Source organism: Mesoplodon densirostris, chromosome 9, assembly GCF_025265405.1.
Source record: "Mesoplodon densirostris isolate mMesDen1 chromosome 9, mMesDen1 primary haplotype, whole genome shotgun sequence".
In the NCBI taxonomy this organism is placed as follows: domain Eukaryota; kingdom Metazoa; phylum Chordata; class Mammalia; order Artiodactyla; family Ziphiidae; genus Mesoplodon; species Mesoplodon densirostris.
The window spans coordinates 11,503,090-11,642,248 of record NC_082669.1 but is presented as its reverse complement, the minus strand read 5'-3'; the positions used below and the strand labels follow the sequence as shown (position 1 = coordinate 11,642,248).

Sequence of the window (139,159 nt, the reverse complement as noted above, 5' to 3'; positions counted from 1 at the left end):
GAATGGGAAGGTGGACCACATTCTGTTTGTGTTTTACACACAGAGGTTTCTAGGATAAATTATTAGTAACTGGTTTGTTGAGATACTAAAATCAAGAATAATTAAGCTCCCCATGTTAGCTGCCAGGGTAAATACTGAAAACCCCAAACCAAGATAGCACCAGTTCAGAGGATCTTTTGAAAATCTGAAGCTACTCAAAACATACTGATGTAATAATGTCCTCTCATTTATTGTCAATAGAAAAAAAGTATCCCCCTAAGATATAGACAGATGAGATCCTAAACATCATCTTCTGATACTTGAGTCTACTTCTGCTGCATTAGGATATTTGTGGACATGTTGATCTAGGAGGAATATAAAGGATACTTCTTTAAATCTTAAACTAAGTAGGGCTGAATGATGTAAAGTAGAAACTGTTCAAAAGAATTGGTTGAGAAATTACATATCCACCTCATGGTAGAATTGCATAACCAATCAGTGACTCAGATTTTAACTCTTCATACAGGAATGCACCTCCATAGTATTTGGGTATCAGTAAAAAGGTTTTGACTTATGTGTCTTTAGTACTTTAGTAGTTCAACTAAATACATGTATATTCTAATCTTTATCATTCCTCACCATATTTTCTCTGAATTCTATAAATTATGCAGAGGAAAAAAAATCCATACACAGAGATAAGTGAAACACATTAAAAATGCCCAGTAGAAAGTATAATACTTTCTTTAAAAAAATGGGAGATAGATTTTTTTATGTGAAAAATGGGTTTGGATATGTGTGTGCATGCCCATGTGCACATACTGAGGTGGGAGTGGAGCACTTTTTGGGAATGTATTAAACGTTGACCTGCAGATTGCCCCAGAGAAAGTGTAATTGTACACAAGGATGAATTTGCTTTGTTTCAGAGAAAAACTACCCCATATTTTAGAGAGGCATATTTTCATTCAAAATTGTTTAATCACCACAAAACTATTGGTGTTCAAAACTTAAGTTTGAAAATGTATAGCATCTACAAAGTGGTTAACATAACTTAGAGTCTACATTATCTTAAAATGGGTTGAGGCTGACAAGTACATGAAGAAAGAGAACAATCTATAAAGCTTTCAGTTATCAGAAAAAGGTAAAGGGGTATCATTTCAGGAAAAATAAACATAGCTATACATTAGATCTTTACATGTGCAATAATCTGTCATTCTTAACCCATTATCAATGTCTGAGCTACACAATAATTATCTTTGGAGCTGGAGTTTGTTGCAGGTGTTTTCCACCTGTTACTTTAGTGTTTCTGGTTGAAGTTCTATGTATTAGAGACACTGTGGCTGCTCTCTCTTCATCTGCCTCTTCTGGCCCATCTACAACTCCACTTAAAGAATCACTGGACTTCAGACTATACTACAAAGCTACAGTAATCAAGACAATATGGTACTGGCAGAAAACAAAAATATAGATCAATGGAACAGGACAGAAAGCCCAGAGATAAACCCGTGTACATATGGTCATGTTATTTTTGATAGAGGAGGCAAGAATATACAACGGAGAAAAGATAGCCTCTTCAATAAGTAGTGCTGGGAAAACTGGACAGCTACATATAAAAGAATGAAATTAGAACACTCCCTAACACCATACACAAAAAAAACCTCAAAATTGATTAAAAACCTAAATATAAGGCCAGACACTATAAACCACTTAGAGGAAAACATAGGCAGAACACTCTATGACATAAATCACAGCAAGATCCTTTTTGACCCACCTCCTAGAGAAATGGAAATAAAAACAAAAATAAACAAATGGGACCAAATGAAACTTAAAAGCTTTTGCACAGCAAAAGAAACCATAAACAAGATGAAAAGACAACCCTCAGAATGGGAGAAAATATTTGCCAATGAAGCAACTGACAAAGGGTTAATCTCCAAAATTTACAAGCAGCTCATGCAGCTCAATATCAAATAAACGAACAACCCAATCGAAAAATGGGCAGAAGACCTAAATAGACATTTCTCCAAAGAAGATATACAGACTGCCAGCAAACACATGAAAGGATGCTCAACATCACTAATCATTAGAGAAATGCAAATCAAAACTACAATGAGGTATCACCTCACATCAGTCAGAATGGCCATCATCAAAAAATCTAGAACCAATAAATGCTGGAGAGGGTGTGGAAAAAAGGGAACCCTCTTGCACTGTTGGTGGGAATGTAAATTGATACAGCCACTATGGAGAACAGTATGGAGGTTCCTTATAAAACTAAAAATAGAACTACCATATGATGCAGCAATCCCACTACTGGGCATATACCCTGAGAAAACCATAATTCAAAAAGAGTCATGTACCACAATGTTCACTGCAGCACTATTTACAATAGGCAGGATATGGAAGTACCCTAAGTGTCCATCATCAGATGAATGGATAAAGATGTGGCACATATATACAATGGAATATTACTCAGCCATAAAAAGAAATGAAATTGAGTTATTTGTGGTGAGGTGGATGGACCTAGAGTCTGTCATACAGAGTGAAGTAAATCAGAAAGAGAAAAACAAATACCATATGCTAACACATATATATGGAATCTAAAAAAAAAGTTCTGAAGAACCTAGGGACAGGACAGGAATAAAGACACAGATGTAGAGAATTGTCTTGAGGACATGGGGAGGGGGAAGCGTAGGCTGGGACGAAGTGAGAGAGTGGCATGGACATATATACACTATCAAATGTAAAACAGAGAGCTAGTGGGAAGCAGCCGCATAGCACAGGGAGATCAGCTCGGTGCTTTGTGACCACCTAGAGGGGTGGGATGGGGGGGTGGGAGGGAGAAGCAAGAGTGAAGGGATATGGGGATGTATGTGTATGTAGAGCTGAATCACTTTGTTATAAAGCAAAAACTAACACACCACTGTAATTATAATCCAATAAAGATGTTAAAAAAAAGAATCACTGTCCATTACCCTTTTCTGCATACACTAACAGAATTACCTATGATATTGCTTTTCTGAGTTATTTGTAGCAGGCTGAGCTAATGAACTAAAAGTGAGTTAGTGTTTAATATTGGTATCAAATACATACAGGCATACTCTACTCTTTTCTTTCCTGGCTCAAAGGTAGCTGCATTTTTAAACATTGGTGAAAATAAAAACTTCCTTTATTAGAATAATGATTTGGTTTTCATTTATAATTTTTGAATGCGTTTGACATCAATGTTGTTTGATATTAATACTATAATTGTATATTAGCTGTTTTTGCCTGTGCATGAGTTATTGACATATTAACTCCTACTTTCTTTTCCCAACTGTTCTCAGATGCTAGTAAGCTTATGCTCACACATTTCAGAAATGCTCCATTCTACACACTCATGAAGGGGAACTCTGATGTAGTTAGGACAAATATAAATGTTTTAAAGTCTTGTTTCCTTTATTATGTGAAATCTGAATCAGGTGCCTCAGCATCACCTGTGAACCTGTTAAAAATTCAGAATCTCAGGTTCTATCCTAGACCTACTGAATCAGAATCTGTAGTTTAATAGGATACCAAAGCGATTTCTATAGACAAGAAAATTCAAGAAGTCCAGATTTAAGTCATATTGAAATCAGACTACCTGTGTAAAAAAGTTTTATTTGACTGGTTGCTGGTATTAGATTTATTAACAGAATAACTTAAGAGAGGAAAGCTATATAAGCATACTGAGATGAGAGGAACGTCATCTCGCTTGACAATTTGCTATAAATGTTCCACTAAGTTTTCTCATTTGCCCTGTTGAGATTGTAAATGCTATTTTCAGATGGTAATAGAGCTAATCTATTTGGCAGGGTAGAGGGTGAAATGAAAGTAACTCTTCTCTCTGAATTTTCTGGAATGTGTTCTTCGATCACATATTTACTGCATGTGAAGTAGGAGATAGCTCAGGGTAGGTAAGGAATATTAAGACTGGAGATATTCCCCAGAATTTATCTGAGATGGAAATTATCCACTTGAATAAAGGGACTCTTCAGCATCTAGGAGTTTTACATATTATATAAGTTATAAGGAATATATTAACAGCTATGGAGCTTTACTCTGGGCAAAATAATGGGTGGGGTTGCTTGTTTGGAGGATGTCTAGAAAGGGGTAAGGAGCAGGGGCAAGGGGGGAGAATACAAAGATGAGGGTTTATTTCCAGAGAATGAGTATCTATGAAGTTATAGAAGAATAAATAAGGCCAGTGTGGAGGAGAGAACTGAGCTTGGAACTATCTAGGCTCAAAGAACCAAGTTGACAGCTACTATTCTGCTCTAATCCTACCCTCAATCTACACAGTTGAGGACTATGGTCATTATGAAAAGATGGGCCTACATGAAAGGATACGTAATTAGTAGCAGGTAGTTTTATAAACTCCACGTCCTAAGTACTAAAGAAGAGAATTTAGTTATTGGAGATGTCCAAGGAACCATCCTAAAATGGAAATATGGTTCGTGAGAAAGTGTTAAATATCTTCAGCTTTTGATATAGACTGGGGAACAGAATTCTAAAAATTTTCTCTTTTCTGGCACTTGTTTGAAATATCATCACATGTTAATGTTATGTATTTCCCCATAGATATCTGAATAATCATTTAAAATTAAAGGTCCTATAAGATTGTGAGAACTATCTGCACTGACTATTAAGTAAGCAACTTCCTTTTGCCCATCCCCCATTCCCTTCCCACCCCAGCCTGCCACCAGCACACATGTAGCATGTTTACAGAAGTATAAGGAGGTGTATCAATGGAGTAACCAACTGAGCGGGCAGTTGAGTCACTAGGATTCAGACACTTCTTCCACAAATAATTTCTTGCTGACATGTGTTATTTGCTGCTTTATTTATGTTATTACTGAATAACATAAGCTCTGGTTCCAGTTGAAGATGGCAACATAGGAAGATCCTGAACTCACCTTCTCCCATACACACTTCAAATCTACAGCAACATAAGGAACAATTTTCTCTGAATAAACTAAAAACTAGCTGAGCAATTCCTACATATAGAGCAAATGAGAAAAAAACCCACATCAAAGCAGGTAGGAGAGGCTGAGACCCAATGTTGCCATTGGCAAGAAACATTCAGGAGGAAACTTAACCCGGAGCTTCTCCCTGAGGAGCAAAGAGTCTGAACCCCACATTGGGCACCCTAACTTTTTTTTTTTTTTTTTTTTTTTTTTTTTGCGGTATGCGGGCCTCTCACTGTTGTGGCCTCCCCCGTTGCGGAGCACAGGCTCCGGACGCGCAGGCTCCGGACGCGCAGGCTCAGCGGCCATGGCTCACGGGCCCAGCCGCTCCGCGGCATATGGGATCCTCCCAGACCGGGGCACGAACCCGTATCCCCTGCATCGGCAGGCAGACTCTCAACCACTTGCGCCACCAGGGAGGCCCTGGGCACCCTAACTTTTCATATGTGCACCTGAGACATGAGTCCCCAAAACATCTCAGTCTGAAAGCCAACAGATCTTGCAACCACGAGACCCACAGAGGTATAACAAACTGAGAAATGACTCAGTCAAAGGGCTCACACGCTCAGACTCACCTCCCCCAGGGCCAGGTACAGAAGCAACAGAACCAGAGGCACCCAGACTGTATAGGAAAGAGGCTCATTTGCTAACCTTAAAATCTCAGACTGAGGGACAGGCATCTCATTTGACACACACATAGGGGCGTGCTGGCGTACTTTCTGGGGACAGAGGCTGGTGACATCATCTTCACACTCTTTTTCTGCTTTGGTCGAGCAGGCAGGTGCTACCTCCCCTGTCCCAACTTGGACACTGTGCTTATGCTCCCCTTACGCCTCACTCCAGCCAACAGATGCCAATTTCACACTCACGCTCTGCAGTGTGAAGGAGAGCAAGTCTATCACAGAGGGGAGTTTTACACACATTTGGTGATCCAGTTTTTACATCTGGTGCCCTGGGTTTGGAGGGTGCTTCCCAGGGGATACCCCTTGATCACCTGGCTCTAGAGGCCAGAGGGCTTTATGTTTCTGAGTCTCATGGGACTCTAACAATCAGACTGACAGTTCCTGGCACACTACCATGCCGAGGACACTGCACAAACAACAGACTGAAACACTCCCATTCTTTTTATGAAGGAGGTGTTTTTTTGTTTGTTTGTTTGTTTTTGTTTTTGTTTTTTGCGTTACGCGGGCCTCTCACTGTTGTGGCCTCTCCCGTTGCGGAGCACAGGCTCCGGACGCACAGGCCCAGCGGCCATGGCTCACGGGCCCAGCCGCTCCGCGACATGTGGGATCTTCCCAGACCGGGACACGAACCCGTTTCCCCCGCATCGGCAGGCGGACTCTCAACCACTGTGCCACCAGGGAAGCCCTGAAGGAGGTGTTTTTGCTTGACTTGGAGCGTTGACCGGAGGGGAAGGCTTCAGGATTGGCATATATCTAGAGTCCTGTGGAGATACTCTCAGCGAACATAAGCTGGTGAATGTCATTCTCTGTGCTCTTCCTCTGCCTCACTATATCTCACTGGTAACTCCCAGAAAAGAACTATTTTAACTTGTTTCGTGTCCTGATTTTTTCAACTGCAACCCAGGGCACACCTCCGCAACACTTGGTTTTGGAGGCCAAAACAGCATAAATCTGTGACCCCACCAGACAGTATAAATGTGCATAATTTAAAAGTTGCAGCCTAAGGTACTGCTTCCAATCTGCCTTAATAAAAGTGCTCAATGAGTTTCTCCTATTTGGGAGAATGACAGGTCTTGCACACCTGCAATTACTTTGAGCTATTAAAAATAATACAGGCTGCTTGGACAATCACAAAGGTGTGAGAGAAAATCAAGATCTAGGGCACAGATGAACAATATGTTTCATCTCCTACTCAAGACCAATCCTTTAAGACTGGGAGAGATGCCTATTACATCTCATGCATAGAAACCAACACAGAGAGAAAGGCAAAATAAAGAAGTAAAGGAATATATTCCCCAGAAAAGAATAAGGTAGAATGTGAGGAAAAAACATACATGAAACGGAGATAAGTAATTTACCTGATAAAGAGTTCAAAGTAATGGTCATAAAGAAGCTCACTGAATTCAAGACAACACAATGAGAAATTCAACATGGAGATAAAAAAATCTAAGAAAGTACGTTTTAAAGTACTTTGGAGACTTTCAAGATGACGGAGGAGTAAGACATGGAGATCACCTTCCTCTCCACAAATACATCAGAAATACATCTACATGTGGAACAGTTCCTACAGAACACCTACTGAACGCTGGCAGAAGACCTCAGAGTTCCCAAAAGGCAAGAAACTCTGCACTTACCTGGGTAGGGCAAAAGAAAAAAGAAACAACAGAGACAAAAGAATAGGGATGGAACCTGCACCTCTGGGAGGGAGCGGTGAAGGAGGAAAGGTTTCCACACACTAGGAAGCCCCTTCGCGGGCGGAGACTGCGGGTGGCGGAGGGGGGAGCTTCTGAGCCGCGGAGGAGAGCACAGCAACAGGGGTGCGGAGGGCAAAGCGGAGAGATTCCCGCACACAGGATCGGTGCCAACCGGCACTCACCAGCCCGAGAGGCTCGGCAGCCGGGGCGGGCGGGGCTGGGAGCTGAGACTCGGGCTTCAGAGGTCAGACCCCAAGGAGAGGACGGGGGTTGGCTGCATGAATACAGCCTGAAGGGGGCTAGTGCACCACAGCTAGCCGGGAGGGAGTCCGGGGAAAAGTCTGGAGCTGCCTAAGAGGCAAGAGACCATTGTTTCAGGGTGCGTGAAGAGAGCGCGAGCCGCAGCAATCAGAGCGGACCCCAGAGACGGGCATGAAATGCTAAGGCAGCTGCTGCAGCCAACAAGAAGCCTGTGTGCAAGCACAGGTCACTATCCACACCTCCCCTCCCGGGAGACTGTGCAGCCCGCCACTACCAGGGTCCTGTGAGGCAGGGACAACTTCCCCGGGGGGAACACACAGCGCGCCTCAAGCTGTTGCAACCTCACGCCAACCTCTGCCACTGCAGGCTCAACGCGCATTCCGTACTCCTCCCTCCCTCACCAGCCTGATGAGCCAGAGACCCCTAATCAGGTGCTATTTTAACCCCAGCCTGTCTGAGTGAAGAACAGACGCCCTCAGGCGACCTACATGCAGAGGCGGGGCCAAATACAAAGCTGAACCCCAGGAGCTGTGCAAACAAAGTAGAGAAAGGGAAATCGCACCCAGCAGCCTCAGGAGCAGTGGATTAAATCTCCACAATCAACTTGATGTACGCTGCATCTGTGGAATACCTGAATAGACAATGAACCATCCTTAAATTCAGGTGGTGGACTTTGGGAGCAACTGTAGACTTGGAGTTTGCCTTCGGCATCTAATTTGTTTTCAGTCTTATGTTTATCTTAGTTTAGTATTTAAAGTTTATTTTCATTGGTAGATTTGTTTATTGATTTGGTTGCTCTCTTCCTTTTTTTCTTTTCCTTTTTTATATATACATATATATATTTTTTCCTTTTTTCTCTTTTGTGAGTGTGTATGTGTATGCAACTTTGTGTGATTTTGTCTGTATAGCTTTGCTTTTACCATTGGTCCTAGGGTCCTGTCTGTCCGGGTTTTTTGTTTGTTTATTTGTTTGTATTGTTTATAGCACTTGTTATCATTGGTGGATTTGTTTTTTGGTTTGGTTACTATCTTCTTTCTTTCTTTTTAATTACTTAATTTTTTTTTATTTTTAATAAGTTTTTTTATTTTTTATTTTAATAACTTTCTTTTCTTTTCTTTTCTTTTCTATCTTTCTTTCTTTATTTCTCCCTTTTCTTCTGAGCCATGTGGCTGACAGGATCTTCATGAGCCAGCCGGGTGTTAGGCCTGTGCCTCTAAGGTGGGAGATCCAAGTTCAGGACATTGGCCCACCAGAGACTTCCGGGCTCCATGTAGTATCAAATGGCGAAAACTCTCCCACAAATCTCCATCTCAATGTTAAGACCCAGCTCCACTCAACGACCAGCAAGCTACAGTGCTGGGCACCCTATGCCAAACAACTAACAAGACAGGAACACAACCCCACCCATTAGTAGAGAGGCTGCTTAAAATCATAATAAGGTCACAGACACTGAAAAACACACCACCAGATGTGGTCCTGCCCACCAGAAAGACAAGACCCAGCCTCCCACCAGAACACGAGCACCAGTCCCCTCCACCAGAAAGCCTACACAACTCACTGAACCAACCTCACCCACTGGGGGCAGACACCAAAAACAATGGGAACTCCGAACTTGCAGCCTGCAAAAAGGAGACCCCAAACACAGTAAGCTAAGCCAAATGAGAAGAGAGAAACAAACAGCAGATGAAGGAGCAAGATAAAACCCACCAGACCAAACAAATGAAGAGGAAATAAGCAGTCTACCTGAAAAAGAACTCAGAGAAATGATAGTAAAGATGATCCAAAATCTTGGAAATAGAATGGAGAAAATACAAGAAACTTTTAACAAGGACCTAGAGGAATTAAAGAGCAAACAAACAATGAACAAAACAATAAATGAAAATAAAAATTCTCTAGAAGCAATCAGTAGCAGAATAACTGAGGCAGAAGAATGGATAAGTGACCTGGAAGATAAAATAGTGGAAATACCTACTTCAGAGAAGAATAAAGAAAAAAGAATGAAAAGAATGAGTACAGTCTCAGAGACCTCTGGGACAACATTAAATGCACCAACATTCGAATTATAGGGGTTCCAGAAGAAGAGAAAAAGAAAGGGACTGAGAAAATATTTGAAGAGATTACAGTTGAAAACTTCCCAAATATGGGAAAGTAAATAGTTAATCAAGTCCAGGAAGCACAGAAAGTCCCATACAGCAGAAATCCAAGGAGACATGCCAAGATACATATTAATCAAACTATCAAAAATTAAATACAAAGAAAACATATTAAAAGCAGCAAGGGAAAAACAACAAATAACATACAAGGGAATCCCCATAAGGTTAACAGCTGATCATTCAGAAAAACTTTGCAATCCAGCAGAGAGTGGCAGGACATATTTAAACTGATGAAAGGGAAAAGCCTACAACCAAGATTATTCTACGCAGCAAGGATCTCATTCAGATTCAACAGAGAAATTAAAACCTTTACAGACAAGCAAAAACTAACAGAATTCAGCACCACCAAACCAGCTTTACAACAAATGCTAAAGGAACTTCCTTAGGCAAGAAACACAAGAGAAGGAAAAGACCTACAATAACAAACCCAAAACAATTAAGAAAATGGTAATAGGAACATACATATTGATAACTGACTTAAATGTAAATGGCTTAAATACTCCAACCAAAATACATAGACTGGCTGAATGGATACAAAAACAAGACCTGTGTATATGCTGTCTACAAGAGGCCCACTTCAGACATAGGGACACATACAGACTGAAAGTGAGAGGATGGAAAAAGATATTCCATGTAAATGGAAATCAAAAGAAAGCTGCAGTAGCAATTCTCACATGAGACAAAATAGACTTTAAATTTAAGACTATTACAAGAGACAAAGAAGGACACTACATAATGATCAAGGGATCAATCCAAGAAAAGATATAACAATTGTAAATATTTATGCACCCAACATAGGAGAACCTCAATACATAAGGCAAATGCTAACAGCCATAAAAGGGGAAATCAACAGTAACACAATCATAGTAGGGGACTTTAACATCCCACTTTCACCAATGGACAACTCGCCCAAAATGAAAATAAATGAGGAAACACAAGCTTTAAATGATACATTAAACAACATGGACATAATTGATATTTGTAGGACATTCCATCCAAAAACAACAGAATACACTTTCTTCTCAAGTGCTCATGGAACACTCTCCAGGATAGATCATATCTTGGGTCACAAATCAAGCCTTGGTAAAGTTAAGAAAATTGAAATCATATCAAGTATCTTTTCTGACACATGATTGTTATAGCTATCAATTACAGGAAAAATACTGTAAAACATACAAACACATGGACGCTAAACAATACATTACTAATTAACCAAGAGATCACTGAAAAAAGCAAAGAAGAAATCAAAAAAATACTTAGAAAAAAATGACAATGAGTACACAATGATCCAAAGCCTATGGGATGCTGGAGAAGCAGTTCTAAGAGGGAAGTTTATAGTAATACAATCCTACCTCAAGAAACAAGAAAAATCTCAAATAAACAACCTAAATTTACACCTAAAGCAATTAGAGAAAGTAAAACAAAAAAACTCCATAGTTAGCAGAAGGAAAGAAATCATAAAGATCAGATCAGAAATAAATGATAAAGAAATGAAGGAAACAATAGCAAAGATCAATAAAACTAAAAGCTGTTTCTTTGAGAAGATAAACAAAGGAGATAAACCATTATACAGACTCATCAGGAAAAAAAAAGTAGAAGACTCAAATCAATAGAATTGGAAATGGAAAAGGAGAAGTGACAACTGACATTGCAGAAATACAAGGATCATGAGAGATTACTACAAGCAACTCTATGCCAATAAAATGGACAACCTGAAAGAAGTGGACAAATTATTAGAAAAGCACAACCTTCAGAGACTGAACCACGAAGTTATAGAAAATATAAACAGACCAATCACAAGCACTGAAATTGAGGCTGTAATTAAAAATCTTCCAACAAACAAAAGCCCAGTATCAAACTTTTAGAGAAGAACTAACAGCTATACTTCTCAAACTCTTCTACAATATAGCAGAGGGAGGAACACTCCTAAACTCATTCCACGAGGCCACCATCACCCTGATACCAAAACCAGACAAAGATGTCAGAAAGAAAACTACAGGCCAATATTACTGATGAACATAGATTAAAAAATCCTCAACAAAATACTAGCAAACAGGATCCAACAGCACATTAAAAGGATGAGACCCCATGGTCAAGTGGTGTTTATCCCAGGAATGCAAGGATTCTTCCACATATGGAAATCAATCAATGTGCTACACCATATTAACAAACTGAAGGAGAAAAACCATGTGATCATCTCAATAGATGCAGAAAAAGCTTCTGACAAAATTCAACATCCATTTATGATAAAAACCCTCCAGAAAGTAGGCATAGAGGTAACTTACCTCAACATAATAAAGGCCATATATGACAAACCAACATCCAGCATCGTCCTGAATGGTGAAAAACTGAAACCATTTCCACTAAGATCAGGAACAAGACAAGGTGCCCACTCTCACCATTATTATTCAACATAGTTTTGGCCACATCAATCAGAGAAGAAAAAGAAATAAAAGGAACCCAAATAGGAAAAGAAGTAAAACTGTCACTGTTTGCAGATGACATGATACTATACACAGAGAATCCTAAAGATGCTGCCAGAAAACTACTAGAGCTAATCAATGAATTTGGTAAAGTAGCAGGATACAAAATTAATGGACAGAAATCTCTTGCATTCTTATACACTAATGATGAAAAATCTGAAAGAGAAATTAAGAAAACACTCCCATTTACCATTGCAACAAAAACAATGTAATACCTAGGAATAAACCTACCTAAGGAGAGAAAAGACCTGTATGCAGAAAACTAGAAGACATTGATGAAAGAAATTAAAGATGATACAAACAGATGGAGAGACATATCATGTTCTTGGATTGGAAGAATCAACATTGTGAAAATTTCTATACTACCCAAAGCAATCCCTATCAAACTACCAATGGCATTTTTCACAGAAGTACAACAAAAAATTTCACAGTTTGTATGGAAACACAAAAGACCCTGAATAAAAAAAGCAATATTGAGAAAGAAAAATGGAGCTGGAGGAATCAGGCTCCCTGACTTCAGACTATACTACAAAGCTACAGTAATCAATACAGTATGGTACTGGCACAAAAACAGAAATATAGATCAATGGAACAGGACAGAAAGCCCAGAGATAAACCCGTGTACATATGGTCACTGTATGTTTGACAAAGGAGTCAAGAATATACAATGGAGAAAAGACAGCCTGTTCAATAATTGGTGCTGGGCAAATTGGACAGATACAGGTAAAAGAATGAAATTAGAACACTCCCTAACACCATACACAGAAAAACCTCAAAATGGATTAAAGACCTAAATGTAAGGCCAGACACTCTAAAACTGTTAGAGGAAAACATAGGCAGAACACTTTATGACATAAATCACAGCAAGATCCTTTTAGACCCACCACCTAGAAAAATGGAAATAAAAACAAACAAACAAAAAAAACAAATGGGACCTAATGAAACTTAAAAGCTTTTGCACAACAAAGGAAACCATAAACAAGATGAAAAGACAACCCTCAGAATGGGAGAAAATATTTGCAAATGAAGTAACTGACAAAGGATTAATCTCCAAAATTTGCAAGCAGCTCATGCAGCTCAATATTAAATAAACAAACAACCCAATCCGAAAATAGGCAGAAGACCTAAATAGACATTTCTTCAAAGAAGATATACAGATTGCCAAGAAACACATGAAAGGATGCTCAACATCACTAATCATTAGAGAAATGCAAATCAAAACTACAATGAGGTATCACCTCAAACCAGTCAGAATGGACATCATCAAAAAATCTAGAACCAATAAATGCTGGAGAGGGTGTGGAGAAAAGGGAACCCTCTTGCACTGTTGGTGGGAATGTAAATTGATACAGCCACTATGGAGAACAGTATGAAGGTTCCTTAAAAAACTAAAAATAGAACTATCATACGATCCAGCAATCCCACTACTGGGCATATACCCTGAGAAAACCGTAATTCAAAAAGAGTAATGTACCATAATTTTCACTGCAGCACTATTTACAATAGCTGAGACATGGAAGCAACCTAAGTGTCCATCTACAGATGAATGGATGAAGAAGATGTGGCACATATATACAATGGAATATTACTCAGCCATAAAAAGAAATGAATTTGAGTTATTTGTAGTGAGGTGGATGGACCTAGAGTCTGTCATACAGAGTGAAGTAAGTCAGAAAGAGGAAAACAAATACCTTGTGCTAACACACATATATATGTATGGAATCTAAAAAAAAAAAATTGGTTATTAAGAACCTAGTGGCAGGACAGGAATAAAGATGCAGATAGAGAATGCATTTGAGGACACGGGGATTGGGAATGGTAAGCTGGGACAAAGTGAGAGATTGGCATGGACTTATATATACTACCAAATGTAAAATAGATAGCTACTGGGAAGCAGCTGCATAGCACAGAGAGATCAGCTTGGTGTTTTGTGACCACGTAGAGGGGTGGGATAGGGAGGGTGGGAGGGAGTTGCAAGAGGGTGGAGATATTATATGTACAGTTGTTTAACTTTGTTATAAAGCAGAAACTAACACACCATCATAAAGCAATTATACCCCAATAAAGATGTTAAAAAATAAATTAATTAATTAAATAAAATGAAGGCCCCTTCCCAAAAAATAAATAAAATACTTTGTAGAAAAAAAGTCACAGAGCTGAAGAATACAATAATTGAACTGAAAAATACACTAAGAGGGGTTAACATCAGAGCAGATGAAGCAAAAGAAAGAGTCAATGAACTCAAAAACAGGACAGTGGAACTCACCCAAACAGAACATCAAAAAGAAAAAAGAATGAGAAAAAGTGAAGATAATTTAATGGAATTATGAGACAACATCAAGTGGACTAACATTCTCATGACAGTGTACCTAGAAGGGGAAGAGAGAAAGGAATGAACAGAGAACTTATTCAAAGGAATAATGGCTGAAAACTTCCCTAACTTGGGGAAGCACACAGACATCCAGCTCCAAGAATACAGAGAGTGCAAAATAAGGTGAACCCAAAGATTCCCACAGCAAGAGATATTATAATTAAAAAATCAAAAGTAAAAGAGAAGGACAGAAGCTTAAAAGCAGCAAGAGAGAAATAACTTGATATATACAAAGAAACCCCATATGACTATCAGCAGAATTTGCAGCAGAAATTTTGCAGGCCTAAAGGGAGAGTCATGATATATTCAAAATGCTGGGGGAAAAAATGAAAAAATACTTTCAACCAAGAATAGTCTACCTGGTAAACTTATCATTCAAAATTGAAAATACTAAAGATGCAACCAGAAAATGACTAGAGCTCATCAGTGAATTCAGTAAAGTTGCAGGATAAAAAATTAATATATAGGAATCTGTTGCATTTCTGTACACTAACCATGAAATATCAGAAAGAGAAATTAAAGAAACAATCCCATATACCATCACATCAAAAAGAATGACCTACCTATGAATAAAACTTTGTAATGAGGCAAAAGAGCTGCACTCAGAAAATATAAACACTGATGAAAGAAACTGAATACCACATAAACAGATGCAAAGATATATCATGTTCTTCGATTGGAAGAAACAGTATTGTTAAAATGATCATATTACCCAAGGCAATCTACAGGTTCATTGCAATCTCTATCAAATTACCAGTGGCCTTTTTCACAGAACTGGAACAAAAAATTTTGTAATTTGTATGGAAAAACCAAAGACCCCAAATAGTCAAAACAATCTTAAGAAGAATGGAGCTGGGGAATCACATGCCCTGACTTTACACTGAAATATGAAGCTACAGTAATCAAAAGAGTATAGTGCTGGCACAAAAACAGACACATAGCTCAATGGAACAGGATAGGAAGCCCAGAAATAAACCCACCCCCAAATGGTCAAATAATCTACAACAACAGAGGCAAGAATATTCAATGGAGACAAGACAGTCTCTTCAATAAGTGGTGCTAGGAAAAGTGAACAGCTACATGTAAAAGAATGAAATTAGATCATTCTCTAACACCATACACAAAAATAAACTCAAAATGGATTAAAGACCTAAATGTAAGACTGAAAAGTATAAAGCGCCTAGAGGAAAACATAGGCACAACACATTTTGACATAAATTAAAGCAATATGTTTTTGGATCTGTCTCCTAGAGTAGTGGAAACAAAAGCAAAAATAAACAAATGGGACCTAATTAAACTTAAAAGCTTTTGCACAGCAAAAGAAACCATAAATAAAGAGAAAAAACCTAGCAACTGGGAGAAAATATGCAAATGATGCAACTGACAAGTTCTTAATTTCCAAAATATACAAACAACTTATATAGCTTAACATCTAAAAGACAAATAACCCAATTAAAAATGGGCGGGAGATCTAAATAGACATTCCTCCAAAGAAGGCATACAGATGACCAACAGCCACATGAAAAGATGTTCAACATCATTAATTATTGGAGAAATGCAAATCAAAACTACAATGAGGCACCACCTCACACCAGGTAGAAGGGCCATCATCAAAAAGTCTACAAATAAGAAATGTTGGAGAGTGTGAGGAGAAAAGGGAACCACCCTACACTGTTGGTAGGAATGTAAATTGGTGCAGCCACTATGGAAAAGCTGTCTGGAGGTTGCTTTTAAAACTAAAAATAGAGTTACCATTCCCACTCTTGGGCATATATCAAGAAAAGATGAAAACTCTAATTAGAAAAGATATATGCACCCCAGTGTTCATAGCAGTACTATCTACTATAGCCAAGGCATGGAAGCAACCTAAACGTCCATTGCCAGATGAATGGATAAAGAAGATGTGGTGTGTGTGTGTATATATATATATGTATTGTGTTGGCCAAAAAGTTCATTTGGACTTTTCTGATATATATATATATATATATATATATATATATATATAATGGAATATTACTCAGCCATACAAAAAGAATGAAATAATTCTATTTGCAGGAACATGGATGGACCTAGAGATTATCATACTAAGAGAAGTAAGTCAGACAAAAACAAATGTCATATGATATTACTTATATGGGGAATCTAAAAAAAGATACAAATGAACTTATTTACAAAAGAGAAATTGACTCACAGACATAGAAAAAAAACTTATGATTACCAAAGGGGAAAGGGTGGAGGAATAACTGGGAATTTGGGATTAACAGACACACATTACTATATATAAAATAAACAGCAAGGTCCTAGTTTATAGCACAGGGAACTATATTCAATATCTTGTAATAACCTATAATAGCAAAGCATCTGAAAAATAATGTGTGTGTGTGTATAATTAAATCACTTTGCTGTACATCTGAAACATTGTAAATCAACTATACTTCAATAAAAAAATAAGTAAAAAATCAGAAAAAAAGAAAATAGATGTTAAAAAAGCCAAAAGAATAAATTACCACTAAACCAGCCTTCCAAGAAATGTTAAAGGGTTTTTTTTATAAAATGAAAAAAGGATTCTAATTAGTAACAAGAAAACATATGAAAATATAAACCTCACTGGTAAAACTAAATATACTAAAGGTAGTATGAAGGTTAAAAGTCAAAAGTAGTAAAAACAGGGGCTTCCCTGGTGGCACAGTGTTTGAGAGTCCACCTGGCAATGCAGGGGACACAGGTTCGTGCCCTGGTCTGAGAAGATCCCACATGCCGTGGAGCGGCTGGGCCCGTGAGCCATGGCCACTGAGACTGCGCGTCCAGAGCCTGTGCTCCACAATGGGAGAGGCCACAACAGTGAAAGGCCCACGTACCGCAAAAAAAAAAAAAAAAAAAAAAAAGTAGTAAAAACAACTAACTACAATAATTCTTTAAGGGAGTTACAACATAAAAACATAAATTTGACATCAAAAACATAAAACATGTGGGAGAGTAAAAATGTAGAGCTTTAAAATGTATTCAAACTTAAGTAGTTATGAACTAAAATAGACTGTTATAAATGCATTGTTATATGTAAGTCTTTATGTGCATGTTATAATGTTGTTATATATAAGATTCGTGAGAACCACAAAGCAGAAACCTGTAATAGATGCAAAAAAGATAGAGAGAAAGGAATCTAAGCACACCACAAAAATGTTATGAAACCAAAAAGGAAGAGAACAAGAGAAGAAAGGAACAGAGAGAAACTATAAAACAGACAAATAACAATTTACAAATGGTAATAAGAACATATATGTCAATAACTACTTTAAATGTAAATGGATTAAATTCTCCAATCAAAAGACAAAGATTGGCTGAATGGACTTTTTTTTGAAGATGCATCTATCTGCAGCCAAAAATAGACTCACTTCAAATGTAAGAATTCATACACACTGAAAGTTAAGGGATAGAAAATTATATTTCACGGAAATGGAAACCAAAAGAAAGCTGGGGTAGCTATATTTATATCAGACAAAAAGACTTTAAACAAAGACTGTAATAAGAGAAAGAGGAGAGCATTGCAAAATGATAACAGAGTCAATCTAATAAAAGGATGTAACATTTGTACATATTTATGTACCCAAAACAGGAGCACAAAATATATAAAGCAAATATTAACAGATCTAAAGGGAGAAATAGGAATACAATACTAGAAGAAGACTTAAATGCCCCAGTTATATCAATGGATATATCATCCAGACAGAAAATCAGTAGGGAAACTTTGGCCTTAAATGATAAATTAGGCCAGATGGACTTAACAGATATATATACACCATTCCATCCCAAAGCAACAGAATTCACATTCTTTTGAAGTGCACATGGATCTCCAGAATAGATTATATGTTAAACCACAAAACAAGTTTTATTAGCTTTACAAAGACTAAAATCATATCAAGCAACTTTTACAACCACAATGCTCTGAACCTAGAAATCAATTTCAAGAAGAAAACTGGAAAATTCACAAATATGTGCCAATTCCACAACATGCTACTGTGCTACTGAACAACCAATGGGTCAGAAAGTAAAACAAAAGAGAAATGAAAAGACATTTTGAGACAAATGAGAATGGAAATACAAAACACCAAAAGTTATTGAATGCAGCAAAAGCAGTTTTAAGAGGGAGTTCATAATGATAAATTCCACCTCAAGAAACAAGAAAAATCTCAAACAACCTACCTTCACACTTCAAGGAACTAGAAAAAGAAAAAAGAAAATGAGATCCAAAGTTAGCAGAAGGAAGGAAATAAAAACAGAGCAGAAATAAATGGAAGCTAGAAGACAGTAGAAAAGATCAGCAAAACTAAGTGTTGATTCTTTGAAAAGAGAAATAAAATCGACAAACTTCTAGCTACAGGCACCAAGAAAAAAGAGGACTCAAATAAATAAAATCACAGGAGAAAGAGAAAACATTAGAATGGATACCATAGAAGTACAAAGGTTCAAGGTTCATAAGAGACTACTATTGACAAGTACACATCAACAAATTTGACAACCTAGAAGAAAAGGATAAATTCCTGGAAACATACAACCTACCAAGACTGAATCATGAAGAAACAGAAAAACTGAATAAATCAATTACTTGTAAAGAGATTGAATCAGTAATCTAAAACCTCTCACCAAACAAAAGTTTAGGACCTGACAACTTCATTGCTGTTTTCCAATAAACATTCAAAGAGAATTGAAACCAGTGCTTCTAGAAGTCTTTCAAAAAACAGAAGTGGAGGAAACACTCCAAACTCATTTTATGAGGCCGTGAAAACCATGATACCAACACTAGACAAGGAAGTCACAGGAAAAAGAATTACAGGCCAATATCCCTGGTGAACATAGACACAAAAATCTCAACAAAATATTAGCAAACCAAATTCAACAACACTTTAAAAGGATCATACACCATGATCAAGTGGAATTTATTCCAAGGACACAAGGATGGTTCAACATGTACAAATCAATCCATGTTAGACAGCAAATTAACAAAATGAAAGATAAAAAAATCATGTGATCATCTCAATAGATACAGAAAAAGTATTTTAAAATTCAACATCCATTTATGATAAAAACTCTCAACAAAGTTAGAGGGAATGTATCTCAATATAATAAAGGCCATTTATGACAAACCCACAGCTATCATCATACTCAATGGTGAAAAGCTGAATGCATTTCCTCCAAGATCAAGGGTGTCTACTCTCTCCACTTTTATTCAACATAGTATTGGAAGCACTGGCCATAGCAGTCGGACAAGAAAAAGAAATGAAAGATATCTAAGTTGGAAACGAAGAAGTAAAACTGTCACTGTTTGTAGATGACATGATATTATATATAAAAACCTTAAAGTCTTTTATCTAAAAAAGTTGTTGGAACTAATAAATAAATTCAGTAAAGTTGCATGATACAATATCAAAATACAAAAATGTTGTGTTTCTGCATGCTAATAATAAACTTTCAGAAAGAGAAATAAAGAAAACAATCCTATTTGCAATTCCATCAAGATAAACAAAATACCTAGGAATAATTTAACCAAGGAGGTGAAAGACCTATACACTGAAAAATCTGAAACACTGATGAAATAAATTGAAGTCACAAAAAAAGAACTTCCATGCTCATGAGTTGGAAGAATTAATATTGTAAAAATGTCCATACTACTCCAAGCCAATTACAGATTCTTCCAATGGTATTTTTCACAGAAATAGAGCAAATCGTCCTAAAATTTCTATTGAACCATAAAAGACCCTGAATACCAAAAGCAATTTTGAGAAATAAGAGCAAAGCTGGAGGCATCATGCACCCTGATTTCATACTATATTACAAAGTAATAGAAAGCAAAACAGGATGTTATTAGCATAAATACAGACACATATTAATGGAACAGAATAAGAGAGTGCAGCAATAAACCTATGCATATATGATCAATTAATTTATAAGAAAGTAGCTCAGAATATACAATTGGGAAAGAACAGTCTCTTCAACAAATGTTGCTGCAAAAACTGGACAGCCACATGCAAATGAATGAAACTAGACCACTATCTTACACCATACACAAAAATTAACTCAACATACATTAAAGACTTGAATGTTAGGCCTGAAACCATAAAACTCTTGGAAGAAAAGATATGCAGTAAACTCTTTGACATCAATCTTGGTGATAATTTTTCAAATTTTACAACAAAAGCAAAAACGAACAAATAGAACTACATCAAACTCAAAAGTTTCTGCACAGCAAAGGAAACCAATAAAATAAAAAGGCAAATTATGGAATAAGAGAAAATATTTGCAAATCATATATGTGATAATGGGTTAATATGTGAAATACATAAAGAATAAAAAACTCATAACACTGAATAGCAAAAAAAAGAAAGAAAAAGAAAAGAAAAGAAAAAAAAAAACAATCTTGTTACAAAAGTGGCAGAAGATCTGAATAGACATTTTTCAAAAGAAGAGATACAAATGGCCTAATAGGTACATTCAAAGATGCTCAACATCACTAATCATCAGGAAAATGCAAATCAAAACCACATTGAGATCTTACCACACACCTGTTAGACTGGCTGTTATCAAAAAGACAAGAAATAACGAGTTTTGGCTAGGATATGGAGAAAAGGAAACCATTGTGCACTGTTTTTGGAAATGTAAATTGGAACATCCACTGTGGAAAAACAGCCACAGATTCCTCAAAAAATTAAAAATAAAAGTGCCATAAGATCCAGCAATTCCACTTCTGGGCATTTTTTGAAGAAAACAAAAACACTAATTTTGAAAGATATATACATTCCCCATATTGTTGCAGCATTACTGACAATAGCCAAGATCTGGAAACAACCTAAGTGTTGATTAAGAAATGGACGGATAGAGAAATTGTGATAGATAGACAAGCAGACATACAATAGAATATTATTCAACCATGAAAAGTGAAATATTGCCATTTGTGACAACATGAACAAATCTTGAGGGCATTATGCTAAGTGAAATAAGTCAAACAGAGAAATACAAACACAGAATGATCTCATTTATATACAGAATCCAAAAGAAAAAAGAAAAAACAAGGTCATAAATACAGAAAATAGATTGGTGTTGCCAGCGGCAAGGGGTGGAGGTAGGTGAAGTCAGTAGAGGAATCAAAAAGTACAAACCTCCAGTTATAAAATAAATAAGTCTTGGGCATGTATTGTACAGCATGATGACTCTAGTTAGTAATACTCTATTGCACATTTGAAAGCTGCTGAGACAGTACATCTCAAGAGTCTTTATAACAAGAAATAAATTGTAACTATTTGCAGTGATAGTTGTTCACTAGACTTATTGTGGTGATCAGTTCACAGTGTATAAAAACATTGAATCATTATGTTGTACACCTGAAACTAAGGTAATGTTATACAGTCATCCCTAGGTATCTGCAGGGGATTGGTCTAGGACCTCCTCGGATACCAAAATCCAGGGATGCTCAAGTCCCTTGTATAAAGTGGCATAGGGCCATCGGTCCTCCACGTCTACCATCCACATCCCCAGATTCAACCAACCACAGACTAAATTCCAAGTTTGATTGAATCTGTGGATGGGGAACCCATGGATATGGAGAGGTGACTGTGTGTCAATGATACAATTTTTTAAAAAGTGTACTCAGCTCTGTTAATCAGAGAACAAATAACAAGGGCAGATGAAACTAAGTGTAAAAGCTAGTGTGACTCATTAGATACAAAGTAGAGCATTTGCTGAAAACAGAAGGGTGGAAATACCAAATATACATGAGTCAGTCAATGTGTAAGACATTACATTTATAGGAGGCATAAAGATATCCCATTTGTCCCCTGTCAGTAGCAAGTAGAAAACAGAAACAAAAACTATGCTGTCCATCAGATCACTAGTTGTCTAGAGCTGTGGCTATACTTGTCCTTGTGTCTCTCCAATACAGCAAGGGTAGCATTTGACACCAAGCACCTTCTGTATTTTGGACTCCCTTGCTCCTGAATCATGTACCTCAGGATTCAGGTACAGTGAGGCTTTCACCCTGCTTGCAACCTGTCCTACATTTGTAAACCTACCCCACCTCTCTCTCCTAACTTCTCACTGTGTATTTTAAATTGATTTTAAAATTATAGTATTCGACCGTCTAAAGTTCTCTGAGATTTTTTGTTCAAAGACCTCTGGGAGAGTGCCGGGATGTGTACTTGGAGGACACTATTGCCTCAAGGTAATTTTCTACACAACTCTACAGTTTTTACGTTGGGATCAAAAACAAGTGTCTGTTTATTTGGAATAATTTTGCATGCAAAATGTGAAGAAAATATTCAACAGGCTTGCTAAATAAACAAAAAGTTACAAATAGTGTATGCAGTATAAGGCACAGATGGCAAATAATTTCTTTCAACATCTATTTGATAGTAGTTACCTGAAATCATTTGGTGGAGAAAGACTTAAACTGGTTGAGAAAGTTAAATAGATAGCCCAAATCTGTGTAGACCAAAGGCCATGAACAGTTAGTAAGGTCTATTATGAGAAAAGTTAGGTGAGAAAATTCATGGATCCCTAGGGTAAGGAAAAAAATCCCTAAAGGTAACTATGAAATGGGCAAATTGATGTCTGGCTTTAACCACTGACATCGTTAATGGAATAAATATTTATGGTCAACTAGTTTAATTCACTGTCACATTGTAGAAATACAAACAAAAACACTCAAAGTTCAGAGTATATTGATAGTGGGGTTCACTTTGAAACATTAAAGCTCCATGTTTCACTCACTTTTATATACACGCTGAATAAGGTATTTAAATATCATATGATATTGCTAATATGTGGAATCTAAAAAAAAAGGTACAAATGAACTTATCTACAAAACAGAAATAGAGTTACAGATGAAGAAAACAAACTTACAGTTACCAGGAGTTAAGAGGGGTGGGGAGAGATAAATTAGGAGGTTGGGATTAACATATAAACACTACTATATATAAAATAGATAACTAATAAGGACCTACTGTATAGCACAGGGAACTCTACTCAATTCTCTGTACTGGCCTATTTGGGAAAAGAATCTAAAAGAGAGTGGATATATGTAGTATGTGTATAACTGATTCACTTTGCTGTACACCTGAAACTAACACAACATGGTAAATCAACTCAGATCCAATAAAAATTAAAAACAAAACAAAGATATTTACCATTGATGAAAATGTGCTTAAGGTACTAAAACAGAAATCAGCAAACTTTTTCTGTAAAGGACCAGATAGGAAATATTGCAGGCTTTGCAGGTCATAGGGCCTCTGTAGCAGTTGCCCCTACTCATCTCTGTCACTGCAGCACAAAGCAGTTGTAGACGGTACCCAAAAAATGGGTATGACTGTGTTCGAAGGAACATCAATTTACAAAACAGAGGGTGGACTACAGTTGGCCCACGTGCCAGAGTTTATTGATCCCTGTAGCTAAAGGTACTTAATCTTGGTATCATGAGTAATCATTTTGAGTGGCTTGGTTAACCTGAGAGTTTCCTATAACACTACAATTATGCTAACCTATCACAGCCATGTAAAGTATATGTTATGCAAAACTGGAGCTACACAAAAGAGATATTCTTCAACTGACTGAACTGCTTTGCCACACCAACAATGAACTCTGGACTTTGGGGATTAGAGGCCCGTGTTACCATCTGAACGGGGCTGTTCTGCTTGATACGATCTGAATGATTAAATAAGGAGTATTAACCGTATCTTGACTTGTGAGGCCCTCTCTTCTAGCTCAAAACTCACTTGCTCTCTTCTCACGTATTCTTTACACTTGTTGGACAATAAAATCTTGATTTGCTTTTTTTATGGATAGACATTTGCAAACTCAGGTTTTTAATACTTTAAAAAGCCTTCTTTAATTGGGTTTTTATTATTTTTCTGTGACAATTGTTCTTGTTTCTATTGTGAATAAATTTAAAATTCCTATATCTCCTCTCTCTAAATGTGATGGATAGAAATTTGGTTCTGGTGCCTGGGGTTTGAATTCCAGGCCCACCACTTACTGTGTGACCTTATGAAATAATTAAGCCCTCTGTGTCTTAGTTTCCTCATCTGTAAAATGAAGGTACTGATACCTCCATCATACAGTGGCTTTGAGGATTAAACAAGTTAATGCATATAAAGTTCTTTCCACAGTGAATAAAAGAGTAAGCACTCAAATGTTAATTAAGACCTTGTAACTTTGGTAGATCACAGCATCTGTGAGTTGATTAGCTCATAACTCATACTTCTCCTCTGTCAAAATTAGTAGGCCTGGAAAGATTATTCAAATTAATCAATTTATGGAAAGAGCTGAAAGTTTATTATTACCACTTTGTACTGTTATATACTGGATTTGAAGTTACCCTACTTACAAGCTAATAAGTTAGCCTAAATTGTTCAATGATGTTGGCAAAAGACTTTATTACAGTTCAGTAAAAAGCACGCGTCAGTTCCCCTGGACCTCAAGTATCACAGGGGAGATGGTACAAGGTCAAAGGGATGCTGTGCACATCATGAGATTGTACTGCAACTCAGGAAGACTGAGTTTCAGGGATCCACCACTTTGAGAGCAAGCAGTAAGCAAGGCCTCTTATGGTTTGGGGGCAGGAGTGAGACATTACATCATTCCTCCAGGTTCACCACTGCAAACATAAGCCCAAGTAAAGGCTCATGTAACAAGCAGTTAGCGCCTTTCCTTCTTGGCATACCTAGCAAGACACGTAGGAAAACAAGAAGCCCCATGGCTACTACTTCTTTCAGTTCTACACCAGGCCCAGGAGTGTGTGATAGGTTAATTTTTCTTTACTCTTTTTAGCTCTATGATAAAAAAATTTGGTAAACTTGGGTTTAACAACATTAAACTAACTTCTTCTGGGGAGGCTTTTCAGAGTGATTAATGTGCTGTAAATCTCCAAGAGGAAAAAAAATTTTTTTAAGTTCTTTTTAATTGACTTATGTTTGACTTATAATGTTGTGTTAGTTTCATGTGTATAGCAAAGTGATTCAGTTATACACATATATTAGTTTTCAGATTTCAGGAGGTAAAATTTACTGTACAGTGTTTCTCAAAGTTTTATGACCATGGATTTCTTTTACTTAAGAATAATTACTTATGAATACAAAGTGCATTTTTCAAAAGTACTGTTGGACGTTGCTATGTTGCTTGCTTCACACAATTTATTTCCTGGTCGTTTAAGAAAAATCACTATAATACCCTTAATCTGTGTAGGAATATAAAGCACCTAAGGCAGAAAGAGGTACATGTAAAGTGCTCAGTATTTGAAATAGTTGCCTTCCCTCTTCTGTGGCTTTCACTGACATGCTAACCTTAGTCATCTGATCATGGTAGTAACTGCATTGTTTTATTAACTTTTTGTATGATATAACACATTCCTTGACTCCACAGCTAACATTTTTAAGTGAATGCTAAACATTCCTTTAATTCCCTGCTGTAACATTCTGAGATTCTTCTCTTGCTCTTACATGTGGGATATCTTACTAATGATTATTCTTCCTTTACATTCAACACATCGTCACTCTGTGGCAAATTCTATTCACCATTGTACAATATTTATATTACTCTATCATGACATTCAGGAGACATCAATCGGTTAACGCCATGGCAATTTTGCTCATAAAAAGAAGTTAAGGAGTGTTATTAGCTGTGGCAGATACAGTGGTAGGCCCAAATATTTTGTCCACTCCCCTGCATCTCTCAGACCCCTACAATTAGGAGCAGTTATGCAATAAATTCTGGCTGATTGTCCATGGATGGCGGTGCCACAGAATACTTCCTCAGAAGCATTGCAGAGCATTCAGGCTCTTATCAGCTGCTGCTACACCTGACCACGTGCAGATGAGATGGTGGCTTCCATCAGCTTGACTTCCTGGGTGACCGTGTAGAGCACAGCCCCACCAGCTCTCAAGTGTGAGGCATGTGTTATGAGAAAGAAATCAATTGTTGTTGTGTTAAGCCATGGAGATTTTGTTAAGTTATATTATCATGAAAACAAAACCAGTTTTGAATAATAAAAGATCCCCCCAAAGCTGGAAGTTTTTAGGGTTCTCTTCAAAACCACCAACAGCCTATATACTACCTGTTTGATAATATGGAAACCTTGAAGATCCTTGTAATTGAGAATTACGATATCCTGTACTAATGTTAACTAAATGGTATCCCTTAGAACACTAATTCTGGAATATAGTAATACATACTATATGGGAAATTTTGGTCCTCTGGGGAAATATTTGGGAAATATGGCAAGCTAAATAGCCCTCTTGGAGAGTCACTAAACATATAAGCATGATATATGTTCCAAGACACCAATATTCCTTTAATCCAATTTTCTAAACGTAAGAATGGAACACAGTTTTTTCCATTAAATATTTGAGGTAGTAACTTACAGAATTCCAATGTGGGAAGGCCAACATAAAGAAATGTTTAGTATTTCTTTTCAATAGGGCTGCTAAGTGATGGAGGGAATATGTATATTTTATATAGTTCAAGAGCTCCAGATAAATGGGTACAATATAGGGAAGATAAAGAAGATACATGATAGCTCAAAAAAGAAGCCTCTTTACTCCTAAGTGCTTGGATGGAAATAAATGAGGACAACCCTCCACTTCAGCATGCAGCAGGTAAGCTCCAAATGCACATAGATTATTTGTGTGGGTCCCTAAATTACCTGAAACTTAACTTCTCAGTCATGACAAAAATTTCCTGTTACATATAAAATTATGAAACAGATAAACAAAGGGAAGTACAAGAGGCACACATACACACAAACACATGTGTGTGCACACATGTACATAGGTGAGTGCGTGTATATATATATGTGTCTATACACATATATGGTGCATATAGATAAAACATAAAAATGATTTTTTCCCCTCTCCTTAGAGAGTTGAGTCAGCTTTGCAAACAAGTCAAGTAAAAATTAGGTCTGCCAAGATTTTTAGGAGGCCTTTGACATTTACATATTGATCTAGCCCTGCTCACATGAGAACTATCCACATATACAGAGGTGCTCTCAATTTAACCTGTCCTTTACACACAGTTCCTACCACGGCTTCTATGAAACATATGTGTAAGTTTATTTTATATCTTTGATGCAGTAGGTTTACTTTCATCCTGTGCTTTCGTTAATTAGACAACATGACTTAAGTCTAAACTTTAATGACGTTGATATTCTACATTTTATCTTTAATGATGTCCTTGAAATTTTCTTTTAAAAGTGATATAAAAACCTCAGTTTTAATCTCTCAAACTTTCACTGGCATTGCTGTATACTGTTATGCCTTGTGCATTTAGTATTCTCTTTTTAAACTACGTATGTATATATTTATTTTTATTCCTGAATGTGAAGCCCCTCCTCACCATATAAAGCAGATAGAACCTGCCATCGGTTTACTACTTCTGTAAATGAACAAGGCAGCAATTGAAAAAATAGATGTTTGTTTATGTATATATATACACAAGCACAAGTATGTGTGTTATGCATGTGCACAAATATGTGTGTGTAAATCTCCATGATTAGTTATCCAAAGGATTAAAGTGATAAGGTGAATTTTACCTTATTGTTTTGCAGTGGTAACGAATGTTTTGAGGTACTTTACAGTGTATGTGCTACAGGTCTTTAGAATGAGTTTTGTTTTATTTAATCTCAAAATAATTCTATTATTTGCCACACACAGAATATGTTCATTGTCATTCCTTGTTTGTTGAATTTAGATATAATTTTATAACATAGGCTTATTTAAAATTGTTATTCTGTTTATACAAATGTCTTAAAAAGAATATGTAAAGTTAGGTATTGATCAAGAACTCATTTATGTGTAATTTTTTCTTTCGGGAAAGAGTATGGGCTCTTCAGTCAGTCTATCAGGGTTTTAATCCTTGTTTTGGCACATGTTAGCTGTGTGACCTCAACTAGTTGTCTAAAGAACATAGTAAGGTGGTGTGGTGGGTCAACGAGATAATTTATGTGAAACACTTATTTCAACAACTGGCAGACAGTAAGCCCCCAGTACATGTTAACTCTGTTACCTTATCATCATCATAATTTATAGGTTTTGATTGCTCATACAATCTAGAATTGCAAAGCATATGACACTAAAATTCTTTTCATTTGCTAGACTGCAAAAAAAAATGAATCAAACATTTTCATCTACTATATAGAATCTGCATACACTTGTACATTTTAAATTTAAATCTACCATATAAATTGATCTTCAGCTTGAGGCTGTAGGTAGGCTCTGTCGTTATTCTCTTTGACAAGAAAGGAAATCAGGAATATGAGGACTGTGTGCTGCCCGGTTCACAAAACCTATTATTATTAAAAGAGCTGTGGTCAGGACTTGGGCTGTGTGATTCCTCTTCTAGAACTTTTATTATGTCTACATTGTCGGCTTCTCAAATATGTTGTAATATTTACAATTACTCAACTTACTTTACTCTCCCTCTTTTACTTCACAAGTGATAAAGTCCATGAATCAGTTTATTTAGAAATAATGTTCTAAAGGATTTTTTGAAACCATACAAATGCTAGAAGAAAGTTTGTCTGTTATTTTTTATATTCTTGGAGAAAACCTTTCAAAGCATGCCACAATATTTAAAAGTGAAAGTTAATGGCATAAAAATTGAAATTTTCAGTAATTTAAAAATACAACAAAAATAAAGTTTAATATAGTCAAAAATTTTTAAGTGTCAAATGTAAGAAGAGAGGCTATTTCATTATTAGTTAATAAGGAAAGGACAAACAAACCCACAAGAAAAAAAAAAGATGAGCAAGTGTATTCTCAGAAATATTTTAAAATATACATGTCAATATATTTAATAGGTTAAAACTTCACTCAATTAAATATTTACCAAAAAAATAAGCACTTGTTAAAAATTTAAATTTCAGTATAAACCAGTGTGTGTGATGTATGGAAATAGGCATTTTCACACATTGCTGTGTACATGTAGGAACAGAAATTAGGTAAAACTCTTCTTACCAAAAAAAAAGTACGTATTTTTGACCCAGAAATTTCACTTTTGCTGTTTACTAGTGCCCAAGCACATAAACAAAACTATACAGACATGAATTTTTCGCATCATTTTTGTAAGATCAGAGAACTAGAAACATCAAAAGTTCCATTAAACATGGTCATTTAAAAGAGAATACTACCTTTATTATGGACTATTTTTCAATAATGGAAAAAGAGAGAGCACTATCCATGACATGAGAATATCTCCAAGGCACCTGATATTAAAAGAGGCAAGTTGTAGAAAGTATGATTCAGTGTATGTACTAGTCCATATACATATGTATGTAAGTTTAAAATCTTAAAATTAATGGAGGGTATGAGGACACACCTGACATCGGTCACTTCCGAGGAATAGAATTGGTGGTTGAATGAGACTTCTCAGTTTATACCCCTCTATAGTTTTCAATATTTTTTACTTGTCCATATTACTTTAATGAATTTCCTAAAATAAAAATATGCCAATCATCACATAACAATGATTTATTCAACAAATACTATATGTCAGGGTGTGTGCTGAGTCCTTCATATTACCACTCTCGATCTTTACAACAATGCTGAGAGGTAGCTATTTCCACTATGGCTAAGAGAGGTAAGGTAGTTAGCAACAAGTCACACACTGTAGGAAGGGAAGAATTCCAAATTCCACTTAGGTCCATTCACTTCCATAGCAGATGCACTTCACCTCAAAACACTGCTTATTTGTGTTACAAACTAGCAATATAATAACCTCTAATTTCTGGTCATTCTCACTCCTTTCAAAATGTTACTGTGGTTTTGATAATCATGTGTGTGTCCATTCATTCAGCTGATTACCAGCTATGAGCCTGCTCTGTGTTCTGGGGATTCATCAGTGCACTAAACAGATAAAACTGTCTCCCCTCCCGTGAAGCCAACATTCTAGTAGATGCAGAGATGGGACAAAAAAGTAGGTCAAATGTATGTCTGATGAAGATATGTAATATCCAGGAAACAGCAGAGAAGGGAGAAAAGGGGCAGGGGCCCAATGGGAAGGGAGGCATTTTGTTGCCTCATAATCAGTTACCTGTCAAGTGTTGCACACAATTTGCATTAGTTAGTTCTTATTGTGGTGCTCTAATTTAGTTTCCTCCATTTTTTGATTAAGAAAATAAGAATAAGTTGTTAGTTAACTCCTAATCCCCGGTCTATATAGCTAGCGCCTGGTAACATCTGATTCCAAACCCTAAGTGGTCTTTCAGAGAAAAAGAGTTCCCAAAGCACTGTGCCTAAGGTGACTTTAGCATGTGGACAATTTTAGCTTTCATTTTTTCTAGAGCTCTAGTGGATTTACATAAGGCAAGGTATACCCTCATAAAAAAATATCCCTTCAAAATATTGCACATGCATAATCTTTTTAAAATGGAAACCCCAACATACGTTAGAAATGGGTACAGTATTTTTTTCTGCCTTATTGCTCAAGAAGAATATTTTGCTCGAAATATAAAAATACGGTTGCAGATTTTACATAGCTCTACATTTTCAGAGTCGTGTGTGCTGAGCTACTCAGGAACTGTTGTCTATGGGACTGAACACTTAACAGCTGCCTCTGAGAATGTAAATTTGATTCTCTGGTTTGCTTATGGGAGGGGGTGATATTTTCCCCTCCAGAAACAGAGGATTTGGATGGCATTAAGATACTGATTAAATAGTGATCTAAGTAAGTCCAGTGTCAACTTAGGCATCTATTTTACATGTATTTTTTTCTGAAATATCTTTCTCTAACAGTGTTCATTTTTTCATTATAATTTAGCTATTCTTTCAATATATTTAAGATATGCTGTTTAAAATAGCATCTGAACTCCTGTGTTGGTAGGCTATTTCTGAATTGTCACACAGGAGGGTGTGTGTATGTGTGTGTGTTTCTGAGAATTAAGACTGAGAAGAAAATGTATCAAAGCAGTTTAACTACAAGAAAATACATATTCTTAATTAAAATATTTATTAAATTAGCCTTTATACTATGTTTTTACTAATACAACAAAGAAAAAGGTCACAGGTATAAGGGAACCATCTCCTTAAATTACCTGAAATCCCTGTAAGTTATTCTTTTTAAATGAAAAGCATCAATGATAATGAGATTACACAAGCCCATTTCTACTTTATGATAATTAAGTGATCTGACATTTGAAAAAACCCCAATATACCTAAAGAATTTTATAACTTATTAATTTTTAAATAAGTGTGTCAGTCAAAAAACCCTGGAGAAAGAAAGCAATGCTTGAGTAAAAAGAGTGCTTTGGATTCCTTTCCAGTTGTATTGCACGGCTAGCAAATGAGAGGATCCAACACAGGCCCAGAGGGGACAGCACAAGCAATCCAGTGAGGACTGGTTTAAATACGATCTGATGAACTAAATGTATTTCTGTCTATTACTGTTAGGTTGTTGTCTTTCAAGTTTGACTTAGAGGCATTTATTCAGCTAGTCTGTCTGATACATGACAGTTTACCCTTCTGAAGATTTTGACTTTTGCCTGTATGTTTCTGAGAATTTCTTTGTAAAAATGTATTTTTAATATTGAGGGTCTTTTTTATCCTCCCAAAGTGCAAGATTTGGTTAGATTTTAAAATAATGACTTTCTTTTAAACTAACTTATGCTTGTGCTTTTTTATATTAAAGGGTCATCATAAATAGTAGAATTATTTAAATGTTATCTAACAGTTGTCTTTTTATCTGAAGAGACCTAAGAGAAATATAATTTTTTTGGTTTTCATAGAAGTATTTTGCTGTGCTCATGAAACTTCTGTACAACTAACAGAAAATGATAGTGAAGAACTCCCAGTTAGAAAAATAGGCTATTTCCTTTTTAAAGTCTATTTGTCACCCTTGTTGACAGACAGTCTCCAGTCACTTTCACAATTATTAGCCTCAACACCCTTTAGATTCATGCTGTATAGACAAGTACGTTTTATTTAAATGTCATGAAATGAGTTTTTCAAACTAAATCATGCAGGAAAGTGAGACTGATAATTCTCTTTAATTATTCACTTTAATTCCCCAGACCCAGTTTATCATCTGGAATAATGACTGTGTAGTAAACCAGAGTATATTAGAGGCTACTCAGCAAGTTAGTTCCTTTTGTCTCTGACATCTGATGTACTTGGATAGAATATGGCCAAACAACAACAACAAAAATGCTGCAGAGGATCTCAGATATAGGTAATGGGTCCTTACCAGAACATAAAAATAGACCCATAGTCATATCAATGGTGGGATGTGTGTGGGTTTTGTTTTTTTTTAATTCCTCTTGTACCAAACCACTCACTGGGATCTGATGTCGTCATTTTTTTTTCTGAAAGCATATTTAAACTCTCACATTTTATGTAATGAGGATTTCAGTGTAGGGCTTTTCTGTAGAATACCATTTGGTCCTACTAAGAATTGACTGTTCAGATGTTGGAGCACTTGACTGAAAAATCCTTCTTAGCCTTTTTAAAGGTGAATCATAATGATTTTTTTTAAATAAAAAGATTTCTATTTCCCAAATTAATAGATGACACTACTATATAAACACTCTTAAGAAGTTATAGAACAGCAACAGCAAGCAGGAATTGTTTTCTTGAAGTTATTAGGCTTTTTTTAAAAATTAGGTTTGTGTTGTTTTCCAAGTTAGTAATCTTCTTACCTTTTATGTTTAAAAAAATATTAAAACCTTGCCCACTAGTCTACGGCATTTTGCTTCTTGATGTTTAAAATCTTATGTTTATCTGTACATATTTATCAATATTTAAAACAAGGTATTATCCAATTTGATTACTGCAGAACCTTCATTGACTACTTAGGCTATTTATACATAATTTCTAATTTAAATTATAAATAAAAGTCAACATTAATAAAAATTAGTATAGTGGAATTAGTTCTTATAAATGATTTGACACTCTTATGCCAACATGCTTCCTAATATGCAATTAATAACTAATTATTCTAGAGAGTTATTAGTTTAACTTTCTATCTGAATTTCACAAATTTGGTGAAACTTTGTCTACATGGCTAAATGCAATGTGTTCTTTGGATATGTTCTTTTTAAATGAACAAAGATACTGTAGTTGCTACTGGGAATGGTAAATTATATTAATTCCAAATAAGGATTCTAGATTTAATAATTTTGTATAAAATATATAAAATTTGGTAGCAGAATAAAAACAACTCAGAATTAATGATTTTGGCTATTTAGGAAGCTTATTACAAATATCAGTGAATTATTTTCCTGAATGATGATACCAAGTTTAGATAACAAAAATAATTCTGAAGAAATTTAAAGTTTTAATTTAATTAGTAAGTGAATTCATACATAAATGTAAATGGCATAAATTCTCTATATCTCAGTTTCTGGAATTATCAAGTTACATATTGAAAGATGTTTTCTAAAATCTTTTGCATGCACTTTTCAGTCCTTTCTTTACTATGTAGTTTTAAATTAGTAAAAGAAACATTGTTTTTAATATTGGTTCAAAAAATAATCCAAAAAAATTACAAAAATTGTTATGTAGATAGTCCAGTGGTCGACTGGATTTTATGAGAGAAAAAATACATTGAATTTTTTTCATTTATCAGAATCATTAAGAGACTGGAAAAATAAATCCAATACATAATCATCAGATCGCAGGTTAACCTGGGAAGAATCTCAAAATTACAATTGGAGAGGTACTTGGACAGAGTGTACTGAAAATTTTGGAACTTACATTGAAAGTTATAGTTGCTACCCATATTTTTTATGAAAATATTTAGCGAAGTTTACTCAAACATATTTCAATCTTGTGGATTTTTTGCTCCTGAAGGAACTGATTCTGTAACTATTATCTGATTTAATCACAAGGTGTTTTAGTTCAAGTTGGTGTTTTAGGCCCAAGTCATAGCTGAAAATTTCAAGGAGCATTGTTCTAAGCCAGAAGCTGCCTTTTTATTTGCATGATAGTCTTAGTTCCTGTATACATAAAGAACAAATCACCTCATCAGATTTTATGGTAATCTAAGTGTTTTGCAAATAATCATTCCTACTTGTGTAAACTATATATATTTATTAGATGTTTTAAAAATAATACTTGACCAATATGCGATAATATTTTACTGTTATGATTGTTCAAAATAACACATCATAATAACATTTGAAATAAAAATAACATGTGGTATGATAGGAATCTTTATTCATTATCTCATTTAATTTGATCTGACATTTGCAATCTTATATGATGTATCCTATCTCCAGTTAGAGAAAATTGAGCCACAGAGAAATTATAATATTAAGACCCAGAATTGACCTAAATTTCTTAACTTCAAAGCCCAGAATCACAACTCTTGAAAATTGTATAGTATCTTATTATTTACAGTAAAAGTTGAGATAGAAAAAAAACAGAGAATAGCATTTCTGTCTTGGATTCATCAAGAATGATAATCCTATTTGAACCAACATGACTCTAAGAGAATCATTTCAAACTTATAGTAATCCCTGTAAAATAAGTACTGCAAAAAGAACTCTAAAAGATAGGCTTATTTCTAGAAGAATCCTTAGTATAATATAACAATATAACAATAAATATAGTATTTATTGTTTTAACTTTTTAAGACTGTGACCAAAACAAGTTGTAAGTTGTAATATTTGAGAGGCATAATTTAGTGAAGTGTATTATTTTATATTATAGATGTCTATAAATGTTTTTCTATTATGTATTTTTAGCTCCACATATTCTGACAGGATGGAAATGCAGAAACAAATTAGAAGGATTATGGTAACTTCAATAAGAAAATGTGTTGGAGATCTCCTAATCTAATTATTTAAATATTTTCTACAGAGCCCTTGGGTTCTGTGGGGATGACTCAGAGCCCAAATGAGATGTGACTGGAAAGGGCAAGGGCCACAGTTCTTGCTAACTTTGACCAGAATAGCTGTTCTTTTAACTACCTTTATGTTTTGGGATTGCACGTAAAATAAGTACTAGTCTAATGCCCTTCTGTTTCCACATGATGAAACACAACCAGATTTAAATGATTGATTTAACTAGCTTGAATGTGAATCTGCATATTACTCATGTCTGGGGAATCATGGCTTTGTAAACACACCTAGATATCGTGTAAAGTAAGAGTGTGAAAAGGAGCTTAATTTTAAAAGTTAACTTTCATCATTCATATTGTACCTGTTGTTGCATTAATCATAACCAAAACTCTAAAACTGGGTTTTGTGGGTAGATACTGTATTTATTACGTGAGGAAGACTGTGTATCAAAAGAATCACAGCATGTGTCTAGTGGAAAACAGAGGTGTGTGATCTGGCTTCCTATTCCAAGGAAAAGTGCAAGGAAGATTTATGGATAGAATAGGAAATTTGATATACTCACTCATGAGTACAAAAATGTCATACAGATCCTGGCATTCATTTGTGGTACAAGTATGTACTCTTGTAATCTGAAACTGTTTTAAAGTTTTGTAGTTCACATGCCAGGAAATTTTACCTCTGGCCAAGCCTTTCCTTGGGGGGGTTTCCCAGGGAACACAGCTCTATCCACACATCTGAATAATTACAGATTCTCTGGGAACGTTCTCTGATTTTCTGACCTATTTACTGGACATGCATCTTATAGCTCAGTCTCAGTTCCTACCACCAGGTTTCCAACATAATGGAAAGGCATAACGCTCATAAGTTCATCCTAGAAACACTCCGTAGATATGACAGCAAAAAAAGAAACAGAAAAATTCTATTTCCTCTTTCAAAGATAGCCCACATATAGATATACTCATGAGTTCTACAAATGAGAATTATCTATGAGCTGACACAGCTAATCTCCCTATAGACTCAAGAAAGGTATGCAATTAGCAGTATCTTAAAACATGCTTTCTTATTTTCTCTTCTTGACCTAAGTCCCAGTAATTAGTTTTCTTTCCTGTACCTGTGATTATTCTTTGTTTTCTAAATTTAAGTACTTTAAGCAACCAGTAAATTACTACAGATATCAATGTCTTATCTATTTCTTATGATGAAGAAATAACAATAAAGAATAACATTTAATCTAATTGGTAGGTAAAATAAATTTTAATATGTAAGAAGCTACACTATTAAGAAAACCAAGTATGCAAGGCAAAAATTTTATATGCTCTAAATAGCTGCATTTGAGAGAAGAGTGGCGACAAACAATACTGGTTTCCAAAGATAAACATAAGTGGAAAAGCTGTTAAGTAAAACATGCTGAGTAACCTGAACTTTTCTCTTATGTACTCAGTGCATGTCTTACATAATGTGTTTGTCCCTCTTTTGCTTCAGGTGAATAAAACTATAGTTGACCCTTGAACAAAACAGGTTTGAACTTTGTGAGCCCACTTTTTTTTTTTTTTTTTTTTGCGGTACGTGGGCCTCTCACCATTGTGGCCTCTCCAGCCGCAGAGAACAGGCTCCAGACGCAGAGGCTCTGCGGCCATGGCTCACAGGCCCAGCCGCTCCGCGGCATGTGGGACCGTCCCGAACTGGGGCACGAACCCATGTCCCCTGCATCAGCAGGTGGACCCTCAACCACCACGCCACCAGGGAATCCCATGAGTCCACTTTTACACAGAATTTTTTCAATAAGTACTACAGTACTACCCGACCACAATGTGTAGTTGGTTGGATCCACGGATGCAGAATCACAGATAAGGAGGGCTTACTGTATAGTTAGTTATATATGGTTCTTCCACTGTGCACAGTGTCCATGCCTGTTACCCCTCTGTGTTGTTCAAGGGTCAAATGTATTTGGAATTTTGTAGTATGAAGCATAAGGTTAAAGCACGATTATAACAGCAATACTTAATCATGCTGACAAGACACTGAAGCATAATTAATGGACTCACGGTCCCCCCTTATCCACAAGTGTGGGGAGATACCTTATAAGACCCTCAGCATGTGCCTGAAACCATGGAAAGCAGGATAGCACCAAACCCTAAGTAGTCCCCCCTTATACATGATTTTGCTTTCTACATGTTCAGTTACCCTCAGTTGGCCTTGTTTGACCATGGGTAAGTAAAACTATAGAAAGCAAAGCTGCTGATAAAGCAAGACTACATTCATGTGAAATATCTTGCCTGTTCTTACAGGAAAACGTGGAAATTTACATCAAGGTAATGAAAGTGAGTCAGGCAGCTCAAAATTTGAAAAAGTAGGTAAAATCAATCTTTTTCTGTTGAAAATATCAGTACACGTATGCAGGAACGTTAGAGTAACTCTTGTATCTTTGCTTATGCATCATCCAGACAATGTTAGACTAAGAACTGTCTAACCATTCAATTCAACACAATAAATTATTGACACTTCTGTTTTCTGATGAGCTTGACTCAACAGCAGTGGGCTGTGTACACTATCTCACTTCAGTTTTAAGTTCAAAGCAGACAGAGTCTAGGCAGTACCCAGGTCTGCCCATAACTTGACACCTTTGGACTCAGGGTCCTTGCAAGTCATAATAATGAGTTTTAAGGTTTAGAAAGTGAAGCACTGAAGAATATGTTGCCCCCTGGGTTCTCTAATGTACTTTCTTGGGACTCTTCTCCCTTTGGGACCCTTCCCTGTAGTCCATGGGCTGCTTGAATAAAGGAGAATGATTCTGGGAAAGGCCAGGTAAATTCTCAACTTAGTGATGGCACAGAATCTGAAAAGTGGCAGATATACACACATATATCCATTTTAGAAACAGTAGTTCTGTAAATTTTAGAACAATTTGGTACAGTCTCCCAAGACTGAACTAGGAAAAAATAGAAAATATGAACAGACCAAGCATTGAAATTGAAACTGTAATTTAAAAACTTCCAACAAACAAAACTCCAGGACCTGATGGCTACACGGGCAAATTCTATCAAACATTTAGAGAAGAGCTAACATCTACCCTTCTCAAACTATTCCAAAAAAATGCAGAGTAAGGAAAACTCCCAAATGCATTCTATGAGGCCACCATCACCCTGATACCAAAACCAGACAAAGATACCACAAAAAAAGAAAATTACAGGCCAATATCACTGATGAACATAGACTCAAAAATCCTCAACAAAATATTAGCAATATGAATCCAACAATACATTAAATGAATTACACACCATGATCAAGTGGGATTTACCCCAGGGATGCAAGGGTTTTTCAATATCCACAAATCAATTGGTGTGATACACCACATCAACAAATTTAAGAATAAAAACCATATGATCATCTCAATAGATGCAGAAAAAGCTTTTGAAAAAATTCAGCATGGACTTATGATAAAAACTCTCCAGAAAGGGGGCATAGAGGGAACCTACCTCAACATAATAAAGGCCATATACAATAAACCCACAGCAAACATCATTCTCAATGGGGAAAAACTGAAAGCATTTCCTCTAAGATCAGGAACAAGACAAGGATGTCCACTCTTGCCACTTTTATTCAACACAGTTTTGGAAGTCCTAGCTACAGCAATCAGAAAAGAAAAAGAAATAAAAGGAATCCAAATTGGAAAAGAAGTTAAACTGTTACTGTTTGCAGGTGTCATGGTACTATACATAGAAAATCCTAAAGATGCTACCAGAAAACTACTAAGCTCATCAATGAATTTGGTAAAGTTGCAGATTACAAAATTAATACACAGAAATCTGTTTCATTTCTATACATTAACAATGAAAGATCAGAAAGAGAAATTCAAGAAATAATCACACCTACCATCGCATCAAAAAGAATAAAATAGCTATGAATAAACCTACCTAAGGAGACAAAAGGCCTGTACTCAGAAAACTATAAGGTGCTGATGAAAGAAATCAAAGATGACACAAACAGATGGAAAGATATACCATGTTCCTGGATTGGATGAATCAATATTGTCAAAATGACTATACTACCCATGGCAATCTACAGATTCAGTGCAATCTCTATCAAATATCAATGCCATTTTTCACAGAACCAGCACAAAAAAAATCTTAAAATTTGTATAGAGAAACAAAAGATAGCCATGGCAATCTTGAGAAAGAAAAAAGGAGCTGGAGAAATCAGGATCCCTGATTTCAGACTATACTACAAAGGTATAGTTAGGTACAGGCACAAAAATAGAAATATAGATCAATGGAACAGGATTGAAAGTCCAGAGATAAACCCACACACCCATGGTCAATTAACCTATGACAAAGGAGGCAAGGCTGTACAATGGAGAAAAGACAGTCTCTTCAATAAATGGTGCTGGAAAACTGGACAGCTACATGTAAAAAAAATAAAATTAGATCATTCTTTAACACCATATTAAAAAAATAAGTTCAAAATGGATTAAAGACCTAAATGTGAGACTGAACACTATAAAACTCCTAGAGGAAAACACAGGCACAACACTCTGACATAAATTGCATCAATATCTTTTTCAATCTATCTCCCACCGTAATGGAAATAAGAAAATAAAATAAACAAATGGTACCTAGTTAAACTCAAAAGCTTTTGCACAGCAAGGGAAACCATAAACAAAATGAATAGAACAATTTTTATTCCACCTGTCAGAATTGCAAAGGACATTGATATTGAATAATTATTAGTGGTACTTATACAGAAAATAAAATATCTTTCCGAAAGAGATGACTTATCTTTGAGCTATATTTTTTTGTTATGTAAACAAAACTGGAATTTGACTCTGGGGATTTTCTGTCCCAACTTTTTAATGAGTTGGAACCATAGGTTTCTACAGAGATTTTCCTTCAGCTTCCTAAAGATGGGACAGGATACTGTTAGCTGGGAGGTGGGAGATCAAGTTAGGAATTGGGGTCAGGGTTCCCACCACTGCTATAATCATAGTCATTCTGCCTGGTCTTCCATGTAAGAAACTGAGTGAAAAACTGGTTCAGCTGCTTAAAATAAAAACTGCTTAAATTAAAAAATGCAGACCTCATCTTAGCATCTTATTTTACACATGAGGAAATTGAGGAAGAGCGTGCTCATGGTCACCTGGCAAGAGAGTGGCAAGACATTTGTTTAATCTCCAGTCTACCAGACTCAGTTACACCAGGTTGGATCCCTGTATTCTGATAACCTGTAGGTGAGAACTGGGTAATGGTCTATGACAGCGGTCCCCAACCTTTTGGCACCAGGGACCAGTTTCGTGGAAGACAATTTTTCCATGGGTCAGGGAGGGGGGATGGTTTCGGGATGATTCAAAGACATTACATTTATTGTGCACTTTATTTCTATTATTATTACATTGTAATATATAATGAAATAATTATACAAATAACCATAATGCAGAATCAGTGGGAGCCCTGAGCTTGTTTTCACTTGCTACTCACTGATAGGGTTTTGATATGAGTCTGCAAGCAATTGATTTATTATGGTCTCTCTGCAGTCAAACCTCTCTGTCAATGATAATCTGTATTTGCAGCCACTCCCCAGCACTAGCATCAACACCTTAGCTACATCTCAGATCATCAGGCATTAGATTCTCATAAGGAGCACACAATCTAGATCTCTTGCATGTGCAGTTCATGAACAGTAGGGTTTGAGCCCCTATAAGAATCTAATGCTGCCACTGATCTGACAGGAGGTGGAGCTCAGGCAGTAATGCAAGTGATAGGGAGCGGCTGTAAATACAGATGAAGCTTCGCTTGCTTACCTGCTGCTCACCTCCTGCTGTGAAGCCCAGTTCCTAACAGGCCATGGACCAGTACTGGTCCATGGTCTGGCGGTTGGGGACCCCTGGTCTATGAAATGGGCAGTCAGTAAAATATTACTTAATCAGCTCGCCTGAATAAGATCACTTGTATATACTACAGAACACCTGGATGATAGTCTCTACTTAGCAATTACAATGATCATTTAAAAGATGATGTTTCACAAAATTTTTAAGGGGCTCTGCAATTATCCTTTGCAAAGGAGATCCTACTTGAGACAATCTAGTCATTACTATCAGGTTTAAATAACTTGTTCCATTGCATTATGACAACCCTGGTCAAAGCCATAGGAGGTAGTGTGTTATTTTTCACCTTTCATCCCCAAGCAATTAATAAAAATCCTACCCTACTTGCTCAGGGACATATAAAATTCCATAGGAAAAGTAAATCACTTGTTTAGGCTTCTGATTTCTCCAATATAAACATTTTGTTTACATTGGAAAAATCATGTGACACTAATGACTATACAAAAGTTACTTAGCTACCAAGACCTCAGTGTGAATCACTTTGTTCATCCTGATTTACAGTGGAAGTATCCTAGGTATTAGGCATAGGTAAAGGGAAATCCTAAAGAAAAATAAATAAATAAACTGCCATGAAAGGAGGAACCAAGATGGCAGAGTAGAAGGACGGGCTCTCACTCCCTCTTGTGAGAACAACGGAATCACGACGAGCTGCTGACAATCATCAACAGGAAGACATTGGAACTCACCAAAAAAGATACCCCACATCCAGAGAAAAAGGAGAAGACACAATGAGACAGTAGGAGGGGTACAATCACAGTAAAATCAAAACCCTCAACTGCTAGGTGGGTCACTCACAGACTGGAGAACACTTATACCACAGAAGACCACCCACTGAAGTGAAAGATCTGAGCCCCATGTCAGGCTTCCCAACCTGGGGGTCCAGCAACGGGAGGAGGAATTCCTAGCTAAAAAGACTTTGAAGTGTAGTGGGAATTGATTGCAGGACTTTGACAGGACTGGGGGAAACACAGACTCCACTGTTGGAGGGCACACACAAAGTAGTGTGCACATCGGGACCCAGGGGAAGGAGCAGTGACCCCAGGGGAGACTGTATCAGACCTACCTGTTAGTGTTGTAGGGTCTCCTGCAGAGGCGGGGGGTGGCTGAGGCTCACCATGGGGACAAGGACACTGGCAGCAGAAGTTCTAGGAAGTACTCCTTGGCGTGAGCCTTCCCAGAGTCTGTTATTAGACCCAACAAAGAGCTCAGGTAGGCTTCAGTGTTGGGTTCCCTCAGGCCAAACAACCAACAGGGAGGGAACTCAGCCCCACCCATAAACAGTCAAGTGGATTAAAGTTTAACTGAGCTCTGCCCACCAGAGCAACAGTCAGCTCTACTCACCACCAGTCCCTCCCATAAGAAAACTTACACAAGCCTCTTAGATAGCCTCATCCACAAGAGAGCAGAAGGCAGAAGCAAGAAGAACTATAATTCTGCAGCTTCTGGGACAAAAACCACATTCACAGAGAGATAGACAAGATGAAAAGGCAGAGGGCTATGGACCAGATGAAGGAACAAGATAAAACCCCAGAAAAATAACGAAATGAAGTGGAGGTAGGCAACCTTCAAGAAAAAGAATTCAGAATAATGATAGTGAAGATGATCCAGGACCCCGGAAAAAGAATGGAGGCAAAGGTTGAGAAGATGCAAAAAATGTTTAACAAAGACCTAGAAGAATTAAAGAACAAACAAACAGAGATGTATAATACAATAACTGAAATGAAAATTATACTAGAAGAAATCAATAGCAGAATACCTGAGGCAGAAGAAAGGATAAGTGACCTGGAAGACAGAATGGTGGAATTCACTGCTTCAAAACAGAAAAAAGAATAAAGAATGAAAAGAAATGAAGACAGCCTAAAAAGTCTCCGGGACAATATTAAATGTAACAACATTCGCATTATAGGGGTCCCAGAAGGAGAAGAGACAGAGAAAGGATGAGAGAAAATATTTGAATAGATTATAGTAAAAAACTTCCCTAACATGGGAAAGGAAATAGCCACCCAGGTCCAGGAAGTGCAGCAAATGCCATACAAGATAAATCCAAGTAGAAACATGCCGAGACACATAGTAATCAAATTGGCAAAAGTTAAAGACAAAGAAAAATTATTGAAAGCAGCAAGGGGAAAATGACAAATAACATACAAGGGAACTCCCATAAGATTAACAGCTGATTTGTCAGCAGAAACACTACACAGCAGAAGGGAGTGGCATGATAATACATAAAGTGATGAAAGGGAAGAACCTACAACCAAGAGTACTCTACCCAGCAAGGATCTCATTCAGACTCGATGGAGAAACCAAAAGCTTTACAAAGCAAAAGCTAAGAGAATTCAGCACCACCAAACCACCTCTACAACAAATGATAAATAAATTTCTCTAAGTGGGAAACACAAGAGAAGAAAAGGACCTACAAAAACAAACCGAAAACAATTAAGAAAATGGTCATAGGAACATACATATCGATAATTACCTTAAACGTGAATGGATTAAATGCTCCAACCAAAAGACACAGGCTTGCTGTAAGGATACAAAAACAAGACCCATATATATGCTGGCTACAAGAGGCTCACTTCAGACCTAGGGACACATAGAGAGTGAAAGTGAGGGGAAGGAAAAAGATATTCCATGCAAATGGAAATTAAAAGAAAGCTGGAGTAGCTATACTCATATCAGATAAAATAGACTTTAAAATAAAGAATGTTACAAGAGACAAGGAAGGACACTACATAATGATCAAGGGATCAATCCAAGAAGAAGATATAACAATTATAAATATATACACACCCAACACAGGAGCACCTCGATACATAAGGCAACTGCTAACAGCTATAAAAGAGGAAATCGACAGTAACACAATAATAGTGGGGGACTTTAACACCTCACTTACACCAATGGACAGATCATCCAAAATGAAAATAAATAAGGAAACAGAAGCTTTAAATGCCACAATAGACCAGATAGATTTAATTGATATTTATAGGACATTCCATCCAAAAACAGCAGATTACACTTGCTTTTCCAGTACACACAGAACGTTCTCCTGGATAGATCACATCTTGTGTCACAAATCAAGCCCCAGTAAATTTAAGAAAATGGAAATCATATCCAGCATCTTTTCTGACCACAATTCTATGAGATTAGAAATCAATTACAGGGAAAAACATGTAAAAAACACAAACACATGGAGGCTAAACAATATGTTACTAAATAACCAAGAGATCACTGAAGAAATCAAAGAGGAAATAAAAAAAATACCTACAGAAAAATGAAAATGAAAACATGACAATGCAAAACCTATGGGATGCAGCAAAAGCAGTTCTAAGAAGGAAATTTATAGCTATACAAGCCTATCTCAAGAAACAAGAAATACCTCAAATTAAAAATCTAACCTTACACCTCAAGGAACTAGAGAAGGAAGAACAAACAAAACCCAAAGTTAGCAGAAGGAAAGAAATAATAAAGATTACAGCAGAAATAAATGAAATAGAAACAAAGAAAACAGCAAACATCAATGAAATGAAAACCTGGTTCTTTGAGAAGATAAACAAAATTGATAAACCATTAGCTAGACACATCAAGAAAAAGAAGGAGAGAACTCAAATCAATAAAATTAGAAATGAAAAAGGAGAAGTTACAACAGACACCACTGAAATACAAAGCATCCTAAGAGACTACTACAAGCAACTCTATGCCAATAAAATGGACAACCTGGAAGAAATGGACAAATTCTTAGAAAGGTATAACCTTCCAAGACTGAACCAGGAAGAAATAGAAAATATGAACAGACCAATCACAAGTAATGACATTCAAACTGTGATTAAAAATCTGCCAACAAACAAAAGTCCAGGACCAGATGGCTTCACAGGTGAATTCTATCAAACATTTAGAGAAGAGCTAACACCCATCCTTCTCAAACTCTTCGAAAAAACTGCAGATGAAGGAACACTCCCAAACTCATTCTATGAGGCCACCATCACCCTGATACCAAAACCAGACAAAGAAACTAAAAAAAAAAAGAAAATTACAGACCAGTATCACTGAAGAATATAGATGCAAAGATCCTCAACAAAATACTAGCAAACAGAATCCAACAACACACTAAAAGGATCATATACCATGATCAAGTGAGATTTATCCCAGGGATGTGAGGATTCATCAATATACACAAATCAATCAATCTGATACACCATATTAACAAATTGAAGAATGAAAACCATAGGATCATCTCAGTAGATGCAGAAAAAGCTTTTGACAAAATTCAACACCCATTTATGATAAAAAAAAAACTCTCCAGAAAGTGGGCATAGAGGGCGCCTACCTCAACATAATAAAGGCCATATACGACAAACCCACAGCAAACATCATTCTCAATGGTGAAAAACTGAAAGCATTTCCTCTAAGATCAGGAACAAGACAAGGATGTCCACTCTCACCACTATTATTCAACATAGTCTTGGAAGTCCTAGCCATGGCAATCAGAAGAGAAAAAGAAATAAAAGGAATACAAATTGGAAAAGAAGAAATAAGACTGTCACTGTTTGCAGATGACATGATACTATACATAGAGAATCCTACAAAGGCCACCAGAAAGCTACTAGAGCTAATCAATGAATTTGGTAAAGTTGCAGGATACAAAATTAATGCACAGAAATCTCTTGCATTCCTATACACTAATGATGAAAAATCTGAAAGAGAAATTAAGGAAACACTCCCATTTACCACTGCAACAAAAAGAATAATATATCTAGGAATAAACCTACATAGGGAGAAAAAAGATCTGAATGCAGAAATCTATAAGACACTGATGAAAGAAATTAAAGATGATACAAACAAGTGGAGAGATACACCATGTTCTTGGATTGGAAGAATCAATATTGTGAAAACGTCTATATTATCCAAAGCAATCTACAGATTCAATGCAATCCCTATCAATTTACAATGGCATTATTTATGGAACTAGAACAAATAATCTTAAAATTTGTATGGAGACACAAAAGACCCCAAATAACCATAGCAGTCTTGAGGGAAATAAACGGAGCTGGAGGAATTAGACTCCCTGACTTCAGACTATACTACAAAGCTACAGTAATCAAGACAGTATGGTACTGGCACAAAAACAGAAACATTGATCAATGGAACAAGATAGAAAGCCCAGAGGTAAACCCACACACCTATGGTCAGCTAATCTATGACAAAGGAGGCAAGGATATACAATGGAGAAAAGACAGTCTCTTCAATAAGTGGCGCTGGGAAAACTGGACAGCTACATGTAAAAGAATGAAATTAGAACACTCCCTAATGCCATACACAAAAATAAACTCAAAATGAATTACGGACCTAAATGTAAGACTAGACACTATAAATCTCTTAGAGGAAAACATAGGAAGAGCACTCTTTGACGTAAAGCACAGCAAGATCTTTTTGATCCACTTCCTAGAGTACTGGAAATAAAAACAAAAATAAACGAATGGGACTTAATGAAACTTCAAAGGTTTTGCACAGCAAAGGAAACCATAAACAAGATGAAAATACAACCCTCAGAACTGGATAAAATATTTGCAAAGAAATCAACAAAGGATTAATGTCCAAAATATATAAACAGCTCATGCAGCTCAAGATAAAGAAACAAACAGCCCAATCAAAAAATGGGCAGAAGACCTACATAGACATTTCTCCAAAGAAGACATACAGATTGCCAAGAAGCATATGAAAAGCTGCTCAACATTACTAATAATTAGAGAAATGCAAATCAAAACTACAATGAGGTATCACCTCACACCAGTTAGAATGGGCATCATCAGAAAATCTACAAACAACAAATGCTGGAGAGGGTGTGGAGAAAAGGGAACCCTCTTGAACTGTTGGTGGCAATGTAAATTGATATAGCCACTATGGAGAACAGTATGGAGGTTCTTTAAAAAATGAAAAATAGAATTACCATATGATCCAGCCATCCCATTACTGGACATATTCCAGAGAAAACCATAATTCAAAAAGACACATGCACCCCAATGTTCATTGCAGCACTATTTACAATAGCCAGGTCATGGAAGCAACCTAAATGCCCACTGACAGATGAATGGATAAAAAAGTTGTGGTACATATATACAATGGAATATTACTCAGCCATAAAAAGGAAGAAAGTTGAGTCATTTTTTGAGACGTGGATGGATCTAGAGACTCTCATACAGAGTGAAGTATGTCAGAAGGAGAAAAACAAATATTGTATATTAACATGTGTATGTGGAACCTAGAAAAATGGTACAGATAAACTGGTTTGCAGGGCAGAAGTTGAGACACAGATATAGAGAATAAATGTATGGACACCAAGGGGGGGAAAGCCACAGTGGGGTGGGGATGGTGGTGTGCTGAATTGGACGATTGAGATTGACATGTATACACTGATGTGTATAAAATTGATGACTAATAAGAACCTGCTGTATAAAAAAATACTGCCATGAAAATGGTTATAATTTTGTTATACATTTGGGGGAAAACCTAACTTTCCTTATTTTCTTAAAGTATTAATTAATATCAAGACTTTAAAATAATTAAATGGTTCCTCAAGTGGAGAGAAATACTAGTAAAATCATCAGAGAGGTATTTCTACCACTACAAAGCTATGGAGGGAAAAACTGAGACCATAACAAAATATAATTTTTATTATTATAGTCACGAGGATGACAAAAATATTGTTTGTGTGTCTTTTCTGTCTGTAGCCTCCATTCTGTTGGCATTTTTGTTTTCCTTTGCCAGGGGCATTTTGAAGCAGGAAATAATTTTTTATAAATACAAAGCACATTCCATTTATCAATGTCAGGTCAACCCCATTTAAAAAAATGCTGTTGCAAACAAAATATCTCAAATGAACAGGGTTTTGAATACTAGAATAGCAAATTCTTACTAACTTTGTTACAAAAGGATCTACCAATTCCACTAAGAGTTTTCTTTCAATCTTTATGAAAGGAGCATATATTATATGAAGATACCAAAGATAAGACTGACTAGGTGAAATACATACTGACACAATCTACATATTTTAACAGAATTGGCATGAGTCAGCTGCCCATGACAAAATGAACAATATTGCACTTGAATATGTTAAAAAATTAATTTGAGACTAGTAAGAAACCAATGCTGTGACAGAAACTAGTTATCCTCTACCTTACATATTTTCTTCAAATCTTTTTTCCTCCCAACTATCTAAAAGTCAGTTATTAAAAACTAAATTGAAAATACTCTTCTTTAAAATATTTCAATGTTTTCAACACTGTGCATAAGAAAGAATTCAGGCATGAACTCAATATTCCTGACAGTGGAACTTTCTTTTAATGGTGCTTATAATTTTGATGATATTAGAGACCATTCTAGTATTATTTTCCCAACTTACTCATGCTTTTCTGTTTTAAGAGATGGCTTATAAATGATTAGAAAAATTGATTTCTTCATAGACTCATCAGATCATTTCCTATAAAATCCCTACCTTTCTATTTGTGAAAAAGGAATAGTAAAGAAAACATCTGTCACTGTATTTGCTTAGCATTTGGATGGAAAAGACATCAGTCCACCCACATTCAGTTTGCAGGAGAACTCCAGGTAGGGTGCAGACAGATGGTTGTGTTTGAGTGGAGAAGCCAGATAGAGGATAAAGATGCCCGTAAGTGTCCCAGTCTGATGGAAGGTAGGCAGGGGGTGAGAGTACAGTAAGCATATTCTCCTTAGTTAGTATTTCAGTGTGTTAATCATCCATAGAAAGAAAAGTTAAAAGAGGAGAATTTTAAAGAAATGCTCTATGTGACAATATTTATTACTTCTACCACTGGTAGGTAGTTCAAATCAAGAAAGGAAAAAACCTAGAAAGTTTTGTATATTAAAAAAAAGCATCTGTTTATTTATAACTGGCAAAATGATCTGTTTCAGTTGCATGTTTACTTTGATCTTTTTCTACTGGTATTTAAGTTTCTGCTTTGTGATCTCCTTCCAATGATAGAACCAGACCTCCTGGAAACCACGTTCATCAGACCTGAGAGTCTGAAAGAAGCAGGTGCTGAACCTTAGCTGTCCCCCTGAACAAGAAACATGGGCTGCGATCGAAACTGCGGGCTCATCGCAGGTGCTGTCATCGGTGCAGTCCTGGCTGTGTTTGGAGGTATTCTAATGCCAGTTGGAGACATGCTTATTGAGAAGACAGTTAAAAAGGTACAAGTATTATCAAGAATATTTCTTGTCATCCTGATTCATTCTACCTTCCATCCCGTTTTGGCTTAGGGTGCCTGTTTTATATTTCATTGTAACTGGCAATTTTGTGTCTTCGACACAAAGGTCATAATGAACAATTGAAACTCTACATGATAGAGAAATGGTCAAAGCATGATGTATATTCTATATGAATGCACTGTCATCTTAAGTCTAAATATCCAAATTTTGATTAAAAACCATAGTAGGTATGCAGATTAATAGAAATAATTGCTTTTAGTTATGTCCAAAGAGTATGTTGATATGCTTTTTTTTTGCATACAATATACCATTTTTTATTGAGAGAAATATTCATTAAATTCTGTTGTACTTTACACATTTCAAAAGTTTCACACACAGGATTTCATATAATCCCATAATAACCATTGTCCCCCCACCCCTATATTGCCCCTTCTTCCTCCTCTCTCCTTACTGGTAACCACTAGTTTGTTCTCTATATCTGTGAGTCTGCTTTTTTTGTGTTTTATTCACTAGTTTGTTGTATTTTTTAGATTCCACTGTAAGTCATATCATACAGTATTTTCTTTGTTTGATTAATTTCACTTAGCATAATACCCTCCACATCCATCCATGTTGCTTCAAATGGCAAAATTTCATTTTTTTTTTTATGGCTGAGTTGTATTGCATTGTGTATATATACCAACGCATCTTTATCCATTCACCTGTTGGTGGACACTTAGGTTGCTTCCATACCTTGGCAATTGTAAATAATGCAGCTATGATCATTGGGGTGCATGTATCTTTTCAAATTAGTGTTTTTGTTTTTTTGGACATATACCCAGGAGTGAAGCTGCTGGGTCATATGGTAGTTCTATTTTTAGCTTTTTGAGGAACCTCCATACTGTTCTCCACAGTGGGGGCACCAATTTACATTCTCACCAACAGTGTACGAGGGGTTCCCTTTTCTCTACATCCTCACCAACATTTGTTATTTGTGTTCTTTTTGATAATAGCCATTCTGACATGTGTGAGGTGATACCTCCTTGTGGTTTTGATCTGCATTTTCCTGATGATTAGCAATTTTGAGCATATTCTCATGTGGCTGTTGGCCATCTGCATTCCCTCTTTGAAAAAATGTCTGTTCAGTTCTTCTGCCTATTTTAAAAGTTGTTTTTTGTGTGTGTGTATGTGTATTGAGTTGTATGAGATGTTTATATATTGTTGATATTAACCCATTATTGGCAGTCATGTCATTTACAAATAGTTTCTCCCATTCAGTAGGTTGTCTTTTTTGTGTATGGTTTCCTCTACTGTGGAAAAGGTTTTAGGTTTAACTAGGTCCCATTTATTTATTTTTGCTTTTATTTCCTTTGCCTTTGGAGACAGACCCAAAAAATATTGCTGCAATTTATGTCAAAGAGTGTTCTGCCTATGTTTTCCTCTAGGAGTTTTATGACATATAGTTTTACATTTAAGACTTTAATCCATTTTGAGTTTATTTTTGCATATGGTGTGAGAGAGTGTTCTAATTTCACTGATTTACATGAGGTTGTCCGGCTTTCCCAGCACGACTTGCTGAAGAGACGGTCTTTTCTCCATTGTATATTCTTGCCTCCTTTGTTGATGATTAAATGACCATAGGGTGTAGTTATTTCTGGGCCCTCTATTCTGCTCCATTGACCTATGTGTCTATTTTTGTGCCAGTATATTACTGTCACTTTGTTTTATAATGTAAACTCAGGGAGTTTGATTCCTCTGGCACTGTTCTTCTTTCTCAAAATTGTTTTAGCTATTTGGTGTCTTTTGTGTTTCCACACAAATTTTAAAATTATTTGTTCTAGTTCTGTGAAAAATGTCATTGGTATTTTGATAGGGATTGCATTGAACCTGTAGATTTCCTTGGGTAGTATGGTAATTTAATAATATTAATTCTTCCAACCGAAGGATGCAGTGTATCTTTCCAGCTGCTTGTGTCATCTTCAACTTCTTTCACCAGTGTCTTACATTTCTGCAAGTATAGGTCTTTTACTTCCTTAGGTAGGTTTATTTTGGTATTTTATTCTTTTTGGTATCATGGTAAATGGGATTGTTTCCTTAATTTCCCATTCCAATAGTTCATTGTTAGTGTATAGAAATGCAACAGATTCTTTTATATTAGTTTTGTATCCTGCAACTTTACTGAATTCACTGATGGGCTCTTGTACTTTTCTTGTGTTGTACTGAAGATTTCCTACATATAATATCATGTCATCTGCAAACAGTGACAGCTTTACTTCTTCCTTTCCAATTTGGATTCCTTTTATTTCTTTTTCTTCTCTGATTGGTGTGGTTAGGACTTCCAAAACTATGTTGAATAAAAGTGACATGAGTGTGTGTTCTTATCTTATTCCTGATCTTTAGAGAAAATGCTTTCAACTTTTCACCATTGAGTATGATGTTAGCTGTGGGTTGTCATGTATGACCTTTATTATGTTGAGGTATGTTCTCTCTGTGCCCAGTTTCTAGAGAGTTTTTCTCATAAATGGATGTATAATTTTAACAAAAACTTTTTCTGCATCTATTGAGATGATCATATGGTTTTTTATTCTTCAATTTGTTAATGTGGTGTATCCCACTGACTGATTTGCAGATGTTGAAAAATACTTCCATCCCTGGAATAAATCCCACTTGATCATAATATATGAACCTTTTAATGTATTGTTGGATTTGGTTTGCTAATATTTTCTTGAGGATTTTTGAATCTATGTTCATCAGAGATATTGGCCTTTAATTATCTTTTTTTTGTAATATTTTTGTCTGCTTCTGGTATCAGGGTGATGCTGACCTCATAGAATGAGTTTGGAAATACTCCTTCCTCTGAAATGTTTTGGAATAGTTTGAGAAGGATAGGTGTAAATTATTCTCTAAACGTTTAGTAGAATTCACCTGTAAAGCCATCTGGTCCTGGACTTCTCTTCTTGGGAGTTTTAAAATTACTGATTCAATTTCATTACTGGTAATTGGTCTGTTCATATTTTCTACTTCTTCCTGGTTCAGTCTTGGAAGAATGTACCTTTCTAAGAATTTATCCATTTCTTGGTCTAGGTTGTCCATTTTATTGGCACACAGTTGTTCACAGCAGTCTCTTATTTTTTGCATTTCTGTGGTGTTAGTTGTAACTTCTTTTTCATTTCTAATTTTATTATTTGGGCCATTTCTCTTTTTCTTCTAATGAGTCTGGCTAAAGGTTTATCAATTTTATTTATCTTTTCCAAGAACTAGTTTCTAGTTTTGTTGATGTTTATCTTCTTTTTGTATCCATTTCATTTATTTCTGCTCTTACCTTTATGATCTCTTTCCTTTTCACTTTCATTTGTCTCTAGGTAATTTTTGATTTCCTCTTTGATTTCTTCAGTGATCCATTGGCTGTTTAGAAGTACATTATATAGCCTCCATACGTTTTTCTTTTTCCAGCTTTCTTTTTCGTGTCATTTAAGACTCCCTTTTAATAAGATTATTGCACAGTCTGCACATAATAAAAGGCACTCTGGTCTAGTGTGGTGGAGTACATAGAACTGATGGGTGATAGGATACAATGGAATAAAAGGACTAAATAGGGAGAGGAGTGAAATCTGCAAACTGTAAGATAACCAGTTGAGTTACTGAAGGAGATGTATTCCTTAGAAGAATAAAAGACAGAGGTTTTAGAAGTGATTTGATATGAACATCAGTATGTATTTCAAAGGTCAGTGCTCAGGGCTTCTCTGGTGGCGCAGTGGTTGAGAGTCCACCTGTCGATGCAGGGGACACGGGTTTGTGCCCTGGTCCAGGAAGATTCCACATGCCATGGAGTGGCTGGGCCCGTGAGCCATGGCCACTGAGCCTGTGCATCCGGAGCCTGTGCTCCGCAACGGCGGAGGCCACAACAGTGAGAGGTCCGCGTACCACCAAAAAAAAAAAAAAAAAAAAAAAGGTCAGTGCTCAGAGAGATTTGATCATTACTATAGAGATTACAGATAAAACTAATAGGTTCACTTTCTAGAGAGTCTGAATGTAGAGACAAAAAGACAGAAAAAGTGGTCAACAGTAGGAGTCACATCTCTGAATTATGTGTAAACCCAGTGAGCCAAGTGTCTTACCCTTACCTCAAGAGCATTTAAGTTAATGCTGCTATTTTACAAATATATTCAAGTTTTACTACAGGTCAGTTTTTGTTTACCATTGAAATCATTGCAGATTACTTGTTTCATTTAATGGACTAATACCAAATTGGGAAAGTTATTACCTGCATACAAACACCATTTAAAAAAAAAAAGAAGAATGAAAGTGCTTAATTTTAACAGATCAGAAAATCATCTTATGATGTTATCTAATTTTTAAAGTATAGAGTTGGTACTCTATGATAGCTTTCAATTCTAAAAGATGGCCCCCAGACTCCAGCATTTGAAATGGCCTAAAATAGTCCATAGAGTTTACTTCACACACACACACACACACACACACACACACATATATATATGTATTCATATTTCTTTACTGTTTATTTCCAAGGGATGTTTTTTAAGGACTTCATGGTTTTTACGTGTTATAGCTGAAAACTATTTTTTTTTTTACCAGTATTTTAGACTATGATTCCTAGTAGATTTGTCTGGGCCAGCAGGTTTATGCAATCTTGCTAGACAGACTAAAAGTCAATGGCATGAGCTGCCATGTATGTGGAAAGTAGAAACTACCAAAGGACTTCAGAAAAAGGACGAAGTTTTGCCACTATTTACAAAGGATAATTTGTCACCTTGACATTGTTCATATCACTTGATAAATGCTTAGTGAATACTGTATAACATAGGTAATTTAAAATAAATTTTAATTTAATTTCCCTATGATATTAACTGCAAAACACCAAGAAACAAATTAAAGATTTCTTTCTCTCAGCCTGTACACACATGCATGTGCATAATGCATACACATATTAGAAAAATTTTTGGATGTGGAAACTGCTTGTAATTGGTCCCAAATAGAACATATTTTGGTAGTGAGTGGAGAAGATGAAACTATTTTCAGTATGTTTCTGCTTTTTAAGGAAATTTTGATTTCACTGGCTGGAGAATAAATATATAAATAATTAAATAGCAGAAAAGGAAGTGTTACAGGATTTTACATGTTATTGCCACATAACTGGTTTAGACAGTAATGCTAAGAGCAAAGTAGTTAAAGCAAGATGGGAAGCAAGTGAGATGAGAATTCTCCTTCTAAGGGGTAGATAGGATTTGTATAACAGTAGCCAATGTTTATTGAATGCTTGCTATGTGCTAACACTCTTCTAAATGCTGACTTTTAATAAATCTTATAACAACCCATGAGGATAAATATTTAATTATGCCATGTTCTACTTATTTTGACTTTGAAAAATACTAATTTTGTACAGTTCAACTTAATATTATTATTACCCCATTTTACAGGTAAGGAAACTGAGGTACAAAAAATTAAATAACCTGCCCAAGTTTAAATGGTTAGCACGTGACCAGACTGGGGATCAAACTCATAGCATCTTGTTTCATTGCTAACCACTTCACTCTAGGCTTTGAGTAAAGAAGCCAATGGACTTGGTCAGGCTGGAAGTAGGGTAAGGAAATCAACTCATAGATTAAAATATGCTACACATAATTCTGTCTCCTGGTACACTATAAGAGCCTTGAGAAATGGGACAATATATTTTTGGCATACGTGCTCTACATACTTCATGCATAGGAAGATATCAAGGACATTTTAATAGTTATAATAAAGTTGCCAGTCATTGGATGAGTACTGTTTTCCTGTAACAGCAATAATCAAATGACCATGTGACTAGATAGAAGTTATTAGTCTTCCAAACGTCTGCTTTCAAATTAGCAAATGTAGCAAAATAGAAGTTTCAAGGTAAACAAAATGTAGCAAATGTAGAAGTTTCAAGGTAAATGTCTTTCAACTCAGCTGGAGACCAAGCCATGTGAGAGTCATCAGGCTGGAATCCAGTCATTACTAGGGCTGAATCAGCCAAGTGCGAGGATTTTAAATTATATTACTTTTTCTATACACATAATTAACACCTTTGTACTTCAAATTTAGCAAAAGATTTGCAAAATAGACTAGATAGTCCAAAGTCAATTTAAAATCAAGGCCTCTTAAATTCACAAAGGACATAAAAACTTTTGCTCCTTTTAAAATTAGAGGAACTGATGATAAAATAATCTTAGTAGTCACTGAGGTCTATACAATTTTCTAGTACATATAGTAGTGTTAGGATCAGAAGAAATGCATTCCTGTTCTGTTTCAATATTTTTTTCTTTGTGAACAAATCGTGGTGTTATGCAAACCACACAAAATTGTAGTAAAATACCTGATTTTCCATTATCTACTACTAAATTGTCATACAATATTGAATCGGACATCTGTTTTCTGTAGGACCCACTTCTACCTCTAAAAAACGGATGGAATTAGATGACCCTAACTCTAATATCTGATAATTCAATGCATTCATTTCAACTCTTTGCATTTCAGCTTTCCCAGTTGAAAAAATATCTCCAGATGAACAAATAAGGCAAAGTGATTCATGGCCTTTAGAAAAAAGACATGATACGCTTACAATGTCTTTTGATATTAAATGCATAACCATTAGAACGAGGAAGTTTTCTGTCCTGCCAAGTACATTCTGTCACAGTCCCTTTTCAATTCTTTAAGTACTTATAGAGTTCCTTTTATTAAGAACTGAAATAAAATATGTGCCTTGAGAGGTACATGATAAACAATTGATATTATATCAGTCCTTAAGATTCTTATATCAATAGTGTGAGAGTAATAATGTGTAGGTTCGTGTGTTTTCTGGAAATGGGTAAATTAACACAGATTTCAACTTCAGTATAGATTTCAGCTTCAACACCCTCATAAACACCTTTACATTTAGAGGAACAGTCATAATACTTTATCTATGTGCAATATTGTCTTAATTTTCAGCTTATTATGGAAATAAGATTTTTAGGAGCAATAAAGCATTTTTTAAGGATAATTAGTTGTAAAAAAGTAAGGTCTAACATCACTTTAGCAGCTCCAATGTACCCAGTGTAAAAGGATTGCAACAGCACAGGATTTTGTAATGGCATTATATCCAATGCCCTGTTCTTCTCTAAGGAATTCCCTTATTCTCTGCATTAAGTAATAAGTAAAGTTTCCTGAAGATATGAAACTTAATTTGACTTCTACCAACTAAGTGCAGAGGTGACAGGAACAAAAAATAGTAAAAACACGGTGTAAAAGAGGACAAGCCTAAGGGTCAGAGACTAGGATCCTTGTCATGATTCTACTTCTAGGTATTTGCCTCAGTTACCCGTGGGCCAGACACCTGGTTTCTCAGATCCTCAGCATGCTCTCCTAGAAAATGTGCTAATGTTCACTGTCCTTTCCTGATCCATCATTCTATGAATGCAGGTGAAGGAAACAAACAGGTCAGGCTGTCCCTGTATTCATGGGTCCTTTTAAGCTCATTCTGTGTGAAATACTTTTCTCCCTCTTCCTCTAGCACTAAGGTAAGTTGGAACTTTACACCTGGGCATTCCTCCCAAGGTACTTATTTGGAAACACTGCCTGCTACAAAGTCACCTTTGTCTGCATTAGCTACTAGAGCTTCAGAGGCTTCCTGCTCAGAGAGTGAAAGCCTTGGAAGGAAACCACGAGACCATCTATAATTCCCTCGTTTTACAGATACTGAAATTGACCCAAGGGATCTGGTGATTTTCTACTCAGTCCCAGCTCCTAAAGCACAGGAGCCAACTTCTAATGTAGGGCTTTCTGATTCTGTCATTGGTATTTTTCCGGTGTATCTATCTTTACTACAAGGTGCATCAAAGATTTTTAGTGGATTTCACAAAAGAATAATAGGACATGTCCCCTTTTCATTCTTTTATCTAAAATGTAGTAACCTAATAGTAACGAATCAGACAGTAATAGTAACGAATTACAATCCGTTGTAATTTTTGGAAACACGTACTAATAGATTTCTGCAAATGTACTGAGAGTTAGGAAAGCCTCATTGAGCGGGGTTTTGAAGGGGAGTTTGACAAATGTTAAGTGATCATCTTCCCTGGAAGTGGCCAAGATTTGAAGAAAATGAAAAAAGCTTCCAATACCACTATATTTTTCTCTCAGTTTTTCTGTTTTGCCTCCTCAGTCTAACTCACTGAAGGCAGAGGAGAGGTTAATGTTTGACCTGATAAGAATTTTTTGGAAAAAGTTTAATAAAATTTGCTTAATAAATTGTGTTACGAACTGTCGCAATATTGCCATAGGGTCACTCTAAAGCTTGCCAACGGCTGGCCTTACAATCGACAGACATGTCTACAATATTACACGCTGATTCTCTTTGTAAAAGGTTAACTAAAAGAGACTGGTCTCATAACGTGTTGAAAACATTTCTGTTGCAAGTGTGTAACAGGCTGCAAAGGTTCTCATGAGCAACGTACTTGAGCTTATTGCTTTTGCTGACTAACTAAAGGTTTTCAACTCCCACAAGTGCCCATATTGACTACAAGTCAATAACACAAACTTGTTTTCTTTTTCATAGGAAGCTGTCCTTGAAGAAGGTACAATTGCTTTTAAAAATTGGGTTAAAACAGGCGCAGAAGTTTACAGACAGGTTTGGATCTTTGATGTACAGAATCCAGAGGAGGTGGCAGTTAACAGCAGCAAAATTAAAGTTAAGCAAAGAGGTCCTTACACGTACAGGTGAGCGAGTCCCCCAAAAAAGTGGCATTCTTTCCTTGACCATTTGTGTTTCCGAAAAAGCTTCCCCTTGACAACTGCCATTGTATTGAAATGTACTTATTATTTTCTTGCCATTAACATAACATTGAAATAGTCTGTTTCTGCCTATATAAAACTCTAATCTAAGGATTTAATGATGATAAGAAATATATATTTTATTATGAATTTACCAGCATCAATTAACTGTTCTACATTTAAGAAGTTACAGGTGCTTTACACTTGTGGCATATATTTTCAACAACTCTAGCAGTGTGTACATGTCAATCCCAAACTCCCAATCAATCCACACTGCTATATGTAAAATAAACAAGGACCTACTGTACAGCACAGGGAACTCTGCTCAATACTATGTAATAACCTAAATGGGAAAAGAATTTGAAAAAGAATAGATACACGTGTGAATATGTGTGTGTAAATATATATATTTACATATATATACATATATATGTAAATATATATGTATATATGTATATATATATACATATATATATCAATTGCTTTGCTGTACACCTGAAACTAACACATTGTTAATCAGCTATGCTCCAATATAAAATAAATATTAAAAAATAATAATAATAAATAGAATTTAAAAAACAAGTCTAAAATATGCATGCTAAATAAAAAACCATCTATCAAAGTTTTAAAACCAGAGCACTTTGAGATCCTAAAATTGAAAGTGTAGGTTATATGAGTGGTTCTCCAAGGGTGGCTCCTCAACCAGCCACATCAGCATCTCCTGGGAGCTAAGTAGAAATGCAAATTCTCAGGCCCCACCTTAGACCAAATGAATCAGAGACTCTTGGTTTAGACCCCAGTAATGAGTTTTACAAGTACTCTGGGGGATTTCAATACACACTCAAATTTGAGAACAACATTAAACTGATTTTACATAATTACAATACTGCTAAGGATTTCTATTCAAACTATTTTCCAGGTCTTAAGGGTGTTTTTATTCATCCAGTAGTTTCATTCTTATATTTTCTCCAGTACTGAGACTGAATAAGCTATACCTTTATCTACACTCCTTAATAGTTTAACACACTTTTGAATAGAGTCTTAGACATTAGCACTAGGGGGAAATAATTAGTCAGAACCTTTCATTTTGTAAATTTTGAAAACTCATTCCAGGGGATATGAAGTGATTTACCAAGTTCACACATACCTAGGGACTGGTAGGTCTTAGATTTTTGTGTCCATTTTCTCCTATCTAAGTTATAGACTATGTGTCTTTTCTAACTATTAAAGTAAGAAAAAAAGAGACTGAGGTGCTAAAGACACTAAACTTAACCAAGGATTAGAAATAGACTTATGGTGCCCATATGGGAACAGAGTTAAGTCCTGCTGTGTGATTTGTTATAAAAATGTGTGATTTTTCCTCAAGAATAATTACAACTAGTTATATGCCATGATCAAATATTATCACAAAATTTCATATTTGTAATGATTTCTTCTAATTCATAGTTTTACTTTTTATCTGTTTCAGATGGTCTATAATTATATAATTTCTTTCCTCTCCATTCATTAATATATATCTAGATTGACAACTCACACTCAAAAATAATGAAATAACAGTAATTGGGAGGGTGATGCTTGCTACCGCAGCACATGAGCATGCCTGTGAGCATAAGCACGCATGCCGAGCGCCTGGGTGCCTATTCTGACCTAGTAATTATTCCCACGTCTCCTGTCTCCAGGCACATCTGTGACTATTCACGACTCTGTCAAAGACGGCTTGGTTTTCACTGTTACAAAAAAAAAAAAAAAAAAAAAAAACTCTCACCTTGGAAAATATTTTTATTTTTTCATGGTCTATAGTTCTTATGTTATTATCAAAACCCTATGTGAGTATTATCTTGGTCCAAAAAAAAGTTGTAGCTACGATGTGTACCTATGAAAATCTAGAATTCCCACATGACCAAATAAGAATCTAAGCACGGTTGTTTAAATATGCCTATCCTGGCCTGAGAGGGCAGGGAGCACAGCTGCGGGGGCCAAGCAGCTGGGGACGAGCCCGGAGACCCCGGCCCTGGGAGCCCTCACACAGCCTCTGCACAGATAATGCTCTGAGCAGGCACTGGCTGACCTGGCTGGATATGCGCGTGATGGGCAGGAGCTGAGTGCACCCTCGGGAGGTGTGGGTCCCACACATCCACCTGTGTGGATCCCGCAGCAGCTGGGATCCTTGGCACTGCTGGTTTCTCTATGCTGTGCCAGGGATTGGAGGATGTAGCCGGCTCTCCAGAGAGCCCCAGTCGGCTGTTAAGTCCAAGAAGGTCTCCTACACCTCCGCCTCCTTTCAGAGCCACTTCTGCGGCTGCTTGAGAAAAATGATGTGACAGTTCCTATCAAAAAGGTTACTGGGCGGGGGGGCTTCCCTGGTGGCACAGTGGTTGAGAGTCCGCCTGCCGATGCAGTAGACGCAGGTTCGTGCCCCGGTCTGGGAAGATCCCACATGCCGCGGAGGGGCTAGGCCCGTGAGCCATGGCCTCTGAGCCTGCGTGTCCGGAGCCTGTGCTCCACAACGGGAGAGGCCACAGCAGTGAGAGGCCCGCGTACCGCAAAAAAAAAAAAAAAAAAAAAAAAAAAAAAGGATACTGGGGGAAAATAACATCCGGAAAGAAAGTGGCCGTTTTTGCGAAATCGACATTCTCCGACTCCAGAAGAGCAGCCAAGACCCTAATTTACCTGAAAGCTGCCAATAATAAGAAAGGAAATAAATTTAAACGGAGGAGCATCTTGTCTCCCGATATGATCAGTCCTCCCCTTGGAGACTTCTGCCACACCATTCACATGGTCAAGGATGGCCAGCACGATGTCTTTGGAGACATTTCCTTTCTTCAGGGGAACTCTGATCTTCTACCTGGAAACCAGGAGAAAGCACACATGGGCCAGTTCCCTGGGTGTATGGAGTTCTTCAGGGCCAGCGGCACCACCCACTCCATGTTCACAGAAACGCTCACCCTGGTGCTCAAAAACATCGTTTCCCTCCCGACTCTTGGAGGGTCCCAAGCACTCATGTTGCCCTTATTGTCAACGGTGACATTCGATTCCAAACAGGAGTCCTTTGGTCCGGGAAAGCTGCCCTGGCTTCGCTGTGAGAGGGTCATGGAGGAGAACAGTATGGTCTATCAGGGGGAAGTTTCATGGGGGCTCTGGTGGGTCCCCATCCCAGTCCCGCCACTCTGCCAGCCTCTCCAAACTGTACCCCTACTGGGCAGCCAAGAATATGTTTGACCATCCCGCCTGGTGTGAGCTCGTCAAGGAAAAGACTAAAAATCAGAGGAGTCCCTCTCTGATCTCACTGGGTTCCCTCCTCTTCCTGCAGCTCGATCTTGGGCCTTCATTTCTGGATGATGTGCTGAAGGTCATGGATAAAAATAACTAACAGTACATCTCTGGCTCTTTTCCTTTGGGGTAAAAGGTTTCAAAAATCAAAACAAAACTAACCACAGTCAAAGAGAAAGATTCACTGACTATATTTGCCATTACATGATAGGTTTTCTAGAATAACGTTCCAACAAAATATTTTTTACCTGTTATGCCCTGTTTGCAAAAACAGTTAAAAAAAAAAAAACTATCCTGACAAAGAGAGGAAGAGAGTCAGAACCCATTTTTGGAGGGCATTGCTGATGTACAGCTCACATTTTTTTTGCTTCCAGACAGGTCAGAAATCTGGCTTGGCCAGGATTGGCACTATCTAGCTATGAAGGGCTGTGCCAGTCACATTAAGGACCTTTACAGTACTTTGGCATTTTCTGAGCAAGAGGAAGTCAAAATTTGTTTAACACCTAAGCCTTTTTTCTAGACTCCTTTCTATATTATATTGTTAGATTTCACCATAGCAAATTCTCCATTGTTAAAATTTTTTTCTGTTTTCACATTTGAACCACTTGATGGGTTTCGGAGATTTGTTTGTAGCTCTTATATATCCCTATATATTATATCTATATCCTGAAATTTTGACTGTCAGCAACATGTTGGTAAGACACAAGTAAAGTATTACTGTAAGTTATTTTAAAGTTAAAATATATTTTTATGTGCCTTTGGCTTTTTATTGAAGAGTTTACATTTTAGAGATACTACATCAAATGTGCTCATTTGACTTATTCCATTGGCGTTCCATTGTAAGCTGTGTATGTTTGGAAAAGTGCCTTCATACTTAGCTTTATTTTGTTCTCTTCATCTGTTATCACACTTTTCACAGCAGACATAAATGGATTGTAAAGTGTAAAGGCACAGGTTACTCACAGTGCTTCTGCAGAGACTGTGGCTACACCACATGTTATTTTGAAATATGGATATTTTAGGACAGTATATGCTTGCATTACATAGGTACTTTATACAACACAATAGAGTAAATGTTAATCAGTCAATAAATAAATATCATACTCTGAGAGAATTCAGTATGTGTGAGAAAAGAGAATATTTGTTAGAATTTGAGAACTGATCAAGTTTTTTGTTTAATTTTTTATTTGTTTGGAAGGGGTTATATTTTTACTTTTAAAGATATTAATTGGAGTATCAGAAAACATAAACATAATATTGAATCCTGTGCTAGTCCTGTTCTGATAGGTGACAGTTAATATAAATTTTATTCTTTATTCCCTATCTCTCTAAGGGATGAAAGGGGATGGGTTATATATGATTGATTTACTTGGAAAAGCAATATGGGGAGGATTGGAGAAGAGAAGTTAGATTTGCAGCTAAAGTATGTAAACAATAAACTCCTATTTATATAACAGTGTTAAAGGGATTTATGATCAACTGTGAGTCATCTTTTCTCATGATGTCAACAAAACAGAGTCCTTAGTGTCTGCTTGGCTGCCTTAAATGATGGGAAAACAACTGGTCACCTTTCAGAAAAAGTTAATAATTTCAGAGTGTTCCATGTGTTGAGGTGAACCTGCCTCCCCATCAATTACACCCTGAACTCAGTTGAAATTGGAAGTGGAGGAGGATGTCCCTCCTTAAACAGAATGGCTGCTAACGTGAGCTTGATGAAATTTGACAAGGTGTGACATGGGTCAAAGCATGAAATTAACTGGATAAAGATCTTAATTATTATTATTCTAACCTACACCATCTCTATGAAGACCCAGTAACTCCTTCTGAATATTCTCAGATCCAACATAAGTCTTTTTTTTTTTAATTACTTTGCTTTGGCAGGAGTATATAGAAAGCAAAATCTGAGGCAGATTCCTCCCTTTGACCTTACTAATACAAATTTTACAATTTGTATGGAAACACTAAAGACCTTGAATAGCCAAAGCAATCTTGAGAAAGAAAAATGGAGCTGGAGGAATCAGCCTCCCTGACTTCATACTATACTACAAAGTTACAGTAATCAAAACTGTATGGTACTGGCACCAAAATAGAAATATAGATCAATGGAACAGGATAGAAAGTCCAGAGATAAACCCACTCACCTATGGTCACCTAATCTATGACAAAGGAGACAAGGATATACAATGAAGAAAAGACAGTCTCTTCAATAAGTGGTGTTGGGAAAACTGGACAGCTACATGTAAGCAAATGAAATTAGAACACTCTCTAACACCATACAAAAAAATAAACTCAAAATGAATTAAAGACCTAAATATAAGGCCAGAAACTATAAAACTCTTAGAGGAAAACATAGGCAGAACACTCTTTGACATAAATTGCAGCAATATCTTTTTTGATCCACCTCCTAGAATAGTGAAAACAAAAATAAACAAATGGGACCTAATTAAACTTAAAAACTTTTTGCACAACAAAGGAAACCATAAACAAAATGAAAAGACAACCTTCAGAATGGGAAAAAAATATTTGCAAATGAAGCAACCAACAGGGATTAATCTCCAAAATATACAAACAGCTCATGCAGCTCAGTTAAAAAAAAAAAAAACAACCAACAACCCAATCCAAAAATGGGCAGAAGATATAAATAGACATTTCTCCAAAGAAGACATACAAATGGCTAAAACGTACATGAAAAGACACTCAACATCACTAATAATTAGAGAAATGGAAATCAAAACTACAATGAGGTATTGCCTCACACCTGTCAGATTGGCCACCATCAAGAAATCTACAAACAATAAATGTTAGAGAGGGTGTGGAAAAAAGGGAACCCTCCTACACTGTTGGTGGGAATGTAAATTGGTACAGCCACTATGGAGAACAGTATGGAGGGTCCTTTAAAAACTAAAAATAGAGCTACCATATGATCCAGCAATCCCACTCCTGGGCATATATCTGGAAAAAACCATAATTCAAAAAGATACGTGCACCCCAGTGTTCACTGCAGCACTATTTACAATAGCTTGGACATGGAAGCAACCTAAATGTCCATCAACAGAGGAATGGATAAAGAAGATATGGTACAGATATACAATTGAATATTACTCACCCATAAAAAAATGAAATAATGCCACTTGCAGAAACATGGATGGACCTAGAGATTGTCATACTGAGTGAAGTCAGACACAGAAAGACAAATATCATATGATATCACTTATATGTGGAATCTGTAAAAAGGGTAAAAATGAACTTATCTACAAAACAGAAATAGAGTCACAGACGTAGAAAACAGACTTATGGTTACCAGGGGGTAAGGGGTGGGGGGGGAAGGGATAAATTGGGTAATTGGGATTGACATATACACACTACTATATATAAAACAGATAACTAATAAGGACCTACTGTATAGCACAGGGCACTCTACCCAATACTCTGTAATGGCCTATAACGGAAAAAGAAATAAAAAAGATTGGATATATGTATACGTATAACTAATTCACTTTGCTGTACACCTGCAACTAACACAACATTGTAAATCAACTTTGCCCCAATAAAAATTAACAAAAAAAAAACTTTCTAAAACCTGTATATATTCTTTTTTTTTCTTTTGGCTACACCCTGCACGGCATGCAGGATCTTAGTTCTGCAACCACGGATAGAACCCATGCCCCCGATAATGGAAGCGTGGGGTCCTAATCACTGGACTGCCAGGAAATTCCTTATACTCTAATTTTTAAACCAAAAATTCAGTGATTATGTTCTCTTTTTAAAAGTACATTCTAAACACAGGCCTCAGTTTAAAGGATTTTTTTCTCTTAGTGATTGCCATCTACTGGTACAGTATTGTAAGTACAACTAAGTAAACTAGAATTGGGTCACAATTATTTTGCTGTTATCTCAATTATTATATACACATAAATGTTCCTGAAAATTAGAGCATTTTAATTTTAAATGTTAATAATATGTAATATAAGTTTAAAATACAATTATCTAAGAGAAAATAGTAATTGACTATTAATAGACTGTCCTGGCTGCTGTTTCAGATTTTTATATTATTGTATGTCTACAGTACTCAGAGAAAAGTAAACAATAAAGCTTTGAAGAAATTATATTAAAACTAAAATATATTTCTATCTTTTTTGAATTCTCTTTTGAGATATTAATGTGACGTATTAATTAATTTATTCATTCAAAATTTTTTGTTGAGAACTTACCAAGTACCAGGCACTGTGATTGGGAATAAAAAAACACTCATAATACCTACCCTACAGGTATTGTACCTGATTGAAATGTGTGGCTTTTTTGGTTTGTTATGTTTTATACATTTCAGTCCCATGTTTTTTTCAGTCTTTATCTTAGTTAGGTAATAGATAACTACTGTAGCCTCAAATAATAGGCCTTCAAATATATGATAATGCAATGTCTACCCTATTTCATCTCAGTAAATATCTTGTACTTGCAAAAGATTTTTTTTTTCCATAATGTAACCCTTCACCACATTCCTAAGAAGTAGTTGGTACTTTGCCTAGAGATTTTAGAGCCAGGAGCTTAGAGCTAATAAGTATACAATATATAAGGCAAAGATGGAGGGGAATGATCTCTTAAGTGGAAATTATATTCCATTAGTTATCCTTCTCATTAAAATACTGGAAATTATGAAAAAAACAATGCTGGAAAGGCTGTGCACTTTGAACAGTCTTTCTAATATAAGAAAACGTGCTTTTACTGTTCCCTTCCTTAAACCTCTCTGCTGTCTTCCTCGGACCCTCAGGATAAAAAGCTAAATATCTGAGTACAGGACACAACACTTTTGTGTTTGAGATCTTGTTTATTCTAGTGGCTTTATTTCCACCACTCTCCTTACTCTTACTCTGTAAACCAATCATAATAAAATGTTTGCAGATATATGTGTTAGCATACGGTATTGGTTTTTCTTTCTGACTTATAAAGCAGAAACTAAGACACCATTGTAAAGCAATTATACTCCGATACAGATGTTAAAAAAAATGTTTGCATATCTAAAATTACACCATGTTCTTACTCCTTAATCTTCTACATGCTATTTTCTACCCTATTTTACCTAACTAAACTTCTCCTTGTCATTCAGACCATTTATGTAGAATTGTGTCTTGTCCATTATCCCCCCATAACCATCCCAAGCCTGAGTTTGTACCTGTTGTGTGTTTTCCCACAGACTCTGTGTAAACTCCTATAATAACACGTAATCCTTCTCCCCTGCTCTGCACCTCTAAGACATCTCCCCACCCACCCCTCCCCGCCTTCTCTGATTTGCTAGAAACCCAGCATTTGCTTATATATCATTTTAACCTACTTGTTTAGCCTAATTTCTGACATAGTCCATGCACTCAAAAATTATTTGTTGTATGAATGAACGGCATATGAGACTTAATGTTCACTTGCAACAATTATTTTGAATTTTATTTCCTTTATTTTTTCAGAGTTCATTATCTAGCCAAGGAAAATATAATGTGGGACTCCGAGACCCACACAGTCTCTTTCCTGCAGCCCAATGGTGCCATCTTTGAACCCTCACTATCAGTTGGAACCGAGAATGACACTTTCACTGTTCTCAATCTGGCTGTAGCAGTGAGTAGACAAACAGCAAAATTACTGGTTTTGAAATACTCTAGAATCCTCTGTAATTAATCTCATGATTAGAACTATCATTAGATATTATTTGTTTTGTCATTTTTATGAAAATGTGTTCATTTGGCATTATTTTGAATTACGGTCATTTGGAAAGATGACAAGACATAGAATAATCAACTGAATTGAGAAGACCACTTAAAGTGTATCATTTTTAAAAAGTAGAATTTAACTTTGAAATCTTCTTCCTGTGGCTCACACTAAGACAGAGAAAAGTAATCATTGAGAGATGAAGAAACATTACACTTTTAGTCCTGGAAAGATTTGGCAGTATTTTTAAAGAGACAGTTGAAAGTTGTTTTATTAAACTTAATTGTGCTATTTATCCATTTCTTCTTAAAAATATGATATGGCTATTGGTGTCTTAAACAGTGATTTTTTTTATAGGCTGTGCCCCATCTCTATCCAAGCGCATTTGTTCAAACAATAGTCAATATCTTTATCAAAAAATCAAACTCTTCTATGTTTCAAAAAAGAACTTTGAAAGAACTATTATGGGGCTATAAGGATCCATTCTTGAACTTGATTCCATACCCAGTTCCTACTACAGTTGGTGTGTTTTACCCTGTGAGTACCAAATATGAATGTCAATATTGTTAAACTTTAATTGGATAAATATAATGGCATTGTTAATTCATAATTTTATCATTTAGTGTGTTAACCCTATTTCTGATCTGGGAATACATATTCTAAGATTTTTAAGTCTGCATCTCACATGGGTTTAGCTTTCCTGGTTGGGAAAATTTACTTATCTGAATTTAACAATTAAATTTTTTAACAATTTAATTTAAAATTAAGAAACTGAACATTTAATCAAGTTTCCACTCTTTGATAAATATACAACTGTCTAAAATTAGATTGTAAGCTGGTAAGGCTTTGAGCACTGTTTTTGGTTTTGATTTCCTATCTAAAAAATCAAGTTTAATGCCACATTTTTATTTATTTATGTTAAATATATTCATCATGTCATTCTTCCTTCTCTAGACATCCTAGAAATTTGTTGTATTGAATATTTAAAACTTAGCCAAAATTGCACACAATGAGACTGATACATCAGCGATGTCATATTTTCATAGAATTAATTGAAAAGAATTTCTATAATCTACAAAAGTTATGAAATGGCAGTTTGGAGATTAAGAAAAATGTGAACTTGGTGATGTACTTAGTTATACCTTAATGCTTCAAGTTATAAATAGGATAATCTGACTAGTGAATTGAAATTTTGACCATGATTTCACTTGGCACTGTATGTGACATTAGTTATATTCTCCAGTTCACTGTTGTTATTTTACTATAGATGGTTTTTTAGGATTGCAAGGTTATATATCAATTAAGAAAGCATTAAGGGATAAAAAATTCAGTTACTAGTATTTAACTAAATACTCTGAATTCTTTCCTTGGCTAATTCTGTTTTTAATTCTGTGTACCTAATCTTTAGTAACCACTTATTAGAAAAAACAACGTTGAGAAAACTTCTAGAAATCTGCCACAGTTCTCATAGGTTTTGTTCACTATCCCCTCATCTCAATATAATAGGAGTAGTGACCAAAATGGCCTTTCTGGCTTAATTACGGCAAAGAGTGATAGAGTTGGATCACATCAGCTTCTTATATTTGTTTTCTTCCTTTGCTAAGCATCTAGCACTTATTTCTAGGCACCTTTTATATTCTGTCTTTTTAAAATATTAAAGACCAATAATTTTAAAACTTTATTGCATATATATTTCAAATCACATAAAATAATTATAAACAACCAGTGTTTGAGAAATGCAAAAGTGAGTTAATTACATATTTTATAACTTGGAAAATATGGCTTGTTCTAGAAGTAATTTTTTCTTGTATGTATCTTTTCAGTACCACAATACTGCAGACGGAGTTTATAAAGTTTTCAATGGAAAAGATGACATAAGCAAAGTTGCCATAATTGACACATATAAAGGCAAAAAGTAAGTATCCAGGCAAAGTGTGTATGTGTATGTGTATGTGTGTCACTAGGATACTCTAAGGCAGGCAAGAAACTTATTTAACAACTGGTAATGCACAGGCACCAACTTATGGAACAGACCTGCCTGTATCTCAGCCCTAAAAACTCCTGTTCTGCCAGGTGTTAACCCTTTAGTTGTGATGAGTGGTCACACTAGTGCATAGGTGCTGAGTATCAGCCCCACTTGAGGGTTGACCTTTATGCACAGAGTCTCTTACATAAAGAAATCTAAAGGGACTACTTCCATCCCTGCTGCATAACAGGCACTATCAAGCACCCGTACAATTACATAACCACAAATGAAAAGGAAGAAAATCAACATATCAACTTAGTGTCTAGCAGGTTGAAAAGTATATATTACTGGGTGTTTTTTTTGTTTGTTTTGTTTGTTTGTTTGTTTTTTTACTGAGCATGGAATATAAATTTGCTCATTCCAGTAACGTGACTAAATGTGCCATAAGGTGGAAGCTCAATGTATCCATGCCAATGCTTTCATGACCTTCCCTTTAAAATTTTCTTGAAATAATTTTCTATATTGATAACTCAGCTTTTTTAAACCTTTATCAATGCAAAAATGGAATTAGTATTTCAAGTTCTAAAATTGACATATTAAACTTGAAGATAAAGAGCATGCCTCCTGTGAAATAGTAGTAAAATGAGATATGTTCACATAGCCATGATTTCCTATTTTTCCCTAGCTCCTGCCTGTTTATACAGAGTATACCAAATTCGTATGTCTAAAATAGGAAGAACCACAATAAATATCAAGGGAGAAAGTCTTTCCTCCTTAAAGTTAAAATGAGTTTTAGATCAGTGATTTCCTGACAAAGAATAAAGTAATCAAAATCAAGAGATGAAATATTTTGATTAAGTAACCCTTGCCTCACACTGAGTTCCTATCTAAAAATTGCTTAAAACAGTTAAACGCTCAGTCCTGTAGTTCTTTTTCTTCCACAGAGTCCACAGTCACATATTTTTTTATGAAAAAGTCTAATGGAGGAAAACAAGCACTTCTAAATGCTCACTTCAGGGGAATCACATCTCTGTACGGAGGAAAATGAGCATTTCCTCTATTTCAATATTACAGAGAGGTTTTGAGGAGAGTTTAAGATTATGACAAGGTTAATTTAACTGATCATGGCAAGACTGAGCATGATTAATCGCTTATTCGGTTTAAAAAAGAAACAATAGCTTGCCTTGACATCTTATTGGATGGTATGTTAGGAGTATGAAAAACCCATTTTCCATCACCAAAAAGTGGCTGAGTGTGCAGAGAAACTATCACTACTGTTGTTTTTATTGCTTCCATATATATATATATATATATATATATATATATATATATATATATATATATATATATATATCTTTTGTAGATGCCAGAGCATAAATTAATAAACTCTGTCCTACTTAAATGCCGGTTATTGCAAGAGTTAAAAGAGAGGGATAAATTATCTATGTTTCCAATCTCAATTGATCCAACATCTGCTTCTCTTTCTTTCCTCCTCCACACTCCCCTCTTCTCCCTCATACTGAGTTTACATCAGTTATCCATTTACTATCTTCCTCCTATTCAGTTTGAATGCAACATACTATGAAATAATCCCACTGGGGGAAAAAAAAAAACTTTCCCCTAAAAGATCTAAGTGTCTGATAATTGTTTCTCAATTTTATTTTCTGAAGAACTGTTTCTGTTCCATGTTGTTTCTAACTAACAACATTTGGCAGTTTTTATTTTATAATCTGATCACTTAATTGTTTCAGGCAATTCATTTAACTCAACAAAATGGAAACTTCAAACAAAACATGGATCAAATGATTTAGAACATTTCTTAAACTTAGCTTGTCACATCTAGTCTAATCAATATTTATTATTATTTTAGCATAAGTACTGAATCATAATAGACAAAGTGATGTGAGAAAGGTGCCCTTGAAATAAGAATATCATTTTCTTTTTTTTTTTTTTTATTCCTAAGACATCTCTCCTATTGGCCAAGTTATTGTGACATGATTAATGGTACAGGTAAGGGCATATGTTTTTTTGTTTGTTTGTTTGTTTGTTTTTTTGTGGTATGCGGGCCTCTCACTGTTGTGGCCTCTCCTGCTGCGGAGCACAGTCTCTGGATGCGCAGGCTCAGCGGCCATGGCTCACGGGCCCAGCCCCTCCGTGGCATGTGGGATCTTCCTAGACCGGGGCACGAACTCGTGTCCCCTGCATCGGCAGGCGGACTCTCAACCACTGTGCCACCAGGGAAGCCCAAGGGCATATGTTTTGTGGTAATAATCACAACAAAACCAACTCCTTTCTCCCACAAATCCACCTCCATACCTACAATGTTCTGGGGGTTGAGCGTATACGTTTGCCTATCTTTGTATCCCTGCAACATAATTCAGAGTCTCTGTTCTTATGTAGGTTTAGTAAATGTCTGTCTAATGTGATGGAATTTCTCAAGATTAACCATCGAGGATGAGCCTTTACTGAATTTCTGGGGAACGTTTGCTTTGTACAAACTTAATGAACTCCTTCCTGACCACAGAAGTAAAGGTTTAGAAAACCTTAGAGTAGTGGTCACTGTTCACATCTTTTGTAAATACTATAAAGATAATAATTTAACATTAAAGGAATTAAAATATCAGGATAATTACAAAAGGTAAGACATACCTCCAAAGATTTCAGGCTGAGTTAGAATCAGTGAACTTGTAAGCAGAGCCATCTATTTTGAAGAAGATGGTCAGAAAGAGAGAGAAAAGAACAACAACAGCAACAAAAACAAGGTTACATGTGTACTAACGATGAAAAATGTATGCAAAAATGAACATTCTGAATTAGAGTTAGGAAGAAAGTACTATGTACTTAGATTTAAGCATGGTTAGAGCCAGCTTATTATTCTTATTGAAGTAAAGCAAAGTATATATATAGGCCTATTAGTTTAAGAATTAAGATTGTAAAAAGCAATGGGAATTGAATACCAGGAGATGAGCTCTCAGCTGCTAAAAAGCAGAAGCACAGCATAATGCTTACAAAGCTAGTTAGGCAATACTTCATAGGAAAGTAATATAATGAAAATGAAAAATGTTAAATACAAAGTTATGTAAAAGGTAGGGAATAAAAAGCAAACATGGGGAATGTTTACTTTTCCAAAGGTATTACTGAGTTTTGCATGTTGATTTAAGTTTTTAATACTCTCTTGTAGAAAAACCAGCAAAACCACTGTTGAGTTTGCTTTGTAGTGCTTTGAATCATGGAATTGGGTGAAGAAACTCCTTTCTAAGTAGTTCATTTCTGCCAATAAATTGTCAAGTGTCCCAATACCACTAACTCTAGTAATTTCATAACCATAAACTTCATACTGTATCCTTAGATACAGAGAGAAATATATTGTGCTTCTCCTAAATAGTAAATGAGTCTTTATATGGGTTTAAGAAAAAAAAATTAAACACTTTTGTCCAAAACTGAGAAGCAAAGAATTTTTAAAAAACGAGGTAGAGGATTTATTAATGACAGTAACATAACTACATGAGTATCAGGCATGAAGTTAAAAGTATCTAAGAAGAAAATATATGTAAAACAAACTAGGAGCAGAGGTAGACTGAACAGGCCAGAGGACTCTGATGGCATCCCTGTGAGAGAGATTTTTGGTTATGGTGCTAGGGAAAAGAGACTAATGAAATGGAAAATGTTCCAAGGACTTTTAACCATGATTTAGAAGTACTTCCTCTATCTTCTTCAACAAACTTAAAGAGACAGAAAAGGAAAATACTGATTTACATTTGAATGCATTTAAAAAAGACCCCTGCTAATATCAGCTATCTTATGATCATGACCCATGGTAATTGCTGGTGTCATTAAGACATAATCTTCGATGATATTTCAAATGATTTTTTAAAGCTTTTCAATGTATTCTTTTCTTTTATGGCTAAGGTGTTGGGAAGGCAGTTGTAGGCAATGCCCATTCAGGGACCTATTTGGGGAGTTTAAGCTAATCTTTAATATCTCATTCTCTCAATGTTGATTCACTGTGATCATCTGTTGTATTTCACTTATCACAAGAGTATAAATGAAATGTAATAAGATCACAAGGTTAGTGCAGTTACCAGAAAAAGAGTGTGGTATTCATAATTGAAGGATGGGTCTTACTGTTTTGAACAAACATATTCAGTGGTGGCTCATTTTGGTAATATTGATTTGTGGAGCAAATGGAGGAATTATCTAACTATTTCTTCTTATATCCAGTGTGTGCATGGATCATAACCATAGTAGAGATTCAATAAATTCAACAAATGCCCTTTTTAGTTTGATGTGTATATTTTTCCAACTATTTTCAGGAAATTCTATTTAGTGAGAGAACTTCAATAAATGATTTAAAAAATATTAATCAGCCATTAGGGTAGATGAATAAATCACTATTAAAAGTAAGAAGAACATTTACCAAACAGGAGTTCTAAATGAACCTCATAGTAAGGAAAGTGCTACTCTACAGATAGGGTGGGGATTTCAAAAACAAACACAATCACAAGTTTAACAACATGTGGTTTTGCCATTGTTTTTTTAAACTTTCATTTATTTTTAAGGAGTAGGAAAATTTAATATGAACGGATACCAGTGAATGTGTATAGTATATAGACTTGTTGAATACGGTAGCTACTAGCCATGTGTCACAAGCACTTGAAATGTGGCTAGTAAAAATTGAAATAGGCTATAAGTACACACTGGATCTTGAGATTTGTTAGTTTTTATATTGATTACATGTTGAAATGCTATTTTTGATATGGTGGGTTAGATAAAATATACCTGATACTTATTTTATTTTTAAAATATGGCTACTGGAGAATTTTAATGTTATATATACAGTTTGTATTCTATTTCTCTTAACTATGCTGGAATTGAGATTTCTAGATTTTTCTAGGACACATATTTCACCTAATCCCTTGCCACTTGCTTGATTTTTAAACAGATGCAGCCTCATTTCCACCTTTCATTGAGAAGACCCGGATATTGCAATTCTTTTCCTCTGATGCTTGCAGGTAAGACAAAGAAACTGATATATTTCTATATATCAGAATTCTTTCTCCAAGTGAAAAAACACAGGCATAGAAGATCATACTTGATAATCATATTATTTGAGAAAAATAAAATACATTTAGGCAAGTTTTTCTTGATGTATTAAGAATAAATACAATATGGAATTCATAATATGTTTATTAGGTCTTTAAAAAATTGAAGGTTGTAGAAGGATACTTTGCATAATGAAAATCATTTTCTCCTTCTTCATTTATAAGCAAGAACATTTCTTTTCTTTTACTAAACTAGTAAAAGAGTGAGGCGTGGCTCCACCTGAGCAACCTCATTCTCAGTGTGCTCACAGAGTCTTCACAGACTTCAATGGACAGATGACAGAATATCAATAAGGCAACAGAGATCCTAAATGACACAATAGAACAGTTAGACTTAATTGATATTTTCAGAACATTACACCCAAAATAACCAGACTACACATTCTTTTCAAGTGCACATGGAATATTCTCTAGGGTAGACCACATACTAGGATAAAAAATAAGCCTCAACAAATTTAAGAGGTTAGAAATTATTTCAGGCATCTTTTCTGACCACAATGGTATGAAACTAGAAATCAACCACAGAAAGAGAAATGAGAAAATAATGATTACATGGAGACTAAACAACATGCTACTAAAAAAAACAATGGGTCAACAATGAAATCAAAAAGGAAATTAAAAATACCTTGAGACAAACAACTATGAAAATACAACCATACAAAATCTATGGGATGTAGCAAATGCAGTCATAAGAGGGAAGTTTATAGCAATATAGGTCTTCCTCAGAAAACAAGAGAAATCTCAAATAAACTAACTTACCACCTAAAAGAATTAGAAAAAGAAGAAGAACCAAAGCCTAAAATGCACAGAAGGAAGGAAATAATAAAGATCAGAGAGGAAATAAATACAATAGATATTAAAAAAAATAATAGAAAAAAAATCAAGAGCTGGTGTTTTGAATGGATAAACAAAAGTGACAAAATTCTGCCCAAGCTCACCAAGAAGAAAAAAGAGAGGACTCAAATCAACAAAATAAGAAAGGTACAAGGAGAAATAACAACTGAGACCACAGAAATACAAAAAATCATAAGAGAACACTGTGAACAATTAAATGCCAACAAATTGGACAACTGAGAAGAAATGAACAAGTTTCTAGAAATATACAGCCCACCAAAACTGAATCAAGAAGAAATAGATAATTTGAACAGATTGATCACTAGAAGTGAAATAGAATTGGTAATACAACAAACAAACAAACAAACAAAAAACCTCCCTGCAAACAAAAGGCTAGGACTGACTGGCTTCACTAGGGAATTCTGCTAAACATACAAAGAAAAACTTATACCGATCCTTCTCAAACTCTTCCAAACATTGAAGAGAAGGGAACACTCACAAAGTTATTCTATAAAGCCACCTCCACCCTGATAAAAAAACCAGACAAAGACATTGTCAAGAAAGAAATTACAGGCCAATATCTTTGATGAATATAGATGAAAAAATCCTCAACAATATATTAGCAAACTGAATTCAACAATATATAAGAAGAATCATACACTATGATCAATTGGACTCATTCTGGGGTCACAAGGATAGTTCAACATATGCAAACAATCAATAAGATACACCACATCAGCAAAAGAAAAGACAAAATGATTATCACAATAGATATGATTATCTCAATAGATACAGAAATATCATTTGATAAAATTCAACATCAATTCGTGATAAAAATTCTCACCAAAGTGGATATACAGGGAACATATCTCAGCATAATAAAAGCTATTTATTAGAAACCCACAGCCAACATAATACTCAAAAATGAGAAGCTGAAAGCCTTCCTGTTAAATTCTGGAACAAGACAAGAATGCCCACTATCACCACTTCTATCCAACATAATATTGGAAGTCCCCATCACAGCAATCAGACAAGAAAAAGAATCAAAGGTATCCAAATTGGATGGGGAGAGTTAAAACTCTCATTATACATAGATCACATGATAATCTATATAGAAAAACCCTAAAGACTCCACACAAAAGCAAGGTAGCAGGATACAAGATTAACATACAGAAATCTGTTGCATTTCTTTACACTAACAATGAAATATGAGAACAAGAAAGTAAAAAAACAATTTCTTTCAAAATCGCATCCAAAAAATGCTTAGGAATAAACCTGGCCTAAGAGGTGAAAGACCTACACTGAGAGCTATAAAACATTGATAAAGGAAACTGAAGATGATTCAAATAAATGGCTATATCTCATGCACTTGACTTGGAAGAATTAATACAGTAAGTCCCCTACATATGAACGAGCTCCATTCCAAGAGTATGTTCATAAGTCCAATTTGTTTGTAAGTCCAACAAAGTTAGCCAAGGTACCCAACTAACACAATCGGCTATACAGGACTGTACTGTAATAGGTTTATAATACTTTTCACATAAATAATACGTAAAAAACAAACAAACACAAAAAATAAAGAAAACATTTTCAATCTTACAGTACAGTACAGTAGTACCAGCTACACCACCGCCACTTTTACTCTTACTTTTGGACATCCTGGGCTTGAAATAAAGATACTGTACTACTGTACTCTATACAGTAGTGTACAGTAAAGTACACAAAAGCACAACCACTTGTGGAGGATTCACACACGTGACAATGTATGCCAGACAGGTGAACTAACATGTGATTGGACATATGAACGCATGTTTGCATCTTTGAAAGTTCACAACTTGAAGGTCTGTATGTAGAGGACTTATTGTATTGTAAAAATGGCCACACTACCCAAAGCAGTCTACAGACTTAATGTGATCCCTAACAAATTACCCATCACATTTTTCACAGAAATAGAACAAATAATCTTAAAATTTATATGGAAACACAAAAGACCCAGAATTGCCAAAGCAATTGTGAGGAAAAAGAACAAAGCTGGAGGCATAACCCTTCCAGACTTCAGAAAGCTACAGTAATCAAAACAGTGTGGTATTGGCAGAAAAACAAACATCTGGATCAATGGAACAGCACAGAGAGTCCTGAAAGAAGCCCACATATCTACGGACAATTCATCTTCAACAATGGAGACAAGAATATACAATGGAGAAAAGAGTCTCTTCAGCAAGTGATATTGAGAAAGCTGGACAGCTGCATGTAAATCAACGAAGTTAGAACACACCCACACAACATACACAAAAATAAACACAAATGGCTAAAAGACTTAAATATAAGACACAACACCATAAAACTTCTAGAAGAAGACCTAGGCAAAACATTCTCTGACATAAATCGTAGCAGTGGTTTCTAAGGTCAGTCTCCCAGGGCAATAGAAATAAAAATAAAAATAAACAGATGGGACCTAATCAAACTTATAAGCTTCTGAACAGCAAAGGAAACCATAAACAAACTGTAAAGAGAACATAAAGACTGGGAGAAATTATTCACAAACAATGTGGCCCAAAAGGGCTTAATTTCCAAGATATACACACAGCTCATACAGTTCAGTGTCAAAACAAACAAACAAACAACCCAATCAAAAAATGGGCAGAAGACCTAAATAGACATTTCTCCAGAGAAGACATACAGATGACGAACAGGCACTTGAAAAGATGCTCATCACTGCGAATTATTAGAGAAATGCAAATCAAAACTGCAGTGAGGTATCACCTCACACCCGCCAGAATGACCATCATCAAAACGTCTAAAAGTAATAAATGCTGGAGAGGGTGTGGAGAAAAGGGAACCCTCCTACACTGTTGGTGAGAATGTAAATTGGTGCAGTAATTATGGAAAAGAGAATGGAGGTTCCTTAAAATATAAAACTACGGTTACCAGCAATCTCACTCCTGGACATATATCTGGAAAAGACAAAAACTCTAATTAAAAAAGATATATGCACCCCAATGTTCATAGCAGCACTATTTACAATAGCCAAGATATGGAAGCAATCTAAATGTCCATCAACAGATGAATGGATAAAGAAGATCTGGTATATATACACAATGGAATATTTTTTAGCCATAAAAAGAATGAAATAATGACATTTACAGCAACACGGATGAACCTACTGATTATCATAGTAAGTGAAGTAAGTCAGACAGAGAAAGACAAATATTGTATGATATCACTTATAGGTGGAATCTAAAAAAATTGTATGAACAAACTTGTTTACAAAACAGATTCATAGACACAGAAAACCAACCTACAGTTACTGACGGGGAAAGTGGGAGAGAGATAAACTAGGAGATTGGGGTTAACATATACACACACTACTATATAAACAAGGTCCTAGTTTATAGCACAGGGGACTATATTCAATATCTTGTAATAAGCTATAATGAAAAAGTATCTGAAAAAGAATATATATGCATATATTGGAATCATTTTGCTGTACACCAGAAACTAACAGAACACTGTAAATCGACAATACTTCAATTAAGAAAAATGTCCAAGATGGTGATACCACAATCACAGAACTATGTTCATGTGCTCTACTGACACTACAACATCTTTTCAAATTGATGGGGTCCAGTAGCTATCACACAAGCACTGGCATCCACACTGGTATGCTTGCATCCTAGCTCTGTTTCTAGACACTGTGTGGTGTGGGCAAGTATTTAATATCTCTGAATATTTTCCTTATCTATAAAATTGAAGAGAGCAGCATTTCTTCATACAGAATTATCTGGGCATTAGAAATATTATGTACTGAGTTCCAGTACGTTGCTGAGGTTATGGTGGACACTTAGGAAATGATGGAGCATAGGAGACATGTATCAAAACCCACATGCACACACCCTAGGAAGTGAGGGGCCCTTCTCTCCAGGATTAAGTGGTGGAAGATTGAAATTTTATTGTCTTTCATTTAAACTGAGCACAAAGAGAGGACTTGAGGAAGTCATATATTTACTCTATAAAGGAAACTAACTCTGAGAAATGTCCTCAGTATAAATACTCCATGGTAGTTCACAAGCAAAAATTATTCTCAGAAGCTTTTGAAAACAAAGGTAAGAAGAGCTTACCTTTTTGTCTTAAAATACCACAAGAACATTTTCCTAAGACTTAAGCAAGAATTCTAACAAGATTATATCCAGTTTTCTAATTTAAAGCAATAATATAAATTTAAAAATAAGAAAAACAGAATCTCCATAATGAAGTTCAGTTTTCCAGAATGAAGCACTTTCTTATCTGTGTTTAGATCATTCTATGCTGTGTTTGGAGCCGAAATTAATCTGAAAGGAATCCCTGTGTACAGATTTATCCTTCCATCCTTGGTTTTTGCATCTCCACTTCAAAATCCAGACAACCACTGTTTCTGCACAGAAAAAATTATCTCCAAAAATTGTACTTTATATGGTGTGCTAGATATTGGTAAATGCAAAGACGGTGAGTAAAAGGTCTTGATGTCACAATCCATGGCATAATATGCAGTTTTCTTTAAAATGTAAATTTCACCTAGGTTTCCTTTCCACCAGAAATTTAAAGTGAGAAAATAAAAAGGGCAGAAAGTAAAGGCGATGGTAGGGTATTTTTGTTCTGATTTTTGTACCGCTTTCAAGCTCCCAGTTGTTTCAGTGTTGCAAAACTTAGTTATTATTAGATAAAACCCTACTGATATTTCCCAGTGCTACCTTGGAAAATGTCTCTTTAGGTCCTTGGCTCACTTTTTAATTGGGTTATTTACTTTCTTGAGTTGTGTGAATTCCTTGCATATTTTAGATTTTAATCACTTATGGGATATGTGTTTTGCAAATATTTTTCCCATTCCATAGGTAGGCTTTTCGTTTTTTAATGGTTTTCTTTGCTGTGCAGAATCCCTGTGCTCCTTTTAGATTTAGGGTAAAATGAAAATAATTCTCAGAATACTCTGAGCATCCCAACTTACCCATCTGATGTTTCCCTAACTTTTTCTACCCTAGAAAATGGTAAATAAAAATAAATATATTTCAGGATGTCTCTGAAAGAAGAATTGACTCAAACACGAAATTTGGAGTCTATCTTATTTTGCTCACCTTTTTCATATTGGAGTGGGTGAGAATAAAGAAAGAAAAGCCTCTTAAGTTCTCAGTCCACAGACATATTACTCCCTAAAACATGAAGGTATGTGGTTGTAAGTTTGTGTTCAGCAGCTAAGCTTTACATATTGAAAATAAACACCTAAGGGATAAATGACAGACATCAACTGAATGGTTAGTAGGATTATGAAGAAGCTTATATTTTATTTTTGCTCAAAAGTGATTAGATGTAATAATCTTCCCTCATCCTCATTCCCCATTTACCATTCAAAGCCAACTTTGCATTTCTTTTAACTTAAAAATCTTTATTTTCAAGGAAATCTTTTGAGTGCTATGCGTAATGAGGAAAATGATTTATCCCAATTGTCTCTTAAAACTTGTTTTCAGGAAAACCTGTGTACATTTCACTTCCTCATTTTCTACATGCAAGTCCTGAAATTGCAGAACCCGTTGAAGGCTTAAGTCCAAATGAAGAGGAACATACCACTTACTTAGATGTTGAACCTGTAAGCAAATACATTATTGATCTGATTGGTTTAGCATTTTTTTAAATGAAAGAAAAATTAAGTTCTTGCCTTTCTGTCAATCACATTTATTGATGATATTTATGGCATCACAATCTTGACAAATTACTTAAAAATATTTATTGAAGTATAGTTGACTTACAATGTTGTGTTAATATCAGGTGTACAGCAAAGTGATTTCGTTATATTTATATATATATATATATATATATATGTTTTTTTCAGATTTTTTTTCCCTTATAGGTTATTATAAAATACTGAGTATAGTTCCCTGTGCTACATGGTAGGTCCTTGTTGGTAATCTATTTTATAGAGAGTAATGTGTATATAATTACCTACTTTTATTTCAAGGAAAATCACATTGGTTTCTTCCTGTTGTTGCTTATGAAATGTCGAGGTAATTCTATTTTAGTTTTTTCAACATATGGAACTTTATAATCCTTTTTAATTGTTTGTAGGTCAGGGGTAGTAATGATGGGTATGATTCTAATTGGCTTAAAACAATTTGGTATAAATTACAATTTTACTGTCATTTTATACTTATCTGTAAATATTGCTTATATGAAGGGACACTGTAGATTATGAGGGATTAAAAGAGATTTTATGGGTATATGCACATTTGAGGCAAGATCTATTACACTTAGTGTCAGGAAAAATCTATTAAATTTCCTATAGTGTAACAGTTTCAACTTTTAATTTATTTTAATATTCTCCTTTTCAAAAGTTAAACAACATGCCAGAATTTTAGTAGTCACATTTAATTTTAACTAATGATAGAAATATTATAATTATACTGATGACACATGGGTTCTGACTGAATATATATTTGACCATATATAATTTGGGATTTAAATTGACTATATGAGTTCTAAATTTCACTGCTGTTGTTGTTGATTCCCCAAAACCAGTTCAGATAAATATCACAAATCTAACTAAAACCTTGACAGTAGGTTGGGCAAAGAAGTTGTGTGTGTGCATATATACACATGTGTATAGGTCTGTATACACACATACATATATACATAAAATGTAATTATGAAGAGTTATGTACATAATATTTAATATGTCTAATTAATTATTTAATAAATTTCACAAGTTTCAAGTACTACAGTTTTACCTTAGGTTCTATATAACAGTAAAAATAAGTTTTAGATATTATAAATGAATTATTTAAAGGAAGTTGGTAATTATTTTAGTTTGTTCTCTTTTTAGATAACTGGATTCACTTTACAATTTGCAAAACGCCTGCAGATCAATATACTGGTTAAGCCAGGAAAAAGAATTGGGTGAGTCTCTTGAACAGGTTCATTATGATTTTTAGTATTTTCTTGTCAGAAAGTGAATATATGTATGAAATTAAATGGAAATAATGTAAAATTTCAACTTTTCTTTGGCTTGATATCATGAAATAATTACTGTTTATAACTTTCGTCTGTAATTTAGAATTATATCTAGTGTGTATTGAAATTGTATTTAAACATATTCTGGAATTAGTGTATGATGGCATTTCTCATTTTACTAGCTGTCCAAATATTTCCAGGACAATTGTTTCTAAAATTCAATTTTAGTTTCCTGGGTATAAATTGTCAAAAGGGAAAATACATGCTTAGAAAAAGTCAATCTAATTAGAAATATGTATTAGAAAGATTTATAAGAGTGAAAGATGTCTGATAAACAGCCATAGTAATATTTAAATGATTCATTACAAGGAACAAAAATCAAGTAACTTAGCAAGTTTAAGAGCAACTAATTTCTGAACATTTATTTACCCTAGTAATGACTAACATTTCTGTTATATATGGGTATTATATTAGTATATATTGTTATAATTATTTTCAATGTTTATTATAGAGCATTAAAAGGTCTGAAGCAGAATTATATGGTGCCTGTTCTTTGGCTTAATGAGGTTAGTATTCTTATCTATTAGTCACCAAAAACTGTAAACTTCCTTGTATATAGAAAAAGCTTTTAATGTTTGAAAACTGAATACATATGTATAGAATTTGAAGTTGTATGTGTTTCCATTACCTATATAGGCGAGTTTATATATTATTAATTATATAATTACTTATTCTGAGAGAACCAAGCCACACAGAAGTATCAGGTTTATGTTAGTTTTCAGTGTTTTTATTTCAGAAGGATGAAGTACTTCCTATAATTTTAGATTATTTTCATAATACAACTAGTAAAGACTTTTTCTTGTCATAGTGCTTGTGTTAAGAAAGAGTCATACATACATGTAACTCCAAGTAACTCAATGTGAATACTGTAGTGCTAATAAAAGAAAACCAAACTTATAAAGACCAGGTAAGAGTAGGTGTCTGCAGTCTATCTGAGTGCCTAACAAGGTATTTTTAGTACAAATTACAGAATTGATTAGTCACAAAATGAGGAAATGCACTACAGAAGCCTTCAGAGGAAAGAAACTGTTGGCCCTGCCAATTTCCCTCTGTCTCTAGGAAACATCCTTTGGAAAACTGGAAAATATTTCAGTAAGACCTTTGTATAGATCAATGAAGTCAGTGTATTGGAGAGGGCTATATAACATGTTTCAAATGAAGAAGATTATATTTCTCTCTCTAAATATTCTACCTTGGCATTTACTGCCTTCTTTGACATGAAAAGGGAATTCCATTGTATTTTCTTATAAAGATGACTAACATCTATATGGTGTTTCAAAAAAAGAGTGATACATAAGTGGAGAGTTTTGAGTAATTTGCTCCACTAATCAACTGAAATAATGCTAATTGTTAACTTGATTACAGACTGGCACCATTGGTGATGAGAAGGCAGAAATGTTCAGAAATCAAGTGACTGGAAAAATAAAACTCCTTGGCCTGGTAGAAATGATCTTAATCAGTGTTGGTGCAGTGATGTTTACTGCTTTTATGATTTCATACTGTGCATGCAGATTGAAGAGTGTAAAATAAGTAAGTATATAACAAAAAATATATATGGCTTCAGAAATGTGAGTTTATATATTACTTGTTTCCATTTTATAAAACGGGGGTTATAAATTAGGCTGAAAATATTTCTGGACATGTCTGGCCAACTATCATTGTTAATACATCCTCGAAATTTTGAGATACTAAATGTAAATTGAAACATAAACGAGGGCTTCCCTGGTGGCGCAGTGGTTGAGAGTCCGCCTGCCAATGCAGGGGACACGGGTTCGTACCCAGGTCTGGGAAGATCCCACATGCCATGGAGTGGCTAGGCCCGTGAGCCATGGCCGCTGAGCCTGTGTGTCTGGAGCCTGTGCTCCGCAACGGGAGAGGCCACAACAGTGAGAAGCCCGCGTACCACAAAAAAAAAAAAAAAAAAAAAAAGACAAACAAAAAAAAAACATAAATGAAACCTGAATGAGTAATAAGGCCTATTAATATCAAGCAGATCACTATATTTCATCTTTATTATTGGAGGAATGAGCTAAAATATGAAATTGTCACCTTTCAAAGTTAGAATGTTGCACAAAAGCTATATATGTACTAACTTTTCTTTTCTTGATTTTTTCTAGCTAGTTAATTATTTTAACATGACAAATAATTAATTTAATAGATCACTGACCAGGAAAGTTTATGTAAAACTGAAAATGGTAGCTATTTGGGGAAATTAGAATTTACAAGGGAAAAGAAAATAAAAAGGAAAATTAAATAAGCTAGAAATTAATGAGAAATGAAAACTCAATAAATGATAGAACTAAAATTAGGTTAAAATATGCTATTTTAAAATGAAGATAGCATATTAATATAGAACCAGGATTGTTGCATATAGTCATGCTGTCCAAAATCACAGTGTGCACTCTAGATGTTTAGAGTGGAAGCCCTGATGAATTATTACAATTCAGGAGCTAGAACTGAATACAATACAAGAAAACAGAAGACAAAAATGTTCAACACAGTAAAACCAAATTACTCAGAGTTTACAGGAAATCAGCTAAAAGTAGACAGATTTGAGTTTTGACAAAAGTGTAGAGGTGTTTCAGGCCTCTGTGTTTTAGGTATTACTGCACATGCCCCCTTGTACATAGAGGAATGAATGCCTGACCCTATCTTCCCTAAGCCTTTCTTTACTAATCATACTTGGCATAGGTATGGCCTGTGTGTGTGTGTGGGGGGGGGGGAATTTGTCACTTACCCATAGTTTCTGTCCACCCTCCCTTCCCAGGAACCTCAAAAAATATACACAATCAAAATAAAAGCAATATACTTGGTATGAAAAAAATCACAACTTCAAAACAAGTCTTCTTGCTCTACTTCCAATCAGCCTGTTGACTGTAACCTGTCTTATGTAGAAATGCTGGAACTATCACTGATAATTACTGAGCTTTTATTATATGCCAAAATCATGCTAAATATTTTACATGAATTATCACAACTAATCCGTAATAATATTTCATGAGTTTCCAATAATCAGGGATTCATTAGCATCCATTCTATCTTATGGAGTCATCCCAGAAAGTTATAAATTTAAACTGTACAAAATTGTCCATTTTCACAGTGTGAATCAGTCAAACTGAAGATTACTGATTTTTTTGGATATGAAATTGAGAGCTTGAGACTAGGAAGGCAACTCCAATTTTTGTTCTGATTATTTCTGTCACTATTCACTCAAAAGAGGACTGAACAATTCTGCCTACAATCCATTTGAATGGGTATTCAAAATGCTAACCTAATATATTCACATTATAACACATAAAGGAAATATTGCATCACCTTTAAGACCTATCATTAGTCCAGTAACAGACAAATAAGTTATGATTAAACAAAATAATTCATATGAACACATACAATTGACAAAAAGATCATCCACTGAAAAACCAAATTACAACAAAAACTTCTTTTAGTGGGAAAATATGTTTTTCAAAATGAAGTATGAGCCATGAATTTTTTCTGTATTGTTCTCTACAGAAATTACATGAACAATTTCATCAGTGCTTAATGAGCCCTGAATGCCAATTATCTTGGGTCTGTACATGGCTCTATTAAGGTGAAAGATTGAAAACTTTCTAGAGTGTCTTTGTCAACAAGTATGTTGGTTTGGCTTAACATCTGACTGTTACAGGGAAAAGCTACGGCTCTTTACGCAACAATACGTCTTTTTTCATTTTTCTTTACAAATAGAGAAGAACACTGTTCTCTGTAGATTACTTGATTTACTAGATTTAGAAGAATCACAGATATAGATTTCCTTAAACAAGCTTCAGTTTCGAATATTATAATAATTATGCCTTTGGGAAGATTTATACACAATTGAAAAATAAGGAGATGGATGTAAGAGGGAGTAAAGCAAAGATGGTGGAGCAAAGGTGTGATTTTGCTCAATGGATCACAAAGAGAATAAGCCAACAGTCCTTTTGAAAGTAGTAGTATATACACCGCTAAATGGAGGATGGTCTGAAGGGACAGCAGAGAGTGGAAATGCTCATCCAGAGCAGATTTAAAGAGCGACCCCTCCTTATCTGGCCATGCGCAGCTCTTGAGAGCTGGGAAGCAGCCTTCCATGTATCCTGGAATGGGAAAATAACTGCCTTACCCATGAAGTTCATCAGAGAATTTTTCTCTGCAGCTTGAGAAATTGGGCTAATTACTAGAAAACATGACACCTTCAGTATTTAGAATTTGAATATTACCTGTTTTAGTTTTCCACGACTTTCTGATAAGTACTTACCTTTCTTCTGCTTTCCAGGAAGGAAATGAGTCTTTACATTTATGCACCAGCTACATGAGGACCTTTCTTCATATCGACCTACAAAATGAAGATTTAATATGCTTTATGTTTGCAAAACACATTTTATCTTATAGTTGAAGAACTGGTGGCACTTTTTTTTTCTGTACCGAGCAACAGCACATTTCTAAAGGATTATTAAGATGTCATTAAAATCCATACTTTGGAAAAAAACAGCACCTTTTAAAATTCAACATGTTCACAATGGAATGGATTTCAGTTTCTACAGATGTGGCTTCAGCATGGTCCAGTTATTTTTATTTGGTACTGATTCACTGATTGGTTCCAGTTTGCTAAATTCAGCAGATGGGTGGATGTTCTAAACAAATCCTGGACCCTGAACTCTTGTCTTCTTCATCAAAGGGAAAACATCACTACCCTCATCAGTATCCCTGCAATACACAGACCCCAGGACTGTCAGGACATTGCATTTCATGAGTATCAACTATTCCGAAAGACGTTTAAGAATGGAAACTAAAGGACTGGCCTATGAACCATTTATTAAACATTACTTAATTTTCTTTCTCTATTAAATCCTTCACACAGCATAAGCAAGCCTTATCACCATGCTCTTTATAACAATATGGCTCATATTTTTGTCAGTGATAATGCAAATGAACATGTTTGGGAACTTTGTCATTTTCCACATTCTGCAGCTCTTCTGGAAATCTGAGTAGATTTTGATCTTTTCACTCAGTTGCATACAACTTATGCTTGGCAACTTCAGAATGCTGTGCTAGTATTAAGAGATGTAAATGATAATACAGAAATTATTATATGGGAGATTACAAAGAGTAGAATGTCCATTCATACTTATTTGTTGTAATAATTCTTGCTTTCATAGTCGTCTCAGAAAGACTGGTTTCAAACATTAAAAAATGTTGCTCCTTAAATTCCTGTGCTTTTGTCCAGTTCCTGTTGTGCCACAAAACATTTACTCTAGTTTTCTGAATGATGTAGTCTATCTGAATTTTTATTTCTTTATGCATCTATATTTCCTTCTAAAACATTTCTAAATTCAATCTTGACCACTTTTTCCTTCATTAATTTTTTTGAGCCAGTTGGGGGAAAAGGAAATAAAAAGATACTTGTCATGCTTTAGTGTTGCAGTATTTAAATTCTAGACTATGAAGGATATTTCCTCTCCTTTTTATTAGAAGACATATTGTTAGGTAACCCTGCTTTCTTTAGCAGGGTTTCACTTATGGCAGAGAGCACTAGGCCCCCTAAAAAGGCCCCCCATAGAAAGAGAAGATGGATCACATTCTGCCTGTGTTTTACACACAGAGGTTTCTAGGATAAATTATTAGTAACTGGTTTGTTGAGATACTAAAATCAAGAATAATTAATCTCCTCATGTTAGCTGTCAGGGTAAATACTGAAAACCCCAAAGTGAGATACCACCAGTTTGGAAGGATTGTTGGAAAATCTTAAAGATACTCAAAACATACTGATGTAATAATGTCCTCTCATTTTTTGGGAACAGAAAAAAAGTATCCCCCTAAGATATGGACATATGAGATCCTAAATATCCTCTTCTGATACTTGAGTCTACTTTCGCCATATTAGGATATTTGTGGACATGTTGATCTAGGAGGAATATAAAGGATACTTCTTTAAATCTTAAACTAAGTAGGGCTGAATGATATAAAGTAGAAACTGTTCAAAAGAATTGGTTGAGAAATTACATATCCACTTCATGGTAGAACTGCATAACCAATCAATTATTCATTTTTAAATCTTCATACAAAAATGCATCTCATAGTATATAGATATCAGGAAAAGGGCTTTGACTTATGTGTCTATAACTAAATACATGAATATTCTAATCTTTACCATTCCTCACCATGTTTTCTCTAAATTCTATATATTATGTATAAGAGGAAAGACAATTCATACTCAAAGATAAGTGAAATATATTAAAAATACCCAGTAGAAAAAAATAATACTTCCTTTAATAAATGGGAGATAGATTTTTCATATAAAAAATGGATTTGGATATGTGTGTGTTTCCGTGTGCATGTGCGTATGCTGAGTTGGGAGTGGGCACTTTTGGGAATGTGTTAAACGTGACTTGTTTGACTTAGAGAAAGTGTCATTGTACACATGAATGAATTTGTATGTTTTATTCCATAGAAAACCTGCACCATTTTGTAAAGTGGCACATTTTCATTCCAAGGTATGTTTAATCACCACAAAACTATAGTTGTTCAAAACTTAAGTTTGAAAATGTATAGCATATGCAAAAGAGTTAACATAAGTTAGAGAATCTATAGCATCTTAAAACGGGTGAAGGCTTACTGTTGCTGACAAGTACATGAAAAGAGCTATACAGCTTTCAGTTCTCAGAAAAAGAGAAGTAAATGGGGTATCATTTCAGGAAAAAAATGTACTAATAAGGCAAACTGGTTATCCCTGAAAATTTGTTCTTGTGAAAGTGCTGGATATTTGTATTTGGATTTTTACATGTGAACTAATCTGTCAATGTTAACCCATTTTCAATGTCTGAGCTACACATTAATTATCTTTGGAGCTCGAGTTTGTTGCAGCTGTGTTCCACCTGTCAGTTCAGTGTTTCCGGTTGAAGTTCAATGTATTAGAGACATTGTGGCTGCTCTCTCTTTGTCTGCCTCTTCTGGCCCGTCTACAACTCTAAAGAACCACTCCACTTAAATGATCACTGTCCATTACCCTTTTCTGCATACACTAACAGAATTACCTATGGTTGTTTTTTCTGAGTTATTTGCAGTGAGCTGAGTTAATGAACTAAGAATGAGTCAGTGTTGAATATCTGTATCAAATACATATGGGCATACTCTGTTTTTTCCTTTCCTGGCTCAAAGGAAGCTACATTTTTAAATATTTGTGAAAATAAAAACTTTATTAGAAAAATGATTTGCTTTTCATTTATAATTTTTGAATGTGCTCGACTTCAATATTGTTTGATATTGCTACTATAATTGTATATTAGCTGTTTTTGTCTATGAGTTATTGACATATTAACTCCTATTTTCTTTTCCCAACTGTTCTCAGATGCTAGTAAGCATATGTGTACATACTTCAGAAGCATTCCATTCTACAGACTCATGAAGGAGAACTGTGACATACCTAGGAAAACATAAATGTTTTAAAGTTTTGTTTCTTTAATTGTGTGAAATCTGAGTCAGGTGCCTCAGCATAACCTGTGAACTTGTTAAAAATGCAGAGTCTCAGATGCTAACCCAGATCTACTGAATCAGAATCTGTTGTTTAATAGGATCCCCAAGTGATTTATATACACAAAAAATTGAAAAAGCCGTGATTTAAGTCATACTGAAATTGGACCACTGTGTAACAGTTTTATTTGACCTGTTCCTGGTAATAGTTTGATATATCAGCAGAACAACTTAAGTGAGCAAAGCTATATAAGCATACTGAGATGAGAAGAAATCCATCAGACTTTAAAGTTTGCTATAAATATTCTACTAAGTTTTGTCATTTGACTGTTGAGCTTGTAAACGGTATTTTCAGATGGTAATAGAACTATGTATATGGCTGAGTAGAGGGTGAGGTAGTACTAACTTTATACTCTAAATTTTCTAGAATGTGTTCTTTGATCTGCTTGACAATATTCATGACAAATATTCATATTTACTGCATGTAAATTAGCAGATATGTCAGGGGCAAGTAAGAGACATTAACACTGGAGATATTCCTCAGAATTTATCTGAGATAGAAATTATCCACTGGAATAAAGGGACTCTTCAGCATCAAGGAGTCTTATATATTACACGAATATAAATCCAGCCCATTATTTTGCCCAGAGTAAAGCTCTGTAGCTGCAGAGCTACAGAGCTTTACTCTGGGCAAAATAATGGGTTAGATTGTTTACTTGGAGGATGTCTGGAGAGGGATATGGAGCAGGGGCAATGAAGAAGCATACAAAGATGAGGGCTTATTTCTAGAGGAGAATGAGGGTCTATGCAGTTACAGAAGAATAAGTAAGGCCAGTGTGGAGGACAGAACTGAGCTTGGAACTCGCTAGGCTCAAAGAGCCAAGTTGACAGCTACTGTTCTTCTCTAATCCTACTCTCAGTCTACATAGTTGAGGACTATGGTCATTATGAAAAGATGGGTCTACATGAAAGGATAGGAAATAAGTGGTGGGTAGTTTTATAAACTCCACCTCCTAAATATTAAAGAGGAGAATTTAGTTATTGGAGACTTCTGAGGAACCATCTTAAAATAGAAATCTGGATTGTGAGAAGGTATTAAATATCTTCAGATTTTGAGAGACCAGGGAGCAGGATTCTAAAAATTTTCCCTCTTCTGAAACTTTTTTGAAATATTAACATATGTTAATGTTGCACATTTTTCCATAGATATCTGAATAATCATTTAAAATTAAAGGTCCTATAAGATTGTGAGAATTATCTGTATTGATAGTCAGCCACCTCCTTTTGCCCATACCCATTCCCTTCCCACCCCAGCCTGCCACCAGCACACATGTAGCATGTTTCTAGAAGTATAAGGAGGGGTATCAGTGGAGTAACCAACTGAGTGGGCAGTTGAGTCACTAGGATTCAGAAATTTCTTCTACAAATAATTTCTTGCTGAAATGTGTTATTTTTCTGTATTATTTATATTTGCTGTGTTATTAATGAATATTTACCTCTGGTTCCAGTTGAAGATGGCAACATAGGAAGATCCTGAACTCACCTTCTCCCACACACACTTCAAATCTACAGCAGCATAAGGAACAATTTTCTCTGAATAAACTAAAAACTAGCTGAGCAATTCCATGAGACCCACAAGGGCACAGAAAAACTGAGAAATGACTCTGTTAAAGGGCTCACATGCTCAGGCTCACCTCCCCCAGGGCTAGGTACAGAAGCAGCAGTACAAGAGGCACCCAGACTGTATATGAAAGAGGCTCATTTGCTAACTTTAAAATGTCAGACTGAGGTGCAGGCATCTCATTTAATACACATATAGGCGCCTGCTGGGATACTTTTGTGGGACAGAGGCTGGTGACACCATCTTCACACTCTTCCTCCGCCCTGTTCCAGCAGGTGGGTGCCACCTCCCCCTCCCTCCATGAGCACCATGTTTATGCACCCCCTCTGCCCCACTCCAGCCAGAAGATGCTGATTTCACACTCTCCCTCTGCAGTGCTAAGGAAAACCAGTATCTCCCATAATGGAGTTTTACATTAATTTAATAATTCAGTTTTTATACCTGATGCCCTGGGTTTAGAGGATGATTCCCAGGGGATACCCCTCACCTGGCTCTAGAGACCAGAGGGCCTTGTGTTCCTGAGCCTCATGGGACTCTAACAATCATACTGACAGTTCTTGGCAGACTACCATGCCGAGGACACTGCACAAACAAGAGACTGAAACACTCCCATTCTTTCTGTGATAGAGGCATATTTGCTTGCCCTGGATCTTTGACCCGAGGGGCAGACTTCAGGATTGGCATATATCTAGTGTCCTATGGAGATACTCTCAGGGAACACAGGCTGGTGAACACCAGCTCAGTTTTCTCCCTTTTCCTCACTATAGCTCACTGGTAACTTCCAGAAAAGAACTATTTTACTTGTCTGGAGCCCTGATTTTTGCAACTTCCATTCAGGGCACATCTCCAGAACACTTGGTTTTGGAGGTCAAAATGGCATAAAACTATGATCCCACCAGACAGTATAATTTAAGAGCTGTAGCATAATTTAAGAGCTTCCAATCAGCCTCAATCTAAGTCCTTGGTAAGCTCCTCCCATTTGGGATGCTGACAGGTCTTGCACACGTGCAACTACTTTGAGCTATTAAAAAATAAAATAGGCTGTTTGAACAATCACAAAGGTGTGAGAGAAAACCAAGAACTAAGGCACAGATGAATGATATGGTTCATTTCCTACACAAGACCACTCCTTTAAGACTGAGAAGGAGGGCTGTTACATCTCATGCACAGAAAACAACACAGAGCAAAAAGCAAAATAAAGGGATATGTTCCCCCAAGAAGAACAAGATAGAACCTCAGAAAAAATCTTAATGAAATAGAGAAAGTAATTTACCTGATAAAGAGTTCAAAGTAATGGTCATAAAGATGTTTCTTTAACTCAGGAGAACACAATGAGAACTTCAAGACAGAGATAGAACATGTAAGAAAGTACAAAATAAAAGTCACAGAGCTGAAGAATACAATAATTAAACTAAAAATACACTAAGAAAAATTTAACATCAAAATAGATGAAGCAGAAGAAAGGATCTGTGAACTCAAAGACAGGGCAGTGGAACTCACCCATCAGAATACCAAAAAGAAAAAAGAATGAAAAAAAAAAAACTGAAGACAGTTACAGGAACTTATAGGACAACATGAACTAGACTAACATTTGCATTACAGTAGTCCCAAAAGGAGAAGAGAGAAAGAAAGGAGCACATACCTTATTTGAAGAAATAATGACTGAAAACTTGCCTAAGTTTGGGAAGGACACAGACATCCAAATCCAGGTACACAGAGAGATCCAAATAAGATGAATCCAAAGAGATGATGATCAAGGCACATTTTAATTAAAATATTAAAAGTAAAAGACAAGGAGAGAATCTTAAAAGCAGAAAGAGAGAAACACCTTGTCCCATACAACAGAACCCCCATAAGACCATCAGCAGAATTTTCAGCAGAAACTTTGCAGGCCTGAAGGGATAACCATGATATATTCAAAGCACTGAAAGAAAAAAATTTCCAACCAAGAATATTCTACCTGAAAAAGTTATCATTCAGAGGTGAAAGAGATAAAAAGTTCACAGACAAGAAAAACCTAAAGGAGTAATTTGCAGATGATATAATACTCTACTTAGAAAATCCTAAAGCTGCCTCCAGAAAACTACTAGAGCACATCAATGAATTCAGTAAAGCTGCAGGATACAAAATTAATATACAGAAGTCTGCTGCATTTCTATACACTAACAATGAAATAGCAGAAAGAGAAATTAAGAAAACAATCCCATTTACTATCACATCATAAAGAATAAAATACCTAGGAATAAACCTAGCGAAGGAGGCCAAAGGCCTATGCTTGGAAAATATAAGACACCAATGAAAGAAACTGAATACCACACAAACAGATGGAAAGATATACCATGTTCCTAGATTGGAAGAACCAACACTCTTAAAATGACCATAGTACCCAAAACAATCTAAGATTCAGTGCAATCTCTATCAAATTACCTATAGCATTTTTCACACAACTGGAACAAAAGATTTTGAAATTTGCATGGAAACACAAAAGACCCCGAATAGCTAAAATAATCTTGAGAAAGAAGAACTGAGCTGGAGAAACCATGCTCCCTGACTTCACACTATACTACAAAGCTACAGTCATCAAAACAGTATTGTACTGGCACCAAAACAGACACATAGATCAGTGAAGCAGGATAGAGAGCACAGATATAAATCCACGCAGTTATGGTCAATTACTCTACAAAAAAAAGGAGGCAAGAATATACAATGGAGAAAAGACAGTCTTTTCAACATATAGTGCTTAGAAAACTGGACAGTTACATATAAAAGAATGAAATTAGATCATTCTCTAATATCATATACAAAAATAAATTCAAAATGGATTAAAGACCTAAGTGTTACATCAGAATCTATAAAGCTCCTCAAGGAAAACATAGGCAGATCAAACTTCGACATAAATCACAGCAATTGTTTTTGGATCCATCTCCTAGAGTAATGGAAACAAAAACAAAAGTAAAAAAACTGGGACCCAATTAAACTTAAAAGCATTTGCATAGCAAAGGAAGCCATAAACAAAAGGAAAAGACAAACCACGGACTAGGAGAAAATATTTGCAAACGATATGACTGACAAGGGCTTAAATTCCAAAATATAAACAACTTATGCAGTTCAATATCAAAAAAAAAACAATCAAAAAATGCACAGAAGACCTATACAGACATTTCACCAAAGATGACATTCAAATGGCCAACAACCAGATGAAAAGATGTTCAACATCATTAATTATTAGATAAATGCAAATCAAAATTATAATGAGGTACCATCTCACACCAGTCAGAATGGACATCATTAAAAAGTCTACAAATAACAAATGCTGGAAAGAGTGTGGAGAAAAGGGAACCCTCCTACACTGTTGGTCAGCATGTAAGTTGGTGCAGCTACTGTGGAAAACAGTATGGAGGTTCCTCAGAAAACTAAAAATAGAATTACCATATGATCCAGCAATCCCACTCCTGAACATATATCTGGAAAAGAAAAACTCTAATCAGAAACAATATGTGGAGCCCAATGTTCATGGCAGCACTATTTATAATAGCTAAGACATAGAAGCCACCTAAATGTCCATTGACAGATGAATGGATAAAGAAGATACACACACACACACACACACACACAATGAAATATTATTCAGCCATAAAAAAGAATGAAATAATGCCATCTGCAGCAACTTGGATGGACCTAGAGATTATCATACTAAGGGAAGTAAATTAGACAGAGAAAGACAAATATCATAAGATACTACATGTGGAATCAAAGAAATGATACAAATAAACTTATTTACAAAACAGAAATAGACTCACAGACATAGAAAACAAACTTATAATTACCAAAGTGGAAAAGGGTGGGGAGGAATAAACTGGGAATTTGGGATTAACAGATACACAATACTATATATAAAATAGTTTAAAAGACAAGGACCTACTGTATAGCACAAGCAACTATATTCAATATCTTGTAATAACCTAAAATGAAAAAGAATCTGAAAAGAATTTATATATATATATATATATGTATGTGTGTGTGTGTTTGTGTATAACTGAATCACTTTGATGTAATGTGAAACATTGGTAAATCAACTATACTTCAATAAAAGAATAAAAAATAAGAACAAATAAAAATAAAACCAGAAAAAAATAAAGAAAATAGACTGAAAAAAAAAAGCTAAAAGAATAAATTATCACTAAACCAGTCTTACAAGAAATGTTAAAGAAATTTTTTAAATGAAAAAAGGGTGCTAACTAGTAACAAAAAAACTTATGAAAATATGAACCCCACTGGTAAAGGTAAATATTTACTAAAGGTAGTATAAAGGTTGAAAGTCAAAAGTAGTAAAAATAACTAGCTACAATAATTACTTAAGGGATATACAAGATAAAGACGTAAATCTGACCTCAAAAGCATAAAGCCCATGGGGAGAGTAAAAATGTAGTTTTAAAATGTGTTCAAACTTAAGCAGTTATCACCTTAAAATAGATTGTTATAAATATGTTGTTATATGTGAAACTTTATAGGTATGTTATAATGCTGTTGTATGTAAGACTCATGGGAACCACAAAACAAAAACCTGTAATAAGTTAGGCCAGTATACTGCCTAACTTAGGTATATACTTAACAGGTATATATAGAACATTCCATCCCAAAGCAACAGAATTCACATTCTTCTCAAGTGCACATGATCTCGAGAATAGATCATATGGTAAACCACAAAACAAATTTTAATAATTTTATGAAGACTAAAATCATATCAAGCATCTTTTACAACAATGGTATGAAATTAGAAATCAATTTCAAGAAGAAAACTGGAAAATTCACAAATATGTGCCAATTCCCCAACAGGCTACTGTGTTACTGAACAAGCAATGGGTCAGAAAGTAAAACAAAAGAGAAATCAAAAGACGTCTTGAGACAAATGAGAATGGAAATACAAAATACCAGAACTTATTGGATGCAGCAAAAGCAGTTTTAAGAGGGAGTATATAATGATAAATGCCTACTTCAAGAAATAAGAAAAATCTCAAACAAGCTACCTTCACACTTAAAGGAACTAGAAAAGGGGAAAAAAAAATGAGGTTCAAAGTTAGCAGATGGAAGGAAATATAAACAGAGCAGAAATAAATGGAGACCAAAAGACAGTAGAAAAAATCAGTAAAACTAAGAGCTATGAAATCAGTAATCTAAAACCTCCCACTAAACAGAAGTTGAGGACCTGACAACTTCATCAGTGATTTCTACCAAGCATTCAAACAAGAATTGATACCAATCCTTCTCAAACTCCTTTAAAAAACAGAAGAGGAGGAAACACTCCAAACTCATATTACAAGGCCAGCAAAACCATCATACCAACACTAGACAAGGAAGCCACAAGAAAAGAAAATTACAGGCCAATATCTCTGGTGAATATGGATGCAAAAATCCTCAACAAGATATTAACAATCAAATTCAACAACACACTGAAAGAATTATGCACCATGATCAAGTGGAATATATTCCAAGGACACAAGGATGGTTCAACATGTGCAAATCAATCCACGTAATATACCACATTAACAAAATGAAAGATAAAAAATCATGATTATCTCAATAGATAGAGAAAAAGCATTTGACAAAATTCAACATTTATTTATGATAAAAACCCTTAACAAAGTTAGAGTAAATACACCTCCAACATAATAAAGGCCATTTATGACAAACACACAGCTAACATCATGCCACATGGTGAAAAGCTGAAAGACTTTCCTCTAAGATCAGTAACACAACAAGAGTGCCCACTCACACAAATGTTATTCAACATAGTATTGGAAGTCCTATCCATAGCAATCAGAAAGAAAAAGAAATGAAAAATACCTAAGTTGGAAAGGAAGAAGTAAAACTGTCACTGTTTGCAGATGACTTGATATTACATAATATCAAGTCCTAAAGACCTTACAAAAATCTGTTAGAACTAGTAAACAAATTCAGTGAAGTTGCATGATACAAAATCAATATCAAAACTGTTCATTTCTATACACTAATAACAAACTCTCAGAGAGAGAAATTAAGAAAACAATCCCATTTGCAATTGCTTCATATTGCTTCAATTCCTACATAGGGATAATTTAAGCAAGGAGGTGAGAGACCTGTACATTGAAAAATATGACACACTGACGAAATAAATTGAAGAAGTCACAAAGAAAGATCTTCCAGGCTCATTAACTGGAATAATTAATATTGTTAAACTGCTCATACTACTCAGCAAATTATACATTCAATGCAATCCCTAACAAAATTCCAATGGCATTTTTCACAGAAATAGAGCAAATCATCCTAAAATGTCTACTGAACCATAAAAGACCCCGAATAGCCAAAGCAATTTTGAGAAAGAAGAACAAGGCTGGAGGCACCATACACCCTGATTTCAAACTATACCACAAAGTTATAGTAAGCAAAACAGTATATCATTAGCATAAAAACAGACACATTATTAATGGAACAGAGTAGAGTAGAGAGTACAGCAATAAACCTATGCATATATGATCAATTAATTTACAACAAAGTAGCTCAGAATATACAACTGGGAAAGAATAGTCTCTTCAACAAATGTTGCTGTAAAAACTGGACAGCCACATGCAAATGAATGAAACTAGAACACTGTCTTACACCATACACAAAAATTTATGCAACATGCATTAAAGACTTGAATATTAGGCCTTAAACCATAAAATTCTTGGAAGAAAACATATGCAGTACACTCTTTGACGTCAATCTTGGTGATAATTTTTTGAATTTTACAACAAAAGCAAAAACAAAAGAATAGAACTACATCAAACTCAAAAGTTCCTGCAGAGCAAAGGAAACCAATAAAATAAAAGGGCAAATTATGGAATAAAAGAAAATATTTGCAAATCATATGTGTGATAAGGGGTTAATATGCAAAATACATAAAGAATAAAGAACTCGTAACACTGAATAGCAAAAAACAAAAAACAAAAACAAAAACCAATCTTGTTAAAAAAGTGGCAGAAGATCTGAAAAGACATTTTTCAAAAGAGATACAAATGGCCTAACAGGTACATGCAAAGATGCTCAACATCACTGATCATCAGAGAAATGCAAATCAAAACCACAATGACATCTCCCCACATACCTATTAGAATGGCTGTCATCAAAAAGACAAGAAATAACAACTTTTGGCAAGGATATGAAGAAAAGGAAACCATTGTGCACTGTTGGAAATGTAAATTGAAGCACCCACTATGGAAAAACTGTTGGAGGTTTTTCCAAAAATTAAAAATAAAAATGCCATAAGATCCAGCAATTCAACTTCTGGATATTTATCTGAAGAAAACAAAAACACTAATTTTGAAAGATATATAAATTTCCCATATTGTTGCAGTATTAATGACAATAGCCAAGATCAGGAAACAGCCTAAGTGTTCATTAGTGAATGAATACAAAAAGAAATTATGATAGAAATATACATATAGATAGATATATGTATCTATCTATCATCTATCTATCTATATACAGAATGGACTATTATTCAGCCATAAAAAGTGAAATCTTTCCATTTGTGATACCATGGATGGACCTTAAGTGCATTATGTTAAGTGAAATAAGTCAAACAGATGAAGACAAACAGAGGATGATCTCATTTACATGCAGAATCCAAAAGAAAAAAAAAAGCTCATAAATCTAGAAAACAGACTGGTGGTTTCCAGAGGCAAGGGGTGGGAGTAGATGAAATCAGTAAAGTGTGTCAGAAGGTACAAACTTCTATTAATAAAGTAAATAAGTCCTGGGATGTATTGTACATGATGATTCTAGTAAATAATACTGTATTGCACATTAGAAAGCTGCTAAGATAGTAAATCTTAAAAGTGTTTATCACAAGAATAAAGAATTATAACTATTTACGGTGATAGCTGTTAACTAGACTTATTGTGGTGATCATTTCACAGTGTATAATAATATCAAATCTTGATGTTGTACACCTGAAACTAAGGTAATGTTATAATGTCATCCCTAAGTATCTGCAGGGGATTGGTCCAGGACCTCCATGGATACCAATTCCCCAGAGATGCTCAAGTCCATTATATAAACTGGCATAGGGCCATTGGTCTTCCATGTCTACCGTTCGTATCTTCAGATTCAACCAACCACAGACTGAACTCCGAGTTTGGTTGAATCTGTGGATGGGGAACCCATGGATATGGAGAGACAACTGTGTGTCAATTATACCATTTACAAAAAAAGTGTATTTAGCGCTGCTAATCAGAGAACAAATAACAAGGACAGATGAAACTAAGTGTAGAAGCTAATGTGACTAATTAAAGTAGAGCATTTGTCAAAAATAGGAAGGGATGGAAATATCAAGTATACATGAGGCAGTATGTGCAAGGTGTTACATTTATAGGAGGTATAGAAGTACCACATTTGTGCCATCAGTATCACACAGAAAAAACAAAAACAAAATCCATGCTCTCTATCAAGTCACTGGTTGTCTACAGCTCTGGTGATACTTGCCCCTGTGTCTCTCCAATACAACGAGAGTAGATTTTGACACCAAGCACCTTCTGTATTTTTGGCTCCCTTGTTCCTGAATCATGTACTTCAGGATTAAGGTATAATAGGGCTTTCACCCTGCTTGCACCCTGTCCTAAATTTGTAAACCTACCCCACATTTCTCACCTAACTTATCACTGTGTATTTTAAATTTCAGTTTAAAATTCTGGTATTTAATCATCTAAAGCTCTGAGATTTTTTTGTTCTAAGACCACTGGGATAGTGATTGGAAGTGTACCTGGAAGACACTGTTGCATCAAGGTGATTTCCTACACAGCTCTGTATTTCCTATTTCAGGATCAGAAACAAGTTTCTACTTATTTATCAATGGAATAATTTATCATGCAAAATATGAAGAAAATATTCAGCAGACTTGTTAAGTAAACAAAAAGTTACAAACAGTATATTCAGTATAAGGCCCAGATGGCAAATAATTTCTTTCAACAACCATTTGATAGTAATTTTCTGAAATCATTTGGATGAGAATGATTTAAACTTGTTGAGAAAGACAGAGTCTCCAAGATCTATGCAGATCAAAGGCTGTGAACAGTTAGCAAGGTCTATCATGGGAAATGTTAAGTGAGAAATTTCATGGATCCCTTGGGGAAGGAAAAACCGCTAAAGGTAACTATGAAATGGGCAAGATGGTGTGTGGCTTTAACCATTAACATCATTAAATGGAATAAAAATTTGTGGTCAACTAGTTTAATTCACTGTCACATTGTAGAAATATTTACAAACAGAAACTATTGAAATTCAGCGTATACTGATAGTAGGGTTCATTTCTAAACATTAAAGCTCCATGTTTGACCCACTTTTATATACACACTGAATAAAATATTTATTATCGATGAAAATGCGCATAAGGTATTAAAACAGGAATCAGCAAACTTTTTCTGTAAAGGACCCGATAGGAAATATTGCAGGCTTTGCAGGTCATATGGTCTCAGTGGCAGTTGCCCTACTCATCTCTGTCACTGCAGCACAAAGCAGTCATAGACAAAACCAAACAAATGGGTGTGACTGTGTTCCAAGAAACATCTATTTATAAAACAGAGGGTGGACTAGAATTGGCCCACCTGCCACAGTTTGTTGATCCCTATACCAGAAGGTGCTTAAAATTTGTAGATCTTCATATCGTGAATAATCATTTTGCGTGGCTTGATTAGCCTGAAAGTTTTCTATAACACTACAGTTGTCCTAACCTATCATAGCTATGTAAAGTATATGTCATGAAGAATTGGGGCTACATGAAATAGATACTTTTCAACTGACTGAATTGCTTTGCCACACCAACAAAGGGACACTTGACTTTCAGGATTAGGGACCAGTGTTACCATCTGAACGGGGCTGCTCTGCGTGATACGATCTGAATGATTAAATAAGGAGTGTTAACCATATCTTGAATTGGTGGGGCCCTCCTAGTTCAAAACTCATTTGCTCTCTTCTCAGATATTCTTTTTTTTTTTTTTTTTTTTTTGGTACGCGGGCCTCTTACTGTTGTGGCCTCTCCCGTTGTGGAGCACAGGCTCCGGACACGCAGGCTCAGCGGTCATGGCTCACGGGCCCAGCTGCTCCGCGGCATGTGGGATCCTCCCGGACCGGGGCACGAACCTGTGTCCCCCGCATCGGCAAGCAGACTCTCAACCACTGCGCCACCAGGGAAGTCCTCAGATATTCTTTATACTTGTTTGACAATAAAATTTTGATCTGCTTTTCTTTTTATGGGTAGACATTTGCAAATTCAGGTTTTTAATATTTCAAAAAATCGTTCTTCAATTAAGTCTTTTATTATTTTTTTTCTTGTTTCTATTGTGAATAAATTTAAAACTCCAAATCTCCTTTCTCTAAATGTGATGGATAGAAATTTGGTTCTGGTGTCTGGGGTTTGAATTCCAAGCCCACTGCTTACTGTTTGACCTTAGGAATATTAATTAACCTCTCTATGTCTTAGTGCCCTTATCTGTAAAATGAAGATACTGGTACCTAAATCATGGAGTGGCTTTGAGGACTAAACAAGTTAATTCATGTCAAGTGCTTTCCACAGTAAATGAAAGAGTAAGCACTCAAATGCTAATTAAGACCTTGTAACCGTGGTAGATCATAGCATCTGTGAGTTGATTGTCTAATAACTCATATTTCTCCTCTGTCAAAATTAGTAACCCTGGAAAAATTACTCAAATTAATCAACTTATGGAAAAAGCTGAAAGTTTATTATTACTACATTATACTATTATATCCTGGATTTGAATTTACCCTAGTTACAAGCTGGTAAGCTACCTTAAAATGTACATGGATATTGGCAGAAGAGACATGACACTCCTGGGAGAGAGACAAAAATTCTCTTATAGCTCAGTAAAAAGCTTGAGTATCAGCCTATTTGCTTTCGCTTCCCTTGGACCTCAAGTCTCATATGGGAGGTGTAACAAGGTCAAATGGTTATTGTGCACATAGTGGGATTGTACTGCAGCTCAGGAAGACTGAGTCTCAGGGATCAACCACTTTCACAGCAAGCAGTAAGCAAGTCCTCTTATGGTTTGGGGGCAGGAGTGAGGCATTATATTATACCTCCAGGTTCACCACTGAAAACATAAACCCAAGAAAAGGCCCACATAATGAGCAGTTAGGGCCTGTCTTTCTTGGCACACTCAGCAAGACATGTAGGAAAACAATAAGCCCAACAACTACTATTTCTTTCATTTGTACACCAGGCCCAGAAGTGTGTGATATGTTAATTTTTCTTTACACTTTTTAGCTCTATGATAAACAGCTTGGTAAACTTGGGTTTAATGACTTTAAACTGATTTCTTCTTGGAATGTTTTTCAAGCTCCTAATGTGCTATAAATCTCCAAAAAGAAAAATTTACTGTTCAGTGTTTCCCAAACTTTTATGACCATGGGTTTCTTTTGCTTAAGAAGAATTACTTACAAATACCAAGTGCATTTTTCAAAAGTACTGTTGCTGTTGCTATTCTGCTTGCTTCTCACTATTTCCTGATCTTTTAAGAAAAATCACGGTAATACATTTAATCTGTTCATGAATATACAGTGCCAAGGTCTAGTAGTTTTCTGGTGACATCCTTAGGATTTTCTATGAATAATATCCTGTCATCTGCATCAATTAATTTGGTAAAGTTACAGTTACAAAATTAATATACAGAAATTTGTTGCATTTCTATACACTAACAACAAAATAACATATAGAAAAATAAAGAAAATAATCTTGTTTGCCATACATCAGAAAGAATAAACACCTATGAATAAACCTAGTTAAGAAGGCAAAAGACCTGTACTTGGAAAACTATAAGACTCTGATGAAAGAAACTGAAGATGAAACAAACAGTTGGAAAGACATACCTTGTTCTTGGATTGGAAGAATTAATATTGTTAAAAAGACCAAACTACCCAAGGCAGTCTAGAGATTCAGTGTAATCCCTATCAAATTATCAATGGCATTTTTCACAGAAATAGTAAAAAAAAAATTTTTTTAATTTCTGTGGAAACACAAAAGACCCCAAATAGCCAAAGCAACCTTGAGAAAGAAGAATAGAGCTGGAAGAATCAGGCACCCTGACTTCAGACTATACTACAAAGCTACAGTCATCAAAAGAGTACAGTACTGGCACAAAAACAGACACTTAGATCAATGGAACAGGACAGAAAGCTCAGAAATAAACCCACCCACCTATGCTCAATTCATCTACAAAAAAGGAGGCAAGAGGTCTTCCCTGGTGGTGCAGTGGTTGAGAGTCCGCCTGCCGATGCAGGGCACACGGGTTTGTGCCCTGGTCAGGGAGGATCCCACATGCCACAGAGTGGCTGGGCCCGTGAGCCATGGCCACTGAGCCTGCGTGTCCAGAGCCTGTGCTCCGTGGCGGGAGGGGTTGCGACAGTGGGAGGCCCACATACTGCAAAAAAAAAAAAAAAAAAAAAAAGGAGGCAAGAATATACAATGAAGAAAAGGCACTCTCCATAACAAGTGGTACTGGGAAAACTGGACAGGTACATGTAAAAGAATGAAATTAGAACACTCCCTAACACCATACTCAAAAATAAACTCAAAATGGATTAAAGACCTAAATGTAGGACTGGATACAATAAAACTCCTAGAAGAAAACATAGGCAGAACACTCTTTTACATAAATCACAGCAGTACCTTTTTGGATCCACCTCCTAGAGTAATGGAAATAAAAACAACAATAAACAGATGGGACTTAATTAAAGTTAAAAGCATTTGCACAGCAAAGGAAACCATAAAGAAAACAAAAATACAGCCTACCGAATGGGAGAAAATATTTGCAAACAATGCAACCGACAAGGGATTAATTTCCAAATATACAAACATCTCACACAGTTCAATATCCAAAAAAAAAAAACCACACACAAAACAAACAAGAAAAACAACAACCACCCAATCAAAAAATGTGCAGAAGATCTAAACAGACATTTTTCCAAGGAGGACATACAGATGGCCAACAGGCACGTGAAAAGATAATCAATATCGCTAATTACTAGAGAAAGGCAAATCAAAACTGCAGCGAGGGATCACCTCACACAGTTCAGAATGACCACCATGAAAAAGTCTACAACTAATAAATGCTTGAGAGGGTGTGGAGAAAAGAGAACCCTCCTACACTGTTGGTGGGAATGTAAGTTGGTGCAGCAATTATGGAAAACAGAATGGAAGTTTCTTAAAAAAAAGAAAAATAGAGTTTCATTGGTTTTCATTTCATCAAACAGGTTTTCATTGTTACAGAAAAAAATCTTACCTTCAAAACTATTTTTATTTTTTCAGGGTCTTAAAGTTCTATGTCATTATCAAAACCCTATATGAATACCTTATTCAAAAAATCTTGTAGCTACGATGTGTACCTATGAAAATCTAGAATTCACATATGACCTAATAAGAATCTTAGCATAACTGTTTAAAAATCACAACTCTGTGAACTGACCACATGTAAGAAAAGAGAATAGTTTCTAGAATTTGAGAACTCATCACAGTTTTTGTTTAATTTTTTGTTTGTTTGGAGGGGTTATGCTTTTACTTTTAAGGATATTAATTGGAGTATGGGAAAACATAAACATAATATTGACTCCTGTCCTAGTCTTGCTTGATAGGTTATAAAATTTTTATTCTTAGAGGCTTTAACCTATCTCTATCTGGGATGAAAGCAGGGTGGGTTAGATATAATTGATTTACTTGGAAAAGCAATGAAGTGAGGGTTAGAGAAGTTGGATTTGAAGCTAAAGTACATAAACAATAAACTCCTATTTACATGACAATGTTAAAGGAAATTATGATCAACTATGAGTCATCTTGTCTCATGATGTCAACAAAACAGAGTCTTTAGTGTCTGCTTGGATGCCTTAAATAATGGGAAAACGACCGTTTACGTTTCAGAAAAAGTTAATAATTTGAGAGTCTTCCACGTGTTGAGGTGATCCTGCCTCTCCATCAGTTACACCGTGAACTCAGTTGAAGTTCGAAGTTCGAAGTGGAGGAGGATGTCTCTCCTCAAACAGAACCACAGGCTTATTTGGCCTTTGGCTGCTAAAGTGAACTTGATGAAACTTTGACAAGATGTGACATGGGTCAAAGCATAAAATTGCCTGGATTGAGATCTTAATGATATATATTCCAACCTATACCATTTCTGTGAAGACCTGGTACCTCCTTCAGAATATTCTCAGATCCAACATAAAAAATAATAATAATAATAATTCAAGTTACTTTGCTTTGACAGGAGTACACAGAAAGCAATATTGGGCTAAATCTGAGGCAACTTCCTCCCTTTGACCTTATAAACCAACACTTTCTAAAAGCTGTATATATTCTCATTTTTAAACCAAAAATTGAGTGATTATGTTCTCTTTTTAAAAGTACCTTCTAAGCACAGGCCTCAGTTTGAAGGATTTTTCCCTTAGTGAGTGCCATCTACTGGTATAGCATTGTAAGTACCACCAAGTAAACTAGAATTTGGGTCACAATTATTTTTGCTATTATTTCAACTATATATACATCAATCTTCCTGAAAATTAAAGTATTTTAATTTTAAATGTTAATAATATGTAATCTAAGTTTAAAATACAATTATCTAAGAGAAAAGAGTAACTGACTACTAATAGACTGTCCTGGCTGCTGTTTCAGATTTTTATATTCTTTGTATGTCTACAGTACTCCAAGAACAGTAAATAATAAAGCTTTGATGAAATTATATTAGAAATAAGATATTTCTATCTTTTTGTGAATTCCCTTTTTAAAGAATATGAACAATTAATTAATTTATTTATTCAAAAATATTTACCAAGTACTTACCATATACCAGACACTGCTTGGGGATACAAAACACACATAATACCTATCTTATAGGAATTTACTTTTTTATTATACCTGATTGAAATCAGGTCAGGTTTTCTTTGGTTTGTTTTGATTTTTACACTTCAGTTTCATATTTTTTCAGTCTTTACCTTAGTTAGATAACAACAGATATCTACTGTAGCCTCACAAAGCAGACGTTCAAATATATGACAGAGCAATGAATAATATATACCCTATTTCATCTCAGTAAATATCTTGTACTTGAAAAAGGTTTTTTTCCATAATAATCACCCTTCACCTCATTCCTAAAAAGTAGTTGGTACTTTCCAGGAGCTTAGAACTAATGAGTATATAGTGTATGGGGCAGGGATGGAGGGGAACTGATCTCCAAAGTGGAAATTGTATTCCATTAGCTATCATTAATTCTCATTAAAATACTGGAAATTATGGAAAAGCCAGAACAGGAAAGTCTGTGCACTTTGAACAGTCTTTCTAACATAAGAAAACGTGCTCTTACTGTTCCCCTGTTTAAACCTCTCTGCTGTCTCCTCCTGACTCTCAGGATAAAAGCTAAACATTTAAGTATGGGATGCAACCCTTTTATGTTCCAGATGTTGCCTGTTACAGTCGCTTTATTTCCACCAGTCTCCTTACTCCTTAAACCAACTATATTGAAACATCTGCATTTCTAAAATTACACCTGGTTCCTACTTCTTACCTAATACATGCTATTTTCTACGCTATTTTACCTAACTAAACTCCTCTTTGTCATTCAGACCACTTATGTGGAATTGTATCTTTTTTAAAAAAAATTTTATTGGAGTATGGTTGCTTTACAATGCTGTGTTAGCCTCCACTGCACAACAAAATGAATCAGCCATACACATACAGATACCCTCCCTTTTGGACTTCCCTCCCATTTAGGTTACCACAGTGCATTAGGTAGAGTTCCTTGTGCTGTACAGTAAGTTCCTATCAGTTGTCTATTTTATACCTAGTATCAATAATGTATACGTGTCAATCCCAGTCTCCTATCTTGTCCATTATCCCCACCACAACCATCCCAAGCCTGGCTTTGTTCCTGTTCTGTGTTTTCCCACAGAATCTCTGTAACCCACTATAATAACACGTATTCCTTCTCCTCTGCTATGCACGTCAAAGATTCCTCTTCTCAACTTTGCTAGAGGCTTAGCATTGGCCTACTGATCATTTTAACCTACTTGTTTAGCCTAATTTCTGACATAGTTTATGCACTCAAAAATTCTTTGTTGCATGAATGAACGGCATTTGAGATTTAATGTTCACTTGCAACAATTATTTTGAATTTTATTTACTTTTGTTTTTCAGAGTTTGTTATCTAGCCAAGGAAAATATAACGTGGGACACCGAGACCCACACAGTCTCTTTTCTGCAGCTCAATGGTACCATCTTTGAACCCTCACTATCAGTTGGAACCGAGAATGTCACTTTCACTGTTCTCAATCTGGCTGTAGCAGTGAGTAGACAAACAGCGAAATTACTGGTTTTGAAATACTTCAGAATCCTCTGTAATTAATCTCATGATTCGAACTACTATTAGATATCATTTATTTTGTCATTTTAATGAAAATGTGTTCTTATGACATTATTTTGAATTATGACCCTTTGGGAAGATGACAAAATCATGTAATAATCAACTGAATTAGAAGACCACTTAAAGTGTATCATTTTAAAAAGTAGGATTTAACTTTGAAAGTCTCCAGAGAAATGTAATCATTCAGAGATGAAGAAACAAAAACAATACACTTTTAGTCCCGGCAAGATTTGGCAGTCATTTTAAAGATATAGTTGACAACTCTTTTATTAAGCTTAACTCTAGTATTTTCCATTTATTTGTTAAAAATCTCATACTGCAATTGGTGTCTTAAACCGTGATTTCTTTTTTGGAGACTGCACCCCATCTCTATCCAAATGTATTTATTCAAGGAGTACTCAATTTACTTATCAAAAGATCAAGCTCTTCTATGTTTCAAAAGAGAACTTTGAAAGAACTATTGTGGGGCTATAAAGATCCATTCTTGAGCTCGATTCCACACCCTATTACTACTACAGTTAGTGTGTTTTATCCTGTGAGTACCAAATATGAATGTCGATATTGTTAGACTTTAACTGGATAAATATGGTGGCATTGGCAATTCATAATTTTATTATTTAGTGTGTATTTCTGATCTGGGAATACATATTCTAATTACTTAAAAGTCTCTATCTCACATGAACTCAGCTATACTAGTTGGGAAAATTTATGTATCTGAATTAAACAATTAAAATTAAGAAGCTGACATTTAATCAAGTTTCCATTCTTTGACAAATACATAAATTGTCTAAAATTAGATTGTAAGCTGGTAAGGCTTCGAATATAGTTTTGGCTTTGATTTCCTATCTATAAGTAATCAAGCTTAATGCCATATTTTTGTGTTAAATGTATTTATCATATCATTCCTCCTTCTCTACACCTCTTACAAATTTGTTTTAATATAAACTTAAAAGTTACCCAAAATTTACACCAGAATGGTAACTCAGCAATGTCATATGTTCATAAAATTAGTAGATATGAACTCCTAGTAATCTACAAATGTCATGAAATGGCAGTTAGGAGATTAAAAAATGTGAACTTGGTGATGTATTTAGTTATAGCTTAACATTTTGAGTTACGAATAGAACAAGATGACTATTGAACTGAAAAATTGAGTATGATTTCACTTGTCACTATATGAGATATTTGTTATATTTTCTAATTCATTGCTGTTATTCTATTTTAGATGGTTTTTAGGATTGCAAGCTTATATATCAATTAAATATAAGTATAGAAAGCCTTGAGGAATAATGAATTCAGTTACTATTATTTAACTCAAATACTCTTATTTCCTTGGCTAATTCTGTTTTTAATTCTATGTACCTAATCTTTAGTAACCACTTATTAGAGATCATAACATTGAGAAAGCTTCTAGAAATCTGTCATTGTTCTCATAGGTTTTGTTCACTATCCCCTCACCTCAATATAATAGGAGTAGTGATCACAATGGCCTTTCTGGCTTAATTATGACAGAGAGTGCTGGAGTTCGATCACGCCAGATTCTGATATTTGTTTTCTACCTTTGTCTCAGCATCTACAGTTATTTCTAGGCACCTTTTACATTCTGTCTTTTTAAAATGTGAAAGACCAATAACTTAAAAACTTTATTGCATATATATTTCAAATCACATAAAATAATTATGAACGACCAGTGTTTGAGAAATGCAAAAGTGAGTTAATTACATATTTTATAACTTGGAAAATATGGCTTTTTCTAGAAGTAATTTTTTCTTATATGCATCTTTTCAGACCACAATACTTCAGATGGAGTTTATAAAGTTTTCAATGGAAAATACTACATAAGCAATATTGCCATAATTGACACATTTAAAGGCATAAAGTAAGTATTCACACGAAGTGTGTGTGTGTCACTAGGATAGTCTAAAGCAGGCAAAAAACTTATTTAACAACTGGTAAGGCACAGGCACCAACCTATGGAACAGACCTGCCTGTATCTCAGTCCTAGAAACTCCCATTCTGCCAGGTGTTAACCCTTTAGTTGTGACGACTGGTCCTACTAGTGCATAGGTGCTGAGTATCAGCCCCACTTGAGGGTTGACCTTTATACACAGGGTCTCTTACATAAAGAAATCTAAAGGGACTACTTCCATCTCTGCTGCATAACTAGCGTTATTGTGCACTCATACAAGTACATAACTGCAAATGAAAAGGAAGAAAGTCAATATGTCAACTTATCATCCAACAGGTAGGAAAATATATCTTACTGTTGTTTTATTTCTTTTCTGAGCATGAAGTATAAAAATTGTTCATTCCAGGGACATGACTAAATATGTCTATAAAGATGGAAGCTAAATGAATCCATGCCAATGCTTTCATGACTTTCCCCTTCAAAATTTTCTTGAAATAATTTTATATATTGATAAGTCAGCTTTTTAAAACTTTATCAATATGAAAATGGAATTACTATTTCCTGCTCTAACACTGACATATTAAACTTGATAAAGAGCACGCCTCCTGTGAAGTAGCAGTAGAATGAGATACGTTCATATAGCCATGATTTCCTACTTTTCCCTAGCTCCTGACTGTTTATCTGGAGACACCTAATTCATATGTCTAAAATAGGAAGAATCTCAATAAATATCAAGGAAAAAGCCTTTTCTCCTCAAAGCTAAAAAGAGTTTTACATCAGTGATTTCCTGACGAAAAATAAAGTAATCAAAATCAAGAGATGAAATCTTTTTAATAATTAAGTAACCATTACCTCACACTGAGTTCCTATCTAAAATTTGCATAAAACAGTTAAATACTCACTCATGTAATCCTTTTTCTTCTATAGAGTCCATAATCACATTTTTTATAGAAAAGTTTAATGGAGGAAAACAAACACTTCTAAATGCTCATTTTAGGGGATATCACATAGTGTTTGTATACTGAGGAAAGTGAACATTTCTTCCATTTCAATATTACAGAGAGGTTTTGAGGAGAGTTACTATATGCTCCTAATAGGAGTAAGAATTTCATATGAGTTTAAGATTGTGATAAGATTAATTTAACTGACCACGGCAAGACTGAACATGATTAATAGCTTATTCTGTTTAAAAAAGAAGCAACAGCTTGCCTTGACATCTTACTGGATGGTATGTTAGGAGTTTGAAAAACCTGTTTTCCATCATCAAAAAGTGGCAAACTATCTCTACTGTTATATGTATATATACCAGGAAACAATACAAACATCTTAAGTAGATACCAGAGTATAAATTAATAAACTTTGCCCTACTCTAATGTCAGTTCATGAAAGAGTTAAAAGAGGGGAAAAGTATAAATTGATTATCTGCATGTTTCCAATCGCTGTTGATCAAACATCTGCTTCTTTCTGTCCTCCTCCACACTGCCCTCTTCTCCCTCATACTGAGTTTGCATCAGTTATCCACTAAATATTTTCCTCCTATTCAGTTGAACACTCAACATACTATGATACAATCCACTTCTCCCATTGCAACAACAAAAAAAACTTAACCCTAAGGAGAGATCTAAATTTCTGATAAATATTTCTCAAAATTTTTTTGAAGAACTCTGGCTGCTCCAAATTGTTCCTAACTAACAACATTTGGCAGTTTTTATTTTTTAATCTGGCCGCTTAATGGTAACAGGCACTTCATTTATCTCAACAAGATGAAAACTTCAAACAAAACATAGACCAAATGATTTAGAATATTTCTTAAACTTAGCATTTGTCACATCTAGTCTAATCAATATTTATTATTTTAGCAGAAGTACTGAATCATAATAGACAAAGTTATGTGAGTTGATGTTCTTGGAATAACAATGTTCATTTCCTTTTTTTATTCCTAAGGCTTGTCTCTTAGTGGGCAAGCGATAGTGACATGATTAATGGTACAGGTAAGGGCATTTGTTTTGTTGTAATAATCACAGTGAAATCACCTCCTTTCTCCCATAAACCCACCATCGTACCTACAATGTTCTGGAGGGGTATGCATTTACCTGTCTTTATATCTCTACAACATAATTCAGAATCTCTGTTCTTATACAGGCTTAGTAAATGTCTGTCTAATGTGACTGAATTTCTCAAGATTAACCACTGAGGATAAACCTTTACTGCATTCCTAGGGAAATGTTTGCTTTGTAAAAACTTTACTTAATTAACTGCCTTCCTGGCCGCAGAAGTAAGGGGTTAGAAAAACTTAGAGTAGTAGTTACTGTTCACATGTTTTGTATATACTGTATAGATAATAATTTATAATGGAAAGAATTTAAAAATCAATATAATTACAAAAGGTAAAACACATCCAAGGGGAGGTTTCAGTATAAAGTAGAATCAGTGAACTTTCAAGTAGAGCCATCTATTTTGAATAAGATGATCAGAATTACAGAGAAAAGAACAACAGAGGCAACAAAAACAAGGTTACATATGTACTAACCAATGTACTAACCATGAAAAATGTATGCACAAATGAACATTCCGAATTAGAGTTGGGAAGAAAGAAGGTGCTATGAACTTAGATTTAAAGTATAGTTAGATCCAATTTATTATTCTCCTTGAAGAAAAGCAAAGTACACATATGCCTATTAGCTTAAGAATTAAGGTATAAAAAGCAAGGGGAATCAAAATGAGGTAATTAAAATCAGAGGTGAGCTTTCAGCTACTAAGAAATATCAACAGAAGCAGAGCATAATGTTTACAAAGCTGGTGAGGCAATACTTTATAGGAAAATATATAACGAAGATGAAAAATGTTAAAACAAAGTTATGTAAAAGGTAGGGAATAAAAAGGAAACACGGGGAATGTTCATTTTCATAAAGGTATTGCTGAGTTTTGCATGTTTAATTTTGTTAACACTCTTCTAGGAAAAAAAAAACCAGCAAAACCACTGTTGAGCTTGGTTTGTAGAGCTTTGAGCCATGGGGATGGGTGAAGAGATTCCTTTCCAAGTGATGCATTTCTGTGAATAAACTGTCAGGTGTCCCAATACCACTAACTTTAGTAATTTCCTAAGAATAAACTTCAATCCTTCGATACAGAGAAAAATATACTGTGCTTCTGTTAAATAGTATTCTTTATGAGTTTAAAAAATGTATTTAAAAACTTTGTCCAGGGCTTCCCTGGTGGTGCAGTGGTTGAGAGTCCGCCTGCCGATGCGGGGGACATGGGTTCATGCCCTGGTCCGGGAAGATCCCACATGCCGCGGAGCAGCTGGGCCCATGAGCCATGGCCACTGAACCTGCGTGTCTGGAGCCTGTGCTCCACAACGGGAGAGGCCACAACAGTGAGAGGCCCACGTACCGCAAAAAAAAAAAAAAACAACTTTGTCCAAAACTAAGAAGTAGTGAAGTTTTAAAACAGGAATTGGAGGATTCATTAATGACCATAATATAAATACATGAGCATCAGGCATGAAGTTAAAAGTATCTAAGAGGAAAATAGAAGTAAAACAAACAAGGAGTGGGGGTAGTTTGGACAGGCCAGGGACTCAGACAGAATCTGTGTGAGAGAGACTGTTGGTTATGGCACTAGGAAAATAGACTGATAAAATGGAAAAATTCCAACATTTTTATCACGATTTAGAAGTACTTCCTATACCTTCTTTAATAAGCTAAAAGAGACATAAAATGAAATTATTGATTTACATTTGAATGTATTTTAAAAAAAAGAGTCCTGCTAGTATCCACTATCTTAGGGTCATGACCCATGGTACTTTATGGTATCATTATGACATAATCTTCAATGATACTTCAGATGATTTTTAAGGCTTTTTGATATATTATTTTCCTTTAATGGCTAAGGTGTTGGGAAGGCAGTTGTAGACAGTGCCCATTTAGGGACCTATCTGGGAAGTTTAAGTTAACCTACAGTATCCCATTATATCAATGTCAGGATCAAGCTCACTGTGATATTCTGTTATATCTCACTTAACACAAGAGTATAAGTGAAATGTAAGAAGTTTCCAAGGTGCAGTTACAAGAAAAAGAGTGTGGTATTCATAACTAAAGGATGGGTCTTACTGTTTTGAACAAACACATTCAGTGGTGGCTCATTTTACTGATATTCATTTGTGGAGTAAATGGAGGAATTATCTAGTTATTTCTTCTTATATCCAGTGTGTGCCATGGATCTTAACAATTGTAGAGGTTCAATAAAATCAACAAATGCCCTTTTTATTTTGATGTATACATTTTCAAACTATTTGCATGAAATTCTGTTTAGTGAGAGAACTTCAATAAATGATTTATAAAACATTGATCAGCCATAAGGTTAGGTGAATGTATCACAGTTGAAAGTAAGAACAACATTTACCAAAAGAATTTGTAAAGGAAGCTCAAGGTAAGGAAACTGCCACTCTACTGATTGGGTAGAAAAACACAATCACAGTTTTACCAACATGTGATTTTGCCATTGTTGTTTTTAAAACTTTCATTTATTTTTAAGGAGTGGGGAAATTTAATACAAAATTGAATACCATTGAATATGTATAGTATACAGACTTGTTGAATATGGTAGCAGCTAGTAACCTCTCACTATTAAGCACCTGAAATGTGACTGATACAAACAGAAATGTGCTATAAGTATAAAGTACACACTGGATCTTTAGATTTTGTTAATTTTTATATTGATTATACACTAAAATGATATTACTTTGGATATACTGGGTTAAATAAAATATAACTGATATTTTTATCAGTTTTAAATGTGGCTACTGGAGGATTTAAAAATTACATGTATACAAATTTCTGGATTGATTGGCTGGTAAGATTGCAGGATAGAAGGACGTAAGCTCACCCCTTCTTTCAAAGACACCCAAATCACAACTAACTGCTGAACAACCATCAACCAAAACAAAAAACAAACAAAAAAAAAAACACTAGAAACTTCCAAAAAGGATACCCTACATCCACCGACAAAGAAGAAGCCACAACAAGACAGTAGGAGGGGCACAATTGCTATAAAACTGAATCCCATACCTGTCAGGTGGGCAACCCACAAACTGGAAAATAATAATACCAGAGAAGTTCTCCCTCAGGATTGAAAGTCCCGAGCCCCACACCAGGCTTCCCAGCCTGGGGGTCTGGCAAAGGGAGGAGGAGCCCCCAGAGAATCTGGCTTTGAAGGGCCACAGTGTTTGACTGCAGGAATTCCACAGGACAGGGGGAAACAGAAGCTCCACTCTTGGAGGGCACACACAAGGTCCCAGGCACACCAGGACCCACAGAAAAAAGCAGTGACATCATATGACTCTGGGCCAGACCTACCTGTCAGGATTGGAGGGCCTCCTGCTGAGGTGGGGGGCAGCTGTGGCTCATGGTGGAAACAAAGACATTGGCAATGGCAATTCTGGTGAGTACTTATTGGCATGAACCCTCCTGGAGGCTGCCATTTCCTCCCCAAGGACTAACTTGACCCAACAGACTGTAAGCCCCAGTGCTGGGACGCCTCAAGCAAAACAATGAAGAAGGCAAGAACACAGCCACACCCATCAGCAGACAGGCTGCTTAACATCTTCATGAGCATGGCCCTGCCCACCAGAGGGACAAAACCCAGCTCAACCCACCAGTGGTCAGGAACAAGACCCTTCCACCAGGAAGCCTGCATAAGCAGCTTAGACAGCCTCATACACCAAGGGGCAGAGAGCAGAAGCAAGAACTACAATCCTGCATCCTGCAGAATGGAAATTGCAATCACAGCAAATTAGACAAATGAAATGGCAGAGAAGTATGTCCCAGATGAAGGGACAAGATAAAACCCCAGAAGAACAACTAAGTGAAACAGAGATAGGCAATCTACCCAAAAAAGAATTCAGAGTAGTGACGGTGCACATGATCCAATATCTAAGAAAAAGAATGGAGGCACGAATCAAGATGCAAGAAATGTTTAACAAAGAACTAGAAGAACTGAAGAACAAACAAATAGAGATGAAGAATACAGTAACTGAAATGAAAAATACACTAGAAGGAATGAATAGCAGAGTAACTGAGGGAGAAGAACGGATAAGTGAGCTGAAAGATGGAATGGTGGAAATCACTGTGGCAGAATAGAATAAAGAAAAAAGAATGAAAAGAAATGAAGACAGTCTAAGAGACCTCTGGGACAACATTAAACACACCAACATTCACATTATAGTGGTCTCAGAAGAAGAGAGAGAGAAAGGACCCAAAAAATTACTGGAAGAGATAATAGCTGGAAACTTCCCTAACATGGGAAAGGAAACAGTCACCCAAGTACAGGGAGCACAGAGTCCCAGGCAGGATAAACCCAAGGAGGAACATGCTGAGACACATAGTAATCAAATTGACAAAAATTAAAGACAAAGAAAAAATATTTAAAAACAGCAAGGGGAAAACAACACATAACATACAAGGTAACTCCCATAAGATTATCAGCTGATTTCTCAGAAGAAACTCATTCAACTGATTTCTCAGTTGATTTCTCTGCAGTCCAGAAAGGAGTGGCATGACATATTTAAAGTGATAAAAGGGAAGAACCTACAACCAAGAATACTCTACCCAGCAAGACTCACATTCAGATGCAAGAGAGAAATCCAAAGCTTTACAGACAAGCAAAAGCTAAGAGAATTCAGCATCACCAGACCAGCTTTGCAACAAATGCTAAAGGAACTTCTCTAAGTGGGAAACACAAGAGAAGAAAAGGACCTACAAAAACAAACCAAAAACAATGAAGAAAATGGTCATAGGAACATACATATCAATAATTACCTTAAACGTGAATGGATTAAATGCTCCAACCAAAAGACACAGGTTTGCTGAATGGATACAAAAACAAGACCCATATATATGCTATCTCAAGAGACCCACTTCAGACCTAGGGATACACACAGACTGAAAATGAGAGGATGGAAAAGGGTATTCCATGCAAATGGAAATCAAAAGAAAGCTGGAGTAGGAATACTCATATCAGACAAAATAGAGATTAAAGATTGTTACAAGAGACAAGGAAGGACACTACATAATCACCAAGGGATCAATCCAAAAAGATATAACAATTGTAAATATATATGCACCCAAAATAGGAGCATCCTAATATATAAGGCAAATACTAACAGCCATAAAAGGAGAAATTGACAATAGCACAATAATAGTGGGGGACTTTAATACCCCATGTTCATCAATGGACAGATCATCCAGAAAGAAGACCAAAGGAAACACAGGCTTTAAAATACAAATTAGACCAGATGGACTTAATTGATATTTAGAGAGCATTCCAGCCCAAAGCAGCAGAATATACTGTTCCAAGTGCACATGGAACATTTTCCAGGATTGATCACACATTGGTCCACAAAATGAGCCTCGGTAAATTTAAGAAAACTGATATCATATCAAGCATCTTTTCCAGCCACAATGCTATGAGATTAGAAATCAACTATAATAAAAAAAAAACTAAAAAAAAAAAAACAGTTTGGGCTTCCCTGGTGGCACAGTGGTTGAGAGTCCGCCTGCCGATGCAGGGGATACGGGTTTGTGCCCCGGTCCAGGAAGATCCCACATGCCGCGGAGCGGCTGGACCCATGAGCCATGGCCGCTGAGCCTGCGCGTCCAGAGCCTGTGCTCCGCAACAGGAGAGGCCACAACAGTGAGAGGCCCGCGTACCGCAAAAAAAAAAAAAACAAACAAAAACAAACAAACAAACAAAAAACAGTTTGAGGCTAAACAACATGCTACTAAACCAATGGATCACTGAAGCAATCAAAGAGGAAATAAAAAAATATCTAGAGACAAATGAAAATGAAAACCTGACAATCCAAAAGCTATGGGAAGCAGCAAAAGCAGTTCTAAGAGGGAAGTTTATAGCAATACAATCTTACCTCAGGAAACAAGAAAAATCTCAAATAAACAACCTAACCTTACACTTAAGCAATTGGAGAAAGAAGAATAAACAAAACCTGAAGTTAGTAGAAGGAAAGAAATCATAAAAATCAGAGCAGAAATAAATGAAATACAAATGAAGAAAACAATAGAAAAGATCAATAAAACTAAAAGTTGGTTCTTTGAAAAGGTAAACAAAATTGATAAACCTTTAGCCAGACTCATAAAGTAAAAAAAGGGAGAGGGCTCAAATCAATAAAATTAGAAGTGAAAAAGGGGAGAAGTTACAACAAACACCACAGAAATACAAAGAATTATAAGAGACAACTACAAGCAAATATATGTCACTAGCTGGACAATCTGGAAGAAATGGACAAATTCTTAGAAGGGTAAAGTCTTCCAAGACTGCATCAAAAAGAAATAGAAAATATGAAAAGATCAATCACAAGTACTGAAATTGAAACTGTGATTAAAAACTCCCAAGAAACAAAAGTCCAGGATCAGATGACTTCACAGGCGAATTCTATCAAACTTTTAGAGAAGAGTTAACACCTCTCCTTCTCAAACTATTCAGAAAGTTGCAGAGGAAGGAATACTCCCAAACTCATTCTATGAGGATACCATCACCCTGATACTAAAACCAGACAAAGACACCACAAAAAAAGAAAATTACAGGCCAATATCACTGATGAACATAGATACAAAATTCCTAAACAAAATACAAGCAAACCAAATCCAACAATACATTAAAAGGACAACACACATGCTAAAGTGGGATTTATCCCAGGGATGCAAGGATTTTTCAATATCTGCAAATCTATCTGTGTGATACACCATGTTAACAAATGGAAGAATAAAAACCATATGATCATCTCAACAGATGCAGAAAAAGCTTTTGACAAAATTCAACATCCACTTATGATAAAAAAACTCTCCAGGAAGTGGCTATAGAGGCAACCTATCTGAACATAATAAAGGCTATATATGACAAAAATACAGTTAACATCATACTCAATGGTGAAAAGATGAATGCATTTCCTCTAAGATCAGGAACAAGACAAGGATGTCCACTCTTGCCACTATTATTCAACATAGTTGTGGAAGCCCTAGTCATGGCAATCAGAGAAGAAAAAGAAATAAAAGGAATCTAAATTGGAAAAGAAGAAGTAAAACTGTCACTTTTTGCAGATGACATGACACTACACATAAAAAATCCTAAAGATGCTACCAGAAAATTACTAGAGCTCATAATGAATCTGGTAAAGTTGCAAGATACAAAATTAATACACAGAAATCTCTTGCATTTGTATACACTAATAAGGAAAGAGCAGAAAGAGAAACTAAGGAAACAATGCCATTTACCACTTCATCAAAAAGAATAAAATACCTAGGAATAAACCTACCAAAAGAGACAAAAGACCTATACTCTGAAACTATGAGATGCTGATGAAAGAAAGTGAAGATGACACAAACGGAAGGAAAGATATACCATGTTCTTGTATTCAAAGAACCAATATTGTCAAAATGACTATACTACATAAGGCAATCTACAGATTCAATGCAATCCCTATCAAATTACCAATGGCATTTTTCACAGAACTAGAACAAAAATTTCAAAATGTGTATGGAGACACAAAAGACCCTGAGTAGCTAAAGCAATCTTGAGAAAGAAAAACGAAGCCGGAGGATCAGGCTCCCTGACTTCAGACTATACTACAAAGCTACAGTCATAAAAACAGAAATATAGATCAATGGAACAGGCCAGAAAGTCCAGAAATAAACCCACACACCTGTGGTCAATTAATCTACAACAAAGGAAGCAAGACTGCATAATGGAGAAAAGACAGTATCTTCAATAAATAGTGCTGGGAAAACTGGACAGCTACATGTTAAAAAAATGAAATTAGAGCATCCTTTAACACCATAGACAAAAATAAACTCAAAATGGATTAAAGACCTAAATGTAAGACCATATACTATGAAACTCTCAGAGGAAAACATAGGCAGAACACTCTCTGATGTAAATTACAGCAAAATTTTTTCTGAGCCATCTCCTACAGTAATGGAAATCACAAGAAAAATAAATAAATCCTAAATGAACTCAGAAGCTTTTGCACAGCAAAGTAAACCATAAACAAAATGAAAAGACAACTCAGAGAATGGGAGAAGATATTTGCAAACAATGCAACCAACAAGGGATTAATGTCTAAAATCTTCAACAGCTCATGCAGCTCAATATCAAAAAAAAAAAAAACAACCCAATCAAAAATTGGGCAGAAGATCTAAATAGACATTTCTCCAAAGAAGACATACAGATGGCCAAGAAGCACATCAAAAGATGCTCAACGTCATCAATTATCAGAGAAATGCAAATCAAAACTACAAAGAGATATCACCTCTGGGCTTCCCTGGTGGTGCAGTGGTTTAGAGTCCGCCTGCCAATGCAGGGGACGCAGGTTTGTGCCCCGGTCCAGGAAGATCCCACGTGCCGTGGAGCGGCTGGGCCCGTGAGCCATGGCCGCTGGGCCTGAGCGTCCAGAGCCGGTGCTCCGCAACGGGAGAGGCCACAACAGTGGGAGGCCCGCATACCACAAAAAATAAATAAATAAATAAAGAGATATCACCTCACACTGATAGGAATGGCCATCATCAAAAAATCCACAAATAGGGCTTCTCTGGTGGCGCAGTGGTTGAGAGTCCGCCTGCCGATGCAGGGGACACGGGTTCATGCCCAGGTCTGGGAAAATCCCACGTGCCGTGGAGCGGCTGGACCCGTGAGCCATGGCCGCTAAGCCTGTGCATCCGGAGCCTGTGCTCCGCAACGGGAGAGGCCACAACAGTGAGAGGCCCGCGTACCACACACACACACAAAAATCCACAAATAAAGCCTGGGGAGGTTGTGGAGAAAAGGAAACCTTCCTACACTCTTCGTTAGAATGTAAACTGGTACAGCCACAATGGAGAACAGTACAGTGGTTCCTTAAGAAACTAAAAATAAAGCCACCATATGGTCCAGCAATCCCACTCCTGGGCATATATCCAGAGAAAAACGTGGTTCAAAAGGATACATGAACCCCAATGTTCATTGCAGTGCTGTTGACAATAGCCAAGACATGGAAGCAACCTAAATGTCCATGGACAGATGAATGGATAAAGAAGATGTGGTACATATATACTGTGGAATATTACTCGGCCATTAGAAAGTATGAAATAATGACATTTGCAGCAACATGGACGGACTTGGAGATTATTATACTAAGTGAAGTAAGTCAGATAAAGACAAATACCATGTGATATTGCTTATATGTAGAATCTAAAAAAGAAATGATACAAATGAACTTATTTACAAAACAGAAACAGACTCACAGCTTAGACAACAAACTTAGGGGTTATGGTGGACACGTAGTAAACAATGGAGGGTAGGAGACATACAATAAACACCCACATACACGCACCCCAGCAAGTGAGCAGCCTTTCTCTCCAGGATTAAGCTTTGGAAGATTGAAACTTTATGTTTATTTCATTTAAACTGGGCACAAATAAAGGATTTGAGGGAGTCATATAAATATTTAGTCCATAGAGGAAACTAACTATGAGAAACGTCTTCAATATAAATACTCTCTGGTAGTTCATAAGCAAAAAATAATCTCAGAAGCTTTTGAAAACAAAGATAAGAATAGCTCATACTCAAGTAGAGTTCTGCTAAGCCTTAAAATTTCCCAAGATTTTTTTCCCTAAGATTTAAGCATGAATTCTAACAAGATTATATCTAATTTTTGTAAGTGAAAGCAATAATATAAACTTAAAAATAGGAAAAAATGGACCTCCAGAATGAAGTTCAGTTTCCCAGAATGAAGCTCTTTCTTATCTGGTTTAGGTCATTCTATGCTGTGTTTGAAGCCAAAATTGATCTGATAGGAATCCCTTTGTATAGATTCATTTTTTCATCCAGGGCTTTTGCATCTCCACTTCAAAATCCAGGCAACCATTGTTTCTGCACAGAAAAAATTACCTCCAAAAACTATACCTTATATGGTGTGCTAGATGTTAGCAAATGCAAAGAAGGTGAGGACAAGTTCTCAGTGTCACTATCCATGGCATAATTTGTATTATTCTTTAAAATGTAAACTTCACCTGGGATTCCTTTCCACTAGAAATTTAAAGTGAGAATGCAATAAGGGCAGAAAGTTAGGGTGATGGTAGGATATTTTTTTTCTGATTTTTGTACCACTTTCAAGCTCCCAGTTGTTTTGGTGTTGCAAAACTTAGTTACTGTTAGGTAAAACCATACTGATATTTCCCAGTGTTACTTTGGATAATATAACTTTAGGTCCTTCATGTATTTTTAAATTGGATTATTTATTTTTTTGAGTTGTGTGAATCCCTTGTATATTTTGGATGTTAATCACTAATGGGATATGTGGTTTGCAAATATTTTCTCCCATCCCATAGGTAGCCTTTTCATTGTTGATGGTTTCCTTTGCTGTGCAGAATCACTGTGATCTTTTTAGATTTAGGGTAAAATGAAAATAGTTCCCAGAGTACTTTGAGCATCGCAACTTATCCAGCTGACATTTTTCTAACTTTTTCTACCCTAGAAAATGGTAAATAAAAATAAGTATATTTCAGGATGTCTCTGAAAGAAGAATTGACTCAAACACGAAATTTGGAGTCTATCTTATTTTGCTCACCTATTTCATGTTGGAGTTAGTGTGACTAAAGAGAGAAAAACCTCTTGAATAAATTCTCAGTCCATAGACATATTACTGCCTGAAACATGAAGGTATATGGTTGTAACTTTGTGTTCAACAGCTAAGCTTTACATATTTAAAATAAACACCTAAGCGATGAACAACAGGCATCAATTGACTGGTTACTAGAAGTTTAAATTTTATTTTTGTTCAAAAGTGATTAGATGTTATAATCTTCCCTTACCCTGACCCTCCAATTAGTATTCAAAGCCAAATTTGCATTTCTTTTTTAACTTAAAAAGCTTTATTTTCAAGGGAATCTTTTCTGAGAGGTATGTGTAATGAAGAAAATGATTTATTATGATTGTCAGTTAAAACTTGTTTTCAGGAAAACCTGTGTACATTTCACTTCCTCATTTTCTACATGCAAGTCCTGAAATTACAGAAACTTTTGAAGGCTTAAATCCAAATGAAGAAGAACATAGTACGTACTTAGATGCTGAACCTGTAAGCAACTACATTATTGATCTGATTGGTTTAACATTGTTTTCTAAAAATGAAGGAAAAATTAAATTATCTTCATTTTCTCAATCACATTTATTAATATTTATTACATCACAATCTTGATAAATTACTTATTTTTATCTCAATGAAAATTACATTGATCTCTTCCTATTGTTGCCTATGAAATGTCACAGTAATTCTATTCTAGTTTTTTAGCATGTGGAATTTTATAGACCTTTTTAATTGTTCACAGGTCAGGGAAAGCAATGATGGAATAATTCTAATTGGCTTAAAACAATTTGGTATAAATTACAATTTTATGCTCATTTTATACTTAACTGCAAGCATTGCTTATATGAAGTGACACCAGATTACAAAGGATTAAAAGAGATTTTATGGGTATATGTGTATTTGAGGCAATATCTATTATACTTAGCGTCAGGAAAAATCTATTAAATTTCCTATAGTGTAACAGTTTCACCTTTTAATTTATTTTAATATTCTCCTTTTCAAAATTTAAACAACATGCCAGAATTTTAGCAGGCATGTTTCAGTTTAAATAATGATAGAAGTAGTATTATAATTATACTGAGGATACACAGGTTATGGCTGATATATAGTTGAACATGCATAGCTCAGGATTTAAATTGACTGTATGAGTTCTAGGTATCAGTATTGTTGTTGTTGTTGTTCATCCTCCAAAACCAGCTCAGACAAATATCACAAATCTAACTAAAGCTTAGACACGAGGCTGGGAAAAGGAACTGTGTGTGTGCATGTATACACATATGCGTATAGATCTGTATATGCACAGGCATATACACATAAAATTTAATTATGGAGAGTTATGTATGTGATATTTAATATGTTCAATTAATTATTTAATAAATTTCATAAGTTTCAAGTAGTACAGTTTCACCTTAGGTTCTACGTAACAGTAAAAATAAATTTGGGATTTATAAAAGACTTTTTTTTAAAGGAAGTTGGAAATTATTTTAGTTTGTTCTCTTTTTCGATATCTGGATTTACTTTATGATTTGAAAAACAGCTGCAGATCAATATACTGGTTAAGCCAGCAAGAAAAATTGAGTGAGTCTCTTGAACGAGCTTCATTATGATTTTTAGTATTTTCTTGTAAGAATATGAGTATATCTATGAAAGGAAGGGGAAAGAATATAAAATGTCAACTTCTCTTTGGTTTAATGTCATTAAATAATTATTAAATGCTTGTAACTTTCATTTGTAATTTAGAGTTATATATATTTTCTATTGAAATGGTATTTACACACATTTTGGAATGAGTATATGGTGGCATTGCTCATTTTGCTAGCTGTCTAAATATTTCCATGACAAGAGTTTCTAGAATTCATATTTTAGTTTCCTGGAATAATTTGTTGAAAGGGAAAATATATGCTTAGAAAAAGTTAATCTAATTAGAAATCTGTATTAGAAAGATTTATAGGTGAAAGATGTCTGAGAAACATCCATATTTAAATATTAAAATTTAAAGGATTTACTACAGGGAAAAAAAATCTTAGTTGCAAGAGCAACTAATTTCTGAACATTCATTTAACACTAGTAATTACTAACATTTCTGTTATATATGTGTAATGTATTAGTATAAACTTTCATAATTATTCTCAATGTATATAACAGAGCATTAAGGGGTCTTAAGCAGAACTATATGATGCCTACTCTTTGGCTTAATGAGGTTAGTATTTTTTAATCTATTAGTCACCAAAAACAGTAAACTTTTTTGTATATAGAAAAAGCTTTTGACGTTTGAAAATTGAATAAGTATGTATAGTATTTGAAGTTGTATGAGTTTCCATTACCCATATGGACAAGTTCATATATTATTAATTATATAATTAATTATTTTGAGAGAACCAAGACACACAGAAATGTCAGGATTATGTTAGGTTTCAGTACTTTTAGAAAGACAAAGTACTTCCTATCATTTAAGATTATTTTCATAATGCATCTATTAAACACTATTTCTTGTCATACTGCCTGTGATGGGAAAGAGTCAGGCAAAATTGAAACTCCAAATAACTCAATGTGAATTCTGAACTGCTAATAAAAGCCAACTAAGTTTATAAAGACCAGGTCTGAGTAGGTATAGGCAGTCTATCTATTACCTGACAAGATATTTTTAGTGTGAATCATGGAACTGATTAGGCGCAGAATTAGGAAACGCATTTCATAAGCCTTTAGAGGAAGGAAACTGTTGATATTTGCCATTTCTCTCTGTCACTAGGAAACATCATTTGGAAAACTGGAAAATATTTCTGTAAGACCATTGTATTGATCAGTGAAGCCAGTGTATTGAAAACTGCTATATAACATGTTTAAAGGGAAGAGGAATATATTTCTCTCTCTAAATATTCCACCTTGGCATTTATTACCTTGTTTGACATGCAAAACGACTTCCATTGGTTTGTCTTACAGATAAAGATGACTAAAATGTATGCAGTGTTTTGAAAAAAGACTGATACATAAGTGGAGGGTTTTGACTATTTTGCTCCATTAAACTACCCAAATAACACTAAAAATTATTAACTTGATTACAGACTGGTGCCACTGGATGATGAGAAGAGAGCAATGTTCATAAATCAAGTAACTGGAAAAATAAACCTCCTTGGTCTGTCAGAAATGATCATAATGAGTGTTGGTGTGGTGATGTTTACTGCTTTTATGATTTCATACTGTGCAAGCAGATCAAGGTAAAATAAGTAAGTATATAACAAAAATTATATACAGCTTCAATAACATTAGTTTATATACTAGCTGTTTTCATTTTATCAAAAAGAGGTTATAAATTAGGCTGCAAATATTTCTGAACATGTCTGGTCAACTAATGTTTTTAATACATCCTTGAAGTTTTGAGATGCTTAATGTAAGTTAAAATATAAATGAAGGCTGAATGGGTAATAAGGCCTATTAATATCAAGCATATCACTATATTACATGTTTATTCTGGGAGGAATGGGCTAAAATATGAAATTGTCTCCCTTGAAAAGTTAGAATGTTGCACAAAAGCTATATATGTGTTAACTTTTAATTTCTTGATTATTTCTAGCTAATTATTTTAGAAATCACAAACAATTTATTATGTCACTGACCAGGAAAGGTTATGTAAAAATGAAAATGGTAGATATTTCGGGAGACTGAAATTTACAAGAGAAAAGAAAATAAAAAACAAAATTAAATAACCTAGAAATTAATAAGAAATAAAAACTCGGGCTTCCCTGGTGGCGCAGTGGTTGAGAGTCCGCCTGCCAATGCAGGGGACGCGGGTTCGTGCCCCGGTCCGGGAGGATCCCACATGCCGCGGAGCGGCTGGGCCTGTGAGCCATGGCTGCTGAGCCTGCGCATCCAGAGCCTGTGCTCCGTAATGGGAGAGGCCACAACAGTGAGAGGCCCGCGTAACGCAAAAAAAAAAAAAAAAAAAAAAAAAAAAAGAAAGAAAAACTCAGTAAATGATAGAGATAAAATAGGATAAATATGCTATTTTAAAATGAAGATAACATATTAATACAGAAACAGGATTTTAGCATATAGACATGCCATCCAAAATCACGGCGTGCACCCTATATGTTTAATGTGGATGCCCTGATGAATGATTACAGTTCATGAACTAAAACTGAATACAACAGTACAAGAAAATAGAAGAAAAACAATGTTCAATGCAAGAAAACTGAATTACTCAGAGTTTATAGGAAAAAATCAGGTAAATGTGAACAGTAGGAGTTTTAGCAAAACTGTAGAGGTGGTTCAGGCCTCTGTGTTTTAGACATTACTGCCTGTGGCCTCTTGTACATAGAGGAATGACTGTCTGACCTTATCTCCCTTATGGAAGCCTTTCTTTAATAATCATACGTGGCATAAGTATGGCCTTGGGGGGGGGGAATTTTCCACTTAACCATAGTTTCCATCCGCCCTCCCTTCCTAGGAATCTCAAAAAATATATACTATATATATATATATATATATATATATATATATATATATATATAGTATATATTGTATGTATATATATATATATATATATATATACAATCAAAATAAAAGCAATATACTTAGTATGAAAATCACAACTTCAAAACAATTCTTACCCTACTTCCAATCAGATTCCTGACTGTAAGCTCTCTTATACAGAAATTCTGGAGCTGCCACTGATAATTACTGAGATTCTATTATTCACCAAAATTATGCTATTTTATATGAATTATCACAACTAATCCCTAATAAAATTTTATGTTTCCAATAGCCAGGGATTCATCAGCAACCATTCTATTTGAGACATTCCAGAAAATTTAAAATTTTAACAGTGTAAAACTGTCCATTTTCAAAATGTGAATCTAATCTAACATTTAAAAAATAAAGTGGAACATTTGGAACAATATTTGTGTGTATGTGAGACTGAGAGCTTGGGCCTAGGAAGGCAACTCAATCTTTTGTTCTGACGCTTTCTGCCTATATTTATTCACTAAAAAAAGGACTGAACAATTCTGCCTACAATCCTTTGAACAGAATATATTCAAAATGCTAATCTAATATATTCACATTATAATGAAGGAAATACTGCATCACCTTTAAGACCTGTCATTAGTCAATTAACAGATAAGTTATGATTAAACAAATAATTCATATGACTTTATATAATAGATAGAAAAGATTATCCACTTAAAAGACAAATTACAACAAAACCTTGTTCCAGTGGGAAAATATGTTTTTCAAAATGAAGTATAGTAGTTGTAAAAATTTCCTGATACTATTCTCTCCTAAAATTGTATGATCTATTTCATCAGTGCTTAATGAGTCCTGAATGTCCCATAACTTGGTTGTCTATGTGGCTAAATTAAGGTGAAAGATTGAAAACTTTCTAGAGTGTCTTTGTCAACAAGCATATTGACTTGGCTTAAACATTTGACAGTTACAAGGAAAAGTTACTGCTCTTTACACAATGATTTGTCTCTTTTTTTCTTTACAATTAGAGAAGAACACTGTTCTCTGTAGATTACCTGATTTACTAGATTTAGAAGAATCACAGATATAGATTTCCTTAAACAAGCTTCTGTTTCAAATACTATAATAATTATGCCTCTGGGAAGATTTATAAACAATTGAAAAATAAGGAGATGGATGTACAAGAGGGAGTAAAGCAAAGATGGTGGAGCTAAGGTGTGATTTTGCTCAATGGATCACAAAGAGAATAAGCCAACAGTCCTTTTGAAAGAGTAGTATATATACCGCTAAATGGAGAATGGTCTGAAGGGACAGAAAAGAGTGGAAATGCTCATCCAGAACAGATTTAATGAGCGACCCCTCCTTATCTGGCCATGCGCAGCTCTTGAGAGCTGGGAAGCAGCCTTCCATGTATCCTGGAATGGGAAAATAACTGCCTTATCCATGAAGTTCATCAGAGAATTTTCCTCTGTAGCCCGAGAAACTGGGCTAACTTATAGAAAATACGATATCTTATATATATATATATAGAATTTGAGTATTACATGTTTTATTTTTTCACAACTTTCTCATAAGTACTAAGTACTTACCTCTCTTCTAATTTCCAGGAAGCAAATGAGTCTTTACATTCATGAACCACATATGTCAGGACCATTCTTAATATCGACCTACAAAATGAAGATTTGTATGCTTTATTTTTGCAAGACACATCTTATCTTATAGTTGAAGAACTGGGGGCACTTTTTTTTGCACTGAGCATCAGCACATTTCTAAAGGATTATTAGGATGCCACTGAAGTCCATACTTTCAACAAAAATAGGTACCTTTTAAAATTCAACAGGTACACACAATCGAATTGATTTAAGTTGCTATAGACTTCACTTATTCATGATCCCATTATTTTACTTGGTATTGATTCACTAATTCATTCCCTGGTGGCAAATTTGGCAGAGGAGTAGGCAATATAAACAAATCCTGAACCCTGAACTCTTGTCTTCCTCATCAAAGACGAAATACCATTACCCTCATCAGTGTCCCTGCAACACACAGACCCCAGCACTGTCAGGACATTGCATTTCACAAGCATCAACTATTTTGAAATACATTTAAGAATGGTAAGCAAATGTTTGGCCTATGAACCATTTACTATACATTACTTAAGTTTCCTTCTCTATGGAATCCTTTTGTACAGCATCAGTAGGCACTATAACCATGCTCTTTATAAGAATATGGCTTATATTTTTATCAATGATTCTGCAAATTGACATGTATAAGGACTTTGTCATTTTCCATGTTCTTCAGCTCTTCTGGAAAACTGAGTAGATTTTGATCTTTTCACTCAGTTGCATACAACTTATACTTGGCAACTTCAGAATGCTGTGCTAGTATTAAGAGATATAAATGATAATAAAGAAATTATTGTGTGGAAGAGTACAAAGTGTAGATTGTGCATTCATAGTTATTTGTTGTTGTAATATTTCTTGCTTTCCTAGTAACTACAGAAAGACTGGTTTCAATCATTAAAAGATGTCCTTTCTTAAATTCCTGTGCTTTGCCTAGTTCCTGTTATGTCACAAAACACTCTAATTTTATGTCTGAAGTAGTCTATTTGAACTCTTATTTCTTTATGCATCTATATTCCTTTCTGAAACATTCTTTCTAAATTCACTCTTGACCACTAATTCAATCTTGACCACTAAGCTAATTTTTAAAGCAAGTTGGGGGAAAAGGAATAAAAGATACTTGGTTTCATCCTTTTCAGCAGCAGGACTTAAGCTCTAGACTGTGAAGGATAACCCTACTTTCTTCAGCAGGTGTTCACTTTTGGCAGAGAACACGAGTTCTCCTAAAAAGCTCCCCATAGAAAGGGAAGATGGACCACATTCTGTCTTATGTTTTACAAACAGAAATTTATAGGACAAAGTATTTGTAACTGATTTGTTTGGCTACTAAAATCAAGAATAATTCAGTCTCCTCATATTAGGTGCCACAGTAAATACTGAAAACCCAAAACCAAGATACCACCGTTTCTGAAGGATTTTTGGAATATCTGAAGATACTCAAAATATACTGATGTAATGTCCTTTCATTTAATTGGGAGGGGAAAAAAAGTATCCTCCTAAGATATGGACATGTGAGATCCTTGACATCCTCTTCTGATACTAAAAAGTCTACTCGCTTTGCATTAGGATATTTGTGGACACGTTGATCTAGCAGGAATATAAAGGATATTTTTTAAATTCTTAAAATAAGTAGGGCTGAATGATGTAAAGTAGAAACTCTTCAAAAGAAGTGAGAAATTGCATATCCATCTCATGGTAGAACCATATAACCAACCAATGACTCAGATTTTTAAATCTTCATACAGAAATGAATCTCATAGTATTTATACATCAGGAAAAAGATTTTGACTTATGTGTCTTTAGTGTTATTTAACTAAATATATGTATATTTTAATCTTTATCATTCCTCACCATATTTTCTTTAAACTCTATAAATTATGAACAAGATGAAAGAAAGTCCATACACAAACATTAGTGAAATACATTAAAAACACCCAGTAGAAAATATGATACTTTTTTTTTAAATGATAGATTTTTTTAATGAAAAATATATTTGGACGTGTGTGCACGTGAGTCTGTGTGTGTGTGTGTGCACGCACTGAGATAGGATGGCACTTTTGGGAATGCATTCAATGTATGACTTGTAGTTTGCCCTACAGAAAGTGTAATTTCACACATGGATGAATTTGTATGCTTTATTCCATGGAAAAACAGCACCATTTTGTAAATCACCACAAAACTCTAGCTGTTCAAAAGTTTGAAAATCTATAGCATCTGCAAAGGTGTTAACAAAAATTAGAGAATCTATAGCATATTAAAATGGGTTAATGTTTACTCTTGCTGACAAGTACATGAAGAAAGAGAAGAATGTACACTGCTTTCAGTTCTCAGAAAAAAAAGAGGATTTCATTTCAGGAAAAAAATGTAGCTATAGGCAAACTAGTTATCCCTGAAATTTTACACTTGTGAAGGTGTTGGATATTTGTGTTTAGATATAATCTGTCCCATTATTAATGTCTGAGCTACACATTAATTATCTTTGGAGCTGTAGTTTGTTGCAGGTGTGTTGCAACTCTCAGTTCAGTGTTTCAGGTTGAAGTTATGTATTAGAGACATTGTGGCTGTTCTCTCTTCATCTGCCTCTTCTGGCCCGTCTACAACTCTAAATAACCACTCCACTCACTCCACTTAAATGGTCACTGTCTCTTACCCTTTTCTGCATATACTAACAGAACTACCTATGATTGTTTTTCTGAGTTATTTGCAGTGAGCAGAGCTAATGAACTAAAAATGAATTAGTGTTGAATATTGTTATCAAATACATACAGGCATACTCTGCTTTTTCCTTTCCTGACTCAAAGGTAGCTGCATTTTAAAATATTTGTGAACATAAAGAATTCTATAATTAGAATAATGATTTACTTTTCCTTTATAACTTTTGAATGTGTTTGACTTCAAAGTTGTTTGATATTGCTACTATAATTATATATTAGCTGGTTTTGTCTATGCATGAATTATTGACATATTAACTCTTATTTTCTTTTCCCAAGTGTTCTCAGATGCTAATAAGCTTATGTGTGCACATTTCAGAAATGCTCTGTTCTACACACTCATGAAGGAGAACTGTGACATAGCTAGGAAAACATAAATGTTTTAAAGTTTTGTTTCTTTAATTCTCTGAAATCTGAGTCAGCAGCCTCAGAACACCTGAGAACTTTTTAAAAATGCAGAATCTCAGAGGCTAACCCAGACCTACTGAATCAGAATCTGTCATTTAATAGGATCCTCAAGGGATTCACATATCCAAAAAAAAATTGGAAAAGTCCTGATTTAAGTTGTCCAGAAATTGGACCACCTATGTAACAGTTTTATTTGACTTGTTGCTGCTATTACTTTGATTTATCAGGGACTGAAGAGAGGAAAGCTATCTAAGCCTACGGAGACGAAAGGAAACCCATCAGACTTGAAAATCGGCTATAAATATTCCACTAAGTTTTGTCATTTGCCTTCTTGAGCCTGTAAATGGTATTTTCAGATAGTATTAGAGCTAATCTATATGGCAGGGTAGAAGATGAAGTGCTACTAACTTTACTGTCTCAATGTTCTGGAATATGTTATTTGATCTGCTTGACAATATTTATGACAAATATTCATACTGATTGCATGTAAAGTAGGAGATAGTATCTCTTACCTGCCTCTGATCTAACCCTGGAGATAGTCCCCAGAATTTATCTGAGATGGAAATTATCCACTGGAATAAAGGGACTCTTCAGCATCCAGGAGTTTCACATATTATATAAGTTATAAGGAATATATTAACAGCTATGGAGCTTTACTCTGGGAAAAATAATGGTCTGGATTGCTAGTTTGGAGGATGTCTAGAGTGGGATAAGGAGCAGGAAAAAAGGAGAAGCATACAAAGATGAGGTCTTATTTCTAGAGAAGAATGAGTGTCTATACAGTTACAGAAGAATAAATAAGGCCAGTGTGGAGGAGAGAACTATCTAGGCTCAAAGAGCCAAGTTGACAGCTACTGTTCTTCTCTAATCCTACTCTCAGTCTACGTAGTTGAGGACTATTGTCATTATGAAAAAATGGGCCTACATGAAAGGATAGGAAATAAGTGGTGGGTAGTTTTATAAACTCCACCTCCTAAGTATTAAAGAGGAGAATTTAGTTATTGGAGACTTCTGAGGAACCATCTTAAAGTAGAAATCTGGATTGTGAGAAAGTATTAAATATCTTCAGATTTTGATAGAGACCAGGGGGCAGGATTCTAAAAATTTTCTTATTTCTGAAACTTTTTTGAAATATTAACATACGTTAATGTTGCACATTTTTCCATAGATATCTGAATAATCATTTAAAATTAGAGGTCCTATAAGATTGTGAGAACTATCTGTATTGATAGTCAACCACTTCCTTTTGCCCATCCCCCATTCCCTTCCCATCCCAGTCTGCCACCAGTACACATGTAGCATGTTTATAGAAGTATAAGGAAGGGTATCAGAGAAGTAACCAACTGAGTGGGCAGTTGAGTCACTAGGATTCAGAAATTTCTTCTACAAATAATTTCTTACGGAAATGTGTTATTTTTCTGTATTATTTATATTTGTTGTGTTATTACTGAATATTTAGCTCCAGTTCCAGTTGAAGATGGCAACATAGGAAGATCCTGAACTCACCTTAACTCACAGACACTTCAAATCTACAACTATATAAGAAACAATTTTCTCTGAATAAACTAAACGCTAGCTGAGCAATTCCTACACATAGAGCAAATGAGAAAAACTCCACATCAAAGCAGGCAGGAGAGGCTGAAACACAATCTTGTCAAAAATCCCACCCCCAGCATGGCAACCAACATTCAGGAGGAGACTTAAAACCCATATCTCTTCCCAGAGGAGCAAAGAGTTTGAACCCTACATTGAGCACCTTAGCTTTTAATATCTGCACCTGAGAGATGAGCCCCCAGAACATCCAGCTTTCTAAGCCAACAGGTCTTGCATCCACGAGACCCACAAGGGTATAACAAACTGAGAAATGACTCTTAAAGGGCTCACACACTCAGATTCACCTGCCCCAGGAGCAGGTACAAAAGTAGCAGAACAAGAGGCACCCAGATTGTCTATGAAAGAGGATCATTTGCTAACCTTAAAATGTCAGACTGAGGGGCAGGCATCTCACTTAACACACATACAGGGGCCTGCTGGGATACTTTCTGGGGACAGAGGCTGGTGACACCATCTTCACACTCTTCCTCTTCCTTGTTCCCTACCCCCACCGTGGACACCAGGCTTATGCTGTCTCTCTGCCTCACTCCAGCCAGCAGTTGCCAATTTCACATTCTTCCTCTTCAGTGCTAAAGAAAACCTGTATCTCAGAGAGGGGAGCAAATTTACACGAATTTGGTGATTCTGCTTTTAAATGTGGTGCCGTGATTTTGGAGGCTACTTCCCAGGGGATACCCCTTAATTGCCTGACTCTAGAGGCCAGATGGCCTTGTGTTCCCAAGTCTCATGGGACTGTAACAAATTAGAGAGACAGTTCTTGGTTCACTACCACCCCCAGGCCACTGCACAGGAAACAGACTGAAACACCCCCATTCTTTCTGTGACAGAGGCCTATTTGTTTGTCCTGGAGCCTGCTGAGGGGCAGACTTCAGGACTGGCACACATTTAGAGGCCTATGGAAATACTCTCATGGAACGTAGGCTGGTGAATGCCAGCTCAGTTCTCTCTCTTTGTCTCACCACAGCTCACTGGTATCTCCCAGAAAGGAGCTTATTGACTTGGCTGAAGCCCTGATTTTTGCAACTGCCACCCAGAGGAACACCTCTGGAATATCTGTCTTTTGTAGCCAATGGTGCTTTCAATTGTGGTCCCACAGGATAGTATACATTTGCATATTTTAAAAGCTGCAGCCTGAGGTCTGGCTTCCAATCAGCTTGAATCTAGGTGCTCACTGAACTCCTCCTCTTTGGGACACTATAGGTCTTGTACACCCTCAAATACTTGCAGCCATTAAAAATAAAACAGGCTGCTTGGACAATCACAGATATGTGAGAGACAAACAAGAGCTAGGGTATGAATGAGTGATATGGTTCATTTCCTGCACAAGATCACTCCTTCAAGACTGGAAGAGGTGGCTATTTCATCTAATGAATATAAACCAACACAGAGAGTCAAGCAAAATAAAGAATTAAAGGAATATGTTTCACAAAAAGAACAAGATAAAACCTCAGGAAAAAAAAAAAAACCTTAATGAAATGGAGATAAGTAATTTACCTGATAAAGAGTTCAAGGTGGGCCTCCCTGGTGGCGCAGTGGTTAAGAGTCCGCCTGCCGATGCAGGGGATACGGGTTCGTGCCCCGGTCTGGGAGGATCCCACATGCCGCGGAGCGGCTGGGCCCGTGAGCCATGGCCGCTGGGCCTGCGCATCCGGAGCCTGTGCTCCGCAACGGGAGAGGCCACAACAGTGAGAGGCCCGCATACCGCAAAAAGAAAAAAAAAAAAAAAAAAAAAAAAAAAAAGAGTTCAAGGTAATGGTCGTAAAGATGCTCACTGAACTCAGAACACAATGAGAACTTCAACACAGAGAGAGAAAATGTAAGAAAGTATGAAATAGCAGTCACAGAGCTGCAGAATACAATAACTCAACTGAAAAATACACTAGATGTGTTAAATATCAGAGTAAATGAAGCAGAAGAAAGAATCAATGAACTCAAAGACAGGGCAGTGGAACTCATCCAGTCAGAACACCAAAAAGGAAAAAAACAATGAAAAAACTGAAGACAGTCTAAGGGACTTATGGGGCAATATCAAGTGGACTAACAGTTGCATTATAGTAGTCCCAGAAGGAGAAGAGAGAACGGTGCAGAGACTTTATTTGAAGAAATAATGGATGAAAACTTTCTTAACGAGGGGAAGGAAACAGACATCCAGATCCAGGAGCACACAGAGTTCCAAATAAGATGAACCCAAACAGACCCACAGAAACACACATTATAAAACATCAAAAGTAAAAGACAAGGAGAGAATCTTAAAAACATTAAGAGAGAAACATCTTGTTCCATACAACAGAATCCCCATAAGACCATCAGCAGAACTTTCAGCAGAAACTTTGCAGTACTGATGGGAGAGGCATAATATATTCAAAGTGCAGAAAGAAAAAAAAATCTTCCAAACAAGAATACTCTACCTGGCAAAGTTATTATTCAGAATTGAAAGAGAGATTTAAATTTTCCAGGCAAGCAAAAGGTAAAGGAAGAAATTACCTTTGAACCAGCTTTACAAGAAATGTTAAAGAGACCTTTTAAGATGAAAGAAGGGTGTTAATTAGTAACAGGTAAACATATGAAAGTATAAATCTCACTGGCAAAGGTAAACATTATGTATGGTAAAGCTAGTATGAAGTTTAAAACTCTAAAGTAGTAAAAATAACCATAACTACAATAATTACTTAACGGATATATAAGATAAAAACATGTAAAATGTGACATCAAAAACAAAATATTAGGGGGAGAGTGAAAATGTAGACCTGTAGGATGTGTTCAAACTTAAGTAGTTATCAAGATAAAATAGATCGGTATAAACATAAATTGTTATATGTAAGCCTCATGGGAACCACAAAGCAAAAACCTATAATAGATGGACAAGAGAAAGAGAAAAAAAGCTAAGCTTACCACTAAAAATGTCATTAAAACAAAAAGGGAGGGAACAAGAGAAGAAACAGAGAGAAACTACAAAATAGTCAGAAAACAATTTACAAAGTGACAGTAAGTTCATATCTATCAATAATTACTATAAATTTAAATAGACTAAATTCTCCAATCAAAAGCAAAGAGTGGCCGAATGGATTAAAAAGAAAAAGCCTCATCCATATGCTGCCAACAAAAAACTTACTTCAAACATAAGAATGTATACAGAGTAAAAGTGAAGGAATAGAAAAACATATTTCATGCAACTGGAAACCAAAAGAAAGCTGGGGTAGTTATGCTTATAGCAAACAAAAGAGACTTTAAAACAAAGACTGATAGAGAGAAAGGAGAGCATTACATAATAATAAAGGGGTCAATCTAAAAAGGATGAAGCATTGTAAATATTTATGCATCCAATATAGGAACACCTAAATACATAAACTAAATATTAACAAAAGTAAATGGAGAAATCGTCAGGTATACAATACTAGTAGGAGACTTTAATATCCTAGTTACATCAATGTATAGATCATCCAGACAGAAAATCAATAAGGAAACATTGGGCTTAAGTGATAAGTCAGGCAAGATGGACTTATATATAGATATAGATATGGATATACATATAGATATAGATAGATGTAGATAGAACATTCCGTCCAAAAGCAGAATACACATTCTTCTCAAGTGTACATGGATCTCTAGGATAGATATGTTAAACCACAAAACAAATTTTAATAAATTTAATAATACTTTAAGGAGATTAAAATAATATCAAGCATCTGTTCTGATCACAATGGTATAAAACTAGAAATCAATTTCAAGAACAAAACTGGGAAATTCACAAATATGTGCAGATTCCACAACATGCTACTATCCCAATGAACAACCAATGGGTCAAAGAAGAAATCAAAAGAGAAATCAAAAAATATCTTGAGGCAAATGAGAATGAGAATACAAAATACCAAAATTTATTGGACAGCAAAAGCAGTTTTAAGAGTGAGTTCACAGTGATAAATTTCTACCTCAAGAAACAAGAAAAATCTCAAACAACCTACCCTCACACTTCAAGGAACTAAAAAAAGAAAAAAAAATGAACTCTTAAGTTAGTAGAAGGAAGGAAATAAAATCAGAGCAGAAATAAATGGAGACTGAAAGAAAATAGAAAAGTTCAATGAAACTAAGAGCTGATTTTCTGAAAAGAGAAATAAAATTGATGAATCTTTAGCTACATACACTAAGAAAAAAAGAGGACCCAAATAAAAAAAAAACTAGAAATGAAAGAGAAGACATTACAGCTGATACCACAGAAATACAAATGTTCCTAAGAGACAACTATTGACGATCATATGTCAAGAAATTTGAAAACTGAGAAGAAACAGATAAAGTCCTAGAAACATATAAACTGCTAAGACTGAATCATGCAGAAACAGAAAAACTTAATAGACCAATTACTAGTAAAGAGATTGAATCGGTAATCTAAGACATCTCACCAAACAAAAGTTCAGGACCTGACAACTTCATTGGTGATTTCCACCAAACACTGAAAGAAGAAATGACACCAATCCTTCTAAGCCTTTTCAAAAAATAGAAGAGGAGGGAACACTCCAAGCTCATTTTATGAGGCCAGCATTACCATGATACCAATACTAGATAAGGAAGCCACAACAAAAGAAAATTACAGGTCAATATCCCTGATGAACATAGATGCAAAAATCCTCAATAAAATATTAGCATAGCAAATTCAACAACACACTAAAAGGATCATACACCATGTTCAGTGGTATTTATTCCAGGGGTCCAAGGATGGTTCAAAATATTCAAATCAAACCCTGTGATATACCACACTGACAAAATGAAAGATAAAAATCATATCACCATCTCAATAGATACAGAAAAACATTCACAAAAGTCAACATCCATGTATGATAAAAACTCTTAAAGTTAGAGGGAACTTACCTCAACATAACAAAGGCCATATATGACAAGCCCACAGCTAATATGAAACTCAATAGTGTAAACATGAAAGCCTTTTCTCTAAGACTGGGAATAAGACTAGGGTGCCAACTCTTACCTCTTTTATTCAACATAGTATTCAAAGTCTTAGCCACAGCAATCAGACAAGAAATAAAAGGTGCAAAAAGGAGGTGAAAAACCTGCACACTGAAAACTGTAAGACAATGAAGAATGAAATTGAAGAAGGCAGAAAGAAATGGAAAGATATTCCATGCTCATGAATTGGAAGAATTAACATTGTTAAAATGTCTGTAGTACCCAAAGCAAACTACAGATTCAACACAATCCCTATCAAAATTCCAATGGCATTTTTCACAGTAATAAAGCAAATAATCCTAAAATTTGTATGGAACCATAAAATATCCTGAATAGCCAAAGCAATTTTGAGAAATAAGAGCAAAGCTGGAGATATCATGAACCCTGATTTCAAACTATATTACAAAGTTATAGTAATCAATACAGTATGGTATTAGCATAAAACAGACACATATATCAATGGAACAAAATAGAGAGCCCAGCAATAAACTCATGCATATATGATTGTCTAATTTACAACAAAGAAGACAAAAATATACAATGGGGGAAGGATAGTCTCCTCAGTAAATAATGCTAGAAAAATTGGAGAGCCACATGCAAATGAATCAAATTAGTCCACTATCTTACAGCATACACAAAAATTAACTTAAAATATATTAAAGATTTGAATATAAGCCCTGAAACCACAAAAGTCCTAGAAGAAAACATAGGCTATAAATTCCTTATCATCATTCTTGGTGAAGATTTTTTTAGTTTGGCAACAAAAACAAAGGCAACAAAAGCCAAAACAAACAAATAGAACTATACCAAACTCTACATGTTCTGCAAGGCAAAGGAAGCCAATAAAATTAAAAGGCAACCCTCATAATGGGAGAACATATTTGCAAACCACATATGTAACAAGGGATTAATACCCAAAATATATATAGAACTCATGAAACTGAATAGCAAAAAAAGCAACCTGATCTAAAAATAGGCAGAAGATCTGAATAGACATTTTTCAAAAGAAGGCATAAAGATAGCCAACAGGTACATGCAAAGATGCTCAAACATCACTAACCATAAGGGAAATGCAAATCAAAACTACAGTGATATCTCACCTCACACCTGTTAGAATACCAACCACGAAAATGA

The 139,159-nt window shown here is 35.4% G+C and overlaps 2 protein-coding genes and 1 pseudogene across 5 annotated transcripts; all 3 read left to right on the top strand.

Annotated features, from left to right (window-relative positions):
* Positions 1-49,372: 49,372 nt before the first annotated feature.
* Positions 49,373-83,707, top strand: LOC132495707 (platelet glycoprotein 4-like). Of its 4 annotated transcripts, none has more exons than XM_060107628.1 (12): positions 49,373-49,492; positions 58,164-58,222; positions 67,003-67,150; positions 67,598-67,777; positions 69,064-69,155; positions 71,170-71,216; positions 74,149-74,218; positions 79,437-79,624; positions 80,641-80,759; positions 81,990-82,063; positions 82,629-82,683; positions 83,543-83,707. In XM_060107628.1, exons 1-12 carry the CDS (start codon positions 49,373-49,375, stop codon positions 83,705-83,707), a joined length of 1,317 nt encoding a protein of 438 aa, XP_059963611.1. The 4 variants fall into 4 exon arrangements, with proteins under 4 accessions (XP_059963611.1, XP_059963609.1, XP_059963613.1 ...); XM_060107626.1 differs by having other exon boundaries at positions 58,062-58,222; XM_060107630.1 differs by lacking the exon at positions 67,598-67,777 and having other exon boundaries at positions 58,062-58,222.
* On the top strand, positions 59,873-61,646 carry LOC132496399 (cdc42 effector protein 3-like; annotated as a pseudogene).
* A 9,231-nt stretch (positions 83,708-92,938) lies between the features above and the next one.
* LOC132496453 (platelet glycoprotein 4-like) lies at positions 92,939-125,472 on the top strand. The gene is given in 10 exon segments (XM_060108837.1): positions 92,939-92,989; positions 97,817-97,886; positions 107,481-107,635; positions 108,069-108,252; positions 109,502-109,592; positions 121,425-121,612; positions 122,627-122,749; positions 123,762-123,831; positions 124,399-124,460; positions 125,324-125,472. Coding segments are annotated over 10 exon segments (1,143 nt in total).
* The last annotated feature ends 13,687 nt before the right edge of the window (positions 125,473-139,159 follow it).

What these genes read in the sequence shown, in the direction of transcription:
- LOC132495707 (XM_060107626.1), top strand. Translation starts at nt 49,373, where the DNA reads ATGGGCTGCGATCGAAACTGCGGGCTCATCGCAGGTGCTGTCATCGGT. An exon ending in AGAGGTCCTTACACGTACAG is followed by an intron (nt 58,223 to 67,002) that starts GTGAGCGAGTCC and finishes TTATTTTTTCAG; the next exon opens with AGTTCATTATCTAGCCAAGG. An exon ending in CTTACTTAGATGTTGAACCT is followed by an intron (nt 80,760 to 81,989) that starts GTAAGCAAATAC and finishes TTCTCTTTTTAG; the next exon opens with ATAACTGGATTCACTTTACA.